This window comes from Capra hircus, chromosome 26, assembly GCF_001704415.2.
Source record: "Capra hircus breed San Clemente chromosome 26, ASM170441v1, whole genome shotgun sequence".
NCBI lineage: Eukaryota > Metazoa > Chordata > Mammalia > Artiodactyla > Bovidae > Capra > Capra hircus.
The window spans coordinates 37,266,773-37,388,668 of record NC_030833.1 but is presented as its reverse complement, the minus strand read 5'-3'; the positions used below and the strand labels follow the sequence as shown (position 1 = coordinate 37,388,668).

At 40.4% G+C, this 121,896-nt stretch overlaps 2 protein-coding genes and 1 long non-coding RNA gene across 3 annotated transcripts; 2 read left to right on the top strand and 1 right to left on the bottom strand.

Moving 5' to 3' along the window:
* On the top strand, positions 22,501–64,309 carry KIF11 (kinesin family member 11). Its single transcript, XM_005698214.3, has 22 exons — positions 22,501–22,844; positions 27,631–27,763; positions 27,992–28,089; positions 28,177–28,255; positions 29,329–29,514; positions 29,635–29,759; positions 32,341–32,431; positions 32,992–33,234; positions 35,274–35,369; positions 38,405–38,493; positions 39,984–40,071; positions 40,820–41,008; positions 41,910–42,117; positions 42,917–43,089; positions 44,813–44,938; positions 46,294–46,452; positions 48,799–48,905; positions 55,643–55,922; positions 58,181–58,403; positions 59,732–59,880; positions 60,749–60,865; positions 62,861–64,309. Exons 1-22 carry the CDS (start codon positions 22,768–22,770, stop codon positions 62,990–62,992), a joined length of 3,168 nt encoding a protein of 1,055 aa, XP_005698271.2. The 5' UTR covers positions 22,501–22,767; the 3' UTR covers positions 62,993–64,309.
* On the bottom strand, positions 72,886–83,903 carry LOC108634015. The gene is made up of 3 exons (XR_001917302.1): positions 83,487–83,903; positions 73,036–73,119; positions 72,886–72,928 (listed from the first exon to the last, which is right to left on the bottom strand). It is a non-coding gene; the product is annotated as an uncharacterized LOC108634015 (long non-coding RNA).
* Positions 84,132–89,955, top strand: HHEX (hematopoietically expressed homeobox). Its single transcript, XM_018041729.1, has 4 exons — positions 84,132–84,561; positions 86,692–86,870; positions 87,042–87,092; positions 88,852–89,955. Exons 1-4 carry the CDS (start codon positions 84,195–84,197, stop codon positions 89,068–89,070), a joined length of 816 nt encoding a protein of 271 aa, XP_017897218.1. The 5' UTR covers positions 84,132–84,194; the 3' UTR covers positions 89,071–89,955.

The following is a 121,896-nucleotide window of genomic DNA, read 5'->3' as shown; positions in this document are numbered from 1 at the left end:
TACATTTTCAGTTCAGTTCAGTTTAGTTACTCAGTCATGTCCAACTCTGCGACCCCATGAACCGCAGCACGCCAGGCCTCCCTGTCCATCACTGTCTCCCAGAGTTCACTCAAACTCACGTCCATCGAGTCGGTGATGCCATCCAGCCATCTCATCCTCTGTCCTCCCCTTCTTGTCCTGCCCCTAATCCCTCCCAGCATCAGAGTCTTTTCCAGTGAGTCAGCTCTTTGCATGAGGTGGCCAAAGTACTGGAGTTTCAGCTTTAGCATCATTCCTTCCAAAGAACACCCAGGACTGATCTCCTTTAGGATGGACTGGTTGGATCTCCTTGCAGTCCAAGGGACTCTCAAGAGTCTTCTCCAACACCACAGTTCAAAAGCATCAGTTCTTCGGCACTCAGCCTTCTTCACAGTCCAACTCTCATATCCACACATAACCACTGGAAAAACCATAACCTTGACTAGACAGACCTTTGTTGGCAAAGTAAGGTCTCTGCTTTTCAATATGCTATCTGAGTTGCTCATAACTTTTTTTCCAAGGAGCAAGCGTCTTTTAATTTCTTGGCTGCGGTCACCATCCGCAGTGATTTTGGAGCCCCCCAAAATAAAGTCTGACACTGTTTCCACTGTTTCCCCATCTATTTCCCATGAAGTGAGGGACCAGATGCCATGATCTTTGCTTTCTGAATGTTGAGCTTTAAGCCAACTATTTCACTCTCCTCTTTCACTTTCATCAAGAGGCTTTTGAGTTCCTCTTCACTTTCTGCCATAAAGGTGGTATCATCTCAATATCTGAGGTTATTGATATTTATTTAAATTTACATTTTAAGATAACAGTTAGCCAGAAGGTTTAATCCAGAGACTGTCCTCAGGCAGGATACAGTATTGTTATATAATCCTAAGGAATGTAGAGGGAAAAAAAAGGTTTGTCCTTTCTTCCTCCTTGAGAATTCCAGACCCCTCTCTTCTTGGGGACACCTAGACTTCTTATCAACCTGCCTAGGAAATGACTATCTCATCCCCGCCCCCCACCCTTTTATTTTAGGAGAATTATGTTGCCAAGGGAAAGGGGCATCGTTTTCATTCCATAACTACTTCCTGCTGTTTAGGGGCATAGTCCCTAAATTGTTGAGGCAACATATTCTCCTAACCCTCATATTGAGGGTCTCTGATCCAGGGGCCCCAAGTAATAGTTGGAGGAGGCTGTGGTATGCGTAGGAGCTTGGACAACCATTTGTAACTTAAAAGCTTTTAGACAGATAACCCCATTATACAGTTATAGATGTAAGGCAAAAAAAAGTGAAGTCACTCAGTCGTGTCCGACTCTTTTCGACCCCGTGGACTGTAGCCCACCAAGTTTCTCCGTCCATGGGATTCTCCAGGCAAGAATACTGGAGTGGGTTGCCATTTCCTTCTCCAGGGGAATCTTCCCTACCCAGGGATCGAACCCAGGATTGCAGGCAGACGCTTTAACCTCTGAGCCACCAGGGAAGCCCAAAATAGTCATTAAACCAAGTTAAAATCAAAATGAAAAGTCACACTATGTCCATAGTTACATCAATCCATCTTAAGGTTGTTAGATGTCATCTGTTTAAGAAGAGGCATCACATGATTGTTGTTGAAGATATTCGCAGACTTAGAGAAAGACTTTTCCTTGAAGTAGAGATGTCCACCATGGGAAGCCTTCCACTGATGAAGAGGGGAGTGCTCTGCAGACCCAGCAGTTAGACTGATTGTGGAATTCAGCGTAGCAGTGAGCCCAGGACAGGAGGACATTGTCTTGAGGGTCAAAGGGCAGACTCAGGATTTTTGGAGTCACCAGAAGTAGGCTCACAAAGATTATCAGGCCCATCTTTTGGCTCGTCCAGATAGTACCATTACTGAAGCGGATCAGGAAGAAAGTCGGCCAGGGGTAAGTTGCCCCAGTATCTAAAAGGAAATTGACGGATTGGCCCCCCACAGTTATTAATACCTGGGGTTCCTCAGGTGTAATTAGGACGGGAGCTTGTGTGCGGACTCCAGGGCACCTTCAGTCCTGTTTGTCTTGAGAGTCTAATCCCTGAAACCTTCGCCTCTGGGAGCAGTCTCTCTTCCAGTGTGGAAGCCTGGGCAGCTTAGATGACAGGGCAATCCTGCTTGAGGTGCCCCTCCTTTCCACAGTAATAGCAAGCCCATCCCTTTTCACCTGGGTCCCTCTGGGCATTTTTCTCAGGCTGTCTAAGATTGGTTCTCATAGCCAATGAGCGGGCTTCCGCCTGTCTTTTTCTGCCTTTGTCTTTTTCTGCCTTTCTTTCTTTTCCTCATATTCCCTACCATAATAGACTGTCTGAGCTAGGTAACAGATAATCTAAAGACTGATTTGGTCCATACGCCCATTTTAATAGCTTATGGTGGATATCTGGAGCCAACTGAGTGAGAAATCTATCCTTTAAGATCACTTTTCCCTCTTCACTTTCGGGATCAATCTCAGTGAATCTGTGAAAGGCCTCTCTCAGTGTATCTAGGAAATTACCAGGAGCTTCCTTCTCCTCCTGTTCTATCTTTGCAAATTTGCCATAAAGGACAAAATGACTCTGATCCCATCTTCCTTTAGCTGTGTTGTAGTCCCAGTCTGGTTCTATAGTTGGCAGCGCCTGACTCCTAGTGGGGAGGGCAGTTTTTTCATCCTCCCTCTTCCCTACTGATTCATTACCAAACCATTCATCTCCATAAGCAACCACTTTTCCCAAAACTCGAGTTTTTGAGTCGGGAGTCAGCATTTGTCCCAAGATATACATCACATCCTTCCAAGTAAGGTCATAAAGCAGAGTAACTCCTTTAAAAGCTCTAATATATTTTTCTGGGTCCTTAAAATAGTCTCCCAGATCCTCCTTGACTTTTTGTATTTCTTGATAAGAAAAAGGCTTATTAACTCTCATAGACTCTCATAGCACCCAGTGGGTGCTTCATGAAGAGGCAACAGCTTGTGTGGCTGTTCCTCTGTCTCTCTGGCTGCTCTGCACATATGATCCCAGGGATAGATTGGAGAAACCTGCTTTTCTTTTTCTCTTTGTCTCCTGTGCTCCATCTCATCTCAATAGCAAAGTAGGAGGACAGGAGGGAGCTGAAGGACTCACACCCAAATCTATACCCTTAGGACACAAGTCTGGCATATTTCGCAGAGAGAAAAAGGGCAACACATATGCTAAGTTCAGTTCAGTCGCTCAGTCGTGTCTGACTCTTTGCGACCCCATGAACCACAGCGTGCCAGTCCTCCCTGTCCATCACCAACTCCCGGAGTCCACCCAAACTCATGTCCATTGAGTCGGTGATGCCATCCAGCCATCTCATCCTCTGTCGTCCATTTCTCCTCCTGCCCCCAATCCCTCCCAGAATCAGGGTCTTTTCCAATGAGTCAACTCTTTGCATGAGTTGGCAAAAGTACTGGAGTTTCAGCTTCAGCATCATTCCCTCCAAAGAAATCCCATCCATACATGACCACTGTAAAAACTATAGCCTTGACTAGACAGACCTTTCTTGGCAAAGTAATGTCTCTGCTTTTCATTATGCTATCTAGGTTGGTCATAACTTTCCTTCCAAGGAGTAAGCATCTTTTAATTTCATGGCTGAAGTCACCATCTGCAGTGATTTTGGAGCCCCCAAAAATAAAGTGAGCCACTGTTTCCACTGTTTCCCCATCTCTTTCCCATGAAGTGATGAGACCAGATGCCATGATCTTCATTTTCTGAATGTTGGGGTTTAAACCAACTTTTTCACTCTCCACTTTCACTTTCATCAAGTGAACTTTTTAGTTCCTCTTCACTTTCTGCCATAAGGGTGGTGTCATCTGCATATCTGAGGTTATTGATATTTCTCCCGGCAATCTTGATTCCAGCTTGTGTTTCTTCCAGCCCAGCGTTTCTCATGATGTACTCTGCATTTAAGTTAAATAAGCAGGGTGACAATATACAGCCTTGACGTAGTCCTTTTCCTATTTGGAACCAGTCTGTTGTTCCATGTCCAGTTCTAACTGCTGCTTCCTGACCTGCATATAGGTTTCTCAGGAGGCAGGTCTGGTGGTCTGGTAGTCCCATCCCTTTCAGAATTGTCCACAGTTTCTCGTGATCCACACAGTCAAAGGCTTTGACATAGTCAATAAAGCAGAAATAGATGTTTTTCTGGAACTCTCTTGCTTTTTCCATGATCCAGCGAATGTTGGCAATTTGATCTCTGGTTCCTCTGCCTTTTCTAAAACCAGCTTGAACATCAGGAAGTTCACGGTTCACGTATTGCTGAAGCCTGGCTTGGAGAATTTGGAGCATTACTTTACTAGCATGTGAGATGAGTGCAATTGTGCGGTAGTTTGAGCATTCTTTGGCATTGCCTTTCTTTGGGATTGGAATGAAACTGACCTTTTCCAGTCCTGTGGCCACTGCTGAGTTTTCCAAACTTGCTGGCATATTGAGTGCAGCACTTTGGCAGCATCATCTTTCAGGATTTTAAATAGCTCAATTGGAATTCCATCACCTCCACTAGCTTTTTTCATAGTGATGCTTTCTAAGGCCCACTTGACTTCACACTCCAGGATGTCTGGTTCTAGGTGAGTAATCACACTATCGTGATTATCTTGGTCTTGAAGATCTTTTTTGTACAGTTCTTCTGTGTATTCTTGCCACCTCTTCTTAATATCTTCTGCTTCTGTTAGGTCCAGACCATTTCTGTCCTTTATCGAGCCCATCTTTGCATGAAATGTTCCCTTGGTGTCTCTAATTATCTTGAAGAGATCTCTAGTCTTTCCCATTCTGTTCTTTTCCTCTATTTCTTTGCATTGATCGCTGAAGAAGGCTTTCTTATCTCTCCTTGCTATTCTTTGTAACTCTGCATTCAGATGCTTGTATCTTTCCTTTTCTCCTTTGCTTTTCACTTCCCTTCTTTTCACAGCTATTTGTAAGGCCTCTGGAGACAGCCATTTTGCTTTTTGCATTTCTTTTCCATGGGGATGGTCTTGATCCCTGTCTCCTGTACAATGTCACAAACCTCATTCCATAGTTCATCAGGCACTCTATCAGATCTATAGAGTCCCTTAAATCTATTTCTCACTTCCACTGTATAATCATAAGGGATTTGATTTAGGTCATACCGGAATGGTCTAGTGGTTTTCCCTACTTTCTTCTACCCATTTCCCTTGTTTTCTACAGAACCGGTCTAATTGTAAAACAGTATTATACTTAAGAGACCCTCCAACCGGCCACCAACGCCATCCTCCAATGGATACTGTGGCCATGCAATATCACATAGGAAAACCAAGTGTGTCTTCTTTAAGCCCTGGGGATCAAATCTATCCCAACTTTTCAGGATACAGTTCAAAGGAGTGAGGCTGGAATTGTTAGCTCCCATCTGTAAGAGAGAAAAAAAAGCGACCAGCACCATCTTGCTCCTGGAGGTGTCCCTCCCTGCTCTAGATGGGGGTGTAGACAGACTTTACACCAAAGCTTTCCTTTCCTGGTTGGACTTGGTCTGTCCCTTACTGACGCAGGCGATCTACTCGTTCCTCCCGGTTCTACCACCAAGACAGGGTGGAGATGCACCAGGGGTAGACCTGATGGCATCCCTTTCTGCCGTCCAGCCCCTCACCATTAAAACCTTGCTTGCCTCTGATGCCACCCAGGGTGCGATCAGAATAACCTTCCAGAATGCCTCCCAGGCTAAGACCACTGGGGAAAAGCGTTTGTCACCTGAGTGCCTGTGCACGACCCTGAGTATATCCCTGACAACAATAAGACTGATACTAACATAAAACAGATGTTCCTTCCAAGCATCACCACACCAGTATAAGAACCTCCTCTGGTCCACTAAGAGCCAGTGTTACCAAAGGAAAAAAACCCATTGTATTTCCAATCTGAGTAACCTTTAACCTCAAAGATGCTCTTGTAGCTAAAGCTCCATCTAACTTCTGAACTTTTAATTCTTAGTGAGGCTAGGTGCTTCCTGATTACCAATCCAAGTTTGGGACCTAAATCACAGTACACAGTAACAGCACAGATCACAGGTCCCTTGAAAGTCTATGATGCGACAGATTAGGTTCATACTTCTAATTTCCAAAGATTTATGAAATGCTCAAAGAGACCGAAAAGTTTGACCAAGGAGAGTTCGGTCCACATGCTTTGCCCATTTCTAGTCAGTCCCCAAAGGAGACGTTGGATGCCTCTTGGCATTGGCAGGTCTGTATAAACCCCTGACAGGTTTCTCCCATAAGCTGTATGAGGTCACCGCAGAACCGCAGAGCAGAGCTCCTCACTTGCTTCAAGCATGGCGTTTCATTCATTCACGCAAGCACACTGTAGAGTTAGTAAAGTACAGCAGAAAACGTGTTCACTAGGAGAACAAAGAACTAGAGCTCCAAGAATCCTTACCTTGTCCTGAAGAATCCCAGACAAGCCCCCAAGATGAAAGGTTGTTGCTGAACCACGCAAAGACACCGGGATTCTTGGCCTCCAGAGGAGAGGAATTCAATCCAGGGCCAGAGATGAGGCTTGATCGCTCAGAGCATTTGTGTAATAAAGTTCTGTTAAAGTATAAAGGAGATGGAGAAAGCTTCTGACATAGGCATTAGAAGGGGGCAGAAAGAATACCCCCTTGCTAGTGTTAGCAATGGAGTTATATACTCTCCAACGAATCCAAAGAATATCTGGAGGTTGTAAAGACCTCACCAGACCTATTCCCATAATTTACATTTTAAGATAACAATTAGCCAGAAGGTTTAATCCAGAGACTGTCCTCAGGCAGGATACATTATTGTTATATAATCTGCCTGAGGCCAGGGGCAGTGGCCTGGAGGAGCCACCCCTCGCCTGAGGCCAGGGGCGATGGCTGGGAGGAACCACTCCCAGCTGGAGGCCAGGGGCAGTGCCCGAGGCCAGGGGAGGTGGCCTGGAGGAGCAACCCGAGGAGCAGTTGCTATGCGGGTGTAGGAGGGCCTAGAGGAGCTATCCCACGTTAAAGGTCAGGAAGGGCAGCGGTAAGGAGATACCCCTCCTCCAAGGTAAGGAGCAGTGGCTGTGCTTGCTAGAGCAGCCATGAAGAGATACCCCATGCCCAAGGTAAGAGAAACCCAAGTAAGATGGTAGGTGTTGCAAGAGGGCATCAGAGGGCAGACACACTGAAATCATACTCACAGAAAACTAGTCAATCTAATCACACTAGGACCACAGCCTTGTCTAACTCAATGAAACCAAGCCATGCTGGCCGGGCAACCCAAGATGGTCAGGTCATGGTGGAGAGGTCTGACAGAATGTGGTCCACTGGAGAAGGGAATGGCAAACCACTTCAGTATTCTTGCCTTGAGAACCCCATCAACAGTATGAAAAGGCAAAATGATAGGATACTGAAAGAGGAACTCCCCAGGTCAGTAGGTGCCCAATATGCTACTGGAGATCAGTGGAGAAATAACTCCAGAAAGAATGAAGGGATGGAGCCAAAGCAAAAACAATACCCAGTTGTGGATGTGACTGGTGATAGAAGAAAGGTCCGATGCTGTAAAAAGCAATATTGCATAGGAACCTGGAATGTCAGGTCCATGAATCAAGGCAAATTGGAAGTGGTCAAACAGGAGATGGCAAGGGTGAACATTGACATTCTAGGAATCAGCGGACTAAAATGGACTGGAATGGGTGAATTTAACTCAGATGACCATTGTATCTACTACTGCAGGCAGGAATCCCTCAGAAGAAATGCAGTAGCCATCATGGTCAACAAAAGAGTCCGAAATGCAGTACTTGGATGCAATCTCAAAAACGACAGAATGATCTCTGTTCGTTTCCAGGGCAAACCATTCAATATCACAGTAATCCAAGTCTATGCCCCAACCAGTAACGCTGAAGAAGCTGAAGTTGAACGGTTCTATGGACCCTACAAGACCTTCTAGAACTAACACCCCAAAAAAGATGTCCTTTTCACTTATAGGGGACTGGAATGCAAAAGTCAAGAAACACCTGGAGTAACAGGCAAATTTGGCCTTGGAATGCAGAATGAAGCAGGGCAAATGCTAATAGAGTTTTGCCAAGAAAATGCACTGGTCATAAAAAACACCCTCTTCCAACAACACAAGAGAAGACTCTACACATGGACATCACCAGATGGTCAACAGCAAAATCAGATTGATTATATTCTTTGCAGCCAAAGATGAAGAAGCTCCATACAGTCAACAAAGACAAGACCAGGAGCTGACTGTGGCTCAGATCATGAACTCCTTATTACCAAATTCAGACTCAAATTGAAGAAAGTAGGGAAAACCGCTAGACCATTTAGGTATGACCTAAATCAAATCCCTTATGATTATACAGTGGAAGTGAGAAATAGATTTGAGGACCTAGATCTGATAGAGTGCCTGATGAACTATGGAATGACATTCATGACATTGTACAGGAGACAGGGATCAAGACCATCCCCATGGAAAAGAAATGCAAAAAAGCAAAATGGCTGTCTGGGGAGGCCTTACAAATAGCTGTGAAAAGAAGAGAAGTGAAAAGCAAAGGAGAAAAGGAAAGATATCAGCATCTGAATGCAGAATTCCAGAGAATAACAAGAAGAGATAAGAAAGCCTTCTTCAGCGATCAATGCAAAGAAATAGAGGAAAAGAACAGAATGGGAAAGACTAGAGATTTCTTCAAGAAAATTAGAGACACCAAGGGAACATTTCACGCAAAGATGGGCTTGATAAAGGATGGAAATGGTGTGGACCTAACAGAAGCAGAAGATATTAAGAAGAGGTGGCAAGAATACACAGAAGAACTGTACAAAAAAGATCTTCACAACCAAGATAATCATGATGGTGTGATCACTAATCTAGAGCCAGACATCCTGGAATGTGAAGTCAGGTGGGCCTTAGAAAGCATCACTATGAAAAAAACTAGTGGAGGTGATGGAATTCCAATTGAGCTATTTGAAACCGTGAAAGATGATGCTGCCAAAGTGCTGCACTCAATATGCCAGCAAATTTGGAAAACTCAGCAATGGCCACAGGACTGGAAAAGGTCAGTTTCATTCCAATCCCAAAGAAAGGCAATGCCAAAGAATGCTCAAACTATCGCACAATTACACTCATCTCACACGCTAGGAAAGTAATGCTCCAAATTCTCCAAGCCAGGCTTCAGCAATACGTGAACCGTGAACTTCAAGCTGGTTTTAGAAAAGGCAGAGGAACCAGAGATCGAATTGCCAACATGCACTGGATCATGGAAAAAGCAAGAGAGTTCCAGAAAACCATCTATTTCTGCTTTATTGACTGTCAAAGCCTTTGGCGGTGTGGGTCACAAGAAACTGTGGACAATTCTGAAGGGGATGGGAATTCCAGACCACCTTACCTGCCTCTTGAGAAATCTGTATGCAGGTCAGGAAGCAGCAGTTAGAACTGGACATGGAACAACAGACTTGTTCCAAATAGGAAAAGGAGTACGTAAAGGCTGTATATTGTCACCCTGCTTATTTAACTTAAATGCAGAGTACATCATGAGAAACGCTGGGCTGGAAGAAACACAAGCTGGAATCAAGATTGCCGGGAGAAATATCAATAACCTCAGATATGCAGATGACACCACCCTTATGGCAGAAAGTGAAGAGGAACTCAAAAGCCTCTTGATGAAAGTGAAAGAGGAGAGTGAAAAAGTTGTCCTAAAGCTCAACATTCAGAAAACGAAGATCATGGCATCCGGTCCCATCATTTCATGGGAAATAGATGGAGAAACAGTGGATACAGTGTCAGACTTTATTAATTTGGGCTCCAAAATCACTGCAGATGGTGACTGCAGCCATGAAATTAAAAGACGCTTACTCTTTGGAAGAAAAGTTATGACCAACTTAGATAGCATATTCAAAAGCAGAGACATTACTTTGCCGGCTAAGGTCCGTCTAGTCAAGGCTATGGTTTTTCCTGTGGTCATGTATGGATGTGAGAGTTGGACTGTGAAGAAGGCTGAGCGCCGAAGAATTGATGCTTTTGAACTGTGGTGTTGGAGAAGAGTCTTGAGAGTCCCTTGGACTGCAAGGAGATCCACCCAGTCCATTCTGAAGGAGATCAACCCTGGGATTTCTTTGGAAGGAATGATGCTAAAGCTGAAGCTCCAGTACTTTGGCCACCTCATGCGAAGAGTTGACTCATTGGAAAAGACTCTGATGCTGGGAGGGATTGGGGGCAGGAGGAGATGGGGACAACAGAGGATGAGATGGCTGGATGGCATTACTGACTCGATGGACGTGAGTTTGAGTGATCTCTGGGAGTTGGTGATGGACAGGGAGGCCTGGCGTGCTGCGATTCATGAGGTCACAAAGAGTCAGACACGGCTGAGCGACTGAACTGACTGAAGGCATGTAGAGTGAAAAAAATATTTGTCCTTTCTTCCTCCTTGAGAATTCTAGACCCCTCTCTCCTTGGGGACCACTAGACTTCTTATCAACCTGCCTAGGAAATGACTCTCTCAATAGATGTATGGAGGATATACTAATGCTATTCTCCTTTTTTGTATGTTTAAAATTTTCCATCATAAATAGTTCCGTAATGTATATTAGTCTTAAGTGCAGTAGTATGGTAATAAAATACCTAAGCGCAATATGAATTTTAAAAAATGTTTATAGATCAGTGATTTATTAATTAAAAATTTGTTAAAAGTTTTCCTAAATGACTCCTACTTGCTAGTCCTTAATGGTAAGTTTGAGTTACTTTATGTGCAGTACTCGAAATAGTAATGTAAAAATCTATAAGTCATATTTTCTATAGTTAAGAGTGCTCTTGATTTATCCATTTAACAAATATAGACCCAGGCTTTGCTCTAGATGTTGAGGATGCCTCAGAGAAAAGATCAGCCAGGTTTCTATTCTTTTGGGGTTGATAGTATACTAAGAGAGATAAACAAGTCAATGAATATTTTATATAACTATATAATGTGATTAAAATAATATTAGAGTAACTATGATGGATCTTCATGTTGTCAGTGCCACCCAAATAACAGTTCTGGGACTTTCCTTCCATCATCACTACTGCCTCTCTGGATGGAGGAAGGTAACAAAGATCTCACCGTTCATATTAAGGGGGTTTATGCATGTCCTGGGCTGTTGAGTGTGCACGTGGGACAGTTTAGGTGGACGCTCCACAAAAGCTCAGAGCATGGGGTTCAGGGTTTGGACTACACAGGCAGGTGCCATTGGAGAGCCAGCTTCTGTGGCCCTTTTCTTGGGCTAACTCGCCACCAGATTTTCTCCTGGGATTTGTGTGTGTGCACATGCGTGAGTTTTAACAGTTCCTGACCTCCATTAGCTTCTTCTTTCTACATCCCTTTCTGTCCATCCAATGTACCACTCAGGAGTTGAAAGTTGTGGAGGGGCAGTCACCTGTTTCTCCCTCTGTTCCTGCCTTGCTTCGGGTTCTTCTCAGGGCCTCCCCTTAAGAGCCTAGCTTGAAAATTACACATACTGAATATTGTTTTTTTCTCTTTGCATTCTCTAATTCTCTGGGACACCCTCTATCTCCAGGAAAAAAGTCCTAAGGTAACAGCTGATAAAGGGAAAAATGAAGCGTAAAATTTCAACATCTCCTTTTGCTATGTGGAGAAAGAAAGAAATGGGGTTTCGTTAGAGAGCTTAAGGGTCTCCTTTAGACAGAATAGTTTGGGGAAAGACTCTCTGAGGAAGTGGTATTCAAGTTAAGACTTGAAAGGTAGGAGGGAGCCAATTATAGGAACAGATGAGGGAAAATACGCTAGACAGTGTAAACATCACAAAGGTTCAGGACAAGAGGGAGTCTGAAATGTTCTGGAATTTGACAGAAAGAGTACTGGGAATTTCTTTCCCTTTCTCTTCCAACTAATCTTTGCTATTGAGATGCTACTATCAGAATGCACTATAAATAGTAACCAAAATTTGGGTTTGGAGACACTCAGTACTTAAGCATTTCAGGACTTTTCTGTTGTTCTCTTTGGCATTCATATCCCATAGACATACAATAATTAAACTTAACATAGGGACTTTTCTGGTGGTCCAGTGGTTAAGACTCCATACTTCCACTGCAGGGGCTGCCAGTAAGATCTAGTCTGCTACCAAAAAAAATAAACACCTAACATGATTCTGGCAGCCATTGAAAATGATAGCTAAAGTCAATTACTCCCAAAATTATTCACTAAAGAAGAGCACAGATGTTGCTCAAGAGCCTTAAAAGGTCATACAAATAAAAATATTTATAAAGACATTTTTAGAGCTTGGAACAATAAGTTAAATAAAAATTCAGGAAGTGAAATTACATACTTAACTATGATTTTGATTATTAAAAATATAAGTATAGATATTGGAAAAAATATTAGTAAGACTTGCCTGGTGGCTCAGTGGTAAGGAATTTGCCTACCAATGGAAGAGACAGAGGTCTGATCCCTGGTCCAGGAAGATCCCACACGACTCGGGGCAACTAAGGGCATGCTCCACAACTACCGCAGGGCTCGCAGTCTAGAGCCTGTGCTCCGCAGCAAGAGCAGCCACCGCATTGACAAGCCCGAGCCCCACAGCTAGAGAGGCACCCACTCACCACAACTAGAGGAAAGCCCTGGCGGCAACGAATACCCAGCACAGCACAGCCAGAAGTAAATAAATAAGTATTAAAAAGGAAAGAAAATCGTCATTAAAAAATACTAATAGTTATCACTAGGTAATGAGAATCTATTATACGCATATAGGAATTTAAGAAAGAACAGGAAAAAAAATGGCAGAAATGTTCAATGAATACGTCAAAATTATTTTCCAGAACTGAAGGAAATGAGTTGCCAGACTGAAAGGATCCACCAAATTCTCAGTTCGGTGGGTGAAAACAGACACATACCAAGTCAGATTATTGCAGAATTTCAGCACGTTGAAGGGAGAGAGCTGATTATTAAGGTTCCAGAGAAAGAGAGAAAAAAGAAGCCACCCACAAATGTTCGGGAGTTGGAATGACTTTGGACTTCTCAGCAGTAGCAGAACCTAGAAAACACTGTCTTCAAAGTTCTGGAGCAACAATGCCCTTGTCCTCATGGTGGCCCCAAAGCAGCAAAGTTCTCAGTCTTAAGAGGCAAGTTGCACAATAGACATATCAGAAGTAACTCATAAATCAAATCAAAACTTGGAGGGCTCTCCATGTGTTTCTCTCTGTGTGAACCCCTGGACCTTTGCACATCCCAGAGTGTGAGTTGTGTGGGGGAGCTTGCAAGAGTAATCAACGCTGAAGTTTCCAGGTGGAAGCAGAACTCACATTTAATGTCATTTAAATAAAATAATGTGATATTTCTTATACCACTCAAAATCATGGTTGTAAAATCATATCTGCTATCACAGTTATTAGAGTAAAATTTAAGGACATAAAAATTATAGTAATAATCATAGGTATAAACTAATTACTATGGAAAATCAGATGTTCATGAGCTGGTGGTTTATATGAAACTCTATAAGTTCTCCAGATTACTAATAACTTCCAACAGGTTTCACATAGAAAGTCCAAGATAGTAGCCATCCTTAAATTGTTCTTCAAAAAGGCCTAGCTCCCTGCTTGGAAGAAAATACAGTGAGAACAAAACACAGATTTACATTTCAATAAAATATAATTCTACACTAGGACAATAGGATGCCTGTTTAATATGCTTTTCTTTATTTTGACGATGAAAGTAAAGCTCTGTGAAATGACCAAAGATACTTTTTTAAAAAGGTTTGGAAAACTATTCTTTGAGAGCAGTTTTAGGTTCACAAGAAAATTGAGAGAAAGGTTCCGAGATATCCCAAACACACCCCACCCGTACATGTACATGGTCTGCCCTATTATCAACATCCCCCACCAGAGAAGTACATTTATTACAATTGATAAACCCACATTGAAACATCCCTACTACCCAAAGTCCATAGTTTACATTAGAATTCACTTTTGGTGTTGGACATCCTATGGATTTGGACAAATATAATAACATGTATCCATCATTATAGAATAATACAAAGTAGTTTCATGGCCCTAAAAATCCTCTGTGCTCTGCCTATTCATCCCTCAGTTCAGTTCAGTTCAGTCGCTCAGTCGTGTCCAACTCTTTGCGACCCCATGAATTGCAGGATGCCAGGCCTCCCTGTCCATCACCAACTCCCGGAGTTCACTCAAACTCACGTCCATCAAGTCAGTGATGCCATCCAGCCATCTCATCCTCCGTCGTCCCCTTCTCCTCCTGCCCCCAATCCCTCCCAGCATCAGAGTCTTTTCCAATGAGTCAACTCTTCGCATGAGGTGGCCAAAGTACTGGAGCTTCAGCTTTAGCATCATTCCTTCCAAAGAACACCCAGGACTGATCTCCTTTAAAATGGACTGGTTGGATCTCCTTGCAGTCCAAGGGACTCTCAAGAATCTTCTCCAACAGCACAGTTCAAAAGCACCAATTCTTCGGCACTCAACTTTCTTCACAGTCCAACTCTCACATCCATACATGATTACTGGAAAAACCATAGCCTTGACTAGACAGACCTTAGTCAGCAAAGTAACGTCTCTGCTTTTGAATATACTATCGAGGTTGGTCATAACTTTCCTTCCAAGGAGTCAGTGTCTTTTAATTTCATGGCTGCAATCACCATCTGCAGTGATTTTGGAGCCCAGAAAAATAAAGTCTTGTCACTGTTTCTCCTGTTTCCCCATCTATTGCCCATGAAGTGATGGGACCAGATGCCATGATCTTCGTTTTCTGAATGTTGAGCTTTAAGCCAACTTTTTCACTCTCCACTTTCACTTTCATCAAGTGAACTTTTTAGTTCCTCTTCACTTTCTGCCATAAGGGTGGTGTCATCTGCATATCTGAGGTTATTGATATTTCTCCGGGCAATCTTGATTCCAGCTTGTGCTTCTTCCAGCCCAGTGTTTCTCATGATGTACTCTGCATTTAAGTTAAATAAGCAGGGTGACAATATACAGCCTTGACGTAGTCCTTTTCCTGTCTGGAACCAGTCTGTTGTTCCATGTCCAGTTCTAACTGTTGCTTCCTGACCTGCATACAGATTTCTCAAGAGGCAGGTCAGGTGGTCTGGTAGTCCCATCCCTTTCAGAATTGTCCACAGTTTCTTGTGATCCACACCGTCAAAGGCTTTGGCATAGTCAATAAAGCAGAAATAGATGTTTTTCTGGAACTCTCTTGCTTTTTCCATGATCCAGCGAATGTTGGCAATTTGATCTCTGGTTCCTCTGCCTTTTCTAAAACCAGCTTGAACATCAGGAAGTTCACGGTTCACGTATTGCTGAAGCCTGGCTTGGAGAATTTGGAGCATTACTTTACTAGCATGTGAGATGAGTGCAATTGTGCGGTAGTTTGAGCATTCTTTGGCATTGCCTTTCTTTGGGATTGGAATGAAACTGACCTTTTCCAGTCCTGTGACCACTGCTGAGTTTTCCAAATTTGCTGGCATATTGAGTGCAGCACTTTCACAGTATCATCTTTCAGGATTTGAAATAGCTCTACTGGAATTCCATCACCTCCACTAGTTTTTTTCGTAGTGATGCTTTCTAAGGCCCACCTGACTTCACATTCCAGGATGTCTGGCTCTAGGTGAGTGATCACACCTTGGTGATAATCACATCGTGATTATCTTGGTCTTGAAGATCTTTTTTGTACAGTTCTTCTGTGTATTCTTGCCACCTCTTCTTAATATCTTCTGCTTCTGTTAGGTTCATACCATTTCTGTCCTTTATCGAGCCCATCTTTGCATGAAATGTTCCGTTGGTGTCTCTAATTATCTTGAAGAGATCTCTAGTCTTTCCCATTCTGTTCTTTTCCTCTATTTCTTTGCATGGATCACTGAGGAAGGCTTTCTTATCTCTCCTTGCTATTCTTTGGAACTCTGCATTCAGAAGCTTGTATCTTTCCTTTTCTCCTTTGCTTTTCACTTCTCTTCTTTTCACAGCTATTTGTAAGGCCTCCCCATACAGCTATTTTGCTTTTTTGCATTTCTTCCCCCAAACCCTGGCCAATACTGATCTTTTTACTGGCTCTATAGTTTTGCCTTTCCAGAATGTCATATAGTTGGAATTATTTAGTGTGAAGCTTTTTCAAATTGGTTTCTTTCTTTTAGAAACACATTTTAAAATTTCCTCCATGTCTTCTCATTGCTTGATAGCTCATTTCTTTTTACCACTGAACAGTATTAACTTCTTTGGATATAGCAGTTATGAAAAGGACATCTTGCCAGCTTTTAAGTTCTGACAATTTTGAATAAAGCTGGTATAAACATCCACTTGCAGGTTTCTGTGCAGATGTAAGTTTTCAATGTTTTGGCGTATATACAGTCATCCATCAGTTCTCATAGGTGTTGGTCCCAGGACTCTCATGGATAGAAAAATCTGTAGATGTTCACATTCCTTATACAAAGTGGTATGATATAGGTGGTCCTCCATATCAACGGGTTTCACATCCTTGGATTCAACAAACCACGGATCAAAAATCAATCTACAAGGAATTCCCTGGTGGTCCAGTGGTTAGGACTCCACCCTTTCACTGTCAGGGGGTCGGGTTCAATCCTGGTTGGGGAACTAGAATCCCACAAGCTGTGTAGTGCAGCCAAAAAGACAAAACAAAACAAAACAAAAATCGATCTACATCTGTGATCCACAACAAATTCTTTTTTTGTGAAGGATGAAAGTCTATGTCTAGAGTCATATTTTTGCCAGAAGCACATTTTGTGTTTAAAAATTAATCACTGCAGAGAAGATGCAGAAGTACTTCTGTTTCAAATACCAAAAATCATGCTGAAGAATGTTTTTACTGAGATATAATTTACATATCATACCATTTGCCATTTAAAAGTATATAACTTAGTGGTTTCAAGTATATTAACAAGATTGTGCAAACATCACCACTGTCTAACTCCATAATATTTTAATCACCCTCAAAAGAAACCCAATCAGCAATCATCACTCCACTACATCCTCCTCCCTGAGACCCTGGTAACCACTAATATACCTTCTGTCTTTATGGATTTTCTTATTCTGAACATTTTGTATAAATGGAATCATACAAAATGTGGTCTTCTGTGTCCAGCTTCTTTCACTTATCATAATCTTTTCAAGGTTTATCTGTATTGAAACATCTATCAGTACTTTATTCCTGTTTATTGTAGAATAGTAAATATTCCATTGTTTAGATGTACCACAGTTTAAAAAAATCCACTCATCAATGGATGGACATGTGGGTTGTTTCCACTTTTTTTTTTTTTTTTACTATTTTGAATAACACTACAATTGAACATTTGTGTACAGTTTTATATGGACATTTGTTTTCAAACATCCTGAGTGTATACCTAGAAGTGGGATTCCTGGGTCATGCAGTAACTCTATGTGTAAACTTTTGAGGAACTGCAAGACTGTTTTGCAAAGTGGCCACACCATTTTTCATTTCTGCCAGCAATGTATGAGGATTCCAATTTCTCTACATTCTTACAGTTGTTATTATTCATTTCTAAAAAAATATAGCCATCCTAGTATATGGGAGGTAATAGCTCCACACTGAGATTTTAAATATATTTGTGGAACAATTACTAATTGTGGACAATATACTGATTATAGAACAAATATTGATTATTTTAATCAGTGAAAGAGCTTTTCAAAGCCCAACATTGTTATTTCTGAAGTGATTCGTGAGAATGTAATTAATGAATAATTATCTCCTACTCTAGCCATGTTTTATGACTTCTCACAAGTATCTAACTCTAGTTATACAACCCAGACAATTACACAAATATTAGATGATTATGTTTGTGATGAATATAAATGGGTTATACAATAAAACCACTGACAGCTAGAGAGTCCCATATGGCAGCTCACAGAAAGAGAAATCTACTTTTGATAGAAAAGACTACAGCTACATTTAATCTTATCTGGGATCTTTGTATTGGCTAACCAAAGCTCCAAAAATCCATTAGAATATAAATTCAGATTCCTCATCGGCACTAAGACATTTAACAGAACAACATCAGAATAAATAAGGGACTTTTATGATATCCTTCCTGTGGTAGGTTGAATGACTATACCCCCAAAGATATTCACATCCTAATTCTTTTGAATGTCACCTTGTGAAACAAAAAAGGACTTTGCAGATGTGATTAAATTCTGGAAATTGAGAGGGGATCTTGGACTATTACCCAAGTAGTCCCTAAACGTAATCACATGTATCCTTATAAGAGAGAGACAGAAGGAGATTTGACATAGAGGAGAAAGCATGGAAGTACTGGAGTGAGGTACCACAAGCAACAGAAAGCTGGCAGCCGCCAGAAGGCTGGAAGGCACAAGAAACAGATTCTCCCTGGAAAGCCTCCAGAAGAGTCTGGCCCTACTAACAGCTTGATTTTGACCCAGTGAAACTCTGTTCAGACTTCTGGCCTCTAGAACTGTGAAAGAATGTTTCTGTTCTAAAACCAACAATTTGCTGTGAATTGTTACAGCAGCTGTAGGAAGCTAATACACTCCCTCAAAAAAAACAAAAAAAAAAAAACTTGACATAAAATACTTAGAATCTGGAATTCTATATATAATTTACCTAGAAATCACAAGTCAGAGTAGAATAAAAACATTTCAGACAAGCAAGTTCTCAAAAAATTTATCTCCTCTGTACTGTTTCTCAGGAAGTTACGGGAGTAAATAAGAGAGTAAACCAAGAAAGTGTACACAGATCAGATCCAGAAACATGATCTCCAATATGCTGCTCAGCATGGCCAAAACAACAGCGACAACAAAAACAACCAAGGGAAACCCTTGGATGGCAGCCAGTACAGGCAGAGAGAGTAATCAGTTCAGTTTGAAACTGATAGATTTCTAATGTGACTGAACTGGTGGAAAGTTTTACTGAGAGGATATAGGAAGAATTAAGAAAGCAAGGAAAGCTAATCAAACAAAATTGGGCAATGATTAACTTTAGGATAGGCAAAAAGCAAAAGAAACATAATCTCACTAGATTGAAATGCTCAGCTATGAATAGGCATATAAGCTAAATACAGGTCTTTGATTTAAGAAAAATTGTAATATTGACTGTATGGCAAAGGGAAAGCAGAGGGGATGGTAAGATTCTATCTTTTGTTAAGAGGAAGTCAATAAATAACGTTGAAAATTGATTCATCAAAAGGTAATAATATGTACAAATTCTTTACAGAAATGAAATATGTGTAAATGATACAAATGTAGTTAAGTTGAAAGTAGTTATTTCTGACATGGAGGTCTGGAGAGACTGGGGTGAGATAAGGCAGGAAAATAGCTTTTTTGTTGTTGTTGTTATAAGCCTTTTAGAAAGTATTTAACTTTTAAAATAATGTCCATGTTTTACTTTCAGAAATACAAAATTCAATTAAAAATAATTTTTACAGGATATATACAGGCTCTTGAAAGAGAAAATATCAGGACAAGCACAAGGCCAATGATATTACATTGGTAGAGTTTACATTAACTATTCTTAAGAGTATTAAAAATAATTTCTAAACATGGGCAAATTTTCAAGAGAGGGGCATTGATTAGTCTGAGTAGGTTGAGCTCTACAGTGTAAAATAACCTGCCTAGTGTAACAAAACTCTCACAAATGTCTGTAAGACCCCAGCCATCTCCATTAGGTTTAGTCTTGAGGGCAGGAACTACAATTCAACCTGTTTCTACAATGCCTGGCTCATAACAAGCAACTCAATAAGCGTATGGTGAAAATGGGGTGCAGGAACACTAACCACATGGACTACATGAATAACCGAGGTGAATTAGGTGAGGCAGACAGCAGTTAACAATCTGGGAGGGCTCAGAATGAATTCTGAAGTCCTTCTCTGTTACTTATTAGATGTAGACTATAGAAAATATGCTAACTTGGCTTCTTTTCCATAAAATAGCAAGGAATACTAGTTTCTGCTTCAAAAAGTTGTCCTGAAGATTAAATAAGATGGTGCACACAAAGTATTTCATGGTCTGACGCATGAGAACCCTAAATAAATGTCAACTATAACTATTACCAAATGGAGACTCTTTAATTTCTTGTGTCAACTCAAACGACTGCTAGTGTAAACACTGGTTTTGTTTTTGGCCATTCAGGGCAGCTTGTGGGAACTTAGTTCCGGGACCAGGTATCTAACCAGGCCTCAGCAGTAGAAATGCCCAGTCCCAACTATTGGACCACCAAGGAATTCACTAAATATTGTTTAGATGTCTACCTTTTGAACTGTGGTATTGGAGAAGACTTTCGAGAGTCCCTTGGACTGCAAGGAGATCCAACCAGTCCATCCTAAAGATCAGTCCTGGGTGTTCATTAGAAGGACTGATGTTGAAGCTGAAACTCCAATACTTTGGCCACCTCATGAGAAGAGTTGACTCATTGGAAAAGACCCTGATGCTGGGAGGGATTGGGGGCAGGAGGAGAAGGGGATGACAGAGGATGAGATGGCTGGATGGCATCACCGACTCGATGGACATGAGTTTGGGTACACTCCAGGAGTTGGTGATGGACAGGGAGGCTTGGCGCGCTGCGATTCGCAAAGCGGGTTGCAAAGAGTTGGACATGACTGAGCGACTGAACTGAACTGAACTGAAGAAATGGCCAATGCTAGAGGGACTCTTTGACTTTCTGTATCCCTAGGAGCAGGAAATAATCCCTCACAGGAAAGGTGCACTCCGTGTATCTGGAGGTAAAAGGACACCCTCTGGCCAGAGACAGGGAATTCAGGCAAGAAGCCTAGTTAAACAAACCTTGTTACTTTAATTTGCTACCCCAAACCTAAACTGTTTAGATTCTTCACTAATTGAGCACTCAAAACTAAGTTTCTTTGTCTTGTCAATTTTTCACAAATTTATTGCTTCTTTGTCTAAAATTATAAGCTGCCTGCTTTGCCACTTCCTAGGTCCCATTTCTACAAGACCTCCCTCTGTTCCAATTAAAATTTAGGTTGTCTTTTTTCTCCTGTTAACCTGTATTGTGTCAATTTCATCATTAGTCCAGCAATAAGAACTCAAAATAGTTTACCTAAAAATTTCCCCCTTCTTGACAAGGGCCGTACAGGACATGGTAAGAAGTTTGGGTTTTATCCCAAGTACAATGAAAAGCTAATATAAGGTTAAAAAGTACACGAAGAGCATGGTCTGTTCTGTTCTTTAAAAGTGCCTTCCCTTTGCTAAGCAAGAGATGGGAATGGAAAAGAACATTAAGTAGGGAAACCTGTTAAGGAGGTTTATTGACAGTTATTCAGGGTGGAGATAAAAGAGACTTGGATTAGAGTGGCAGGCAGAAGTGATAAAACCAACAGGTCTGCATTGGACAAGGAGAACAAAGGAATCAAAAATCTGGTGTCTAAATCAGAAAGATCAGGGTGGAGGTAAGGAGGGTTAGGGTGAAGAGTTTCATTTTGGATAGGTTCATTTAGATGCTGGTGAGCCATCTAAGAGGAGATATCAGACAACTGGCTATGCAGGATAAGATGACCATTCATCTAAGCTGCAGATGTGTCGATTCCTTGGGGGAAGAAGGGAGGTTAATAAGCAGAGGAACACTTTAGGAGGCCTGCAAAATTTCCACCCCATCTGGCCATCATCACATCATAAACTACAAAAATATTTAGGTTCCTGTGGGCTAAGGATGGTCCCAAAGCGAAGTTCCCAGAGCCGAGTATAGCACAGCCCCACGATTCTTTATTTCCTGGGTCTGCGACCCACATCTAATCTGGTCGAGTAACCGTAAACACTGCCAAAACGCCCGAAGTACTTCTGCGGAAGCCGGCGGTCACTGAGCGCCAGAGGAGCTGGGTAGCGTTGCCTGCCGGGAGTTGTAGGCTGACGGCCGCGGGCGTTTGCGCAACCTCCTTGAGATGCCTGCGGGATTCTGCGCCACGTAGATTGAATCTGCAACAGCTACTGCAGGACCGTGGTTGGAAAACGCAAATCTGACCTTGCTTTCTTGCTTGGAATCATTCGGCGAGGACGAGTTCTCATCAATCGAAGAATAAATTAATAGTCCTAAAGTAGCATTCAGTGTCTTTTTTCCAACGCGGGTCTCCTGCATTGTAGGCAGACGCTTTGCCATCTGAGCTACCAGGGAAGCTCTTTTTAGGGCTAATTCTTTCCTAACTATTCTTCAGGACGATTTTGGACGCTTCCTCCGAGAAAGGGGCTTGCTTCGGAGCTCTCTTTTCTGCGCTTCCACAGCACTGTGTTACAATTCTCTAATATCATTTACCATAACGGCTAGGTTTCCCAAGCGCTTACATAGTCGTTCTAGTCTAAATTATTTACCCTCACCAGTAAGACAGTTGCTATCAGTCCCATTCTGCAGGTGAGGAAACTCTGGCCTAGAGACGTTCTGTAATTTGAGCAAGACCACGTCGAAGTGTGACACGACTCACGGGGAGTCTCCCACAAGAGAACGCGTTCCAGGGTGCCACCACGAAACCAGCTATTTACTTTCCCGCGGGCCACGGCCCGGGGGCGGGGGTCTGGTGACGACACCGCGTCCCATGGTGCTTTGCGCGCCAGCGCTGCCATTGGCCGGGCCAGTCGGCTCCTTTTTCAAATTGAGGCGCCGAGTCGTTGCTCGGTTTCCTGGGCTTCGGGCGGAGACTAGGTTTGTGATTCCAAGGCTCCGGCTGGTGCGGGGCCGACGCCGCGGTCAGTCACGGTGGCCGTGACTGGTGGATAGCAGTTTCCGCGGGCACGCCAGCACCCGGCAGGGGAGGAGGGCACCTAGGTCCGCGCCGGCCGCCCAGCCGCTCCACGCCCCACGGCGAGTCAGTGACCCGGCCTCAGGGGGCAGTCATGGCGTCTCAGCCGAATTCATCTGCGAAGAAGAAAGATGAAAAGGGGAAGAACATCCAGGTGGTGGTGAGATGCAGGTAGGGCGAGCTTGCAGGGTTCCGAGCCCTGGGCTTTGCTGCCGGGCTCCTTCCTGCGCGGTCCGAGGAGAGGGATTTTGTTGGTAATTTTCTGAAAGAGCCAGACCTTCCTGTTCTTAGTTTCCTGCGTTCTGTTCGAGAAAATGACACCAGGTTACTGTGAGGAGTAAATTAGTATTTTTGTTTTTTTTCAGAAGAAAGGATATTTGTATCTGAGCTTATAGTTTAACTGCTATTGAGGAGAAGTTCGTCGCTGTTCTTTAGTGAAAGGTGTTTTGTTTTTTTTTAAATACTGTCCGCAAAGATTTAGGTGTCATTATGCCGCTCCTTGCAGCTGACCAGTTTGGAAACGACTGCACACCTACTAAACAGATGTTTTAGCACTTAGGTTGTTATTACCATCCTCTCGATCATCTCGAAAAAAGTAATCATTTACCTCTTCACTTTGTTCTAGAAGCAATATTTTCTTAATCCTTAGTAAACAAATAAACGTCTTTTGTTTTTAAGATTTAAGTTGTAGAATGAGTTTATGTTTTAAAAAATCAAGGAGACAACTGAAGTTGTGCTCCATTTTCCAGTGGGTGGGTGAAGGTGTTCATTCAGCTCTCTCCTGATTAGTTTCTGCATCATTTCCCAGCTTTAAAATGCGCTAGGAGTGGAAGAACGTACTTGTACAATCTATTGCTTAACTAAATATTGGCTTTTTAGACGCCCTGCATAGTTTGCTGGTATATGTGTATCTTGTGTGTCTGTTTTTGTTGCTGTGATATTAAAAACTACCAACTCTCAGAAACTTTTTTGTAAATCCAAACGTATTCTAAAATTAAAAGGTTATTTTAAAAGTGTATTAACAAATTTTCATAGGTTATTGTCTACACAGCTTTGGTGGCTTGAGTTCTATATATCAAAGGTAATAGCTAACTCTAAAGTAGGTGCCTGAGAAGACACTCGGTGGTAATCCGAAGTCAAGCCAATTACCAATTGCACTCTGGGGCCTCTGTTAATAGTTACTTTTGTCTTGAAGATTAAAAAAACCAGCTCATATTCAAATACAAACTTTTATATGATTTTGATCATTTAATTAAGTCAGGCAGTATAACCTTTTCTATGTGGCTTTATTTTCTTTAATTTCATTTTTATTGTTAAAAAATCGGTCAGACCTATAAAAAATTATAAAGAATATAACAAGCATGTATGTTTAGAAACAGAAGAATCGTTACAGCTAGAATCCCACTGTATCCCTCCGCATCCCTTTCTTCTACCTCAAGAGTTGAACATTATCCTGAATTTCACGATTATTACCTCCATACATTTAAAGCCTTAACTTAAAAGAGATTTTTTATCACTAATGAAAAGTGCTTAGTGTCCAATGTTTACAGTAATTTCAGTACAAAGAGGTGTTTTTCTTTTCAGATTAGCCTTTTCTTTTTCAAATAGCCCTCCTACTGCAAAGGTTTCTGTTCTTGGTGTGGTGGTGGTATGTGTGTGTGTGCTCAACTGTGTCCGAATCTTTGCGACCCCATTGTCTGTAGCCCACCAGGCTCCTCTATTCATGGGATTTCCCAGGCTAGAATACTGGAGTGGGTTGCCATTTCCTTCTCTAGGGGATCTTCCTGACCCAGGTATTGAACCTGTGTCTCTGCTGCCTCCTGCCTTGGCAGATGGATTCTTTACCACTGCTCCACCTGGGAAGCCCAATGTGTCCTTGCTGCTGCTGCTGCTGCTAAGTCGCTTCAGTCGTGTCCAACTTGGTGCAACCCCATAGACAGCAGCCCACCAGGTGCCCCCATCCCTGGGATTCTCCAGGCAAGAACACTGGAGTGGGTTACCATTTCCTAACTTTACTAAATAACCTATGCTCTTGAGGGTTATCAAATCTTTTCTCACAGGGCCCAGATAGTAAATATTTTAGGCTTTTCAGATTACATGTAGTTTCTGTCACATAATCTTGTCTGATTTTTTCCCCCCAGTTTTAAACTTCTAATGCCAACAGTTTGTGATAACCTAAGAGATCAGCCTGAGGGGTTCCCTAGTAGCTCAGTTGGTAAAGAATCTGCCTACAATGCAGGAGACCTGGGTTTGATCCCTGGGTCCGGAAGATCCTCTGGAGAAGGAAATGGCAACCCAGCCCAGTATTCTTGCCTGGAGAATCTCATGGACAGAGGAGCCTGGCAGGCTATAGTCCGTGGGGTCACAAGAGTTGGACACGACTTAGCAACTAAACCACCAAGAGATCAGCAAAATTTTAAGAGAGATGACTTCAGTTTTTGATTACAATGAATGCAATCTTTATGATAACCTAAGAAATCAGCAAAATTTTGAGACATGACTTCATTTTTTGATTACAATGAATACAATCTTTATGATTTTCTTTACTTGTATAGTAGCTATGTGAATATTTATGGAGTGAATGAATGAATTTAGTGGACAGGACTGTTTTTTTTTTAATCCTCAAGTCTTTCTTTACCATTTTGGTTGTTTGAATTTTAATATGACTGTAGTGAAAGCATTAGTGTTAGTCGCTCAGTTGTGTATGACTCTTTGTGACTATATAGACTGTAGCCTGCCAGGCCCCTCTGTTCATGGAAATCTCCCAGCAAGAATACTCTAGTGAGTAGCCATTCCCTTCTTCAGGCTATCTTCCCCACCCAGAAATTGAACCCGTGTCGTCTCCTGCATTGCAGGCAGATTCTTTACTGTCTGTACCACCAGGGAAGGCCAACTACAATTGATGGTTTTGCTGGTGTCATCAGCAGCAACCTTGCAATTTCTAATTAAAGAAGTCTGGATAGGAAAATAGTTGGTTGGTTGACAGTACTCTTTATTGCAGTATAAGCAGTCCCTGAAGCTCCTTTGTGGGAGCTTTGATAACTTTTAGGAATGTGTGATTTGTGGGAATTTCTACTACTTTGCGCAAACAACTTGAATGGTATTCATTTGGTAACTTATTCACACATCCAGACAAGAGATTAGACCAATTGGAAAAGCTTTAACCACAGGAGAGCAATTCTGCATACTGTGACTTTTGTGCATTGTTAGGTTTCAGTACATTTAACAAATGCTAGCAAGACAAGATAGTACTTGGAAGTTACTGAGTTAGACTTCTCAGGATCACAAATGTGGTTTTCAGACATGGGGGTGGGGCATGCCAGAGGACATTGAGGTATCCTTAACATAAATAGCAGTTTGGTTAGTCTAGTGATGAGGGGAAAGATAACTTCCTGTTTGGCATTTCCTGTCACAGCATGTGATAATGAATGGGAAAAGTGGACTCAGGGCAAGAATAGCTCTCCCTTTGGCTCAGATTTGTGTTAAGTATGTCAGTATCTTATGGATGCTACTCTGTGGACTGTGGTTCTTTTTAGCTTTCCTTTCTGTTTCCCTAAGGATGACGTTTATTAAGCAGTGTAATATAACAGATATTATTGAGTGTCTGCTAAGCAGAGTAGTAGACGCTTGGGAAACAGTACATAGAACTTGTTTCCCTACATTTTGAGGTACATAGGACTTGTTTCCCTACATTTTGAGGTTGGTGCTATTACCAACCTTTAAATTTTCAAATGAGGAGACAGACACAAAGGGCTCCATTGCCCAGGCAGACTGGATGAAGAGTCCTCTTTCTACTGAAATGCCTAAGGAGGCATTTATCTTATTTCACATGGAGTCTTTCCCATCAGGCCACCTTTATCCTGCTGTGTCCTAATCAAGGCCCCATTAAGTTTCTGCTGTAAGTTCCTACAGCACCTTTTACTTCCCCTTACTAAACATCATCTCTCTTAGAATAACTTGTTTTATGTTCCCCGCTAGACCTCAGTGTCTTGAGGACAAACTGAATTAACATGTGTGAAGCACTTGGAACAGTGAGTGCCTGGCATGTAGTAAGTGCTCTATGTATTAGTCATTATTTTAATATATTTTTCATTTTGTGCCAGTTATCCCTTGGCAGGTTAATATTTTGGATGCAAATTTGGCATGTTCTTTCTAATATATCATAACCTAACTTGGCCGGATTCTAGGAACAGTGGAAACAGAATTCTGAAAAATAAGTTTCACCTTTTTTACAAATTAATTCTCTTAGTCTACTCCAAGAACCTGTCAGAATTGTACATATCTTTCAAAACTTTTAAAACTAATTTTATTTCTGGCGGTTGAAACCCTTAAAATTCTGCGTTCTGCTTTAGCAGTGTCATTTAGGCCCCATTTAATCTCTGTCACCAACAGTGTGGTTAAAACTTCCCATTGTTCTTATCTGAGGTATTAACAAAAATGTCATCAGTAACCTGATAACTAAGAGTTCTTAATTCTTAAGTGAACTTACTTACAAAACAGACTCACAGACTTTGAGAACGAACTTAGGGTTGCTGGGGAGAAGGGATAGTTAGGGAGTTGGGGATCGACATGGACACACTGCTATATTTAAAATGGATAACCACAAGAACACAGGACTCTGCTTAATGTTAAGTGGCAGCCTCGGTAGGAGAGGAGTTTGGTGGAGAACGGATACATTTATATGTATGGCTGCGGAGAAGGCGATGGCACCCCACTCCAGTACTCTTGCCTGGAAAATCCCATGGATGGAGGAGCCTGGTGGGCTGCCGTCTATGGATGGGGTCGCACAGAGTCAGACACAACTGAAGCAACTTGGCAGCATATGTATGGCTGAGTCCCTTAGCTGTTTACCTGAAACTATAACAACAGTTTTAATTGGTTATATATACCCCAATACAAAATAAAAAGTTAAAAAAAAAAAGAGTTCTTGAATGACCTTGTGTGTTTCATTTTACAGACCATTTAATTTGGCAGAGCGGAAAGCTAACGCCCATTCGGTTGTAGACTGTGATCATGTGCGGAAAGAAGTTAGCGTTCGAACTGGAGGACTGGCGGACAAAAGCTCAAGGAAAACATACACTTTTGATATGGTACTTACTTCCTAAAGTGCTGCTGCTTCTTACTATCCACTAATGTAAAATTATCCTAGTATGTATATTTTCTGTAGGTTCTGGTGTAGTTAGAAATTTCAGTTGATCCTTTGAGTTGTCAAATGGTTTCTAGTGGGCTGGATAAGTTAATATATTAAAAACAATTATTAAGGAAATTTTGAATTTTTTTTTTTTTTTTTCAAGAAATGCCTTTTGTTTTTTGGCTAGGTTTTTGGAGCAAATACTAAACAAATTGACGTTTACCGAAGTGTTGTTTGTCCAATTCTGGATGAAGTTATTATGGGCTATAATTGCACTATTTTTGCGTGAGTGAAACACTTTTCAAATTGATGAAAAGTTTTAGATGCATGTAATCATTTATTTTTGCTTAACACTTCTGTTAATTTTGACAGATATGGCCAAACCGGCACTGGAAAAACCTTTACAATGGAAGGTGAAAGGTCCCCTAATGAAGAGTATACTTGGGAGGAGGTATTTATTGTTTATATCAGACTTCTGTCTCTAAAGTGGCTCAAGTGCAGCTGAATAAAACTTGGTTGGATGCCTCTGTCTGAAATAGATTAGAGTACCATGTCAAGCATGAATTTAGGATAAACTACTAGTATAATGATATTAAAGTATATGTAATGGCTTCTGTTTAAGAAACAAAGTCTTACTGGGAGAGAGAGGAGCAATACATATGGGACAGTTAGATGATGAGAGAAGGGTCTCTTTGGGACAGAGAGTTGGAGCAGACTATTGTGGGAAAGTGGAATGTGAGTAGGACTTGAAGAGGAGGGCTTTGCAGTGAGGGAGTGAGTCTTGTAAAGTTAGCACAACCATGGGAACAGTATGGTACTTTGTTAATGATGACTTTGAGTATGAAATTAAGATCACTGTATTGCTGAAGATTGTAGAAAGCACATAGTACATTTCACAAAGAAATGTGTTTCAACCTAAATGAGTTTAATGACTGATATTTTCCAAATTACCAACATTTAGGCAGATCCTTTCTTCTAGTGGTTGGGGCATTAACTTACTTCATGCATGGGTAATAGTGTTATGGAATTGTAATCATAGAAAATATGGACTAGGCTTAAAGCACAGTTTCAAAAATAGAGTCATAAGTTTTATTAAGGCTAATTAGACATTTGAGAAACAACTTTGTTTTATGTCGGAATTAGGGAATATACTGTTAGATGAGCCACTTTTCTGATTAAAAGAATGGTACTATGTTCTCATGAGAAAAGTTGGAGAGGATTATTGAACTTGGCTTTATAAGGAACTTGATTTAGTTGGTTTCTGTATAATGCTCAGGCATGAAGTAGCTGACTGGAATGACAGATTTGTGGAAGGTGTAAGGAAGAATAATTGCTATTGAACAGATTGTTGTAAATGGCTTATAAATGATTTGGCTTCTCTAACATTAGTTTATTTTATATATTTTTTTAAACCTGTTTTGATATATTTATGTTTAAATGTACTATAAAGGAGGCGCTTGTTATATATGTGTTTTAACCATTGCAGTAAATGGTATTCTTTAAGTCTTTATATTATAATTTCAGGATCCTTTGGCTGGTATAATTCCACGTACTCTTCATCAAATTTTTGAGAAACTTACTGATAATGGTACTGAATTTTCAGTGAAAGTGTCGCTATTGGAAATCTATAATGAAGAGCTCTTTGATCTCCTTAATCCGTCTTCTGATGTTTCTGAGAGACTGCAGATGTTTGATGATCCCCGTAACAAGGTAACTTGAGTCTTTGACAGTGAAATGTCTCCAAATGTTAATGTGTGATATTTTGAGAAATATGTATATATTTTTTTCTTTTTAACCAATTTAATGGGTGCTCTTCTGATATTTGGTCAGAGGGGAGTGATAATCAAAGGTTTAGAGGAAATTACAGTACACAACAAGGATGAAGTCTATCAAATTTTGGAGAAGGGGGCAGCGAAAAGGACAACTGCAGCAACTTTGATGAACGCCTACTCTAGGTAAGAAAGCCCTTGTTTCCCCCACTGCTCCATTTTGTTTTCAAGAAGAATATCCAAACTTGGGAAATCAAACTGGGGCGTGTCCAGGGATGTGAGTCACACACCTGGATTGTGTGCTGAATTGCTTGCCTTAGCAGTTGGCTTGAGGTTTATAAGGAGAGCACCAAGATTGGGAGAATGTTGAAAGGAGGACAAAGACAAGTTGAACTTGAGCAGAATTATTGTTTTTTTTAAGTAGATTTCTTTTCCCAAATGAAATTATACATGGGAGCCCTGATTAAACTGTAGCTGGGGTAGTTGATTTGGCAGTGGGATACTCAGGGGCTTACCTCCTCAGCCTTCAGGAGATTTGCCCTGAGTACTTTTCTGGAGCCCCTAAGGATACTTAGAATACAGTTTGAAAATCTCTTATTTGAGTAAAGATTAGAAGAAAACCAAATGGCCTGTTTTTTTTTCCCCCCCAGCTTAATCGAGGTATAAATGATAAAATTTTATATTTTTAGGTTGTACAACATGACTTCTTTCTTCTCAGATGGCTTCACTTTAATGTAGTAAGACACATGATCACTAATAGAATACACATGATCACTAATACAGGCTTTCAAGGGGAGGAAGAGGCATATTTGATAGTATCCCTTATAAGATGAATCCCAGACTCTACAAATGCACTTTACCAAATCAGAGGTGATTTTTTTTTTTTTTTTTTTTTGCTTGTCTTTGAAGGAAACAACAGAATGTGATTGAAAGAGTTATAGATTAGGAGTTAGGTATTTGTGCTTAGTTCCAGTTCTGCAGTTAACTAAATGTGTTACTTCAGGTAGTTAAACTTACCTGAATGTCATTTTCCCTGAACTGCAAAATGACTTTGAGGTCTTGCTCTCTTATAGTTGCTCTCTTATAGTCGGACATTCTACAGTATGCTATAGCAATTACAATTGTAGCTCTATATAAATATGTGTGTATTTAAAGAGAAGAAAAATAGCATAACATGAAAGTAATTAGTATCATGGAATTATGGGTGATTTTATAATTTAAATTAAATTTCCTATAATAGCTTTCCATTAAAAAATGGGAGTTATAAACAAATCACAGAATGAAGTTTCCATTTGAATTAAATGTTTGCTTTATAACTTAACTTGATTTATTTTTATTTATTTATTTTTTACTTAACTTGATTTAGACTTTGGAAGAATGAATTTAAGAAAATTTATTTCTCTAAATACTTTTCTCTGAAATATAAAATTCTCATTATTCTGTAAATTTGAATAATTTAAAATTTCCTAATTTTCACTGAAGACTGGAGTAAAGATATCTTCTTATCAATGTATGTGATAAAGAAAAGAAACGTGATTCAGTTTTCCAAAATCAGAATTGACTTTTATGCTTAACAGCTTAATTCTAGTATCTTGAATTCAGTTCAGTTCCGTTCAGTTCAGTCGCTCACTTGTGTCTGACTCTTTGCGTGCAACCCCATGAATCGCAGCATGCCAGTCCTCCCTGTCCATCACCAACTCCCGAACCTCACTCAAACTCATGTCCACCGAGTCGGTGATGCCATCCAGCCATCTCATCCTCTGTCGTCCCCTTCTCCTCCTGCCCCCAATCCCTCCCAGCATCAGGGTCTTTTCCAATGAGTCAACTCTTCATGTGAGGTGGCCAAAGTATTGGAGTTTCAGCTTCAGCATCAATCCCTCCAGTGAACACCCAGGACTGATCTCCTGGGCAAATAATGGTAGGAAAACATGACATTATATTTTATAATTCAAATCTATAGTTTATATTTTTCCCTGTATCCCTCCCTTTTTCTATTATTTGAAATAAAATAATTTTGTAAAAATGACATGAAAAGTACAAATGAGAAAATTAGAAACTACTATATTCCAACCATCAATGACATTAACAAACATAATGTTCTTCATCAGATATTGATACAGAAAGGAATGCTGTCTTTGGTTATCTGTATTTTTTATATCACTAAGATAAAAGTTGAGTGTCAGTATACAGCATAGGAAGGACTTTGGAAAACCTTGTAGTCTAGCAGTGATGACTTGTGGTGTTTCAGTGAACACTGCTGTTTACTATTTGTGCTGTTCAGAGGAAGGACCTACCTGTCCCTGGTGACCTTCTCGAGGCAGAGCAATTTACTTTTAGGATAGTTGACACTGAGGGGGAGTGATCTGGTGGCTTGCCTGATGCTGTTTGAGTTTAAGGTAATGATATTTCAAGTGGTTCTTATAAATAGATCAATTGCAAGCCATCTCTTCTGACACACCAGGCAGCTTTTCAAACACTGTTCCACATCCAGCTTTCAGCGGTGCCTGAGGATTCTAAGTCATTTAAGCTGTTTTCAGGTAGCTTATCGTTGGTTTTGTCTGTGCAAGCAGCAGGAGGAAGAAAGCCAAGACCTAGCATAATTCTATCTATCCAGTGTCTTCCAAAATCTTGCTGATATCCTCTCTGATACTGTCTTTCTCTACCCTGGTGGATGTAGATCTTTCTTTGCTGTTTTCATTATGTTATAGAAAGAAAACAAATAATGTTTTGCATTCTAATGATTGGGCAACTTGGTCTTGTTTTCTAGTCGATCCCACTCAGTTTTCTCTGTTACCATACATATGAAAGAAACTACAGTTGATGGAGAGGAGCTTGTTAAAATTGGAAAGTTGAACTTGGTAAGCGTCAGCCGTAGTACCACTGTTCATTCCTTCGTTTTTTTTTTTTTTTTTGGTAGTTTTGTTGACGTATAATTGACAAAATTATGTGTTTAAAATGTACAATGTAGCGCGATATCCTTTCCCATGGCTGAATGATACTCGAGTGTGTGTGTGTGTGCGCGCGCGTGTGCATGCACATCGTGTCACATCTTTATTCATTCGTCAGTGGGAAGTTAATACCTTGTTTTTCATTAACAGTGCAGTGAACGTGGGAGTGCAGACATTTCTTTGAGAGAGTGATTTCATTTTCTTTGCATACATACCCAGAAGTGGGATTGCTAGGTCCAGTGGTAGTTCTATTCCACTGTTTCTTCTTTATTACCTCATAGAGCAGTTTGAAAATTGTGTATTTAGAGACAGTACTTTTGTAGTCACTGGGTTATTGGTTTTGTAGTGGGTTGTTACTTATAGAAAATGATTTTACTGGCTATTTAATGTCTTTATGTACAATATGAGAATGAAAGTCTTGTATTCCAAATCCATAGACTGAGGACTTATTTTTATTTTTAAAATTCAAGGTTGATCTTGCAGGCAGTGAGAACATTGGCCGTTCTGGAGCAGTTGACAAGAGAGCTCGGGAAGCTGGAAATATCAATCAGTCCCTGTTGACTCTGGGAAGGGTCATTACTGCTCTCGTAGAAAGAACACCTCATGTTCCTTATCGAGAATCTAAACTGACTAGAATCCTCCAGGACTCTCTTGGGGGACGTACAAGAACATCTATCATTGCAACAGTTTCTCCTGCATCTCTCAATCTGGAGGTAAGGTCTGAACTACCACTTTTTTTGGCTGTGCAGTGTGGCTTGTGGGATCTTAGTTTTCAACAAGGGATTGAACCTGGGCCCTCAGCAGTGAAAATTTGGAGTTCTGAACACTAGACTGCCAGAGAATTCCCTAACTATCATGTATAATATTTTTAGAGTTCACTAATTGGCTTCATTCATTCTATACTACAGTAAAAATAATCTAGACATTGTATGTGGTGGACACATAGAGGAGAATACCACTGAAAAATTGTCTTTCTCCTTCCTGGCAGTTTTCAGTCTTAAAAAGCTAGTTACTTAGTTGTATTTTTCCAGTTTTCAAAGATAATTGCTGTGGTCATTAGCAGTGGATGGTTTAATTGAGGCCTTAGAAGTGGGTTAAGCGAATACTAGTGCTTTAGAGGCTGCTTAGAGTTCACTAAAGATGGGGCTGGATGTGGGCCTACAGGTAGGAAAACCAAGAGAAACAACAAAGATGGTAAAGTCTGCTTTAATTTTACTGGATTATCCTCTTTAAATGGAATTAGAAAAGCTTTTATAAGGTCTGTTAACTTCTCTTGCATTTTAAAAACTATTTTTGTTGAGAAATGATTTGTATACTGTAAAATTCATCCATTGAAAGTATATAATTAGGTGATTTTACTATATTCATTGAGCTATGCAACTGTCACCAGAATCTAAACATTTTTATCCTAGAATGAAACTCTGTAACCTATTAGCAGTCACTCCCCATCAGTTTCTATTTCTAGCCCTAGGTCACTATTAATCTACTTTCTTTAATGTATACCTTTGCCTATTCTGAATATTTTATATAAATGGAATCACACAATAAGTATTCTTTTGTGGCTGGCTTCTTTCACTTAGCATAATGTTTTCAATGTTCATTCATGTTGCAGCAAGTATTAGAACTCATTCCTTTTTGTGGGTGAATAATATGGATATAGGACATTTTGTTTATTCATCAGTTGATGAAATTCATTGAGGTTTTTTTTTTAATAGAGCTTAATAGCCTCTTGATGAAAGTGACACTGGAGAGTGAAAAAGTTGGCTTAAAGCTCAGCATTCAGAAAACGAAGATCATGGCATCTGGTCCCACCACTTCATGGGAAATAGATGGGGAAACATTGGAAACAGTGTCAGACTTTATTTTTGGGGGCTCCAAAATCACTGCAGATGGTGACTGCAGCCATGAAATTAAAAGACACTTACTCTTTGGAAGAAAAGTCATGATCAACCTAGATAGCATAATGAAAAGCAGAGACATTACTTTGCCAGCAAAGGTCCGTCTAGTCGAGGCTATGGTTTTTCCAGTAGTCATGTATGGATGTCCCAGAGTTGGACTGTGAAGAAAGCTGAGCGCCGAAAAATTGATGCTTTTGAATTGTGGTATTAGAGAAGATTCTTGAGAGTCCCTTGGACCGCAAGGAGATCCAACCAGTCCATTCTGAAGGAGATCAGCCCTGGGATTTCTTTGGAAGGGATGATGCTAAAGCTGAAACTCCAGTACTTTGGCCACCGCATGCAAAGAGCTGACTCATTGGAAAAGACTCTGATGCTGGGAGGGACTGGGGACAGGAGGAGAAGGGGACGACAGAGGATGAGATGGCTGGATGGCATCACTGACTCGATGGACGTGAGTCTGAGTGAACTCTGGGAGTTGGTGATGGACAGGGAGGCCTGGCGTGCTGCGATTCATGGGGTCGCAAAGCGTTGGACACGACTGAGCAACTGAACTGACTGAAGACTAAAGCAAAAAATTATTAGATCAAATGATATTAAAGTTAAAGACCCTGAAACTTGAAGAGTAAAAAATAAGGATGTTTTAAACAGTTCTCTGTTTTATTTATTTACTTAATTGGAGTATAGTTGCTTCAAGAACATTCCTTGTTTTTAAAGGTTGGGTATAGTAGTAGTAATGGGTAAATGTTTATATTGGATATAACCAAAAATTATTATGTTATTGTATAGTACATTTTAGGTAACAGAACTATGTTATTCTCATATCTTCAGTAATTGGCTTTTTCTTTTCATCACAGGAAACTCTGAGTACATTGGAATATGCTCATAGAGCAAAGAACATACTCAATAAGCCTGAGGTTAACCAGAAACTCACCAAGAAAGCTCTGATTAAGGTAATTGTGAATTTTTATGGAGTAATATAAATTTGTTTGACAAATGTGAAAATGAGGAACTGAAATAGATAATTGTTTTTAAAAATTTATTAAATTGCCTTTGATAAGGCTTTTCATTTAATGGCTTGAACTAAATGCCCTGTGTGTTAAAATGCTTTTTCTAATACTAACAGATGATATTACAAACTCTATCCAGTCAGTGTAATTTAAGTGTATAATGGTATTTCAGTACAGTTTTAATTAGCATTTCCTTAATGAATAGTGATAATCAGCATCTTTTCACATGCTTATTATCCACATGTATATCTTCATTTGTGAAATGTCTGTTTAAATTGCCAGTTTTTAATTGGGTTATCTTTTTATGAAGTTGTAAAGGATTGTTCATATTTTCTAGATACTATCCTTTATGAAATAATTTGTAAATATTTCCTCCCAGTCTGGCTTGTCTTTTCCTTTTATTGGTAGTGGGTTTTTTTTGTTTCTGTTGAGACAACTATAGATTCACATGCAGTTGAAAGAAGTAATACAGAGAGATCCTTTGTACATTTTATTAAACTATATAGTAAAATCACTGTAGGGATACTGTTAATAGCAATTCGTTGGTCTTACTCCTCAATTTTCCTGGTACTCGTGTGTGTGTTTAGTTAGTTCTACACAGTTTTGTTATGTGTAGGTTCATGGAGCCACTACCAAAGTCAAGATACTGAACGGTCCCATCTCAGCAAGGATTCCTCATTGCCCTTTTATAATCACTTCCTTCCCACTCTGACCTCCCGTCCCTAATCTTTGTTATCCAATGATCTATTCTCTATTTCTAAACCTTTGTCATTTTAAGAGTGTTATTGAATGGAATCATACAGTATGTAAACTTTTGGGGCTTGTTTTTATCACTCAGCATAATTCCCTGGAGGTTAACCTGAGTGGTGCATATTAATAGATCTTTAGTCTTTAATGCTGAGGAATATTCCTTGGTATGTATATACTACCTGCCTGCAGTGCAGAAGTCCCCAATTCAATTCCTGGGTCAGGAAGATCCCCTGGAGAAGGGATAGGCTGCCTACTCCAGTATTCTTGGGCTTCCCTGGTGGCTCAGACTAAAGAATTCACCTGAAATGTGGGAGACCTGGGTTCGATACCTGGGTTGGGAAGATCCCCTGGAGGAGGGCATGGCAACCTACTCTAGTATTCTTGCCTGGAGAATCCCCAAGGACAGAGGAGCCTGGAGGGCTAAGGTCCATGGGGTAGCAAAGAGTCAGACGCAACTGAGCGACTGAGCACCGCACAGCATGGCACCTGTATACACCGCACAGCACGACACATGTATACACCACACGTAGCTTGCTGTTAGATTCACCTGTGAAAGACGTATGGACTGATTTCGGTTTTTCACAATTGAAAATAAAACTGCTTTGATCATATTTGTTTATAGTAATTTGTGTACATGTAAATTTTCATTTTTCTGAGGTAATTGCCCAAGACTGTAATTGTTGTGTTGTATGGTAGTTGAATATAAGTTTTCTTTTTTTTTCTAAAGGAACTGCCAAGTTGTTTTCCAAAATGGCTGGGCTTTCTATTCTGTTGCATTGATTTATGTCTGTCCCTCACTAATACCACAGTTTTAATTACTGTAGCTTTATAATAACTCTTGGAATCAGACTGTTTAAAAGGAAGCTTATATGAGTGAACGTCTCTTGATAAAGGGTGTCAAAATTGTCAGGATCTGAGAAAAACGACAGTGATTTTTATATTCATTATTTTTTAAAGGCCATGCTCGTTTATAAGCATTCATTTTATTTTAGACAGCTGAATTTTTGAACCCTATTGCTATTATTAAATCTAAAAATATTTAACAGTAATTTATTATGATAAAATATTTAGTCATTGTTTAAAATTCCAGTTATTTTAAATAGACAGTCACGTCTGTTAACAATAGGATTTTGGTTTCAGCCCCAACCCCAATTCCTTACAAGTTTTTGTTCTCATACATTGGCTAGAACTGCCATTTGTTGTCACCAAGCCGTGTCCAGCCCTGTTGTACTCCATGGACCACTGCACACTAGACTCCCCATGGGATTTCCCAAGCAAGGATACTGGAGTGGGTTGCCATTTCCTTCTCCATCAGTGTAGGCTTTTAATATTTTGTTTTAGGATCCAAATAAGGTTTGCCATAAATTAGTAGTTGGATTGTGAGGCTTGATAGAGTCAGGTTTTATCTTATTTCTATATTTTTGGCCAAAATACTTGATAAGGGGTGGTATATTCTCCCACTTGGAAGCACATAATATCTGGTTCTTTCCCTTTTTTTGGTAAGGGATTGATTATATTCAAATGACCTGATCCACTAGTTCTTCTTTAAGGGTTGCAAAACAATAATTTTCGAATTGTTCTTCCTTAGTTGACTGCTGGACTAACTCTGTAAAGAGGAACATTCCCTCAGCTCCCCAAGGCTATAGTTCTTATAGGAAAAACAGGACAAATGCTTGATTCATTTCCTTTGACAGTTTGGAGAATAATGGGTTGGTTTCCCAGCTTTTCATTATAAACTCATGGATTTAGAATATTTGTGCTAACAATTGTAGTTAATAACCTCACTGATGCTTAAATTGTTCCTTCTCTGGCCATTGGGTACCTTTTCAGTGGGTTCTTGAGTCTTTTTGGTGGGCCTAAGCTTCCTTCGCTTCCTTCCTATTTTGTTTTACAAGATGTTCCAGGTTCATCTTGAATGTTTCTTGCCCCAGTCCTGGAGTCAGACACTTCCCTAAGAAACCCTGGTTCCTTTTCGTGTGAGATGAGATTTGGAGACCAACCTGGCTACTGGGGGTTGTTTTTTTCTTCAGAAGCCTGTATTTTTATAATGAATGAAAGCTATTGACTTTATTCTAACCATATTAATATTGAATGAAAAGTAAGGTTTAATCACATATTTTTATGCTTTAAAAAAGATAAGAGGGCTACTTTGTTTTATTATAAATCTTCCCCAAACTGAATGAAAAAAAAGCGAAGTGCTAAAATGACACAACGTTCTTCTTGCATAGGAATATACAGAAGAGATAGAGCGTCTGAAACGGGATCTTGCTGCAGCTCGTGAAAAAAATGGAGTGTACATATCTGAAGAAAATTTTAGGTAAGCCCTTGGTTATGGATATTAATTTCTAAGAATGTACAGTATCAGGAGTGTAGTCAGAGTGTTGTACTACCTTTGTGTGGTGACAGTTGATAACTAGACTTATTGTGGTGATCATTTTGTAATGTATAAGAGTATCAAATCACTATGTTTTACACCCAAAACTAATGTAATATTGTAAGTCAATTATACTTCAATTAAAAATTATTTACCTAAACTATATCATTCATTTAATAACAATGTTGCATTCCCCTCGTACATTTAATATAGGAAAGCATTTCAAATAGCTCATCTCCTTTGAAGAGCTATTTCCAGTAAAGAACTGATACAGTTATCAAAAGACTGTTAGAATGAACTCTCTTATACCACCTCGACTTTTATCTTTTCCTTTAATCAGTATCTCTAGCAAATAGTTTGAGGAAATCTACATTCTTAAAATTCTTTGTCATTTAAGCACAATGTGGAATAGGAAATGGTTGGTAGTTACGAAGGAACTAGAAGAATGGAAACAATAGCACTCGCTTCTGACACTGGCTAATCTCAAGAAATCAGAGAGGCTCATTAAAGCAGACCAGAATTGTCTGGTGCAAAACGTCAGTAGTGCTAAAGCTGAGAAGCGTGCTCTAGAGAAGAATCTGGAGAAGGCAATGGCAACCCACTCCAGTACTCTTGCCTGGAAAATCCCATGGACAGAGGAGCCTGGGAGACTACAGTCCATGGGGTCGTGAAGAGTCGGACACGACTGAGTGACTTCACTTTCACTTTTCACTTTCATGCACTGGAGAAGGAAATGGCAACCCACTCCAGTGTTCTTGCCTGGAGAATCCCATGGACGGGGGAGCCTGGTGGGCTGCTGCCTATGGGGTTGCACAGAGTCGGACACGACTGACATGACTTAGCAGCAGCAGCAGAGAAGAATCGTTTATCTCATGAGGACTTTTGTGGTGGTGTGATAGTGGTATGTGTGTTGGGGTGTGTACTGGGGTCTGTGTGTTGGGGGCAGGAGGTTTAATTGCTCTGTATACGTACTTTAGTTTTCCAGGTTTTAGCCCCTTACCCCTTCCTCCTGTGAGACCTGATGGTTTCACACCACAAGCCTCGTTGGGACTCTGCCTGTCTTGTTTATTATTCTTCGTGTTCTTCATTATAGACACCTAGCATCCCTACCTCTCCTGTATGTGGGTTAGTGTCCTCTGTCACCTTTGTAGCTTCTCAAATTTTGTATACATGTTTTTTTCCCCTGCAATCAGTAGGGATTCTCAGTTTCAAAATGGAGAAAATAAGAAAAACAGTCTGTTTGTAAACCTAAGACAAAGAATGTATTTGTTTTTTGCACTTTGTAGCTATTGCTTATTGATACTTAGGCATCATTATCATGATAGTGATAAATAGTAGACGTGATATGTAACTACCTCATTTGTGTTAGAGTAAATTTTATAGGCATTAGGAAACAATATTCACTGTTAAAATCCTTTTAAATTTTATTTTAGAGCTATGAGTGGAAAACTAACTGTTCAAGAGGAGCAAATTGTAGAACTGGTTGAAAAAATTGCTGCTGTTGAGGAAGAGCTAAATAGGGTAAGCATTCAAAACTGTATTGACTGTCACGTAAAAAGCAAATATTTAAAAGCAGTTTCAGAATGTGAGGCACCTGATATTTTTTCTTTAAGATTTTTTTTCTTGCTGACCTCTAAACTAAAATTAAGTTGTATCACAGTTTTTTTTACATTATCATTAATGATAATGAAGAAGTGAGTCTTTTTTGAAGAAGTTATTCTATTTGACACATACTCATGCAGCATTTTAAGAAGTTAATTGAATTGTATAATTTAATATGAAAGCTGTATAGTAAATGCTGATACATTTTCATTAACATGTTTATCAGATAACAAAAGGCAGATGTTGGGAGAAACCAGATGTTAAATAACCAAGGTTGAAAGACCTGACCCTTCAGTGCCACTCTCACACTGGCAGTGTTGAAAGGAATCTGAAGAATTAACACATTTCATTAGACCTGTTACTTGTTTTTGTTTGGTTGGCTGTGCCCCATGATTTGCGGAATCGTAATTCCCTGACCAGGGATCAAACCTGTGCCCATAGCACTGGACACGCAGAGTCCTAACTGCTGGACCACCAGTGCTAGTAGTAGTTATAGGAAGATACCAGTTACCACATGAAATGTTCTAACCTACCTGGTAACTTGTTACAACTTTTATATGGAAATAATTTGTTTGGTTCTTTTAGTATTATGAATAGCCAGGTGTGTCAACGACCAGTTTGGCATTTTTAAATTCTAAAACAAAAATGTTTCATGTGTTATATGTAGGTTACAGAATTGTTTATGGATAGTAAAAATGAACTTAACCAGTGCAAATCTGACCTGCAAAGTAAGGCACAGGAACTTGAAACCACTCAAAGACATTTGCAGGAAACTAAATTACAGCTTGTTGAAGAAGAATTTATCACCTCTGCTTTGGAAAGTACTGAGGAGAGACTTCATGATGCTGCCAGCAGGGTTTGTCTTGTTTTTATTTGAAGTTGCGTTAAAGAAGTTAAAGAATGGGTAGAAGTAACTTTCTTAGCATAAGCTAAGAAATTGTGAAATTCTGTTTATTCACTCCAAATGATTCTTCTGTCCATTTAAGAAGCATTATTTTACTATTTTGTCTAGATTTTCTTCACTGGAGATGCTTATTTAAGAAAAATCTATTCCTTAAGTTTTGAAAATAGAACCTGACTTGAATATACTTTGTGAATGTTTAGAATAATGGTGTTGTACTGCTTTACCTGTGGTCATGGTTGAGACTAGTCATCAAGAATTTAGTATCTTCTAATGATGGATGATGTTGAAAGTACTCACTTTTTTATTAGATGTATCCTTCGGAAATTAGCTACACATGAAAGTGAAAATCACTCAATCATGTCCAACTCTTTGCCACCCCATGGACTGTATAGTTCATGGAATTCTCCAGGCCAGAATACTGGAGTGAGTAGCCTTTTCCTTCTCCAGGGCATCTTCCCAACCCAAGGACTGAACCCAGGTCTCCCACATTGCAGGCAGATTCTTTACCAACTGAGCCACAAGGGAAGCCCAATAATAATACTGAAGTGGGTAGCCTATCCCTTCTCCAGCAGATCTTCCTGACCCAGGAATTGAACCAGGGACTCCTGCCTTAGTAACACATATTGGGGAAACATTTGTGAGGGAGCATAATTATTAAAATTGATTGGCAAAATCAGTTTTCCTAGATGGCTAGCGGAGGAGAAATAAACACTGGCATGAATTTAAAAATTTCTTCTGAGACTATCTATAAAATTTACTAGTTCTTTATAGAAGTCTTTAATGAAGATATTTTCATTAGATTGCTTTTGTCTTATCCATCTTATCAACACTTATTTTTAAAAATCATATATAGTTGCTTAACACGGTTGAAGAAACTACAAAAGATGTATTTGGTCTCCATTCTAAACTGGATCGTAAGAAGGCAGTTGATCAGCATAATGCAGAAGCTCAAGATGTTTTTGGCAAAAACTTGAATAGTCTGTTTAATAACATGGAAGAATTAATTAAGGATGGCAGCACGAAGCAAAAGGCCATGCTAGAAGTTCACAAGACCTTGTTTGGTAAATATAAACATTTCTCTTTTTTTTTAATTGAAGATAGTTGCTTTACAGAATTTTGTTGGTTTCTGCCAAACATCAACATGAATGAGCCATAGGTATACATATGTCCCCTTCCTCTTGAACCTCCCTCCCTTCTCCCTGTCCATTCCACCCCTGAGTCATATAGCAAATTCCCATTGGCTATCTGTTTTTACATATGGTAGTATGTTTCCATGTTACTCTCCATACATCTCACCCTCTCCTTCCTCCCCCCACCCATGTCCATAAGTTTGTCCTCTACATCTGTGTCTCCTTTGCTACCCTGCAAATAATTTCATCAGTAAGTTCAAGCATTTCTTATTCCAGTCTTACTGTGTTTAGTGTGAGACTAATTTAAAAACTGATATTAAAGTATTATTTTCACTATAGAAAATTTGGAAGATGCAGACATGAAAAATTTAAAAGGTCACTTAGAGTCTAGTTACTCTAAGTATTTATTGATTTCTAGTTTCTCTTCTTTAACCTTTTTTATCTACAGTAATGCTCTGTATTTTAGTTAGAGATTAATTTTTAGATTATTCTGATTCTTACACTAAGTTACAGTTTCAGGTCTGATATACTTAACAGATGTGCCCAGTGCTTCTGGAATACTATAGAACAAAACTTATGTTTAAAATAATTCCATGCTTACGTAGTGAGTCAATTATTTTAAGCTTATTTGTTACAAATTATCACAACAGGGATATAAATTTTGCCAAGATTGTATTTGTGTTTAAACATATTTATGTCTAGATTTACATCTTTTTTCTTTTTGGTATAGGTAACCTGCTGACTTCCAGTGTCTCTGCATTAGACACTGTTACTACAACAGCACTTGGATCTCTCACGTTGATTCCAGAAAACGTGTCTACACTTGTTTCTCAGATTTCTAATATGATATTGAAAGAACAGTCGTTAGCAGCAGAAAGTAAAACTGTACTTCAAGAACTGATTGTTAGTAAATCTTTTCTACATTTGATAAGTCTCCAAAAACAATGTTAACTGCTCTTTCATCTTAAGCTTTACTAGACTCAGTAGTAAATAGATTGCTTTAATAGAGTAGGTTTATATTTTTAAAGACAGGTCTCTTCACTGTTTTTTCCTCCCAGAAAGATTAATTTCCAATAGCATATATATAACCTTTGAAACTTTCTTCACTTAGATTCTGTAACATAGCGTGTAGGAGTTCGTATGCCTTTTGAAAGAGTTGCAGGTTTAGCTCCACGTGAATTCAGGGGACCTATGACTTGTTAGCTGGCTCAGAAATTGGTCAGTTATCCTTTTCTTAAGGGTCCTGGAATAGTCATGCTAATAATGTTACACCGACCCAACCTGAAGGGTATATTAAGTACTTAATTTTAAAACTACAGAAATACAGAAAAATGTGTAAGAAAAATGACTTATAGAATTTGGGGAACATATATAACAATTTGTGGGGTCCAATATGTGTAATCAAGTCCTTCCGACCTGTAACTGTGAGGCTTTTCCCCATAATGCTCTAGAAGCCAGTCATCTAATTACACAATGTTGTCTACCTTCTCCATACTTGATTTCTTTATACCCTTCATTTTGTAATTGTATCATTTGTCTAGGACGTTCTTGGCCATATAACTTACTTTGGTTTTTCCCTCTGTATAGGCTCTCTGCCTCCCTTTTTGAGTTTAACAATATTTGTTGAACATTTTCCAAGTAAAGACTGCTCATGTTAGCCAACATTCTGCCTAAATTCAGTGCTTGCATGACATTGTTAGGTAGATTTCTTTGGTCACCCAAATTTGACAGAGTTAAAAGATGCTCACTGGTACTTACTTTTTGGGAATTTTTTAAAATTGGAGTATAATTGCTTTACAATGTTCTGTTAGTTTCTGCTGTATGAGAATTGATTCACTCACTAAATAAATGGTACTCTCTGTTTATTGATGTCTTCCTACCAAGTCATAAGCAAGCTTGAGTCTGAAGAGGTAATTGTTGTTCCCACAGAATGAGTTGAAATTAGTATGATAGCTCTTCTTTCCAAAGGAAACCAGTACTCTTTTAAGCATTTACTAATTATTTCGTTATAGTTCTTCATCCTTCCCCTAGTAATAGGAGCTTAGTTCAGAATTTTTTTCTTCTTTTTATAAAAATTTCTAATCTACAATGCTTTCTAACTTTTGTATATACCTTGGCAAGAACCAGAACCATGACAAGTTCTTATCCAGTAGAATGTAAGTCACCAGTTCTTCAAACTTAAATGCCTCCAACCCAAAGCCTACTTTTCAAGGCTACTTGGTTTCAGCCTTTTTGACTTAGTAACCTAAAGTTGTTTGAAATTTATTTGTTTGAAATATAATTGTAGGTGTTTTTTCCTTTCTTTGTTTACATTGCTGAAATTTTATCAAATGACTATCATTTTCCCCTCTTCTGAATTCTTCAGACTTATGTTACAGTAGACTATTAAGAATTTATTGTACATAAAGTGACCATTTCTTAATTCCTATATGCAGGATTAAGTGGTTTATGATGAATATAAACTCTAGTAATAGGCTCTGTAGGCTATAAAAAAGAGAATGGACACTTAGGGTTTTAATATACATGTGTTTAGTTAACAAGGTATTTAAGATATCATTTAACTATCCAGATTTATGGAAGTGAAAATATCCTTTTTAAAGAGTTGTATATTTATTTTTAAAACCAGAATGTACTTAAGACTGACCTCCTCAGTTCACTGGGAACAGTTTTATCCCCCACTGTGGCATCTATACTGGAAATCAATAGTCAACTGAAGAATATTTTCAAGACCTTGTTGATTGTGGCTAATAAGGTAACGAATATTCTTATTATCTCATATTGTTAAGAAAGAAACTCCACATGAATTCAAGAGACCCAGGACTTGTTAGTTGAGAAGTGTTTACATGTAGAACCCATGGGTTATGAGAAGGAATCTGGAGGAGGGAGGAAGAGAGGATGCTGTGATCAGGATGCTGACCATTGATTGATGTGGTCTGCAGAATCATGGCTAAGAAAAATGAGAGGAAATGATCTTCAAGCATCATAGCATACATAGCGGTCTGTCATATGGTGTGTGTACATATGTGGTTATACATACATATGTATGCATACCTACCTAAATATGGATAATAAAATACGTCTGCGTGCGTGCTAAGTCACTTCAGTCATGTCTGACTCTTGGCGAACCTATGGACTGTAGCCCGCCAGGCTCCTCTGTCAGTGGGATTCTCCAGACAAGAATACTGGAGTGGGTTGCCATGTCCTCCTCCAGGGGATGTTCATGACCCAGGCATCAAACCCACATCTTCTGCATTATCAGTTGGGTTCTTTATGACTAGGGCCACCTGGGAAGCCCCAAAATACCTCTCGTCCTCCTCCTAAGTCGCTTCAGTCATGTCCGACTCTGCTGCCCCATAGACGGCAGCCCACTAGGCTTCTCTGTCCCTGGGATTCTCCAGGCAAGAACACTGGAGTGGGTTGGCATTTCCTTCTCCAGTGTGTGAAAGTGAAAAGTGAAAGTGAAGTTGCTCAGTTGTGTCCAACTCTTAGCAACCCCATGGACTGCAGCCTTCCAGGCTCCTCTGTCCATGGGATTTTCCAGGCAAGAGTACTAGAGTGAGTTGCCATTGCCTTCTAGATGTGTTTAAAAATGGTAACAATCACCTCTCAGAGGTGGGAGTGGGACTGGAGTTCTAGGGGCTGGAGGGGAAAGGAAGGGACTTTTCTCTGCAATACTGTTTTCTACCTTTTCCATTTTGTATGTATTCAAAAAAGTAAAAACAATTTTATTTTTTTGGCTGTGCTGTGTCTTTGTTACTTCAAGGACTTTTTTCTCTAGTTGTGGTGAGCAGGGGCACTCTTGAGTTGTGGTGTGTGGACTTCTCATCACGGGGCCTTCTCTTACTTTGGAGCACAGGCTCGGGTGCGCGGGCTTCGGTTGCTGCCGCATGTTGGCTCAGTAGTTGCGCTTCTGGGCTCTAGAGCACAGGCTCAACAGTGGCTTGTCGGCTTAGTTGCTCCACAGCTTGTGGAATCTTCCTGGATCAGGGATCGAATCTGTGATTGGCAGGTGGATTCTTTACCACTGAGCCACCAGGGAAGCCCCTAGGACATTTTTTTTTTTTAATTTAAGAAAAGAAATAAAAAAATTTTTTTTTTCTCTTAAAGATAGAAGATCAGAAGAAGGAAATGGATGGCTTTCTTAGTACATTGTGTAACAATCTACATGAACTAAAAGAAAATACAGTTTCTTCCTTGGCTGAATCACAGAAGCTGTGTGAAAACTTAACTGAAGACATGAAGAAAACAAAGAAAATCCAATCACAGGTATATAGGTGATTTGAGTGTAAAACGAAAGCTTTATGATCTTTAGATCCCTGTTACAGACTGAATGCTATATAACTAAATTAGAAACCTGAAAATACTGTCAGCATTTTTGCTTATAACAGTAATTAATGTGAAATAAGAGTACGTCTCGATCAGTTACTATTTGATGATCTGCTACATTCAGAGTGCAGTGAGACAAGGAAGTCCTTTCTTCATATCGAGAAGAAAGATGAAGCTGCAGAAATAGTGCCCTGGGAGTACAGTTAGAAGAAAATGATTATAACATTTAAAGCGACCTTGTGTCTACATTACAACCCAGGTGACTCTAGCAGTTCCAGCAGCACAGTAGCTGTAGCAGTGGCAGAAGGAAACAAAGCTTGGCAGGAGAGGAGAGCCAGAGAAGTGACAGGGAAAGCTGTAGGCTGCAATAGATCTATGAACTCAGCCACGAATGGTGGTGGCAGAGCCTAGCTGCCTCAGAGAAGACACGTTTTAGACAGTACTTACGTGTAAGGGCAGAAAAACTTGGGAACTATATTTGTGACTAATTCTGTAACAGTTTAGTTTCTGTTCTGTGGAAAGTGTAAAGCATTCCAACAGAGGGTTTTAATGTAGATATTATTTTTTTGCACCTGTTCTGTTGATAGCTAAATGTAATAGTCTGATCATGACACTGAATAAATGTGTCTTTTTAAAACAGTCTACTCTGAAGCCATTTTGATAAACTACCCCAACATTGTGAAGTCAGATTTCCTTCAGGGTGATGCTGGGTTCCGAATTTATTTACAGCCTGCTTGGGCGGGGAAGCCCTTGTCTTCAGAAAGCTTGGTGTAGTTGAACTAACAGTTACTGTGTTATGACCTGGCGTTCACAGCTAAAAAGGTCACCCAAGCAAAGTCATAGAGTTTTTAGGTTACTAATATGATTGTGGGCACATCCTATGCAATATAACTGAATTATGGTGCTGTATAAAGTTCTAGATGGGAATGAAGCTTGTGAATCATCCATTATCATGTGTAATCATTTAATAACCTCTTGAGAGAATTCTTTGGTGTATTGTGCTTAGGACACCATGCTTTTACTGTTGTGGCCCAGGATCAGTCCCTGGCCAGGGAACTAAGATCCCACAAGCTGCGCACTGTGAGCAAAGAAACCAAACCAACCAAAACAAAAACACCCCTCTTGGATGGAATGGAAAAAAAATTAAAGCAACTTTAAAATAAGATTGCTTCCCTAATTGATAAGCATAAAACTTTTCACACAAAAGGTTAATATTGAAATTAGTACAAGTAATAGTTAACATTTATTGAGTAACTCACTATGTATTTATTCCTCCCACCAGTATAGATATAGGTTCAATTACTAGCTCAGTTTTCTAATGAGGAAACTGAGTCCTTGGGAACCTCTGACAATATTTAGATCCCCTTATAGCTATGGTGGTGATTAAACTGCCTGAAAGGAATCCATTTTTGGAGGAGCTTTTCTATATGTTTCTAGAACATATTGTTGAAATTTGAAATTGCAGCAATTTCTTATACCTCTTCATAGAGTGTTTGCCTTAAACCTGTCTAGATCTTTTTAGGTATATATTCTGAGGAACACCTATGTGAGAAGTATTTTAGCATGAGTGACTTGACTTCCTTGGCTGAAAAGAAGCAGGTTTACTAACTGAGCTGTTTCTTAGATGTTCTAGAACTTAAGGTTAGCACTGACAAACCTGTTTACATGTAGATAAATCTAATGCCTGCATTTCCCTCTACTTGGAGATTAGCAGAAATGCTGACATTTTATTCAAAATCTGTGTTAAATGTGTATTGTCAGCTGCTGTGTTATTCAAAGATGTGTTTCAAGATGCCACAGATGAGAAAATGATAAGCTCCTTTAACATTAAAATGATCCAACTAGGTTCTATAAAATGTTTCAGCTATATTAGTTGACAGTATTTTTGGACTGCTTGACCCTTTAGATTTTCAGCATTACTTTTCCTTCTAGTAAGTAGTGTTATCAGTTAAGAAGCAACTATGTGTATCTGTGAAAATAGTTCCCTTTTTGGTATATTTGGTTAGTTCTGAAGTACACTGAAAGTAACTTGTTACTTATAGTTAAAATAGCTTGCTAATTTAAAAGTTTGCTAATTATTTAGTTTTTTTTTTTTTAATGCCTGTAATATGATTATTCCTTTAACATCACTTCTGCTGCCTTCCCCTGTCAGAGAGGTGGAGTTAAAGATCTCTTGTCAGGAATGTGTATCATTCTCACCTATGGGAAAATACTTTATATCAGTATGGAGTAAAAAGTTTAACCATTATAATTTCAACCTTTTCCCTCCCTGCACCTTTCTTACAGGAACTTTACCAGTTAATCAATCTTTGGGAGGAGAGATACTGTGATTTGGAGAAAAAGTGTAAAAACATCCAGAAACCACTTAGCAGTGTTCAAGAAAATACAGAGCAGTAAGCTGTTTTTAAATTTGCTTTAGCTTTTCTCTACCTGAAATTATTTCTGAATAAAAAGTTTAAATAGTACAAATACTATCAACCCATTTTCTCATATATTTTATGTTCATTTTATCATCCTCATTCCCTCTCTCCCCCTTTCTCTGTAATATTATATATTATATTAAATAACTATATAATATTATATAGTATGTTAAAGTGATGTGAAGTGCAAGTTGCTCAGTCGTGTCTGACTCTCTGTGACCCCACCAGGCTTCTCTGTCCATAAAATTCTCCAGGCCAGAATACTGGAGTGAGTAGCTGTTCCCTTTTCCAGGGGAACTTCCCAACCCAGGGATCGAACCTAGGTCTCCCAGATTGCAGGTGGATTCTTTACCGTCTGAGCCACCAGGGAAGCCCGTATAGTTAGTATGTTGTATTATATAATATTGCTGTAGATGAACATTCTTTTGAATGACAGTGGAGACAGATATATATATATAATATGATATATAATACTATATATATATATATATATATATATATATATATATAATATTCTGAATAAGTTACGGTCTTTGTAATCTCCACTTTCCCCCAAATACTTCAGTGTATATCCTAAAAACATAAGATAGTGTCTTATATAATAATTATTTTATTAAAAATTTTTTTAATTTTATTGGAATATAGTTGATTTACAATGTTGGGTTAGTTTCAAGTATACAGCAAAGTGAATCAGTTAAACATGTACATATATCCCATTTCTTTTTAGAGTCTTTTCCCATGTATAGTATTACAGAATATTAACTAGAGTTCCCTGTGTATACAGTAGGTTCTTATTAGTTATCTATTGTAACAATTATTTTAAATTAGAAAGTTAATATTGAGAACTACTGTTATCTAATATACATACTTAATTCAAATTTTGCCAATTCTCTCACTAATGTTTTTTATAAGAAAAAAATAAGAAAATATTTTGCTCCTGGTCCAGGATTTAATTCAGAATCACACATTGCGTTTAATTGTCACCTCTCTTTGAGTCTCCTTTGATCTCGAGCAGTTGCTTAGTCTGTGTCTTTCGTGGCCTCTTCTTTTTCCATGAGCACAGAATATATTTAGTAGAGTGTCCCTTATTTGGGGTGGCCTTCATGGTTAGTTGGATTTGTCAAGAATAACACAAAAGTAGTGTGTTCTTAGTGCATCTCAGATATCAAGAGGTTTAACTTTGATAATTTGGTATAGTGTTGTCCTCTAGATTTCTCCCCTATAAAGTTCCTTTGCAATTAATAAAGAACTTAAGGAGAGATACTTTGAAACTATAAGTATCCTGTTCTTAGAATCCATTGATATGTATGTCTGAAATAATTATGGTAGTGGTTGTCAAATGATCTTTTTCTAATCCCATCATTCCTTCTACATGTGTTAGCTGGCATTCTACTGAGAGGAAGAGCTCTCCCTTTCCCTTGCCATTTATTCTTATTCATTTATGTTATCATGTACTCATGGATTCTTTTATCCTCTGGGTTATAATCCACTATTTTTTAAATTTTGATGCTCAAATTATCTCAGGTTTTTGTTTTGTTGTTATCTTTTTTTTTTTGGCTGTGCAGCGTGGCTTGTCAGATCTTAGTTCCCTGAAGAGGGATCGAACCTGTGCGCCCTGCAGTAGAAGCATGGAGCCCTAACTGCTGGGCAGGCAGGGAGCTCCCTGTCCCAGTTTTGACTAGTGAGAGCCTCTTCAAGTTGTCTTCTGTGTCCTTTTGATATGATCTGTCTTTTTTGAGGGGTCGCCAAGAATCAGACACAGCTGAGCAACTAACAGACAAGACACATGGCATGGTGTTCAGTAATCTTATACTTTCTCAGCTCCAGCTCCAAAATCATAGTAATAGAAACCAAGATCTGGGTACTAGATGTTCTTACTGCTACTGGGGTGTCATTTCCTTTAAGGCTTCTCAGGTGGACATAGCTGGAAATATATGTGTGAATGTGTACATGTATGTGCACATAAGTATCTTTTCAGTCCATATTTGTGCTACTGTTTCAGACTGAGAAACTTGGCTTTCATCCACAATATATTTACATATTTGCTCAATTTTAGAATACACATTAAGTAATTTAACAATTTCTAACTCATATTCATGATGAAATATATATTTACTAATTAGAGCAGGGTTTGGCAAACTATGACTCGGCTGGATGCCTGCTACTGCAGATAATTTTATTGACATATCCATGTTTGTTTATTCCATCTGCCAGTTTGTTTATGTGTTGCCTTTGGCTGTATTTGGCTGCTTTTGTACCGCAAAGAGTATATCAAAGACTACTTGTAAGCCTAAAATATTTGCTATCTGGATTTTAAAGAAAAAGTTTGCTGATTCCTGCATTAGTGTTTAATGTTACTTTATAGTTCACTGCTTGCCAGTCTCATATCCTTATCATATAGCTCAATCAGACTTATGTTTTCTTTTAGAAGTTTTATAATATTATGTAAGATTTAAATCCATGAGTTTTTTTTTTTTTTTTTAAATTTGGCCATACCACGTGGCTTGCGGTAATTTAGTTCCCTGACCAGGGATCAAATCTGAGTCTTTGGCAGTGAAAGTACCAAGTCCTAACCATTGGACTGCCAGGGAATTCCCCATGATCTGGTTTTTAATTTTTTGTGTAAGGTGTGGGGTTTGTCAAGATTTTTGCCTGTAGATATTATAAACTCACAAGGATAAAAATATTCTGATATTTACCCCTATTTTTGCCCATTAAATTGTTCCTTCCTGAAGTTTCAAGCTTTCTTCTGTTTGGAGAACTTCCTTTAGTCTTTAGGGTAGGTCTGCTGCCCACAAATGCTGTTTTGCTTTGTCTGACAGTATCTTGATTTTCCTTTCATTCCTGAACAGTATTTTCAGTGGCTATAGAATTCAGGGTTGACAAGTCTTTTCTTTCCGCACCTGGAATATGCTGTTCATTTCCTTTTGGTCTCCAAGAGATGAGAAATCCACAGTTACTCCAATCTTGTTCATGTATAGCCAGTGTCTCTGTACCTGCTTTCAAGATATTTTCTTTGTCCTTAGTTTTTAAACGCTTGATTATATTGTATTCGCTTATGTATTTCTTTGATTTAATCATCTTTGGGTTTGCTCAGCATCTTGAAGGTAGCACTAGTGGTAAAGAACTGGTAAGAGATGTGGGTTTGATCCCTGGGTCAGGAACATCCCCTGGAAGAGGGCATGGCAACCCACTTCAGTATTCTTGCTTGGAGAATCTCACTGACAGAGGAGCCTGGTGGGCTGTGGTCCGTGGGACTGCAAAGTCGGACACAACTGAAGCAACTTAGCAGCAGCTTCTTGAATCTGTAGATTTATGTCTTTCACCAGACTTTGAAATTTTCATCCTTTTTTTTTAAAAAAACCAAGACTGATCGATTGATTTTTTTGGCCTTGGCACACAGCTTGTGGGATTTAGTTCTCCAACCAGGGATTAAACCCTAGGCCATGGCAGCACCAAGTCCTAACCATTTGACTACCAGGGAACTCCCTTCATTATGTCTTTGAACATTTTTCAGCGCTGTATTTTTTCTCCTCTGATTCTAGAACTTTGATGACACAAATGTTCAGTTTTTGTTTTTGTTTTTTTTTTACTGTGGTCCCATAGTTCTCTGAGACTATAGATATATAGTCTATTTTCTCTTTGATAAGATTAAGTAAATTCTATAATCTGTCTTTATGCTCACTGACCCTTCTTTTGTCCTGTTTAATCTACTATTGAACCCATTCATTGAGATGTTTTATTTCAATTATTGCTTTTTTTCAGTTTTATAATTTCCTTTTACTTCTTTTTAAAAATCTCTTCTATTTCTTTGTTAAGATTCTCTTTCTCTATTTTCTAGATGTATTTTAATTGCTCATTGAAAATTAAGATTCTCTTTCTGTTTTTTCTAGATGTATTTTAATTGCTCATTGAAAACATTTTTATCATGGTTGATTAAAATCCTTATGAAATTGTTCCAACATTTGAATTATCTCAGTATTGGTACCTGTTGTCTTGACTCACTTAAGGTGTGATTTTCCCAGAGTGGTTTTCAGTTGTTTCCTGAACATTTTGTTTATTATGTTAGGTGATTCAGAACCCTATTTAAATCTTTTTTAAGTGGGAAGGTCTTGGCCCACCTTTTGGGGCTATGACTCCAATAACGATTTAATTTTCAGAGCCCTAGTAGTTCTATTATGGTGTGCTTCATTCCTGTGCTACCTATATGAGAAAAATCTGTATTCTGCTTTTGATGAATAGTGTTCTGATCATGTCATTTAGGACGATTGGTAGTGCTATTCAGGTCACCGATATCCTTACTGAGTTTCTGTTTACTTGTTCTACTAATAAAGGGGTATTGAAATTGATTTTAATTGTAGATTTGTCTATTTCTCTTCTCAGTTCTGTCAGGTTTTTGCCTCATATAAGTGATGCTCTGTTGTAGATGCATACACAGTAGGGTTGATATATCTTGGAGAATATACCTTTTATCATTATGTATTAATAGAGTCCCTTTTTATCTGTGATAATTTTTGTTGTTCTAAAGTCTACTTGATCTGAAACTAATTCAGAATCTTCTGGCTCAGATGGTAGAGTTTGCCTACAGTGCAGGAGACCTGGGTTCGATTCCTGGGTCGGGAAGATCCCCTGAAAAGGAAATGGCTACCTCTCCAGTATTCTTGTGTGGAAAATCCCATGGACGGAGGAGCCTGGCAGGCTACAGTCTGTGGGGTTGCAAAGAGTCACACAGGACTGAGCAACTTCACTTTCACTTTCTTTCAATACAAAAAACGTCAGTTTTCCATTGACTGCTATTTGCATAATATAGCTTTCTCCATCTCTTTACTTTTGAAGTAAGTCTTTATATTTAAAGTGGCTTTCTTATAGACAGCATATAATTGGGTCTTGCTTATTTTTTTTTAAATCAAATCTAATGATGTATGACTTTAATCTGGTGTGATTAGGCCATTCTCATTTAAATATTGGTATGGTTGGATTAAAACCTACCATTTTGTCATTTTCTATTGGTTGCATCATTTGTGCTTTGTTTTCATTTTTTCCTTTCCTAATTTAAGTCAAGCATCTTTATGTTTTCATTTTATCTTCCGTTGACTTGTCATTTATGCTTTTAAAATTACTTTTTAAAACTGGTTTTCCTAAGATTAATACTATATATATAGTAAAATAATTTTAATCCACCTCCAAATAGTTTGCTGTTTCATGTATAATGAAAAGCCTTAACAGTATATTCCCAATTCCTCCTTCCTATTTCATATGCATTGTTTTCATGAATTTTACTTACACATATGCTATGTTTACCCAGTACATTGTTCCTCTGCTTTATCTGTTTTCTTTCTTAATATGGCTTCTAGAAATTTTTAAATTGTGTACATGACTCATATTTCTATTGAATGACACAGCTCTAGAATTCTGGATGTCACCTCTCCTACTACTAACTCCTGTCATCAGTTTTTCAGTTCTGTTGTTGGTCCTGTTCATTATATCATGTTCCATTCTGATTTCCATTTTCTAGATTCTGAATCTAGGAATCATTTCCCCACTTTTTATTTCTAGGGGGTTGTGATTCCTTGAGGGGATGGATTTGTGTCAATAACCTGCAAGCTTACCACTTAATTCTCTTTTCCTTTTTCAGTTATTTCTACTTTATCTGTAGCTAAACTTTGGTTTTGGGCACATTTGCTTCCCCACTTGATTTGCTCACATGGTGTACCATCTAGTGGTGAAAGTGAAGTCACTCAGTCGTGTCTGACCCTTAGTGACCCCATGGACTGCAGCCTACCAGGCTCCTCCATCCATGGGATTTTCTAGGCAAGAGTACTGAAGTGGGTTGCCAAAGGGTAACCTTCATTCCCCAAAGTTTAATTCTGCTCCTATAATATGACTTTGAATGCTATTGATATTATAGGGAACTTTAAGGAGAGAAGGATGCCATTGATGAAGTTTAAATATATTTTTTTATATTAGTTTGTATCAGCATTGTGTTACATTGCAGTATATGTGCTATATGTATAATTTGTCACACCTCAATATACTTGTCTTTTAATTATTAGAAAGTTTTATAATTGACTTTGTTCTATATTTGTGTCATAGTCAAGGTAAAACTACTTAAGAACAGAATGACTTAACTGATTGTGGACAGTTTAGGGACTGTAAACTAGAGGTACAGGCAATAGGAGATGTTCTTAAGTAACCTAATTCAGTTGTTGTTTAGTTGCTAAAGTTGTGTCCAGCCTTTTTGCAACCCCTGGGACTACAGCCCGCCAGGCTTCTCTGTCTATGGGATTTTCCAGGTAAGAATACTGGAGTGCGTTGCCATTTTCTTCTCTAGGGGATCCTCCAACCCAGGGATTGAACTCTCATCTCCTGCACTGCAGGTGGATTCTTTACCACTGAGCAACCTGGAAAGAGTAAAACACTTAGGCAGAGTTCGTTTTAATAACCATGTAGTTAATATTCTAAGAGGTGTGAAGTAAAGTGTCACATCTGGAAAAGGGCTGAAAAAAGTTTTATAAGAAAAGAGATGTTTTCAAAAGTCATTTAGTCACAGATGTGATATCAGTCTGCTGTGAAAAGACAAGAACATGAACTCTAGAAGAAGACTATTTAGGTTTGAATATTCCATTTTTAAGCTGTGTGATCTTGGGCAAGTTATGTATCCTTTGAGTCTTAGTTTTTCATTTTAACAGTGTTATTCTCTTTTCCTATAGGAAATCTAAAGATATAATTAGCAAAACAACTTCTCACAGTGAAAAATTTTGTGCTGATTTTGATGATTTGTCAGAGGAACTCAGACATTTTAACCAAGAAGGTACAAAATTGGTTGAAGAGTCTAAGAAACACTGTGATAAACTCAGTAGCAACCTTGAAATAATTTCTAAAGAGACCGAACAGAGATGTGAGGCTCTGAACACAAGCACACTTTGTTTTTCTGAACAGTGGGCATCTTGGTTAAGTAAAAGGCAAGAGGAACTTCAGAATTTATTGAAGGTAATTACTTTGTAACTGGAACCTCCCTTGGGGAGAACAGTGATAATCAGAAAATTTTATATTGGCTATGAATTGGCTTCAAAACACATGCTAAAGTATAATGAATAACTTAAAATTGTAAGGATAACAATTGGTATGCTTATACATGATCTTGTTTCACATACACGTTTCCTAGCTCTCCAGATGATTTAATATTTGTCTGATCTGTCCAATATTATCTTTGGGTTTTGATTTGTTAGTTACTTTGGTTTAGAGCATGCTGTCTTTTGGTATATAATACTTTTCACTTATAAATGATTTTTACTTTTGTCCAGGTACATTCAAACCTGTTATTGCTTTAAGTATTTTTTTTTTTTTTGCTTTAAGTATTTAGGATATTGTTCTGGTTACTCGGAAGATATCTGATAGGTTTGTGGCTTTGCTTGAACTTAACATTTGCATGAACCCTTTGTGCCTTGGTTTTTCTTCTGTGCAATGAAAGGATTTTACTACTATTCTTAGAAATTAGGTAAAAGAACTTAAAGTGTTTTAAGCCATATAGCCTATTTTCACAAAAAGGAACCATGACTAGCAGAAAAATAGGTAATTTCAGGTTTGGAGCAGGAAATATACCAGATGAGCTTATAGATTTTGTCATACCAGAAAGTAAAAATAAGTAAAGATGCTGTTAAAGATTAATGGAATTGTCTCAAAAAGACTTAGGAGCCAACCTGAGACACTCCCTTATTTAGAGGTGGTACAATTTGAGCATCATGAGCAATAATTGCTACAGTGGATTAAGATACATCAAATATGTTAAAATTGATAAATTCATAAAAACGTCATTAGTCTCCTTTGGATCATGCTAGGGAAGCAGTAAATTATTCTAAGAAGTGGTAAATGAAGGGAAACAATTGAAAGGTCATCTGTCTTTCCTGAAAGAACTCTGTCTTGGTTTAGCATGGTAATGGATGATGAAAAGTGTTTCAAAGAAGAATTACAGCTAGTAAAAGGCAGAAGAAATGATAGGATATCACCATCTTGCAAAACCCCTAGTGAAATAATCCTTGTGGACAATAGTGACTGCATATACCATCTGAGCAAAAGCTGATGAGAGATCTTTATAACTAAGAAGGTGACCATATTCAGACACACTGGTTGATTTTTTTCCATGCAGCTTGTGAGATTTTAGTTTCCCAACCAGGGATTGAACCTCGGCCCTTGGCAGTGAAAGCACAGCATCCTAACCACTGGACGACCAGGGAATTCCCCACACCAATTAATCTTAATGTGAGAGACACAACTAGGCATTATGTACTTTCAGTACCTCCTATGAAATATTCTTGCCAAAAAGTTAAAACCTGGTCTAGATCAAGCCTTTAGATCTAACTAATTTGTAGAAGATACAGACGACAAATGAACATGTGAAAATAACAGAGGTGCAATTGAACATATCTAATAATTGAGATATTCAGTAGAGCAAAAATACCTGGTTTCTTCAATGAAATTTTCTTTCAAAGCAGAAAGTATGGATAACCTATATCAAAAAAGAGTTCAGACCTAGAGGGCCTTAAGCCCTGGTTTGCCTAGGATAGCCCTTGATATATTTATTGCACTGGGGTAATGATCATTATTGGCCCTTTTTACTCTTAGAATATCTCAGTTTTGATGAGAAATTATATAATCACTTACTTAAGACATATCAACCAAATCTAATGATGAATTCTGATTCAAACAAGTCTGAAAAACATGAGAGAACTCGTGAAATTTAAACAGAGACTAGACGTTTGATGTAAAGAAAGGAATGCTAAATTTTTTAAATGTGCGTTCAGTTCAGTTGCTCAGTCGTGTCCGACTGTTTGCGACCCCATAGACCGCAGCTCACCAGGCCTCCCTATCCATCACCAACTCCTGAAGTTTACCAAAACTCATGTCCCTTGAGTCAGTGATGCCATTTAGATGTGAGAGTGGTCTTAAAAAGTTCTTAACTCTTGGAGAAGTACACGATGTAAAAGGATAAAATGATATAGAAATTGCTTCAGAACTGTCTATGGAGAGCAGGAGTAACTGGCCAGTCTTAATTGACCTATATCCCATGTAGTAATAAATGGTGAGGCTGGGTAGTGAATATAAAGGGGTTATTAGTATTACTATTTATACTTTTATGTGTGTTTCTAAAACCTTTGTTACGGAAAATTTCAAGGTGAGAAGTTAAAATGTTGTATAAAGCACTGGCAACTTTGATCTTAGTAATAAAATCTCATTTGCATCATTTACAGGTTGTAAACCAAGGCTGTGAGACTTCAAGTTTAGAGATTACTGAACAATTAAGTGGGCATAAAGCAACTAATGAGAACCAGCAAAACTTTTTTCTCAGTCAGATAACTACTGATGAAGAAGAACTAGCAACACGAAGTCAAGAACTTAATAAAACCGTAAAAATAGGTTTGACTAAGCTTCACTCCTTTCTACAACAGGATCTGAAACTGGATATCCCAACAGGTACTTTTAAAGGGAAATTGAATTAAAAAATTTTTGAAGTTGAATTCAACTGTATACAGTGCTAGTTGTTCCTGGAAACTAGGTCCTGCCATTCCCTGACACAGATTTACCATCTCACTCTGATTAACTCACATATGGAAAAACTGGAATCCTAAAGTAGGTTTAATCAAGCATTAGATGATATACATGGCATATACTCCCAGAAACTTGGGCAATCATAATTCAGTAAAAGTTTACAAACATTCAGGCAACTGGCTTTATTAAGAGAGCACATTTTAGAAATGTGTTAGAGAGAGCACGAAAAGAAAGCCTACCATCTATCTAGCGGTTTATAAAAGGACATTTTAATACCAAAAATGGAAGAATGTAATTAAGTAAATCGAGTTTAATGCAAGGTTTACCACACTGTGCATTTTATATGTGTGCCTCTCCTTTAGACTGGCATTCAGGAATAACCGTTTTGGGAGGTCAGAGCTGTATAAACTATAATGTATTCAGGGAGGCCTTCATGAAAGAAGGTGTAACAAACTGTTTAACACAGGATGAGTAATTGAGTTATTCATTAGGTTGCGGTAGTGGTGACACTCTGTAAATTTACTAAAAATCATTTAGTGTATTTTGTGGTATGTAAATTATACTTTAAAGCAGTTGTTTTTTTTTTAAGCAGTTATAAAAGGAGATGGCACTAAAGGATGCCAGTTAATTTTTTTTCCCCAAGACTCTTGATATTTATTATCCATTTTTCAATGAAATCAGAAATATAAATGTTAAGTGAAAAGGCCAGTGCCCATGTAAATTATGAGAACATGAATTAGTATAAGGAAATGTTAACTGGTTAATATATACTTTCCATCAAATTTACAGTAAAATGATTATTTCTATCTAACTGATCATGCTGAGAAAATCGTGTCTTGTTCCAATAATGTTGCCATCTTTTTCAGAACACTGAATCCTCTTAGACCCTACAATACATCTTCTGTAGGTGGAAAATTTCATGTTTTGGCATAGGTTGGATCTTGCAATTGGTTGAGTTGTCAATTTAGGAAATATTTTAAGCAACATATGCCTGACAGATAACAAAATTGATTCTCATATGTGGCAGTGGTTATATTTTTGGAAGACAAAGACTTATTGGGCAGTATAAATTTTAGCATTAAAAAAAATGCTGGGAGAGAAGTTCAAGAGGGAGGGGACATATGTATAACTATGACTGATTCATGTTGATGTATTGCAGAAACCAACACAATATTATAAAACAATTATTTTTCAATTAAAAAAACCTTACTCATAAGCCACATTTCAATTTTTACCACTTTTGTCCACTAAAGGTACGACCCCACAGAGGAAAAATTATGTATACCCATCAACACTGGTGAGAACCCAGCCACGTGAACAGCTCCTTGATCAGTTGAAAATGAAACAGCCTGAGCTGTTAACAACGCTAAACTGTTCAGAAAACAACAAAGAGACTAGTCAGGTAAACTTTATTTTAGACATCATAATTTTAGAATTCTCCCATGAACTTTTTTTTAAATTTACCTTTATTTATCTATTGTATTGCTTATTTTGGCTGTGCTAGGTCTTCGTGGCCGCATGAGGGCTCTCTCTAGTTGTGACAATCAGATGCTACTCTCTAGTTGTGGGGGCATCCCTTGTCGCAGAGCCAGGCTCTAGGTGTATGGTCTTCAAGAGTTGGGGCACGTGGGCTTAGTTGCTCCTTGGCATGTAGGATCTTCCTGAACCAGGGGTCCACCCAATGTCCCTGCATTGCAAGGCGGACTCCTAGCCACTGGACCACCAGGGAAGCCCTAGACAGTGTTTATGTTGTGTTTATTATGTGCTCGACATTGTTCTGAGCATTTTACACACATATTTACTTAGTTAATTCTCTCAGTAACTCCATACGGTGAATGCTAGTACTACCCCCAGTTTAACAGGTGAGGAAACTAAGAATTACCTTGTCCCAAATACAAGGATGGAGCTGGAAGCAGAATGTAGAGAATCTCCACAATCTGTGCATTTAACTATAGTAATTATAGAAAAGTTGGGAAATTGGAAAGTAAGGAAGAAAGTAAAAAGTAAACTATAATCTCTTTATTCTGAGATTATCACATTTAACACTTTATTATAGGTACTTTTCTATGTGATAACATAACAGGAATTATTTTTATTATTTTGTAGACTTTCTGCTAATTTTGTGGAGGTTTAACTTTTAAGTAATGGACATTGTGTTATTTTTCAAAGAAAACTGCCTTGTGTGAAGATGATTTTTTTAACCCCACCCCCACCATGTGAAGATTTTTAAGCCCTGGGAATTTATCAATTCATCTAGCTTCTTATTTTAGGACTTGGATGAAGAAAATGCGGTGCTGGTGCTCACTGTTGAAGAACCTCTAACTCAGGAACCATCTGTAGATACTAGTTTGGATTGTTCATCAAGTGGTGGGGTTCCATTTTTCCAGGTACCTGATTGTATTTTGTTAATTAACCCTTCCACATCTAATGTCAATCTGTCATTTGCTATTCGGTATAAAGGCATTGCTCTTGATGGATGGAACAGGAAAAGTATTTTAGTCATTCCTTTGGGATGGCTTGTTAACTTTTCTGGTTTAAAGAATTTACACAAGTATGATAATTGATTAGGGTTTTTTTGGTACTTATTCCCATCCTTGGCTGGTAATCTTCTGTTGTTATTCTTACCCCTTTCCTACTTCCTCCATACTCAGAATGATACTAAAAGCAGTCATTTCTTTCTTTCCTCCACCTTTGACATGGATGTCCTGGAGCCTATCTCTGCCCACAGTCAGACTTTGAAGGCTAAGATGTTTAAAATGAGACTGAATGCCTCTCTGGTTTAATGACTGAGTCTCCTGCCTGAGGCTTTTCTCCTATGAACTATTCCCCGAGGTAGCCTGCACTTCTCACCTGCCTTGATCTTGAGCATTTACATCCTGTGCCCTCTCCTTCCCCCTTTTCTGGGAGTACTGACACTCTAAACTGTCTAATCTTCCCTCTCATTTAAAGGCATAAGCCTAGACAGTCTGTGAAGTAATAATTTCCTTGCATAGGATGTTAATGTCTACATTTTATGTCATAGTTGAAGTGTTGCTTCTGATGTGTCTATGCTTCCACCATGATCTAAAGATTCTCCATTCCTAGTAAGCTATTAAATTATGCTATTAGGTTCCTATTAACCTATTAATCTGAGCTATTCTAGCTCAGATTCTATTAAATTCCCCTCTCTCTGCATCAAGGCAATTTTATCCTTCAAATCTTCCTACCTTTTGCTTTCTTTTTTACTATTAAAAAACACTAGATATATTTCTATTTTTCAACTCTCTCTTCTATCTTATAAAATTGAGAAAAGAGGGAAAGTTAAGAGAACTTTAGTGGCTGGTTAATCCCTATGTGAAAATTCTTTCATTAGTACAGCATATGATGTTCTGAAGGCTAGGCTGACTGGTTCAGTTATGGCAAGGAAGTTCCTACAGTGCCAGAAAAGACTTGGGATTGGATTTTAGACCTTTAGCTAAAGTCCAGAAATTATTTTTTTCTCTGATATCTATCTGATTTGGGGAAGTTCTCTAGGTTAGAAACTGTAAAGTTGCTTTACAGTTTGTCTAAGAATTGATGAGTGGGTCTATAAGAAAAGTCATCAGTTACCTGAAGCTCTCTAAGGGCAAGTACAAGGATTCCAATGAAGTATTCCCAAATGAGAAACATGAAATAACTTTTTTAAAAGATAAAATATAGGTTAAATAAAAAGTATCTTGAGATAGCCTATAGATCTATGCTTAAAATAGAATTACCTCTTTTTTGGGGGGCAGAGAGGGCTGCGTCTTGCAGCCCTTGGGATCTTAGTTCCCTGACCAGGCATTGAACCCTGGCCATTGCAGTGAAAGCACAGAGTCCTAACCCCTGGACTGCCAGGGAACTCCCAGAATTGCCACTTTTGTACAGTAGCCCATCTTTGTTTCCCTAGAGCAAGATTGCTAGCAGCAGCACTACTGACATTTTGAGCTGGCTAATTCTTTGTTGTGGTGACCTGTCCTGTGTATTATGTGGTATTCATTAGCAGCTTCCCTGGCTTCTATGCACTGAAAGTAGTACCTCTCTAGCTTTAACAACCAAAAATGTCCTCAGACGTAAGCAAATGTCCCGAGAGGCAAAAATCTCCCTGTTGATAGCCATGGCCCTACAGTAAAATCTGTAATTATTTTTTTGGAAAACCATACAGGAAATTAAATTTCTTTCTCAAACACCTCCCCCTACTTGGTGATAGAAGGCATTCACTTCTACTTTCCAGGCAAAGTGTTGCCTCAAATTTATGCTGAGTATTTCTAAAGTTTTCCACACCTAATTTCTTCCCTATAACCCAGAGAATTTTGAAAATAGAATATGATTAATATGTGTCACGTTATTTTATATTGACTTATTTTTCTCCCTTAAATCCACAGCATAAAAAATCACATGGAAAAGACAAAGAAAACAGAGGCACTAATCCATTGGAGAAGTCTAAAGTAGAAGAAATCATAGAGCAGTCTGTTACGAAGAGCAGATTACCTCTACGAGCCCAGAACAACGTTTAGTTAACTTGAGGATTGGTAATTTTACTTTTTAAGGAAAATGGAAAATAAAACCTGTAACCCCAGAATTTGAGCCTTGTGTGCAGATTAAAAATGAGTAGAGAATATCAAGGCAGTGCTGTAAATGCAGTTGGACTCACTGTCTACCTATCTTTCTGTCATTGCTGTAGTTCCCTCTGTGTTAAGTTGGATTTCATTTGGGATTTGCATGGAGCAAATATGTGTTTCTACCTTTTGATATAAAATAGCTCTTTCAGAACAAATGAAAAATGTTTTCTTGTATATTACTAAATAGCAGATAGATAGACGCTGCAGTGTTCTTTTAGGCTTGAACTTATATAGGTGAATATCACCAGCACTTGGTCTTAGGAAGGCCATATCCTTTCTTTTCTTGCTATGATTGAATTATGTGTATCTTTCCTTGCCTCCTTCCCTAGACTTTCTTATTCTGCCTTCTCAGCTCACTTTCTCCCTTTTTGTCACCAAACCATTTGTAGAGCTAGAAAATGGTATCTATCCATTATTATTATGAGATAGCCAGAGTTTTATCTAGAAATCTTTGACACTTTTCTGTGGTTATCTCTAAAATCACTGCCAACAGTAAACATAACCCTGGAAATATCCCGTCAATATTTTTGTTTCCCCCTAGATGTGAAAAAGCATTTCATTCCTTTATGAGGCCTGACATTAGCCCCTATAGAGTTCACAAAAAGCCATTCTCCCGGACTATAGATTGCTATTATGGGAGAAAAACCCTGAGTTCTGCTTAATGGCTGTGTGACCCCGTTTTAAGGCCTATGTCTTATGCAAAAGGTCACGCTGATTTAAGGGCTTTTTGAAGCTATTGATTATGAGTGTAATTTATATTCTTTTGTTTACTTGGTGAAACTTTTTGTTGTTCTTTGTATATAATAAAATATGTGTGTATATATTTTTCTCTACTGAAATCTTAACCCTTAATTGAAGGTCCCTGATATTTTTTGATCTAGCAGCCAAATTTCTGGAAGTTGGGATGTTTCAGCATGAAGAACCAGAGCACTTAGAATATATGCAAAGAATAAATTTGTGCCCACATCAAGTTAAGTGTAGAAATTCAGAGTTTGATTTTGATAACTAAGTAAAACCAAGCCCTGTTGGATAATTAGAAAACGTGCTACTTCAAGGAACTCAATTTGCCTTGCAGAGTATTAATTATCTTAATAAAAATGATCCTATAATTTCTCTGCAAAATCAGATGTCAATACAAGCTATGAATAATATCTAATAAAAATAAGCTACCCTTGGTAAATCCATGATTAATAAATTTGATCTCTACATTAACTTGCTTGTCTCATTATTTCTTATTTTGCAGTGGGTATGTTTACAGAGTTAAGCAAGTTGTATTAAAATCCCTAAAATAAACTTCCACCCAGGTACCAGCAAGGAAGAAAGGCCTTGGTAAACATCCCAGCTTTCAGTTGCACTCCACGGGGCTACACCTTAGTGTGAGATGAGTGAGAAACAGGTTGGCCCTCACAGGGCCTGAAGTCCAGCTTTAAGCCATCTCATTCCCAAACTGTTTAAGGTTATCTACGAATGCTAATACAGCTGGTTGAACAGCCTGCTGCTGCTGCAGCTGCTGCTAAGTCACTTCAGTCGTGTCTGACTCTGCGACCCTGTAGATGGCAGCCCACCAGGCTCCGCCGTCCCTGGGATTCTCCAGGCAAGAACACGAGTGGGTTGCCATTTCCTTCTCCAATGCATGAAAGTGAAGTTGCCGAAATAAAGCAGGAGAATTTTAACATCTAGAGCCTTAAATTAACTTGGTACATTTTAATATACATTGTGAAGCACTCAAAAAGTAACCCCCAGCAAAAATAGAGTAGGTAGCTTCAAGGACCCATCATTCCTCCTCAGAGATGAAAACATTCAGAAATAACTTCGTCATAACTTGGAAAAATAGAAGTTTATAGAACCAAGCAAATGTTGCATCAGGAACAAAGTAACCTAAATATTAGGAAAGCCTTTTGGTGTTTTACTTGCCCTTGCGCCATCCCCCTTCCCAGCACTGTGGTAGTCTTGAAGACAGGCAGAAGCCCATGGTTCTCAGAGTGGGACGTTGTTCCTTGGTCCTGAAGAAGCTTAGGCAGTTTTAATCTCAAAAAGTTGTTGAAACCTGTTTAGGCCAACATGAAGGACTGAAGCAAAGCCTTTGTTTCAGCTAATTCTGAACTCAGGTTGAAAAATGGTAGGCGTTTCTCGAAAATATTGTAAGCAAATGACCTGCTGCCATGTTTGGCAAAAGATTACAGCTGAGGTAAATAAAGGTGTGCCCAAAGCCTGAGAGGAAATAATGGGAGAGAATTTCCGAGGGAAATCAGGCTGTTCAAAAACAACAGTATACTAGGAAACTGAGAAAGCCATCTATGTTTAGGGCAAGTTGCATGCTTAGAGAAGACCTGAGTGTTCACTGCTGCCTGAACTCTGGGCTCAGCATAAGTAGGAAGTGAAGGCTAAGCAGATTTTAAAATGATCTAGCTAAGCACTAAAGGAGTGCTCCACTATAGCCACTCTACAAAGACTGGGAGGAGGTTTTTTCCCTTTTTGTTTTCTTTTAATTCTTGTCTTATATATATTTTTGCCATAGGCATTCAAGGAAATCTGTCAATACTAGGTGAATATAAGCAAAAAAGTCTTCAAAGAAAAGTCAAGTGAGACTTTACAAAAAAAGTTGAGAAAAGTCACTAAACTGCTACAGCCCACAGCAAGGAACAAAGACAAACCATGAGGCATGAAGAATCTGATTGCCAAACTTGCCATAATATTCAAATATTCAGTTTTCAACAAAAAATGGAATTTTGCAAAGTATGGCTCATTCGCAGAAGAAATTAACAGACTTGCTGAGGGAACATAAACTTTGGACTTTCCATCAACTGTCAAATATGCTCACAGAGCTAAAGGAATCCAGTAAGTTGTCTCAACAAATAGAGAATATCAGTGAAGAAACTGTAAAAAGGAACCATACAAATCTGGAGCTGAAAAGTAACTGAAGTGAAAAAAATCACAAGAGGCTTCCCATAGTATATATGAACAGGCAATTGAAAGCCAGTGAACTTGAAGCTAAGTCAGCTGAAATTGTCCAGTTGGAGAATCAGGAGGGAAAAAGAATGAAGGACAAATAGAATTTAAGAGACCTGTAGAGCATAATGAAACAACATTTGCAAAAAGTACCAGAAGGATAGAGAAAGAAAGGAGCAGAAAGAATACTTGAAGAAATAATGGCTGAAAACTTCTCAGATTTGCTAAAACACTCAAAGCTGCATATCCAAGATACTCAACAAGTCCAAACAGTATAAACTCAAGAGATCCACAAGACACATAACTGTTAAAACTGAAGACAGAATCTTGAAAGCAGCAAGAGTGTAGTCTTCAGGAAAATGCAAATTAAAACCACAGTTAGATATCACTTCACATCCACAAGAATAGCTGTAGTAAAAACAAAATAACAAAAACAACAAAAATAACTTCCCTGTTGGTCCAGTGGCTAAGACTCTGCACTTTCACCGCAGGGGGCCCCAGGTTTGATCCCTGGTTGGGGAACCCAAGATACTGCCTGATACACAGTGCGGCCCAAAACAAAAAATAACAAGTGCTGGTGAAGATAGTGGAAACCCTCATATACTGCTTGTGGGAATGAAAAATGTCAGCCACTGTTTAAAAAGAGCTTAGTGGTTCCTAAACAAGATAAATGTAGAATTACCATTTGACCCAGCAAATCTACCCCTAGATAGCTATCCAAGAGAAAAGAAGAAATTTATCCACACACATCTGTACATAGATGTTCATGTTAGCACTGCTGCTGCTGCTGCTGCTGCTACTAAGTCACTTCGGTCGTGTCCTACCCTATGCGACCCCATAGACGGCAGCCCACCAGGCTCCCCCGTCCCTGGGATTCTCAAGGAAAGAACACTGGAGTGGGTTGCCATCTCCTTCAATGCATGAAAGTGAAAAGTGAAAATGCTATAAACAACATAAAATGGGTAAAATACATATGGATTATTAGCCATAAAAATAATGAAGTGCTGATACCCGCTACTGTGTGGATAAACCTTGAAAAAATGCTAAGTGAAAGAAGTCAGATGCCAAAATTCATATATTATTGTATATTTACATTTGTATGAAATATCCAGGATAGGTAAATTCATAGAAGCAGATTGGTGGATGCCAAGGTGGTTTTGAGTTGGGAGAAAGGGAGTGATTGCTTAATGAGTGTGGACTTTTATGATGTTGGAAATGTGTTGGAACCAGGTAGATGTGGTGGTTGTACAACACTGTGAATATACTAAGTGCCATGGAATTATTTTTTTTAACTAAAAATTTTGAGGTATAATTGGCACATATTAGTTTAATTGTACAACAATTTGATATTTGTATACATTGTAAAATCACCACAATAATTCTCACAATTATTCATTTTATGTGATTTTGACCTAAGAAAGCCTTTCAAAATATAAAGTGAGTCCTATCATCTATTAAAGAAGAAGTACTTGAATCATAAAGGCATTAATATTGTAGGTAGAACTGATTTGAGGTATAATTGGCACATTAGTTTAATTGTACAACAATTTGAAATTTGTATACATTGTACACCACAATAATTCTCATAATTATTCATTTTATGTGATTTTGACCTAAGAAAGCCTTTCAAAATATAAATTGAGTCCTATCATCTATTAAAGAAGAAGTACTTGAATCATAAAGGGATTAACACTGTAGGTAGAACTGATTAGCAGACAGTAAAATGTTCTTAAAGAAACATGACAATTTAAACATATGTTGTATACATTGTGTGCCCATAAAACACAGCTGTTTACGCTCCTTTAAAAATAACTGGGCTTCCCTGGTGACTCAAACGGTAAAGAATCTGCCTGCAATTCAGGAGACCCAGGTTTGATCCTTGAGTCGGGAAGATCCCTTGGAAAAAGGAATGGCAACCCACTCCAGTGTTCTCACTTGGAGAATTCCATGGACAGAGGAGTCTAGCGGGCTACAGTCCATGGGGTTACAGAGTTGGACACAACTGAAAGAGTTGGCCGTGACTTAGCAACTAACACTTTCACTTTCAAAAAATAATCCAGAATACAAAGAGTAAAAGTGAAAGTCACTCAGTCGTGTCTGACTCTTTGCGAGTCTATACAGCCCATGAAATTCTCCAGGCCGAATACCCAGGTCTCCCGCATTGCAGGTGGATTCTTTACCAGCTGAGCTGTAAGGAAAGCCCAAGAATACTGGAGTGGGTAGCATAGCCCTTATCCAGGGGATCCTCCTGACCAAGGAATCAAATCAAATCTTGCATTGCAGGCAGATTCTTTATCAACTGAGCTATGAGGGAAGCCCAATATACAAAGAGACCAAACATCAACAGGAAAGACAACAGAAATCAATTACAGAAACTAAAGCTAATGGAGTTGCCAAACAAGATAATTTAAAAATTAAACATTTAAAGAATTTATACACAATGAAATATTTTGGATGAAAATTATTTTACAAAGAATTGATAGAAATTCTAGAACTGAAAAAATATAATAAATTATGAACACAGGGAATGGGTTTAGTTGTGAACAGACCTCGTTAAGAGAGTTTTTAAAAGTAGATGATAGGGACTTCCTTGATGGTCCAGTGGCTGGGACTTGGTGCTCCCAGTGCAGGTGGTCTGGGTTTGATCCCGGGTCAGGGAATTAGATCCAATATGTTGGAGAAGGAAATGGCACCCCACTCCAGTACTCTTGCCTGGAAAATCCCATGGACGGAGGAGCCTGGTAGGCTTCAGTCCATGGGGTCGTGACAAGTCGGACACGGCTGAGCGACTTCACTTTCACTTTTCGCTTTCATGCACTGGAGAAGGAAGTGGAAACCCACCCTAGTGTTCTTGCCTGGAGAATCCCAGGGACAGTGGAGCCTGGTGGGCTTCCGTCTCTGGGGTCGCACAGGGTCGGACACGACTGAAGCAACTTAGCAGCAGCAGCAGCAGCACGCTGCAGCTAAGACCCAGTGCAGCCAAATAAATACACACTTTTAAAAAAGTGGACGATAGGTTGGAAGAGAATCATTACACTGAAGCATAGCAAGACAAAAGGATAAGAAACATGAAAGAAACAGCACATGGCAAAGAGATTAAACATGTATATAATTAGTGCCTCACAAGGAAGAAGAGAGAACGGGACTGAAGCTTTATAATCCTGAACAGGACAAATGCAAAATCACACCTAGGTACACCACAGGCAAACTGCTAAAGGATAAATGAAATAAGGAAGTAAAGACAATAGAGATAATTAAACTGCTGAAACAAAATAACTGATTGCCACCACAGTGAAAATGCTTTTTAGGAATGATGGTGCATTAAAGCCATTTTCTGTGTCTAAGAAATGATAATTGATTTCTGTCATCACCAATCTGCCACTAAAGGAAACACTAAAGGGTGTTCTTTAGGCAAAAAGAAAACGGTGTCAAATGGCCTCTCAGAGATGTAGGAAAGAATAAAGAACAATAAAAAATATAAATGCATCAGAAAGGTAAATCATCACTGTAAAACAATAACAGTGTTTCATGAGTCTAAAATATATACGGAATTAAAACCCTCAAGAATAACACATAAGATGGAAGAAAGTTAGGAGGAATTAAACAGTCAAAGATTCTTTGATTATCGGGGAGATAGTAAAGATTCTAATATTAGACTTTGATAAGTCAAGTCTAAGGAAAATATTAAATTTGAATATATTCTATCATTTGATAAATTTTTTTTTTGTAAATGTCAGTCGGGCCAAGTTGATTGATAGGGTTGCAGGTCTCCTATAACATTACTAATCTTCTGTGTAGTTCTGTTAATTAAAATGTTTAAGTCTCAGAAATTCCCTGGTGGTCCAGTGGTTAAGACTCTGTGCTTTCACTGCTAAGAGCCCAGATTTGATACCTGGTCAGGGAACTAAGATTCCACAAGCACTTAATGCAGCAACCCCCCACCCCTCGCAAAAACAAAAACAAAACAAAAAAAACTGTTGAACTCTCTAACTGTAAATTTTAAAATTTCTCCTTTCAGTTCTTTCTACTTCTAGCACTTGCGCTATGAAAGTGAAAGTTGCTCAGCTGTGTCGGACTCTTTGCGACCCCATGTACTATACAGTCCACGGAATTCTCCAGGCCAGAATACTGGAGTGAGTAGCCTTTCCCTTCTCCAGAGGATATTCCCAACCCAGGGATCGAATCCAGGTCTCCCACATTGTAGGTGGATTCTTTACCAGCTCAGCCACTTGTGCTGTGAAGTACATATATATTTAGAATTGTTACACTTCTTGATGAATCAGCACCTTTATCAGTATTGTCCCATTTTATTCTTGGTGACATTCCTTAAAGTGAAAGAGTTAGTCCCTTCAGTCATGTCTGACTCTTTGCGACCCTACGGACTGTAGCCCATGGCTCCTCTGCCCATGGGATTCTCCAGGCAAGAATATTGAAGTGGGTTACCATGCCTCCCTCCAGGGGCTCTTCCCAACCCAGGGATCGAACCCATGTCTGTTATGTCTCCTACATCACCACCTGGAAAGCCCAGTGGGGTGGGCAGTTATTCCCTTCTCCAGGGGATCTTCTGACACAGAGATCAAACCCAGGTCTCCGGAATTGCAGGCAGATTCTTTACTATCTGAGCCATCAAAGAAGCCCATTCCTTATTCTATATTAATGTAGATACTCTAGCTTTATTTCCTTTGTAAAAGATTAATTAATTTAAAAATTGAGTTACAGTTGATTTATAACTCCAGCTTTCTCTTTCTTAATGTTTGTAGACTTTTTGATGATGGCCATTCTGATCAGTGTGAGGTGATACTTTACTGTAATTTTGATTTGCATTTCTTTAATAAGCATGTTGTTTTTCTTTTTCTTCTACCTCCTTTAGAAATGTTTTTATGAGTCCATTTTATCTCCATTAAAACTTTTGTTTAGTTTTTTCCAAAGGCTTATATATATATATATATATATATATATATATATATAACTAATAATAGTTTGCCCTCAGAAAAATTATACTGAATCACATATAGCTTGAGAACCTAACAACAGCACACTTCTAATTATTCTCTCTCATCTTTTCTGTGTTTTTCATTTTACTCTTATATTTGCAATAAAACCACAATCCATGTATTTCATCTTGAAAGATTATTATCTTTGGAGAGATTAAGAGAAAGAATGTCTTTCTATTCTCATTTTAACCACTTCCAGAGATCTTATTTTTTGTAGATCTGTCTTTATGTATGATACCATATTCTCTAATATACTCTTGTTGAAGAGCTTCCTTTAATATTTCTTACAGTATAGGACTGCTGGTAATGAATTCTGTCACTTTTGTTTTCTAAAAATATTGTCTTCATTTTGGAAAGATATTTCGTCCTGTGTGTAATTCTGGGCTGGCAGTTACTTTCTTTCAGCACTTTAAAGATGTCACCGCATGTCCTCTGGTTTGCAGTTTCTATTAAGAAGCCTAATGTGCAATTCTTATCTTTGTTCTTCTGCATTTAATGTCTTCTTTCTCTGGCTGCCTTCAAAGTTTTCTCTTTAACTTTGGTTTTCGGTGGTTGGATTAGGGTGGGAGCTAGGCTGCAAGAGAGCTTTTCTCAATGTTCTTTCTCCACCCTCAGCTATCAGCCTTCCCTGTGTGCCTGAACCGGTGAAGGGTTTCTGAGCACTTCTGCCATGGGAAGGTGCTACTCTCTTTTCTCATTCTTGGGTCTCGATGGCCTGAAGCTGGGGGTTGGGAAGGGTTTTCTGCTGTCCAGGTCCAGCCTTCGTCCTAGCAGGCCCTGTGTCCTGGGTCTTGGGGGAGTTGGGCTTTCTCAGTGATCCTGTCCCTCTCTGGGGTAGCCAAACTCTGCTGGGAACTTTGGCAGGTTCTTTGCAGAAGAGTTTCCTGCCCTTCCTCTCTGAGTAAAAATTTTTTTTAAAAAACCTTGATCACCAGGCTTTCCATGTGGCCCTAGTGGTAAAGAACCCGCCTGCCAATGCAGGAGCTAGCAGTAAATTCCTGGATTCGGAAGATCCCTGGATGGCAACTCACTCCAGTATCCTTGCCTGGAGAATCCCATGGAGAGCAGAGCCTGGAAGACTACAGTCCATAGAGTCGCAAAGGAGTGGGACACGACTGAAGCGACTTAGCACCCATGGCCAGCAGTCTTCACATGTATCCCTAGGAGCCATTAGTATTGCTGTCTTTCTCCCTGTGGCTTTGGTCTGTAAGAAAGAAGTCTCTGGGCAGAGCTTCATGCCTGTTTTTGTAGTAGTGGCTGCTTCCTTTTCCAAGCCTGCATCACAAATAGAGGCTTCTTCTGATCTCCTCCCTGGGTTTCTGTTTTTCTTGAGCACCTGTAAAGTCTGTGAAGAGACTGGTAGTGGGTGCAAATTCCCATTGTGTCTGCAGCTCCCAGGGGTTCTATAACTTTCATACTAGCTTACATTAAACCTTTGTCAATTTGTTAAATGTTTTAGCTGAATTCTTCTTACTTGCTTGCATGATATCTGGTGTCTCCTTCTCCCAGGTCAGCTATCACTCTTCCCTGTCTCTCAATAGGAAGTCCTTTTTTCTCAAAGTGCTTGGCTGGCCTGAGACCTCAGCTCTCTGACTGGTGCAGAAAAGTTATGATTGTGTTTGTCTAGATTTTTTTCTTGTTAGAGTGACAACAATGGTCTTTATAACTTTCTGCATCCTAGGTGGGAGCAAAATCAATATAGTCTCCTGTTAACACCTTCTAACTTGTTAGATAAATAGTGGGACTGATTTCAAGAGAGATTCCCTTTTCAAATGTGTGCCTGTTTTGTTCCCATTTGACTCTTATTTATTATTTCTTCTGGATCCTTACCAGCCAAATCTTTCTCAGTCTTTATGATAGCCTCCCATGCCTTCAAAGATACTTCCCCCTGTGTGTTTGAAAAAGCATATAAGAATTAGATCCTATTAAGTTTAATCTAATCTCCATGTTGAAAAGCTTTTATTTTGAAGAAAACTGAAAACCTTGCTGCTGTACCTTGGGTGGTAAATTATCTGCAGGACCAAGTGGCTTTCGTTCAATAGAAGCTGCAGTAGCACATTTCACTTGGTACTTTTTCCCCTAAAGAGGAAGAAAAAGAAGAGAAACTGATAAAAATTATTTCATAGATATTCTATTAAAAATATTATTTTAAATGGCTGTTACTTTCTCACTGAATTATAGATGATGTGGTTGGATAACTCAGAATTAGAAGAATTAACCAGTTAGCACCATGCTCAAAATAAATTTGATTTCTACACTATCAGTTAGAAGAGCACCAATTAGAAGAACAAGAACAGGGACTTCCCTGGTGGTCCAGTGGTTAAGAATCTGCTTTGCGATTCAGGAGATGTGGGTTTGATCCTTGGCAAGGGAGCTAAGATCTCACATGTTGTGTGGTGCCATCAAAAAATGAAAAAAAGAATAGCAAAAACAAAATCAAGCTAAACATTTAAAATCACTCTGATTTTTCTTTTTATCAAAGGGAATAGACCATGAATTAATGAAACTAATAAGCTTTTCTTAAAGTCTCTATAAAGAAAAATAATGTGCCTGTTTTCTATCCTTTGTATGAAAAAGTATCTTTGATTATTTAAGACAAAATATTGGATAATTAAAATGTAATCAAAACACTTTAAATATATGGAGTTTGAAGTTAAGCGAAAGTCACTTAGTCATGTCCAGCTCTTTGCAACCCCATGGACTGTAGCTTGCCAGGCTCCTCTGTCCACAGATTTCCCCAGGCAAGAATACTGGAGTGGGTTGCATTCCTCTCTTCAGGGGATCTTTCCGACCCAGGAATCAAACCCGAGTCTCCCACACTGCAGGCAGATTCTTTACCATCTGAGCCACCAGGAAAGCCCATTATTTCAAAGCCCAGGGTTTGAAATAATCTAGTGCAATTATTGCCATTTTTAAACTAAAAGGTAGTAAGAGTAGAAATCAAATTTGAGCTAACTGGTTAATAATTTTGTATATACTAAATCTATGTATATACTTATGTATAGAGCATAATAGACAATATATACTTGCTTATACATTTAGATTTAATGAAATAACTTGCCCTCCTTTTTTCTTTTGAGGAGACTTCCTGTTTTTCACTTTAATGTTCCAGATCACTCAGGAATGACTGCACACCCAGGGAATAAAGTAATAATTACGGACTTGTTTAAAAACAGTACTTGCACCTGCTACAGTTGCTTAACCAATAGAGCCACAGAAAGATCTTGTCTAAGAATCATTTCTGAGATTAAATCCTTGCTTTGCTCTTCATTAGCTCTGTGCCTTTAGACAAGTTGTTTGATTTCTCTGGGCCTAATACCTCATCCATAACATGGAGTTGTTACCTATCTGCTGGACTATCAAAAAGGTAGCAGTTTCTTGGGTTTCCAGCCTTAGAGGGATAATAAGGTGGAAAATAATGAGCCTAGGGTCATTTTTTTTTAATGTTTCCTTTTTTCGTCTGTGCTGGGTCTTCGTTGCTGGGCAGGCTTTCCTCTAGTTGCGGTGCTTCTCATTGAGGTGGCTTCTCTTGTGGAGCACAGGTTCTAGGGCACTCGGCCTTCAGCAGCCATGGCATCCAGGCTCTAGAGGACAGGCTCAGCAGTTGTGGTGCATGGGCCTAGTTCCTTCGCAGCCTGGGGTCTCTTCCCAGATCAGGGATTGAACCCGTGTTTCCTACATTGGCAGGGGATTCTCATCCATTGAGCCACCAGGGAAGCCCGAGTCTATAGTCATTTGGTGGCTGGTTTTCCATCAGCTTCAAGGCTGGACCTCCACGTGGGACAACCTCCTGCTCTACTTCCACAGTGAGTGCTCCTGAAGACCACGAATGAGAAGGATCTCACAAACTCTGCTCGGTGCCACAAGCCACCACTCTTAGGAGATGCTGCTTTTCATCCTGACCTACAGCTGCTGCACCATCGCTACTGCCCTTGTGACTGCTGCTCTTGTCCGTATTCCTTGTCTTCATCCCTTCTAAATATTCTGGACTATCCAGATGGTCACCTCCTTACTGAGAGAGAAAGAATAGGTTTGTTCTCCCTCAGTTCAATTCAGTCACTCAGTCGTGTCTGACTCTTCACGACCCCATGAACCACAGCACGCGAGGCCTCCCTGTCCATCACAAACTCCCGGAGTCCACCCAAACCCATGTCTATGGAGTCGGTGATGCCATCCAGCCATCTCATCCTCTGTCGTCCCCTTCTCCTCCTGCTCTCAATCTTTCCCAGCATCAGGGTCTTTTCCAATGAGTCAGCTCTTCGCATGAGGTGGCCAGAGTACTGGAGTTTCAGCTTTAGCATCAGTCCTTCCAATGAACACCCAGGACTGATCTCCTTCAGAATGGACTGGTTGGATCTCCTTGCAGTCCAAGGGACTCTCAAGAGTCTTTTCCAACACAACAGTTCAAAAACATCAATTATTCGGCACTCAGCTTTCCTTATAGTCCAACTCTCACATCCATACATGACTATTGGAAAAACCATAGCCTTGACTAGACAGATCTTTGCTGACAAAGTAATGTCTCTGCTTTTTAATATGCTGTCTAGGTTGGTCATAACTTTCCTTCCAAAGAGTAAGCATCTTTTAATTTCATGGCTGCAATCACCATTTGCAGTGATTTGGGAGCCCCCAAAAATAAAGCCAGCCACTTTAAAGCAGTTTCCACTGCTTCCCCATCTATTTGCCATGAAGTGATGGGACCGGAAGCCATGATCTTCGTTTTCTGAATGTTGAGCTTTTAGCCAACTTTTTCACTCTCCTCTTTCACTTTCATCAAGAGGCTCTTTAGTTCTTCACTTTCTGCCATAAGGGTAGTGTCATCTGCATATCCAAGATTATTGATATTTCTCCCGGCAATCTTGATTCCAGCTTGTGCTTCTTCCAATCCAGCGTTTCTCATGATGTACTCTGCATACGAGTACAGGGTGACAATATACAGCCTTGACGTACTCCTTTTCCTATTTGGAACCAGTCTGTTGTTCCATATCCAGTTCTAACTGTTGCTTCCTGGCCTGCATACAGATTTCTCAAGAGGCAGGTCAGGTGGTCTGGTATTCCCATCTCTTTCAGAATTTTCCACAGTTTATCGTGATGCACACAGTCAAAGGCTTTGGCATAGTCAATAAAGGAAAAATAGAAGTTTTTCTGGAACTCTCTTGCTTTTTCTATGATCCAGCGGATGTTGGCAATTTGATCTCTGGTTCCTCTGCTTGTTCTCCCTAGAAACCCAGAAAACTCGTTTTGTACTCAGGGTTGGGCTATCAGCCTGTCAAACGCTGTTCTTTCTCCTAGAAGTTCTGGGGTGATGCTCAGTGACCCATATTTGATGACACCATCCTGGGGCCAGGGACAGTGACGGGTGCTGACGGGAGACAGGGATGACCAAGACAGAGCTTCTGCACTTTAGGAACCATTAGTCTTCTCCAGTCTTGGGGACTATATCCTATTTCATTAAGTTCAGTACCCCAAATCAACCCGGCATTCATGTTCATTTCCTCTTTTATACTACTTCCACTTATTTTTATTATTTATTTATTTTTGGCCCTGCTCACAGCGTACAGGATCTTACTTCCAAACCTGTGCCCACTTTAGTGGAAGTATGGAATCCTAACCCACTGGACTGCCAGGGAATTCCCCTACATTACTTCCACTTCAATCATTCAATCCCTCTTCTCTCTTCCCTGTCTCCAACACGACTCTTCTCTTTTTAGCTTAAGTGGCTGAGTGATACAAAGTTCTAATAACCAGGATCCTGAACTCAGAAGAGGAACAAATCAACATGATCCTTCCTCAACTAGAACAATTTAGGAAATATATAGCCCTGCCTCTGTTATCAATTCCCTTTTTCTTCAACATAAGCCATGCAAATAGTATTTTGCATAATTTATGAGGTTAAAAATTAATCAACCCAAAATTGCTTGTGTTCACTGAGGGAGAAGGAAAGATGGGCTAAACCAAGTTCTTCACTGCTTAGTGTTTGCACTAGGCAATATTTATCCCACTCCTTTCAGACACAAGGAGGTTGAGAACGCACCAGGTCAGTGTGTGCTGTGTTGCTTCAGCTGTCTCCAACTCTTTGCAACCCTATGGACTGTGGCCCATCAGGCTCCTCTGTTCATGGGGATTCTCCAGCCAAGAATACTGGAGTGGGTTGCCATGCCCTCCTTCAAGGGATTGTCCAAACCCAGGGATCGAACCCATGTCTCCTGAACTGGCAGCTGAGTTCTTCACCACTAGTGCCACCTGGGAAGCCCCAAAATGGTTAAGAAACTTATCAAAGTTCACAGTAAAAATGGCAGAGCTCGAATTAAAAAATTACGTTTGACTCCATTCACCTTTTCAAAAATATCTATTGAGCACCTACTACATGCCAGACACAGTTTCAGGAACTGCGTTCACAATTCAAAAAGTACAAAAGTACAGCCTAAAGCCATTTCCAATCTCATTCTTACTCCCACTCCTACGTCTGCACCACCATGCAGGTGCCTTCGAAGCTATTGATGTTACCAGTTTCTTGGGACCTATACCTTCAGGCAGGAATTTCCCTTTTAGGTCAAACCTTGGCATGATCGATATTCCCCACCTCTCCTAATAGTCTCAGACTTCTCTGATGAGTTGTGTGAAACAACTCAGTATTTCAGGCCCATTTCACAGCTGAGGGAAAAATGTGTCCTTGGGAAGCCAGATTGTTTTACCTGAGATGAGGTCGTTGCCAAGCAAGAGAATGAGTGCCTGTAGGCAGCTCAGTTTCTTGACCACGAGGCACTTAATTTCCCAGGAGGTCATCCACCCCAGCTCTCAGTGATCCTCACACTTAGGATTTCCAGAATGTTTCCACTTCATCTCTCTGAACTGAAGATTTCTCTGTGACCCCTCACAGTCCTGCTGAATAAGACCTGCATCTCCTTTGTGGTCTGGGAATCATGAAATTTTTTCTTGTCTCAGAAAATAATCTTTGCAGTATTCCTTAGAGTTAAGGACAGTGGAATTTTGTGCGCATACCTCAAATGATTTCATGAAAATTTTAAAAATCAGAACTCTGGTTCTGAAATGGTTTTAACTTTTTCTTTGATTATTTGGTTCCTTGGTAATAAACTTCCTCTTTCTCTCCCTTCCAGGGTGTGATTAGAAAGGGCACCTGCCTGGTGAAAGATTGCAAATGAAGGCATACAGGGCCAGGGGTGAAGGTTGGTGCACTGAACAGAGAGGGCCCACGGTCCACACAGCATGAGTCCTGGTTCATCACTTCTGGTTCTTTCTCCAGGACTACTGCCTGGGAGCTTAGCTGAATATCTACAAGTTTGGATTACATGTCAAACTGTCACTTCTGATATTATTGCTCTTGTTAAAATTATTATAGCGTACGTTACTTTCATGTGACACTCTTTCATCAAAAAAAAAACGTAACAACTCTACTTAGATATAATTCACACCATATAATGCACCCATTAAATATTTTCTTTTCTGGATATTCTCAAAGTTTTATTAACTATCACTACGGTAACTTCTCAGAGAAGGCAATGGCAACCCACTCCAGTACTCTTGCCTAGAAAATCCCATGGATGATGGAGGAGCCTGGTAGGCTGCAGTCCATGGGGTCGCAAAGAGTCGGACACGACTGAGCGACTTCACTTTTATGCATTGGAGAAGGAAATGGCAACCCACTCCAGTGTTCTTGCCTGGAGAATCCCAGGGACAGGGGAGCCTGGTAGGCTGCTGTCTATGGGGTCGCACAGAGTCAAACACAACTGAAGTGACTTAGCAGCAGCAGCAGCTTCATTTACCTCCAACTTCCTTAGCCCTAGGCAACCACTAATCTACTTTCGGCCTGTACAGATTTGCCTTTTCTGGACATTTCATTAAACATAAATGTGGCCTTTTGTGTCTGGCTTCTTTCACTTAGCAAAATGTTTAAGTTCATCCATGTTGTAGCATCCATCAGTACATCATTCCTTTTTAATGCCAAATAATATTCCATTGCTTGACATACATTTATTCATCCATCAGTATGTTGACATTTGGGGTGTTTCTTTTTGGCTGTCATGAATATTTCTACTGTGAACATTTGTGTACAAGTTTTTGTATGGACAAACATTTTCATTTCTTGGGTGTATACCTAGGAGTGGAATTCCTGGGTCATACAGTAACTCTGTTTAACCTTTTCAGGAACTCCCAGATTGTTTTCCACAGCTGTGGCTTCATTTTACACAGCCACAGCTTCATTTTACAGAGCCACCAGCAACATATAGGGTTCTAAATCTATACATTCTTACCATTATTTTTTTTTAAAGAAATTACTATAGCTATCCTACTGGGTATAAAGGGGTGTCTAATTGTGGTTTTTATTTGCATTTCCCTGATGACCAATGATATCGAACATTTTTTCACATGCTTATTGACCATTTGTGTATCTTCTTTGGAGAAACGTTTATTCAGATCTTTTGCCCATTTAAAAAATAGTGTTCTCTGTCTTTTTTGTTGAGTTCTTCATCATTATTTAAAGGGAGCAAATAAATATCATAAGCTTCACCCAAAGCTCAATGGTTGGTAACATTTATCCACATTATGGTGTTATGTAAAGTACATGATAGTATGCGATATGTGACCACCACTGAAGCAATGTCGTGATGACTGTTGCCTGTGTATTCCAGGGCTCTGATCCCATTCATGACAAGGACAAAATATTTCTTTTGATCATAGTAGCATCTTGTAAGTCAGTAAAACCCTAAAACACTAATTAGTTAGATATTGTCAAATTTTAAATAAAATATAATACAATGATTCAATATGTGATTTACTAAATGATTTAGTCATTCCAATGGCTGAAGATAATAAAAGTTCTTTTAGTAGAAGCAAAAACAAGATTACATTGTTATACAAAATCCATTCATGCTCTCAAGGTATAGTTTAATTTGAAGTTTTACTTCTATTTACATTTAACTATTGAAAATAAGTTGCAAAAATTTTACCAAAGCTGTTATTAGATAAACTAGAGGTAAGAACCACCTTCTCTTCTTACAAAGTTTGGTATCTCACACAATAGTAGTGACTAAAATAAATGGTGCCAAAATTTTAGAGTCTTTTTAAATTCAGAATATAATTAAAATCTCATGTAGCTTTATTGGTTTTAGTATCCAGCAGAGAAAAAATATTGAAACTCCAAGAGATTTTGAATTAAATAGCTACAACAGTTTTGTTTTATTGGTTCTGACTGGGAGAAAAAAAATTATAAGGACAACTTTGGAAAAATCTAGTTCTTTTAGAGCCCCAAATGACTTTTAAAACAATATAACAAACTATAAAACCTACACAAGTGATATTAAAAATTATGTAGTTCAATGAATGTGACATTCACAAATGTGGTTGTAATTTTTTTTTAACTATAGTGAAATGAACATGGATCTGACGACTGGATTTAGAAGAGGTGGTGTTATATAGCTTAACAGAATTAAGTGCTTCAATTTGCTGGTTAGGATTATGTAGCTGAGTTGGAATGTTATACCAATGCCTTATAAGATCTCCATCACCTCACAGGATCTGTGGCTAAATCAGAGAAAGGAATGATGCTTCCTTTTCCTATATTAGTGATTATTTCCCTGGCATTTTAATATTTATTTTTGGAATGCTAGTAGACTTCGATCTTTTTGGCTTGTGGCTGAGTCATGTACAGAATAAACTATAAACTCATACTATTTATGAAGATGGAGAATGAAGGCTCACTAGTGATTTACTGTAAGGGCATTAAATGAATTGGAATAATAATCTCAATTATGTGCTAGGTAGAAGGGGCAGGAAAAAGGAGAAAAACAAAGATGAGGGAGAAAAGTTTTGTGACAAAATAATAATCACAGTCACCTGGTTAGTGTCCGGAGGTCCCAATCTTTGAGGACTCAAACATAACTTCTGAAGTCCTTTAACATAACCACTGTTCTTTTTTTGTCCCCAAATCCAATCTCTGTCCTTGGTACAGAAGAACATACCCCTCATTTCACAGTCTCTCAGCACCTGCCTGAATTCTCCATCGCTTTGTTGGGAGAATTATGACTTGGGGATGGGGGTGGGGGTGGGTGCGGTGGGGAGCGTGGGGGGGCACACAACATCAAATCAGACCCCAGAGAGACCAGTGATTTGCAAATGGCCCTCCACAGATGGTTTCCAGGAGGTATGCACTACCTAAACTTGTATGCAGATTTAACAAATAATTCAAATAATTTTACTTTTAAAGACTTGAGAGTGTTTTCATTTTTAAACAAAAATCATACTTTTAAAAAGTTTTTGTACTCAAAAAGGTCAAACTTACAGAGAAGCTGAAACTAGTACAATGAACATCTGTATGCTCTTCACAAATGAATAATTTTTCAATTTGGTTTATCTCCATCTTTACATATACATATATGCATATATGTTTGTATATCAATGTGAAAGTAACTTGCAGGTTTCTTCACACCCCAGTACCTTAGCTTGTATCTCCCAGAATAAGGACATTTCACCTGTGATACCAATATCACATCTAAAACAGTGAACACTAATGATGTCTCCTTCATTCTCCATCTTCATAAACAGTATGAGTTTATAGTTTATTCTGTACATGACTCAGCCACAAGCCAAAAATATCGAAGTCTACTAGCATTCCAAAAATAAATATTAAAATACTAGGGAAATAATCACTAATATAGGAAAAGGAAGCATCATTCCTTTCTCTGATTTAGCCACAGATCCTGTGAGGTGATGGAGATCTTATAAGGCATTGGTATAACATGCCAACTCAGCTACATAATCCTAATTGTATGTCACTTAACATACAATTCCTATTCAGTTTTTGCCCATTACCCTCCTAGATGTCTTTTATTGCTTAAAAAAATTCAGAATCCAATCAATCTGGGGTGACACTGTGAGACCTTGTAAAAATCCTCATCCTTAACAATGTTTCCCTGAATGATTTTGGTGTCCAGTGATTCCTGAACGAATTATTACTTTTCTGATTCTTACCACTTGTTAGCTAGCATTCTTCCAGTTTTACCATCTACCATCCCTTTCTGTCTCTCTTTGAGTATCACTACAGGCAGTGATACTATGAACTCTTTTAATCCATAGTTTTGATGCTTAAATGACCCCAAATTTGGCCAATGGAAGACCCTTCAAGCAGGTTCCTGTTTTCTTTCTGTGGTTTTTGGTACCAGATGCCTGGAGCTCACCTTGTATTTTCCTGCCCCAACCTAGAATCAGCCACTCCTTCAAGGACCTACTTATATACATCTACACGGTTCAATTCTCCAATTCCAAACTGTCACAAAGCGTACAGTACATTCTCCCTCCAACCCTACCTCTCTCTTCATAGACAGCCAATGTTACTAGGTTTTTGTGTATCCTCTAGAGATAGTTTCTATAATAACAAAGATGCAGATAAATATTCTTCTGTCAACGTTCTAACTGAAGTGATAGCATATTATCACTCTGTATTATCACTTTATCATATTGTAGCTCTTGTCTGTCATCAGATTTTGAAAGATGCCTAGGATCCCAATCCCAAAAGATTAGAAATCTTTAGGCTAAATGCTAAATGTTTCAGATAAGAAAAACTCAGGGACTGTGACTTGAAAAGCTGTACTGAGAACACTCAAATACTATACTCTCTGGACTTGAAATGTTAGTTCCCCTCCAGGTTCCTTGACACCTACTCATTTTTCAAACATCACTTCCTTGGGGAACCCTTTCCCTTCCTTAATTCATCTTCCTCCCCCAAGAAGATGTCCTCTCTTACAAGGTTCCTGGTCATCGCGCACGTCTCCTAGCGCAGACGTTAAGTCACTGTGTTAAAATTTGTTTCCTGCCACTGCGAGGACTGGACCCACATCTGTTCTGTTCACTGCTGGCATACAGTAGTTGCTCACACAAAGTTTGGACTGAGACTCGAACTCAAGCCATCCGGCTTCCAGCCCACTCTGCCTAGTGCTGTCCCGCTGCAGTCGGAGAAATAATCCCAAGATGTAAATAAAAACTCTTAATAGAAAAAGCCGGGAAGTTTTTTTTTTTTTTTCCCTTCTAATTCCACGACTGACGGAGGACCTTAGCAGAAACCGCTCACCGCGAGGTGTGACGACCGCGGGAGGGCGTCAATCAAGAAAATGCCCCCTTGCCCCGCAGGCGAGTGGAGCTGCACAGAGCCGAGGCCACACCGGGTAGCGTCGCCGCTTCAATAGAAAACACGTGCAAACCGGGAAAGCGGGACTGCGCGCAGCTGCTATCCCCCAGGACCTGGGGACCGGGGACATGGAGCAGCCCGCATGGGGTCAGAAAAGACAGCACCGCTCCTGCCAGGAGCCGCAGGACCCCGACCTTCCCTTGATTCCTGCCCGAAGGGACGTCTACTAGTGTCCCCGGGACCCCCGAACGACATGGGCTAGAGAGGCCTGAGTCCGGAGCACCTGATGTCTAATCGTCCTTACCCACAGGGACGCAGGCAAGGGCCGTGGCTCTCTCTGCCTGGAGCTCCCCCAGGAACCCAGGACACTCTCCCGCTACGAGCACTCCGGAGACGCCTAGGGCCACAGCCAGTGCTACCGTTACTCCAGGGAGCGCGCCGACAAGGGAGGGTGCTCTCAGGCCGGCGAAGGAGCGGCCCGACCAGTGGCGTCCACGCCTGCGGGGCCCGAGTCCAGTAGCGCCTTGCTCGGGCCGGCTGCCGCCACCGCGGGCCCGTGCCTAGACCAGTGCCCTCGAGTTTCGGCGGAGATGCTTCCCCGCCGAAGCTAGGGCCGCCTGACTCCGCCTTGCAGGCAGCTGCTGGCCTCGCGCCTCGCTCGACGGACGCGGCACTGGGCTTCCGTCGAGGGCGTCCCGGGCCAGGGTGCTTGGAGTCCCGAGCGTCGGCGGCGGCTGGACACCGGGGCGCCGGGGGCTCAGAGGCGGCGAGCCAGCCCGCGCGTCCCGGGGGCGGAGAGCTCGGCCGGCGGGGGCGGGCCAAGGGTGGGGGCGGGAGGCGGCTCCCGGGGCTCCGCGCCATTGGCCGCAGGGCCTGGCGGCAGGAAGGGGCCAGAGAGCGCGGCCCCACCCCGCGGCCGGCGGAGCCTATCGCCGGGGGCGCGGAGCGCGGATAAATGTAGCGCCGCGGCGCGGGCCGGCAGCTCTCCGAGGGGCCGGAGCGCGGCGCAGCCATGCAGTACCCGCACCCCGGGCCGGCGACGGCGGCGGGCGCCGTGGGGGTGCCGCTGTACGCGCCCACGCCGCTGCTGCAGCCAGCGCACCCGACGCCGTTCTACATCGAAGACATCCTGGGTCGCGGGCCCGCCGCGCCCACCCCCACGCCCACGCTGCCGTCCCCCAACTCCTCCTTCACCAGCCTCGTGTCCTCCTACCGGGCCCCGGTGTACGAGCCCACGCCGATCCACCCCGCCTTCTCGCACCACTCCGCCGCCGCGCTGGCCGCCGCCTACGGACCTAGCGGCTTCGGGGGCCCTCTGTACCCCTTCCCGCGGTCGGTGAACGACTACACGCACGCCCTGCTCCGCCACGACCCCCTGGGTAAGGCGGCCGGGGTCATGGCGGGGCCGAGCCGGGACGGCGGTGAGGAAGGCGCCACCCGGCAGGTGGCAGCGCCCTGGAGGCGGCGGGGGCGGAGGGGGAGGCAATAGAAAGTTGTGGCAAAAGCTATTGAAAAGCGGCTGCCGGGCGTGCGCGGGGGACCGGAGGCGCGGGCCCCGGCGGCGCGCAGCCCAGGCTGACCGCACCATGACTCAGATTGGTTTTCCTGCACCTTGCAGGCGTCGGGGCGCGCGGGCCAGAGCCAGACCGTCGGCGCTGCCGCGGGGGCCGGCGGCCGAAGGAGCCCTGGGGGCGCTTGTCTTCCGGGGGTTTGGGAGGCTCCCTTAGCTGGAGGGACCGGGAAGGCAGTGCCAAGGTGCCCGGGCCGCTCCCCCTGCCCCTGAGGGGCAGGGATAGATGTCGGGCCCCGGGTGGTTACGGGGCTGGACCTGGTTCAACAAGCTTGTGCAGTGAAAGAGCCTGACCCTTTCCGTTCATACAGGAAATCTTGAGTTCTCGATAGGAGTAAATCTGGTTTCAGAAGCTGTTAAGTGTTTTCCTGGCTGCATGAAGCAGACCCTTCCCCCGGAGTAGTGCACGCTGCTGATTATTTTATCGACATCCTCAATACAGACAAATTCAGGAAACACTCGACTTCTGATAGCCGGGATCCGTTTTTCTGATATTGTTCATTTCCTCTGTGTGGGATGTGACTTTATGGCAGCTAAAATAACCAGTTGCTTCCTTTTTTTTTTTTTTTTGAGGCTGTTTTGCACCAGTCTGAATCCTGACGTAAGCAAAATCTCTCAAAAAAACATTGCCCGCTTTCAAAGCGTTTAGCGCAGACCTGCAGACCGACGGACAGACGGACTGACTGACCCACCCGTGTTTGGAGTAGGGAGGGGAGCGCTGACACGTTGGCCGAACGAAGTTTGCGGGACTTATCCCCTCAGTGCGCGCCCTAAGAAATGAGCCACCTGAGATCCGCGCCCGGTGGCCATTGGGGCCTCCGGTCTTCTGAAGCCTCCGGTACAGAAAACGCGACTCCTTGCCTTGGCCCACCAGGCTTTTACGTCTACTGTCTGTTATTGGCAGCTTCTGTAGGCACCCTGGAGATAACTGACATTTTAATTGACTTTTTAGTGTTAGCATTATTATGGTGTGGGCCCCTCGCTCAGTTCTCCACCTTCCTTTCTCATCGCTCAGAGACTTTCGGGGGAATTATATTTTAGTGGTTTGTTTTTTTTTTTAAAGTTATTGTGTGTTTAATTCCATCCTCGAAGGTATGATGCTGCAGGCCCGGTGTGGCTCTGTTCGCCTGCTGGGGCCGGAGGGAGACCCTCGGCCCGGCAAGCCTGGGGGCAAACGTTTTCACAGAGCGCGCCCTGAGTTTCCTCGGGACTAAGCAGGAGGAAGCAAAGGGTTTTTCGAGATAGACCAACAGGAAACACATTGACGGAAATGTTGCCATAGCCCACGGGGTGGCTTTAACTGGCCGCCCCCGCCAGCCGGGTGTGAAATCAGAGGGGGGCCTGCGCCCTCCGGCCAGGATTGGAAGCTCCACTGACACCCGTCGCCTGAGCCGGAGGGCTTTCCTGGTCGCCAGCTCGCGGCCCCTGTCAGCGACGCTTTGGCTAGTGTGACAGACCCTCTCCCCCCAACATAAAGCACACACGGGTCTTTGGAAAGTTTGGTTCACCAAGGGAGAGGACCCCTCTGCAGGTCTTCTAGGCTAATAAAGTTAGTTGTGTACACATTCCGAGAGCGCCTGGTTAAAGAGGTTATGGTATTTTTTAAGCTCAGTCTGTAGTCGATGTTCTTTGGGGGATCAAAATGATTGTATCTGGCTCTGGGTGTGATGGTTGTGTGGGTCTGTGGGCATATGAATGTGACCTTCGTGCATGTGCAGTGTAGGTGTATGCCTTTGGACGTTCCTGTGTCTCCGGGTGTGATGTGTATTAGTGGGAGCCTGTTGGGTCCGTGGCTCAACGGGTATATGTGAATGTGTCTGATTGAGTGCCCAGCAGCCTCCCTTCCCCTTCTGTCACCCCCCGCCCCCAGTGCAGGCTGGTCGACGGGTGGGCCGGGCTGCTTCAGGGCCGCTTCTAACCAAGACGCTCTGGCCCGCAGGCAAACCCCTGCTCTGGAGCCCTTTCTTGCAGAGACCTCTGCATAAAAGGAAAGGAGGCCAGGTGAGGTTCTCCAATGACCAGACCATCGAGCTGGAGAAGAAGTTTGAGACCCAGAAATACCTCTCCCCGCCCGAGAGGAAGCGGCTGGCCAAGATGCTGCAGCTTAGCGAGAGGCAGGTGAGTCGCCTCGCCGGCCGCGGGCCGGGGAGTCTCCTGGGGCCGGGGTCTCGGGGCAGAAGGGAGACAGTGAGGCCACCGGCAGCTGTTTGACTCCTGAACTTCTCCTCGCCTTCCCAGGTCCCTGGGGATTCTGGACTTGTGGCAAGTTTTCTTTCTGTCTTTCTGTAGGTCAAAACCTGGTTTCAGAATCGACGGGCTAAATGGAGAAGACTAAAACAGGTATTGAAATGGTTCTGTTTCTATGGAAATAAATATTTTTACCATGTTATCTCAATGCGGGGCCTGTTGTAGGTTGTATGCAAAAGTCATTTGAGGGACTATTTAACCTCTTCACCTTGATTAAAAAGGCAAATAGTCCTGCTGAAATTCAGGATGAGTTGTTCAGGCGGCAGTAATGCTAAAAGCACCTAATGCAGCTCCTATATCAATTATGCTTGGGTTTTCACACACTGGCTAGTAAAACTCCCAGCTAATTGTTTTATAAACCCCATATGTTGTTTATCTAATTAACGCAGGAAAGATAAAGTAATTGACAGTAAATGACTTAAGCAGTTATCTTTGGGAGAAAATTGTTTCTTTTATTTACACAGCCATAATAAAACCAGGCAGAGCTCAAGGGTAAATATAAGGAAATAAACACCTTTAAGTCTTGTTTGCACTGTTTTTTAGAAGAATTAAATATCAAAGAGTTTAAAAATTATTTTCCTTCTAATTCTAGCTCTTAAAATGAATATAAAAACAGCAAGAGACTACCCAAGCCTGTTTGAAAAGTAGCTTAAACTTTCTAACAGTCTTTCTTCCAGTGACCTTGTTACGTAATATGTGATAAAAAGTAAAGGCTAATTCAGTTTTTAAAGAAGCTCTGTTGACTTAGAGCTAAAGATTTGTTTTTGATGTTCTAATCTGATATTTTCTAAGTTATCTGACAAATGCGGAAGTTTTCACTTACCAGTTTATATAATTTATAATAAATAAAATTTTTTTGAAATGAATAGGGAAATTGAAAGCAGTTTGCATTTTCAAATTTAGCAATCATAATTTTTTCATTAAAAACAATGTTACAAAAAACACTTTAAAACAAAATAAAATTCCCATAATTTCATTATTCTAACACAGTTTTTAAAATTTCGAGTTTCCTCTCAATATCTGAGCCTTGTAACTTACCACATAATTATAAGCTTGGTAAATCTATTATTCTATACTCTTGTTTTAGGAAAAAAAAAACTTTAGCAGTATATCATAGTTTTCCATAGTATTTATGTGCATTTTAGACAAAAACAGGATTAAAAATTTATTAACTTACTTAGTTCTTGGTCAAAGGTAGTTTATCAAGGACTTTAAAAATAGTCATTCCTGTTTAATAAGGGAATATTTTCAAGAAATTTCCTCCAGATTTTAGGTAAATTATAGTTATTTCCCTTTTCAATTGGCAACATTCTTCCAATTCTGCATTTTTCTTAGCCATGATTGTAACTTGCTATACATATTTATGTGTGTATGTTTGTAAACTTAGTCCAGAAAAAATATGAATGCATTAAGGATAAAGTTTCAAAATTATTAGACTGAATTGTTTTTTATGCATTTTCTTCAAGGTTTAAATATTTGAAGAATAAAGATAGTGTATATCTGTTGTGATCTGATTTCTTTTTCTTCCTAAACTTTTAAGAACCTTGATACCATAGGTCTGGGCTGGAGTTAAGTATTTGTTGGACATAATACATTTACAGTTATATTTGTGGTTAGTTGTTTTTATCTGGCAAGAAGAGTATAATTGTTCTCTGATATGACAGGAAGTTTACCTTCCAAGTGAGAAAGAAGCATAAATATGTATTTTCTAAATAAAAATATTATACCTGAAAGCACTTGATAAATTAAAAATTAAAAAAGATGATGGAAGATGAAAAAACATTTGATTTATATCTCTTATTTCTCCATATCTCATCATCCGACCAATCTCCATTTCATCCTCTTCTTTTAGGAGAACCCTCAAAACAATAAAAAAGAAGAACTGGAAAGTTTGGACAGTTCTTGCGACCAGAGGCAAGACTTGCCTAGTGAACAGAATAAAGGTGCTTTGGATAGCTCTCAGTGTTCACCCTCCCCTGTCTCCCAGGAAGACCTTGAATCAGAGATTTCAGAGGATTCTGATCAGGAAGTGGACATCGAGGGCGATAAAGGCTATTTTAATGCTGGATGATGACCACTGACATTGGTGTGTTTGGAAAACTGGGATTTGCTACAGGAAATCTTGGATGAACCTGAAAACTGTATGAGAGAGAGAATCAATTTTCTGGTATTCTGGAAATCTAAAATATTTGGTGCACTGACTAAATAACAAACTCACATTGAAACCTTATTTTTGACTTAAATAGTTTTATATACCGATTTTAGATTGTATGATAAAGGGACTCTTCCCTGATTAAATTCTCCCCCTTTTTTAAAAAAAAATTGTTTTTTCTATTTATAAAAATAATTTTGAACTTTTTGGTTAAATTTTTAAGTTATAACTTTAAAGATTTTAATAGGAGCTTCTTGAATGACTTTTCTATAATCGGTTTCTACATCCTACTGAATGGAAAAGCAAAGGCGCATCCTAGATCCAGAGGTGTGCCTTGGAAAGGGGGCCCACAATTCAGGCAGCCTTGGAATATTTTAAAGAAAATGTTACTTATACATTACATTCTTATAGTATTGCCTTAACTCCAAAGCTGTCTCTGAGTTCTTGTCTGGGGGGTGTATGTATGTATCTTTTTGTCAAAAAGATATACACAGTTGATAATCTTTAAATGCTTGTTTTGCGCTATCACTTAGTACCTGTTTGACTAAGGTGTTAAGGGGATAGTACAGTCCAGTTCAAGCAGAGAAACTGACTCATCAGTGACCAAATTTAATCACAGATGAACTAGAAGTAGCAGGTTAATTAAATGTAAGTAGATTGTAGATATGTTTTATATTAAACAATGTTTATAATGTGTGTATATATAATTGTTCACTGTAAAAAAAAATGGCCAAAATGGTTTTTTTTTTTAAATGAGTAACGTCTATAAAATAAATAACGTTGGTGGGACGACTGACCTCGTTGAACCTCTCATTCTTGGATTTGAACAAACCTACCCCTTATCTTACAGCGCCTGGGGTGCTTGGCTGGGCCCTGGGGCTGGGGCGGGGTTGGGTGCAGGGGCGTCTGGAGCGTCTGGCGGTGTGTCTCTCGGCTTCAGGGCGGCGACCGGTGGCGAGCACCTGGAAGGTAGATGTGGGCCTTTCCCACATCTGGGTTCGCTGGGGGCTGAGTGTGAGTGTGTGTGAGTGTGAGTGTGTCTGGAGCAGCGGGGAAGGCCCGCTGCGGACCCGAGCCCTGGACGCGCCAGGCGGCGGGGAGAGGAGCTGCGCCGCCGCCGCAGCGCAGCACCATCGATTCACCTTGGCTCTCGGGCCGGCTTGGCTCGCGGGGCCGGCGGGGCCGCCGTCCTTGACCTGCGTGAGTCAACATGCGTCATCCCTTGGCAGCCGAGTCCAGGTTGGGGGTCCGCTTAGAGGGCTGGGGCCCCTGGCCGGTAGGCGGGATGGGGGAAAAGCAGTGTGTGCCAAGACAGCGGTTCTCACTCTTCAGTGAGCTTTAGAATCTCCCGCGGACCTTGTTGGGGCTCGTTGCCCACCCCATCCCCAGACTTTCTGATTTGAGTAGGTCTCGGATGGGTCAGGGAATTTGCCCTCTAACAAGTACCCAGGTGTGTCCAAGCTGCTGGTCAGGGGTTCTAAGGCACTTCTTGTGTGGAAGAAGCAGGTGAAACCCGTGATCCCTGCCTCGCCCTTTCTCCTCCCCTCACCCTTGAGGGAGCAGGAGGCTGGCAGCTTTGAGGAGCAGGGAAAGGGAAGATGGGGGTCATTTCGATGGTGGAGAAGGGAGCAGGGCTGAAGAAGAGGTATTGTGAGCTGAGGAGGAAGGAAGTACTGAGCTGAGGGTGGGTATGGGGCTGAGAAGAAGGGTGGGCAGAGGTTTCTGACTGGCCCAGGTATTGCCAGTTCAGCTGCTTGCCTAAGTGAGCCACCAGGTTCCTGACATTCCAGGAAAATGATGAGCAGAGATCTGTGAGGGGAGAGGCCAGAAATCTCTTCCTCTAGCCTGATGCTCCTTGGAGGTCTCTAGTTTTTACGGACTTGGATGCCTCTGGCCTGAGGTCCTGTGAAGGAGTGACTCTGCCCCTGGCCTGGCTTGACCAGGGCTGTGGCCCCCCAGACATGAGCACTCAGGTGAAGAGAGTGAAAAAGTCAGTGCATTTAGGGATGTTAAACCTTCTTGCCTCCTGAGATTGCAGGAAGGCCCTTGGAATTACCTGTGAATTTTAATTTCTGAGAAAATTTGTCCTGGGTTCTGAAGCAGACAGGTGTGCACTGGCCTGGAAGCTTAAGGATTTCGGTGAGAGATTTAGTTCTTGGCCTCAGTTTCTTCATCTGTTGAATGAAGATGGTCTAGTTGACCTACATGACCTCTACCAGCCCTTCCTCACCCTCCCAATTCCCAACTCAGTTCTCAGTGTTGGAGTCCAGAGTAGACATCCAGCCAGAGGGTCTCCTTTCTCCTCAGCAGTCAGGTTCCAGGCTCCCTGACCCTGCCTGACAGGTTTCATCAAAGTTTCAAAGGTCATAGTCTCATCTGAAAAGAGGACTGACTGTATCAGAGTTTGGGGAGAACAAGAGGCTTGTGGGCCTAATATTGAATTAGAGCAGTCCTGAAATCTGTGTGTGTGTGTGTGTGTGTGTGTGTTTCACTCCTGGAGATAACCTCTGGTTAATATTTATTCTTGAGAATAACTATCGTGACTATCAAGCTGAGAAATAAAGGCTTATGTATTGATTGACACCAGAAAAATTGAGAAGTGAAGCTCATTTTAAAGTAGACAATCCCTGACACCAGGCCGTTTTCCAGTTTAAAGCTATTCCCAGTTCTCTGAAGGTTGCTCCGATTCTGAATCTGAGTATGTCTTTAACAGTCCAGAGTGTGTTACGTGAAGGAAGTACAGTATTCTCAGGACGCAGGTTGGCATTAACTATTTTCTAAAGTGTCCCACTGCAGATTGCCAGTGAATATTTACAAATTCTTCCTACAATCCAGGCATTTTTCATTTGTTTGTCTTTTGGCTATTTCATGTTGAAGCAGCATGTATGACCTTTACAGCACAACTCCTGTCTTGTTTTTAACTCTTTTTATCAGGAGATTCAACTTGAAAACGGTTATCATTTAGCAGAAAGACAAACAGAAAAGCACATTTTGTAAGCAAAACGTTAATGATTGGAAGAATTGCCCTAATTTCATCATGACAGTGTGTGATTAATCCCCTGGGTCATGTACTTATACTTTAAGTTATTCAGTTTGTCAGTCTTTGATATTCAGAACCCTTCCTAACTTAATAGGATATTGATTTTGTTGGATGATGTACTTTGACTCTTTAAACAACATCACTTTTAGGGATGACTAGCTTGCTGTGTAGTATTTTATTTAGAGAACTGTTGCATAAGGTTTCTTTTTCTTACTTTTTATGGTTTTCTCAGGGTGAAAGCTGATAAGACATCTTGTGGGAAAAGAGGAAACCATCTCTGATAGTGAAAGTACCTATTCTCTTTCAACACTTCTGGCAACCTTTTTTTTGGTGTGGTTTCATTGCTGTGAATATTCATTTTAGTTAATGGGGGCAGGGCAGAGATTTAAGAAAATGTATCTAGTCTTGGGGGAAATGCATTTAGCTGGGGACAGAACACACTTACCAAAATTCTCATTCCAGTTATACTACCTTGTAGAAGGCGGCAGGAACTCAAAAACTGACACTTTCGATTTTTTTTTTAATCTAATGATCAATGATCCTCTAAATCTGTGACTGGAGGTGATATTTATGTGAATTCTGACAACATGACACATAATTTGGAAAACCACACAATCACTCAGGATGCTTCTAATTAGTTAGGAGTTCAGTATCTTGTAGTAAAAACAACCAGATATTGTACTAACGTTTACTTTTCATCTCTTTGGGTTTCATGAAATTCCAGCTGGAATCTCTCTAACCTGATTTTTATCCCTTGATACGTTTTTCTTGATACTGTTGCTGAATCCAAATGAGAAACACTTTGGAAATTCCTCGCACCTACCAAATTATCTGACATCTAAACTCTACAGAGCCGATGTAGTCTACCCCTTCAGATGTAGCTGTAGGGATCCCTTCTCAGGAATCTTACCCAAGCGGATAAGAGCAGGAATGGAAGTAAGGCAGTCGAATCCCCTCCACCTCCCTTGCTGGCTGGGGGCCTTGGGCTGAATTTGCAGCCTCAGTTCCTCGGGGAGGTGAGCGGCTCACCTGAGCGGAGGCATCAGTACCTGGCACACAGTGGGCGTCAGGCGTCCGCCAGAAAAGCTAGAAAGCCCCCACTGAGTCTCTTCTTTTGAGGCAGCTCTTTGATTCGCAGTTGCAGGCGGGAAACCTCTTTAATCGGATGTACACAAATCTCTCCAGACAATAGAGAGGGCCGCAGGGAGGAGACCTTGGGGCTGGCAAAGGCATTTCCTGTCTGCGAAGGATCTTGACTTTGGCGCATCCGGCGATAGCTAAGAGGTTTTCGAAGCGTCCGAACGCTTTCTCGTGTGTGTCGCTACTTCTAAAAAAAGTCACTGCCAATTTCAAGCGATTTTCAGATGACAGCTAGTAAGATCATTTCTCACTTAAAAAATTTTTTTTCATTTTTTTTTTCTAATTTGGAAGAGTTTGGTATCATTCACAATCTTAAAAATTAAAAAATCTCAGCACTCCACAACATTAGGACAAGAAAGGATTAAGGGTATCCCCATCCTCGCCCCCATCCCGCAGCCACCGTTCGTAGATACTTGTAGAACCGAGAAATGCCTGTTCAGTTTGTCTCCATTAAACTTGTTTACAGTTCACTTTTACAGTTTGTGTCCTCTATCCCTTCTCATCTCTCCACCTCCACCTCTTTTTATTTATTCCCTCTTCCTCCATCTCAAGATTACCCTTCCTCATTCAGTTTATTTCCCCATTAACAGAAAATTATCAGTCTCAATTCTTCAGACCTCACAGTCAGGGCTGAGATTCTTTTCCAATACAGAAAAGATAAGCTTTCAGGTGGAAATCCATAGTTTTACGGCAACATTGCCAGAGTCCTAATACATTGCCCTCATCCCTCCAAGGACAGATGTTTTAATTCAGCTTTTTTTTTTTTAAGCCAGGAAAATTCATAATAGTGATGATAATAATCAAAAAATGATAATACTTGTGTCCTCAGGGGTCAGGCATTTGTGCACTAGGGGAGGGTGGGTGGGCAGTGGAGCTGCCCAGGAGATGGTGCAAGAAGGTGTAGGCACAGGATGCCCTGGCAGAGGCTTCTAGATGTTCTAACGCAGAGAAAAGTAAATGGAGGTAGTGAATATGCTTTCACGATACTCTCTCCATTTGTCGCACTCTCTCCTTCCCCCGCCTGGGTCCATAAGTCTGTTCTCTCTCTTCATCTCCATTGCTGCGGGCAAACAGATTCATCAGTACCATCTTTCCAGATTCCCTGTATATGCTTAATATACGATATTTGTTTTTCTCACTTACTTCACTCTGTATACTAGGCTCTAGGCTCATCCATCTTAATAGATAGCCAGTAGGAATTTGCCATATGACTCAGGGACCTCAAACCAGAGCTCTGTGACAACCTAGAAGGGTGGGATGGGGTGGGAGGTGGGAGGGAGGGTCACCAGGGAGGGGACATCCGTATATCTAATGGCTGATTCATGTTGATGTATGGCAGAAGCCAATACAACGTTGTAAAGCAATTATCCTTCAATTAAAAATCAATGAATTAAAAAAAAGTAAATGGAGGGCTGGTCTAGGGGGAGAGAGCATTATGTTCATAGATTTGGAAGGGAAGGAGGTCAGGGAATAAGTAAGACTAGAATCTTTGGAGGTGTTTGGGTTCCAGCATTTTGGAAAAGGGATTGTGGACTGCATTCTCCCCTTCCAGTCACACAAATCTCTTTGCTTTTGCACTTTGTTCCATCTGGAACTCTCCTTTTAGCTCAGATTGTCTCCTGGCTGGTTCCCTCACCTCCCTCAGGCTTGGCCTTCCCTGGCCTTCTATTTAAAATCACAACTCGCTCTTCCCTATTCCCCTCTCACGATTTACTGTTCTCTATTTCCCTTATTTCAAATGGGTATAATATTTTAACTTATTTATTAATCACTTTATTTGTTTCTCATTGAGATGGTATTACCACAAGCATAGGAATTTTTGTGTTTTGTCTATGGCTATTGATCTCCAGCCTGACACATAATAGGTGCTCCATAGTAAATGCCCAATGATTGAATGAATGATCCATAGTAAGTGCCCAATGACTGAATGAATGAATGAACATATGCTGAGCGCTTACTATGCATTAAATATTATAGGACGCCTTCACATATCTTATATCATTTAATTCTCACAAAGATCCTCTGAGGTGGATGCTATTGTTCCTCTGTTTTCCTGATGAGGAAACTGTCACCGAGAAGTTAAGACCTCAATTACTATACCAATCAGTGATGTAATGTGAACTTCCTCATTTAATCCGTTGTGCCTCGGACAAGAAAATGGCAACCCACTCCAGTATTCTTGTCTGGGAAATCCCATGGGCAGAGGAGCCTGGCAATATACAGTCCATGGGGTCGCAAGAGTTGGACATGATTTAGTGATTAAACAACAACAAAGTTGGTATCACTTCTAGCCCCAGGCAGTTACAGTTACATTTTCTTCACTTCTTCACCCCTGAGAAGCTATCAAGCCAAGTCTAATTCTAGCTGTAAGAAGATAGTTGAGAGTTTTCATTTATTTTAATCTTTTTGCCTTAATTCAAGTCCAGCATTAATTCTGGAAGGGATTACCACACAGTATAGGGGATGTGCAGTTTCTGTGTCTGTAGCACATTTTTCTGTTACACAAGAAGCTAATAAACTGGAGCACCTTCTAGTTTTCTGGGGAAATGAGTATTGTAAAATACACTATATTTTTCAAAATGTTAAACAAAAATCTACCCCTGGCCCATATTATTCGGTGTTCCCATTGTAGTACCTGTTTAGTATCATTATATTTCTCCATCTGATCCACTGATGCATGTCCCACAAGGGCCCCTGAACGTAGAGCAGCTCAACGGTTTCCTATGGGGCCCCCAACATCTAGCACTGGGTTTTTCATGCAGTAAGCTTTTGTAAATATTGCACTACAGAATGAAAGTGAAAACCATGTGCCCTCCCCAATGGAAAGGAGAGACACTGCCCCCTCCCCAAGCCTTGCACACTCATTGTATTTCCTATTCCTTGGCCATAAGGAGCATAGCTTCCCTGGATGGCTCCAGGCACACAGCAGAAAGACAGTGAGGGCTGCAAGTACAGGAGAGAGTCTTTGCTGGGCTTGGTCGTGGGTCGGGGGAGGACATGTTTAGGTCTGTTTAGTGCTTTAAACAAGCACTGAAAGAAGATATTCACCATGTTACCAACATGAAATTTAAGAGGAAGTGCTTCTGTGGGTTTATATTGGCCATCCTTCCCTTAGATTTGGTGATTTCAATTTCCAATTCACACTTCTCAGTTTCAATCAAGAGTTTCATTTAAAATGTACCTCGTTTACTGAAAATTGAGACTGTTTGAGGGTAGTCTGTTATTGCTACTGTTTTGTATCAGCATCATCCATTTAGCAAATGGAAGCAAGAAATGCAGATGTTTTTAAATGTTTTCTTCAAGTAGTTCATGACTTGCAAAGAAACAAATGGAGAAGGAACATAAAATAGGTTTGCTTCATATTCTGTTTCAAGGTTTTAGCTTTCCTTAGCTGCCTCTGGAATCTGCATTGCTACAGACTTTCCATTAATTGTAAATTGGGCAGACTTATTCAATAAACGTTTAAAAAATGGCCTTTGAGTGCAGGTTTAGAGGTCTAGAGGAAGTGGTTTCTTAGATACCTGCCTCCCCTATACTGAGTTGATGGTATGTAGGTGGAAGGGAGTGAGACAGTTATAATGATGTATGGTGCTTCTGATTAGTTAATTGAAGGTAAAATTTTTAGCTTCACCAAGCAATTACCTGATCTCATTAAGGTCTTTAAAGTCACCCAAATGTGACTTTGCCTGAAGCAGCTGCCCCTTGCTTAGATGTTATTTCAGGCATTAAGAGAAACACAATCACAATGTTAATGGTAACCAGAGAATTTAAGTCTGCAATTTCTGGAAAATATATTGTTCTGAATTTTAGTCATTATTCATTATTATCTGAACATGGAACATTAAAATATATTTACATTTGTAGGGTGTTTTACTTTTCAAAAAGTTAAAAAGTATCATGTTTATAAAATATGCTTTTTTAAACTAATGAAAACTTTTTATTATTAACTAAAAATTTTTTTTCTTTAAAATTTTTACTCTTTGGCCATGCCATGCAGCGTGTTGGATCTTAGTTCCCTGACCAGGGATTGAACCCATGTCTCCTGCATTGGATATGCAGAGTCTTAATCACTGAACCTCCAGGGAAGTCCCTATGCTATTTTAAATACTTCATCTGAACTTAAAAATTGAATTGCAAAGTTTGCAAACACTTAAAAACAATGATGCTATTCACATATTATAGCTAGACACTTATTTTTCCAAAGACACAATCCATTTGTAATACCAAGACTCCTAGGTACTTGGAAGGAAAGAAGCAGAGAGACCAGGGGCATTGTCAAGAAACAATGACAGCAAATCTTTGCATATCAGGAGGGCTGGGAATATTGGTGGCTAAGCTACTACTACCTGTTTTTCCACTCAGGGAAGTTAAGCTAAAAAAAAATTGTTTTTTCTAAAAACAACTTTCCAGGATTAATTTGTTTATGTTTTTACACATGGTTGTTCATGATAAGAAAGCTAATAACAAGTCAAATGAGCAAAGAAGAACCTCAAATTTATTTTATTTCTGGACATAGAGTCTCTCAGTAGTTATAATATTTTTACAAATAACTGACTAAGGCAGACCAGTTTATAGAACTGCCCCCACCAACGCTCTCTTCTCTCCTCATTTTCATTCAGGGCCTCTTGTGCCCACTTCATCCCTCAGTGTAGTATGATTTGAACGACGATTAACGCGTCCTGAACAAAGGCCAACATCTGGCATCCCACGCCCAGAGCTATCGCCTCTTCCTCACCACTTCCCTCCCATCTCCCCTAGCATCAGGCAGGTGACTCCATCTCTGCCAGGGCTGTGGCTGACCAGCTCTCCTCCTTCCTCTGACCCTGCATTTCCTCCCTGTGCTCCCCCTTCTCTTTCTTTTGTTTTATTGGGAAACAAAAGTTGAGGAGAGTCAGATTGGTTCAGTGAAGTGCCTCTTAAAGAAAAAGGAAAATTATAGTTCTTGAAGTGAAAATTAGGGGAAGTGCCGGAAAATGCCTTGGGATCTTCATAGACCCCTTCTACCCTGGTGGCTTAGACGGTAAAGCGTCTGCCTGCAACGCGGGAGACCCAGGTTCAATTCCTGGGTTGGGAAGATCCCCTGGAGAAGGAAATGGCAACCCACTCCAGTACTGTTGCCTGGAACATTCCATGGACTGAGAAGCCTGGTAGGCTACAGTCCATGGGGTCGCAAAGAGTCGGGCACGACTGAGCAGCTTCGCTTTCACCATTATCTGAGTAGTTTTTATTCAACTTTGCTTTCAGTTTTTATTACTGGAATTGTGACAGTTTTGTTTTCTACCGCCTGCCTTGTAGATAAGGGCTATTCTCCAGTTACATAAGGATTAAATAGGCTTCAGGGGACTGCACCAGGATACGACCTTTTTAAAATCTATCATCTGAATACACGTTAATTTTTCTTGGTTATGAAAACCATCCATTCTCAATGTAAATGAAAAATAAAGTGTGCAGAAGAAAAAGAATTGTCACTTGTGATCCCACCATTTAGGGATTCACGTCTATGGAAACTCTAGGACAATTTCTTTAGTCATTTTCCCAACTAGTTTATATGCTTCATGATTTTAAATTTTGACATCTTCCATCTTAAAATTATTTTTGAATGGTTAAAAATGTAAACAGTAGAAAAGGTCATATGGTCAAAAGTAAGTGTCTCTCCTTTTTCTCTTTCTCCCTGCCCCAGCCATCTAGTTGACTATCAGAAGCAATTTCTTAGTGATCTCCTTGGTGGTCTTTTGGCAATGGTATATATTTTTATACAAACACATTTGTAAAGTAGCTGCTCCTCCTTTGTGTCAGTACAAATCTTAATGTCCTATTCATTCTTTGCTAGATCTTGCTTTTTTCCACAGCGAAAGATCTTAAATATTGTCCTATATCAATATACATAGACCTTTTCTTTTTCTTTACTTTTTTTTGGGTGGTTGGATTATATTTCATTTTATGTCTGAATCCTAACTGATTTATGTACCATTAAGTGGTTTTCAGCCTTTTGCTCTTACATACAATGCTACAATAAATATCTTGCCTGCATAGAATTTCTGCTCTAAATTACCTAGGACAAATTTCTAGTGTATAGAATTGCTGAGTTGTGTGGTGCATTTTTTACCCGCATAGTTATGCCAATTCACTATCATAAATGTGATTACACTGGGCATTCCTGTGTCTAAAATATTTTATGTAAATATAAGTGTTTTCTTGTATAGATGTCATCTTAATGATTGTGTAATAGAGTATATGTTTTTCTGGTGATGTCATATTTCTTAGGAGAAGGCAATGGCAACCCACTCCAGTACTCTTGCCTGGAAAATCCCATGGACGGAGGAGCCTGGTAGGCTGCAGCCCCTGGGGTCACAAAGAGTTGGACATGACTGAGAAACTTCACTTTCACTTTTCACTTTCTTGTATTGGCGAAGGAAATGGCAACCCACTCCAGTGTTCTTGCCTGGAGAATCCCAGGGATGGGGGAGCCTGGTGGGCTGCCGTCTATGGGGTCGCACAGAGTCGGACACGACTGAAGTGACTTAGCAGCAGCAACAGCAGCATGTTTCTTAATTCTTTTGTTTTGGGATTGTGTAACATTGTTTTGTTGTTATAACATTTTCCAAGTTGAGCTCAATTTACATCCATTTCAGTTTAATTCATTCTAGAGCATGTTCATAGAGAGGATAAATATTTGATAAATATTGTGAAATTGTTTCCTGGGAAAGTTCTATTAATTTACATCAGTGGAGAACAAGGCTCATTTCACTACACCTTCACCAATGGGGGAGTGCTTTTTTCTTATCTTTAAGTACAGGACAAGAATGGTAGATTAATTTTATGTTTTTTAGTATTAAAAATTAAATTATTTTGTATGCTATTTATTTCCTTTTCTTCTTTAGCATAGTCTTTGCAGCTTAGACCTTTTCCTATGGATTTACTCGAACTCTTTATGTTGAAGGATGAGACTTTCTGTCTCATTTATTACAGAAATGTTTCTCTTTCTAAAACACATGCTTGTAATTTTGATGTGAAAAATTTTGTGTAGTCAAATATAGCAGTATCTTCTTTATGATTTCTTTTATTTCACTTAAACTTAGAAAGTCTTTCCTCATTCAGAGAGCAAATAAGCATCCAAGTAAAAAATTTTCCCTAAGGCTCTTCCTTTCCATCCTTCCCCCACCCCCCTTTCTTTCGACATTGAATTCTTTGTAAAATTTTAAATTATTTTTTATTTTTAAAAAACTATGTATTGCTTTGACTGTGCTGAGTCTCTGTTACTGCAGAGGCTTTTCTCTAGGTGCAGAGAGTGGGGGCTGCCGTTCAGTTGCGGCACACGTGCACAGGCTTCTCATTGCGGTGGCTCCTCTCCTATCGCAGCACAGGCTCTAGGGTGCGTGGGCTTCAGTAGCTGTGGCCCCTGGGTTCTCGAGCACAGACTCAGTGGTTGTGGCCCCCGGGCTTAGTTGCTCCATGGCATGTGGGATCCTCCTGGATCACGAATCGAACCTGTGTCTCCTGCATTGAGGATTCTTTACCATTGAACCACCAGGTAAGCCCTTTACATTGAATTCTTAATCTACTTGTTTATTTTGTCCTACAATATGAGATGTAGATGACACCACTCTTATGGCAGAAAGTGAAGAGGAACTCAAAAGCCTCTTGATGAAAGTGAAAGAGAACAGTGAAAAAGCTGGCTTAAAGCTCAACGTTCAGAAAACGAAGATCATGGTATCAGGTCCCATCACTTCATGGGAAATAGATGGGGAAGCAGTGGAAACAGTGTCAGACTTTATTTTTTGGGCTCCAAAATCACTGCAGATGGTAATTGCAGCCATGAAATTAAAAGATGCTTATTCCTTGGAAGGAAAGTTATGACCAACCTAGATAACATATTGAAAAGCAGAGACATTACTTTGCCAACAAAGGTCCATCTAGTCAAGGCTATGGTTTTTCCTGTGGTCATGTATGGATGTGAGAGCTGGACTGTGAAGAAAGCTGAGCGCCGAAGAATTGATGCTTTTGAACTGTGGTGTTGGAAAAGACTCTTGAGAGTCCCTTGGACTGCAAGGAGATCCAACTAGTCCATCCTAAAGGAGATCAGTCCTAGGTGTTCATTGGAAGGACTGATGCTAAAGCTGAAACTCCAATACTTTGGCCACCTCATGTGAAGAGTTGACTCATTGGAAAAGACTCTGATGCTGGGAGGGACTGGGGGCAGGAGGAGAAGGGGACAACAGAGGATGAGATGGCTGGATGGCATCACCGACTCGATGGATGTGAGTTTGAGTGAACTCTGGGAGTTGGTAATGGACAGGGAGGCCTGGCGTGCTGCAATTCATGGGGTCGCAAAGAGTCAGACACGACTGAGCGACTGAACTGAACTGAACTGAACAATATAAGATGAGGCTGGAGAAGGGAATGACAACCCATGCCAGTATTCTTACCTGGAAAATTTCATGGACAGAGAAGCCTGGTGGGTTACTGTCCATGGGGTTGCACAGAGTCGGGCACAAGTGAGTAACTAACACTAACTATGAGATGAGGAACCAAATTAAAAATTTCTCTCAAATATCTAACCAATATTCAGTAATAATTCATTCAATAATCCTCGCTTTGGGGCCCTTTTCCTATATTAAATATCTAAAAATATGTTGGTTTCTGGACTAATACAGTGTTCTCACAATTTCATTTCTCTACTTCATGTATCTGTGGCTGGCCATAAGGAATAGAACTAGCATTTTGCAGCAGAAGGAAGAGATCTCTTACTCATCCTCACATATAGTCAGCTTTCTCCTTCCAAGGTGCGGGCCAACTTTTGAATAGACAATAGCTAGCATTCAATTCCGGAGAAGGCAATGGCACCCCACTCCAGCACTCTTGCCTGGAAAAGCCCATGGACAGAGGAGCCTAGTAGGCTGCAGTCCATGGGTTCACTAAGAGCTGGACCCGACTGAGCGACTTCCCTTTCACTTTTCACTTTCATGCACTGGAGAAGGAAATGGCAACCCACTCCAGTGTTCTCTCCTGGAGAATCCTAGGGAGGGGGGAGCCTGGTGAGCTGCCGTCTATGGGGTTGCACAGAGTTGGACGCGACTGAAGGGACTTAGCAGCAGCAGCAGCAGCATTCAATTCTATCTAGGTCTTCCTGCTCATTACCGTTATACCACAGATGAAAGGACTGTCAGAACGTACGAAGCACCAGATTGAAGAAGCCCGGAATTAGGAATCTTTATGTGTCTCACTATCTGGATCCTCTGACATGGAAGAGCTGGTGCCCTGCTTACCAGTCCACTCATATTTTAAATTATACTATTTCAGTGTTGTATTGGGCAAAACCTTAAATTAAAAGAAAAATAGCTAACACTTACTGCAGGGTTATATTTTTTTCCATTTTTTCTAATCATCATTAATGTTCTCAGTAAAGTTAAATATTTTCTAGATATAATTCATACTCAAATTTTTATTGAGACAAACGATACATACCATGAAGTTAATCTTTATAGAGTGAACAATTCAGTGCCATTTAGTACACTCCCAGTGTTTTATAACCACCATCTTTATTCTGTTCCAAACCATTTTTATTTTTCTGAAATAAAACTCTGTATCCATTAAGCAAGCCCTTATTCTCCCTTGCCCCCTGACCCTGGTACCCACTAGTCTGCTTTCTGTCTCTATGGGTTTATCCGTTGTAGATATTTCACATAAATAGAATAATACAATATGTAGTCTTTTTGTCTAGCCTCTGAAACTTGAGTGTAACATTTTTGAGGTTCATCTGTGTTGTAACATATATCCATATGTCATTCCTTTCTGTGGCTAAATAATATTTTTGGTATATACTGCAATTTGTTTATAGTTGTCAGTTAATAGATGTTTGTGTTGTCTCTACCTGTTGGTTATTGTGAATGGTGCTACTATGAACATGTGTATTCATGTGTTTGAGTACTTGCTTTTAATTCTTTCGGGTATATATGCAGGAGTGGAATTTCTGTGTCATATGGTAATTCTATAATTATTTGAGGAACTGCCAAAATCTTTAGCATCGTGGCTGCACCATTTTCTATTCCCACCAGCCATGTATAAGGATTCTGATTTCTCCATCTTCACCAGTACTTGTTATTTTCCTTTTTTGTTTTTTATTATAGCCATCTTTGTGGTGTGAAGTGGCATCTTGTGGTTTTGATTTGCATTTCTCTAATGACTGATGATGCTGAGCATCTTTTTATGTGCTTGTTTGTAATTTATATATTTTCTTTGGCTAAAATGTCTATTCAAGTCCTTTTCCCATAAATTGGGTTGTTTGTCTTTTTGTTGTTGAGTTGTAAGAGTTCTTTACATATTCTGGATGAACTAATTATGCCATTTACTAGAGCTTTTTATCAGATATATGATTTGCAGACATTTTCTCCCATTCTGTGGGCTGTCTCTTCATTTTCTTGATAATGTCCTATGTACAGAAAAACTTTTTAATTTTAATGAAGTCAAATCTATTGTTTTCTTTTGTTGCTCATGCTTTTGATGTCATATCTAAAAATTCATTGCCAAATCCAACGTTATAAAGATTTATCTCTGTGTTTACCTTAAGAGTTTTATGGTTTTAGCTCTACTATCTCAGTCATTAATGTGTTGAGTTAATTTTTGTATGTGGTGTGAGGAAGGTGTTCAACTTCATTCTGTTGTAGGTAGATACCTAGTTTTCCTGGCACCACTTGTTGAAAAAATTATGCTTTCCCCATTGAGTGGTCTTGGCGCCCCCATGGAAGAGCAATTGGCCATAGCTGTATGGGTACATTTCTGAGCTCTCAGTTCTGTTCCATTGTTCTATGTCTGTCCTTGTGCTAGTATCACACTGTTTTGGTAACTGTAGCTTTGTGCTAAGTTTTGAAAATGGTAAATGTGATTCTTCCAACTTTTTTCTTTTTTTGCATCATCGTTTTGGCTGAGAGTTTGTTATATGCCGGATGCTATTATAAACTTTAGCACACATTATGTTATGTAATTTGTGACAACTTTGTAATGTAAATATTAATATCCGCATTTTGCAGGTTAAGTGATTTGGCCAAGGTTACAGATTTGGTGGTAATTATAGGATTAAAACTAAAATGAACTCCAGAGCCTGCTTTCTTAAAGACTACACATACTGTTTCTGCCAAAGATGTAAGATCACTGTAACTTAGTGACACTGTTTTCTTTAGGTAAAAGGCTAGAAATCTGTCTGTCCTATGAACATTTCTCATTTGCTAACTCACAGTCAGGCTAACCTGGCTGTATGGAACAGATATACTGAAATCCATTATCCTTCTTTACATTTAGTAATTAATTTTTAAGGTTTGTGACTGCTCAGTTTTGCATCTTCCTCTGTCTTCCTCTTTTTGTGATCTTATTTTGTCAGATGGATGTTGTAAGGTTATTTTCTATTTTGAGAAAATTACACAAATCTGATTTATTACCACAACAGCTCAGAAGTGGTTCCTGTTCAAACCCTTCCACACTGTCAATACTTAAGATTTTGTCATTCTCCTTCACAGGACAGGAAACTATTGAGTATGGGTGATACTCGGTAATGTGTTTTGAACTGAACTGCTGTTGAAAAAATATCAGCCTCCTTAGATGTGTCAAAGCAAATATGAAGATTTTGCCGTCATATAGGTGTATGACGTTGAAAGCAAATACACAAAGCATACTGTACTGGCAGGCTGTTTCTATGTCTTTGATGTAATATTTATTTATTATTTACATTCACTAAGATTATTCACTCTTTGCCATATACATCTGTGTTTTGACAATACACTATTGTATAAGCACTAGCACACAGGATGGAGAACAGTTACATCACCCCCCAAAATTCCCTTCTCCTCCTGCCCCACTTCTCACCCCCAGTCCCTGGTATTCACTAATTTGCTCTCTATTTGTATAGTTTTTCCTTTTCTAGAATGTCATATACATGGAATCATATAGTGTGTTGCCTTTTGAGTGCAGCTTTTTTCATTTAGCATAATGCAATTTTGATTCATCCGTGTTCTTAACTTTTAGAAATAGTAAGCTTCTCTTACTGCTGAGTAATATTCCATGGTATGGATGTCCCATATCCATTTACCACCTGGAGGATGCTTGAATTGTTTCCAGTTTGGGGAAATTACAAGTAAAGCTTCTATAAACAGTTCATGTAAAAGTTTTTGTGTGATTGTAAATTTAATTCTGGAGTTACATTATAAATGTGAGTTTAACTTAATGAGAAACTGCCAAAATGTTTTTCACTTTCTTAGAGCTGTTGTAACAAATTACCACAAACTTGATGGCTTAAAACAACAGAAATAGGTTATTTCACAGTTCTGGAGCCTAGAAATCTGAAATTGGTTGGCAGGGCCATACTCCTTTTGAAGACGCTAGGGGAGAATCCTTCTTTGCCTCTTCCTAGATCTGATGGCTCCTGGTGGTCCTGGCCATTCCGTGGCTTTCAGCTACATCACTTCAATCTCTGTCTTAGTCCTTCCTATCATCTTCTTCTCTCATGTGTCTTTCTGTGTCCTTTCCGCTTTTTTCAAGAGGGCCCACTCTAATCAATCATTGCTGGGAAAAATTGAAGGCAAAAGGTAACAGAGGATGAGACAGTTAGATAGTATCACCAACTCAATGGACATGAGTTTGAGCAAACTCTGGGAGATAATGAAGGACAGGGGTCACAAAGAGTTGTACATAACTTAGCAACTGAACCACAACAACTGATCAGTTACGACCACATCTTAGCTAATTTTATCTACAAAGACCCTACTCAAATAAGGTCACACTCTGAAGTTCGGAGTAAATGTGAATTTTGGCAAGTGGAGGAAGAAACACTTATTCAATCCACCAGAGTGGCTATGTCATGTTGCACTCCCACCTGCAGTATGTGAGCATTCCTGTTGCTTCCAATCCTTACCAACACTTATTACTGTTAAAAAAAAAGAGTTAAGAGCCATTATAATAGTGTGCTGTCTCATTGTGGCTTGAATATGGATTTCTGTCATGACTAATAATGTTGAACATCTTTTCATGTACGTATTTTCCATTTGTATATCTTCTTTGGTGAAGTGTCAATTCAAATGTTTTCCCCATTTTAAATGCTTTGTTTTTTCTGTATTGAGCTTTGAAGATTCTTTATATATTCTGGATATAAATCCTTCATCATCGTGCAAATATTTTTCCCAGGTTGTGGCTTGTCTTTTCATTTTCTTAACAGTATTTTTTCATAGAACAGAATTTTAGAATTTTGATAAAGTCCAATTTATCAATTTTTTTCTTTTATGGCTTACAATTTAAATGTTGTATCTAAGAACTCTGCCTAATTTGAGTCACAAAGTCTTTCTCTTGATGTGTGTTTGAAGCAATAAAGATTTTTAAAGGGACTTCCTTGGTGGTCCAGTGGTTAAGCCTCCAGGCTTCCACTGCAGGGGACATGGGTTTGATCCCTGGTCAGGGAACTAAGATCCCACATGAAGTGCAATGTGGGCAGAAAAAAAAATTCTTTTTTTAATTGAAGTGTTGTTTATTCAAACTGCCATCCTAACTTCTGCTACAGAGCAAAGTGACTCACTTACACCTTTTTTCATACTCGTCTCCATTATGGTTTATCACAGGATATTGAATACAGTTCCCTACACTATACAGTAGAACCTGGATGTTTATTATCTCATATATACTGGCTTGCATCTGCTAATCCCAAACTTTTGATCCTTCTTTTCTCCACCCATCTCTCTTGACAACCATGTCTGTTCTCTATGTCGGTGAGTCTGTTTCTACTTTGTGGATATGTTCTTTTGTGTCACATTTTAGATTCCACATATGTGACATACTATGATATTTATCTTTCTCTTTCTGACTTACTTTGCCTGGCATGACAATCATGTTCATCCATGTTGTTGCAAATGGCACCATTTCATTCATTTTTATAGGTGGGTAATATATGGTTCCAAACAGGAAAAGGAGTACGTCAAGGCTGTATATTGTCACCCTGCTTATTTAACTTATATGCAGAGCACATCATGAGAAACGCTGGGCTGGAAGAAGCACAAGCTGGAATCAAGATTGCCGGGAGAAATATCAATAACCTCAGATATGCAGATGACACCACCCTTATGGCAGAAAGTGAAGAAGAATTTAAAAGGCTCTTGATGAAAGTGAAAGAGGAGAGTGAAACAGTTGGCTTAAAGCTCAACATTCAGAAAACGAAGATCATGGCATCCAGTCCCATCACTTCATGGCAAATAGATGGGGAAACAGTGGAAACAGTGTCAGACTTTATCTTTCTGGGCTCCAAAATCACTGCAGATGGTGATTGCAGCCATGACATTAAAAGACGCTTTCTCCTTGGAAGGGAAGTTATGACCAACCTAGACAGCATATTCAAAAGCAGAGACATTACTTTGCCAACAAAGGTCTGTCTAGTCAAGGCTATGGTTTTTCCTGTGGTCATGTATGGATGTGAGAGTTGGACTGTGAAGAAAGCTGAGCGCCAAAGAATTGATGCTTTTGAACTGTGGTGTTGGAGAAGACTCTTGAGAGTCCCTTGGACTGCAAGGAGATCCAACCAGTCTATCCTAAAGGAGATCAGTCCTAGGTGTTCATTGGAAGGACTGATGCTAAAGCTGAAACTCCAATACTTTGGCCACCTCATGTGAAGAGTTGACTCATTGGAAAAGACTCTGATGCTGGGAGGGGTTGGGGGCAGGAGGAGAAGGGGACAACAGAGGATGAGATGGCTGGATGGCATTACCAAGTCAATGGACATGAGTTTGAGTGAACTCTGGGAGTTGGTGATGGACAGGGAGGCCTGGTGTGCTGTGATCCATGGGGTCACAAACAGTTGGACATGACTGAGCAACTGACCTGAACTGACCTGAACTGAACTGAACTGAACTGAATGTCCCATTGTATATATGTACCACAGCTGCTTTATCCATTCATCTGTCTATAGACATTTAGGTTGTGAAATAGTAAAGATTCAATTTGGCCTAATATCAAGTGGATTTGAGAAAAAATGCTTGGGTTTGCTCAATATTATAAAGAGATTAATTCAGTTAAATTAATTGATGGTTTAGCATTCAAACAGTGTCTTCATGACTCCATCATTATTTTTCAACTCTTCTTTCCTCTAAACGCAGAGGCTTCCATCTCAGGCAGTCTTTCTTCATGGTCAGAGACTCTAGGTTTAGTGACTTCAGGGATAGAAGTAGCTCTGTTCCCCAACAGTTCCATCGGAAGTCCTGGGACTTTCTCTCGTTGGACTGCCTTGGTGGACATGCATTTATCTCTGAACTTATCATCATAGCCTGGAGATGGAATAGCCAGGTCTTGGTCTTGTCCCTGCCCTTAGAGGGAGGGATAGAGAGAGGTCAGCCCCACCTGAGTCACAAGGATTGAGAGTGGTTAAATGAATTTCTAGTAGAAAACTAGGCAGATGTGAACAGAAAAGGGGGAACCAGATGATTGTCAAGTAAAAATGACTTTCCACTACAACTGAGAAAATGCCCTTTGTAACTTGCTTTGGACTAAATTGTGTCCTCTCCCCCAGTTTCTGTATCTTACCCCTAATGTGATAGTATCTGAAGATGGGGCCTTTGGGAGATAAATAGGTGTAGATAAGGTTATAAGAGTAGGGCCCTCGTGATGGGATTACTGACCTTAGAAGAAGGGACATCACAGAGTTAGCTCTCTGTCTCTGCTCTCTCTGCCATGTGAGGACACTGCGTAAAGAGGGCCACCTGCAGATCAGGAAGAGGGCTCTCATCAGAGCCTGACCATACTGGCACCCGATCTCACACTTCTGGCTGCCAGAATCATGAGAAAATAGTATCTGTTGTTTAAGCCACCCAGTCTATGGTATTTTTATTATGGGAGTGCTAGCAGACTAATACTCTTTATCAGTTTCCAGCACTTGCTGTAATCAAAGCAACAGCTAGCCTTCATCGATTGCTTTCCCTGTGCCAGACACTGTGGCCTGTTTTTTCAACAGTTCTCTGGGGAAGATACTATTACTCTCATCCTTATATTACATAAGGAAACTAAAGTTCAGTGACCTTGGATAACGTGCCCATGGCTGTGAGATGGTAGCCATGGATCCCAAGCCAAGTCCGTCTGACCTCAGAGCCCAGCCTAGTAACCACCGTGTTGTTGCTGTTCAGGCTATAAGTCGTGTCCAACTCCTTGCGACCCCATGAACTGCAGCACACCAGGCTTCCCTGTCCTTCACTGTCTCCTGGAGTTTGCTCAAACTCATGTCCATTGAGTCAGTGATGCCATCTAACCACTTCAATCTTCTGCTGCCCCCTTCTACTTCTGTCCTTGATCTTTCCTAGCATCAGGGTCTTTCTAATGAGTCAGCTCTTCATATCAGGTGACCAAAGTATTGGAGCTTCAGCTTCAGCACCAGTTCTTCCAGTGAATATTGATTTCCTTTAGGAACCACTCTGTACCACTTTGTACCACTGTATACCACTATGTAACCACTTTAGTAACCACTATGATATACTGTTATCTCTCCCCAGCCTCCCAACCAGCCAGTCTGTCCTCTTCTACCCTGACTTGACCCTTTCACTGACATGAAAAAATTGGCCAGGGCAGTGATTTTTCAGCATTTCAGTCCCAGTGACAAACGAACTCCGCTTCCTGCTAAGTTCTGGATTCAGAGCGCAGACAGGTTTCTTGCCCTTTCCCTCATAGCAACTAAACTCTGCTTTGAATTAGTGGGGGATCTTGGGCCCAGCAGATTTCTGCTTTGACTCCTAGACACAAGACTATCTCTCGCCCCTCCTCCAGGAGCAGACAAGCATCACCTTGTCCTCCAAACTAGGGCTTGGAGAATGAATGGACTTCTCCAGGTACTCCTGCTTGCCCCTCAAACCTTGGCAGATCCTGTAGGATTGGACCACCAAGAAAAAGGATCTCTCAGGTCCACTGTCTGCTTCCAGTCTTTCTCATGGGCACCAAGTGGACACTAATGGAAAAGAGATGACAAGCTGGCAGGAATTTCTCTTGTGTCTGGAGTGCTTAGAGATTCTTGACTGTCATGCTAGCCCACACTCAGCCTTTAAGAATTTTTCTTCTTACCCAATTTTATGATCACTGTTTCTTCCCATTATTTGCCATGAGAAAGAGTTGATATGTCTTTTCTCTCCTCAGAAGGGCTTGTTATCCTTTGGAATTCAGTTACCTTGGTTGTTTTGCAGCTCCATTCTCTGGTGGACTGAAAATTTTTAGTGTTGTAGCTTATGCCTTTTGTTATTATAGGAGCAGCATTCTCTAGAAGCTTTCTAACTGAGAAGCAGAAATTCTCAGTTCCAAGCTTAGAACAGTCGTTTCCAAAACAATTGTGAGAAAAATACCAGCCACACAGAGTGTGGATATGGGGAAGAAAAGATTCTGAGATCAAATAAGCTTGCAAACTTTAGTGTGTCTTATTCTCTTTTGGATAGTTACATGGCCCATTAACATGTTAAAGGCTCTGAAAAGTCCTGAAGAATAAAGAAGTAAATTTAATCTTATTTAGCAAAGCATCCTTAACATTTGTTTGGTCTGAGAACACTTTGCTTGTGTAGCACTCATTATTTTCCTTAGAATGACTATTCTGTGAACATAACTTGGAAAATAGTGGCTTAGATATTCATACTTTACTCTCTGGAAACTTGGAACCCCAATAGAAAGCAGAGTCCCTTAGTGCCAGAGTCTTTGTGGGTATTCCTAAAACCAAAAGCCGTCCTAACAGGGTGCTGAGTGGTGTTGAGGCACTCAGAATCGGTCTCTGTGACAGTGTCTGATCTTGTGTGCTTTGACTTCAGAGGGATACCTGAATGTATGAAACACAAAGATGAATCACAAAGCCAAAATCAGTGTCTGAAAGTCTATAGATCATTCCTCTGGCTCTCCTGAAGAGTCTGACACACCCCATTTCACTATCTAAAACCAGTCATAAATCTCTCCCTGGGCCCTGTATTTATACAACTTGTCCTGTTGGCTTCTAGTCACCATCCCCACTGTGCTGGGGGTACACCCTGAATATGCAGCTGCTATGAAATAGTAGGGCTGGCTGGGAGTCTATTTTATGGACCCTCGTGCTAGTTTGAAATGAAATCTTTAGCCTTAACTTACACACATTAGTTTTTTGACCCTGGTCTGTCCTATAGATTTGAGAGTCCCTGCTCTCCACCCCTCAGTTATATTAGCATTCTTTGAAGTAGCCTAGACATCTGTTGTTCCCATCTCCATGTATCCCTTTTGATTCTCCTCTTGGGGCCCCAACTCACTCCCTTTGAAGAATTAACCCGCCTCCATTCCTTATTCAGGTGGTGCCAATTGGTAATTGCTGGCAAGGACTGGGATTTAAACCCAAGGAGTCTGACTCCAAAATCTACTTCCATAATATTACACTATCCTGCTTCCTAGTTCTGGAGTATATCACTTTTCACTTATATGGCATTTACTTTTTGTTACTCTGAGTAGTAAAATTACCTTCTATTATAGAGGTTCTTTCTAGCTGTTTGCATAGCTTCATGTAAGACATATTGAAGTTAAGATTATTTTTAAAATAGGTAAAAGTTCTCATTTCATAATGGGGAAATCATTTTTTATTAGTTCTGGCAATGGCACAAATTAGTTCCTTTTGAAAAATAATGATGTTTACTCTGAAACCTTTGGTCCTTTTTTTTCCTTAGTCACTTGGCCACGTGGCCATGAGTGATAATTAGGGAAGCTAACAGCTTTTTCAGGATACTAGCCTAGTTACCCTAGAACTATCAAGCATGAATCGAGAAGTCTATGATGACTTCATTGTTCTCTACACCAGTTATATGGTCCCCTATTTCTTCCATGCCTGTGTCCGTCTCTCCGTCTAAAATGATATTTAACTAAGTAATCAGGGATATTAACTATTCACAGCCCAGGCAGGTGTGGGCAAATAACCCCTGCAATAATCCATTGGCAGCCTCAGAAATGGCTGGCTGTGAGTAGGCACACAGCACTTAGTCCGGTCCTTCTTATGTGTTTGCGGATACATTTGCAATTTCATGCGCAGTTTTAAATGTTAAGCATTAATTGGAAATGGGCACTGAAGCATCAGTAGAGTCTACATTTTGCCCTTTTTAATGAAAATGCTAGATATAGATTTAATGCAAAATTAAACATTCAGCTCACTATGTTCTACTCCAGCAAATTAGCCAGTGTTTGTCATCTTTTTAAAAACCGGGAGTTTCATGCCTCATTTGCCATGGTTTCGTTAGGGACAGATAGAAAGCTGATAAACAGTCCATTTGCTCTCTTACAGTAGCTCCCAGCCACACCACTGCAGTCAAGCTTCAGTGCTCACTGCCTTTACAAACCCTGTGGTGAGTTGAAGTGGCTGCTTTTGAACATTTGACTGAAGCAGAGCCTTGGTGAGAGGAAGGGACAGAGGAACTTTCTCACAGGAACACAGACTTGGCTTTGTTGGACAGTGGCCTCCGGGTTGTGAGTTCTGAAATGACTCAGTGAACCCAAAAGGGAGCAGAGCATCAGGGAGCCCCTCCTATGTGCTGTTCTAGCTTTTTGTATCCATTAGCCCCAGAACAATCAGCACAGCCCCGAGAGATCCATGCGACTACCTCCACCCGGCCAGATGAGGAAACCAGGGCCCAGAGGTGAGGCTGAGCGGCTAGTAAGTAGATTTGAAACCACTCACTACATCACACTATCTCACAGCGAAGGGCTGCACTCTCTTCTCTCTACCAGTAGTACATTATTTGTCCTTCAAGGAGGTTACCTAAGCCACCTCCTCCAGGAAGTCATTGCTTATTGCCTGCTTGTTGACTACCCTTCTTAGTGTATTTTTATTGCACTTTATCTGCGCTTCCAGCGTAGCACTTAGGACTTTCTACCTTTGACAGTATGAACTGAATACCTGTCTGACTCTCTGTGACAGGAAGGGCTAGCTCTCAGATCACCTTTGTAAACACCGTGGGACCATGCCTATCAAAGATACTCAATAAATGTCCATTGACATGTTTATAAAGTAGATGGATCTTAACATCTCAAATCCTGTTTCCAGAATTATGAGAAACACTATGGGGAAGGGGCGGGTCCTGTAGGAAATCTGCCTTGATCTGAATCCCAGCTGAACGACCCAAGGCAAGTCACAGAGCTTCTCTGCATTTCAGGTTTCTTGGCATATAAAGTAAGAATAATGATAGTACCTACTTCAAAATGTTGTTGGCAAATTTCAGTAAAATATGGCATGTATAGTGCTTGGTGCAGTGCCTGGTATACAGAAAATGTTGTTCTTATTTTTCTGAAAACTGAAGATTTTACAGCATAGCAAGAAACTGTGTGGCACTTGATTTGTCCACAATTTTAAAATCTAAAAGAAAGGGGGATTGGATTGCGTGATGATGGAACTGACAGACCTGAAGGACCGTTTGATAATGACCAACCAGATAAGATATGAAAAGAGAAATGATTACAAATTCCCAGGTTTTGGCAGGCCTTGGATTCATCATGTGCTTGGACCCAACCATGTACTCCAGTTGTAGTCCAGGATATAGGCCTAAGATTTATGTAGGAAAGAAGTAGAGAATATATGTAGAATGGTTTCTGACAATGACTTTCCACTGACATCAGTTCAGTTCAGTCGCTCAGTTGTGTCTGATTCTTTGCGACCCCATGAACCACAGCACGCCAGACCTCCCTGTCCATCACCAACTCCCAGAGTCCACCCAAACCCATGTCCATTGACTTGGTGATGCCATCCAACCGTCTCATCCTCTGTCATCCCCTTCTCCTCCTGCCCTTAATCTTTCCCAGCATCAGGGTCTTTTCCAATGAGCCAGCTCTCTTTAGGTGGCCAAAGTATTGGAGTTTCAGCTTCAATATCAGTCCTTCCAATGAACACCCAGGACTGATCTCTTTTAGGATGGACTGGTTGGATCTCCTTGCAGTCCAAGGAACTTTTAAGAGTCTTCTCCAACACCACAGTTCAAAAGCATCAATTCTTCTGCACTCAGCTTTCTTTATAGTCCAACTCTCACATCCATACATGACCGCTGAAAAACCATAGCCTTGACTAGATGGACCTTTGTTGACAAAGTAATGTCTCTGCTTTCTAATATGCTGTCTAGGTTGGACATAACTTCCCTTCCAAAGAGAAAGTGTCTTTTAACTTCATGGCTGCAATCACCATCTGCAGTGATTTTGGAGCCCAGAAAAATAAAGTCAGCCCCTGTTTCCACTGTTTCCCCACCTATTTGCCATGAAGGGATGGGACCAGATACCATGATCTTAATTTTCTGAATGTTGAGCTTTAAGCCAACTTTTTCACTCTCCTCTTTCACTTTCATCAAGAGGCTCTCTAGTTCTTCTTCACTTTCTGCCATAAGGGTGGTGTCATCTGCATATCTGAGGTGATTGATATCTCTCCCAGCAATCTTGATTCCAGCTTGTGCTTCCTCCAGCCCAGCGTTTCTCATGATGTACTCTGCATATAAGTTAAATAAATGTCATATTTTCCAAACCTACCTAATCATTTATACCAGAGGGACAGGCAAAGAGAGAAATGCTCACAATTCAGAGAGCTAGTTCGATCAACCAGGGCACCATTCTGTCCTTGTTTGGGAAGTTAACTAACGAATTGACTCATCTGCTTGCCTGTGTAACACAGTTTGACTCAGGGTGATCCTCTCAACATCTCTTTGAGGTTGAATCTTATAGATAAACACAGGTCAAAATACAGACACCTCCTCTCTGTTTCCCTCCCTGGGCCTCAGTTTCCCATTTGGTAAGTGACCAGACAGCCTCTCAGCCCCTTCCGTGGCCAGCCTTCCATTGCTCTGCCCTCCTTGGGCTGCTATGAAGTCAGTTCAGCAATCTTGCCCAAGCTTTTGGGGACTTCCTGACCCCTGGCTCCGCTGGCTACCAACCGATTAGATGAGCTGATGGATACAAAGGGAAAAACTTTCTCCCCCAGCAGGAGGACAGCTGCCTGAGCAGGGTTTCTCCTGAGTGACTCCTCAGAAAGGGGAGAGTGGGGCCAGCTGGTGATGGCTGTGTCTCCCTTCCTTTCCTGGCCATCTGATCTCTGTTCGCATGTTATAGCTCTCCCTTTGGGCAGCAAGCAGGTGGCAGGGGGGCCCAGATGTCTACATTTTCTAAAACAAACAGACACCTTCCAGGACTCTTGTCCCAACACAGCAGCCCCACTCTCGTGGAACTCTAGAAGCAGCCCACTGTGAAGGGAAGAGAAGGGCAGGAGGTCTTGCAGCCTAGACTCTTTGGCTCCAACTGGCCGGAAAAGTCAACAGCCTTCAACAGAGTTTCCCAAGCCCCGTGTGTGCCAGCAGCAACAGCACCTGAGGAGGTTGTAAGACAAATTTGTGGGCTGTAGACTAGAACTCTCTGATTCAGTAGGTTAACTGAATGGGCCTGCGCATATTATTTTTAACAAACTTCCCAGGGGGTTCTTGTGCACAATTGGGCTTGGGAATCCCGTTGGTTTAGGTCATGGGGGAATAGAGAAGATTAGGGGAGTCTGGTTGGCACAATACATCAGCTCCACCCATGCCCCAGTGGCGGGGGCAATTTTTAGCATCCCAGCTGCTTCTAGCTGTGCCTGTGGGTGAGTTAACATCTCAGAGCCTTAGTTATCACATCTCTAATATGAGAATCATGGCAATGACCCCAGAGTATTAATGTGAAGATTAAATAGACAGTATCTACCAAGCAGTTGGCGGAGAGCTTGGCAGAGTGAGCACTTAGGAAGTGTTAGTTGTTGATATTGTTACTGTGTTTAACTTCTGAAAGAAGCTTGACTGTTCTCTGACTTCGGCATCATGAATTCACCTTATTCCAAAGAGTCTTTCTATAAATTAAAAAAAAATGCGCTTACTGATTTATTTATTTTTGCCTGTGCTGGGTCTCTGTTGCTGCGTGGACTTTTTAGTTGCGGTGAGCAGGGGCTCCTGTCTAGGGGCAGTGCTCAGGATTCTCATTGTTATGCTTCTGTTGCTGCAGAGCATGGCTCTGGGGTGTGTGGGCGCCGAACTTGTGGCTCCTGGGCTCTAGAGCACAGGCTCAGTTGTGGCCCATGGGCTTAGTTGCTCCTCGGCTTGTAGGATCTTCCCAGACCAATGATGGAACCCGTGTCTCCTGCATTGGCAGGTGGGTGCTTTACCCCTGAAGACACCAGGGAAACCCTCAAAGAGTCTTTATGAGAGGCCAGTACATTTTACACTGACTTTAAATAAATAAATAAAAGGAAAAAGGAGCAGCTAGATTTTGAGTGGGGCCTGAGACTTCTGAAAAGGCCAAGGGAGGTGCATGCAGACAGCTGGAGGACTGTGGGCTGTGGGTAGAGGGGAAAGAGTGCTGAGTGGGAGTCAGGAGACTTGGTTGTAGGCTTGGCTCTGAGCACATGTCAGATCTTGGTTAAATCATGTGACCACCCCGGCCTCCTTTTTTCCCCCTCACTTGTACAGTGGAACTGCCTTGGAAGACATCTAAGGTCTTGTTCTCTGAACGATTTACCCCAGAGCCCCCTGAGGAGTCACATTTCCAACACTTTTTACAAAAACAGCTTGTGGAATTAGGCTAAAAAACATCAATATTTGTTCAGTTGCATATATGGTTATTAGAGTATTCCTTAAATTTCTTGTGCTTTTGAAATATTTAACAACAATAAGCTAAGCTATTATTTGCAAATGCCAGCTGATTGGTTCATATTAATCCCAGCCAGCATGACTCTGATCAAAATGGGGAAGCAGGCAAGATGGCATTCAGTGGCCCTCCAGGTGTGTGACGGCTCCTTAATTCCTGTTGGGATTTTGCCTCTACACCCTACTCTACTTGTTTTCAAGTTCTTCAGCCATCCGGAGCCTCCTTTCCTCAAGGACTTGTTTTTCCAGGGCTCCCAGTCTCATTGTGGGACTGACCTGAGGTTATGAAGGCCTGATGTGATCTAATTTCAATTCCTGCTTCTATTTGTAAGCCAAACACCATGCATGTCAGACCCATGCTTGTGAGGCTGGCGGGGGCGTTTTATTGGAGGGTGAAAGTCATACATTGCTCCTTGAACTCAGATCTGGGCACCAAACAGATTTTTCCCATTTGATTTCAACCCAAATGATGCATCTTGGACTGAAAAGCTAATATTTTTCTCTTCAAGTGATTTACATTTAACAATGAACCCTTTTGCCACAGGTGGTTACATCCCATACTTGGGAGCTCTGGACTCTTGCAGAGGGTCTTCTAATCAGACTGCTGGTTCTATCCTGGCCTGAACCAGCCCAAGCCAGCCGCTCCCTTCTTAGCTTTAGATGTCTTGCATTCTCTCCCAGGGCTCTTCTCCAAGTCTCTTGGACCTTTACACCTTGCCGCATCTGCTATTCATTCAAGTCTGTGCCAAGGCAAATTTTGCCCATTGAAGACCCTCCCCAGGGTAAGGGTCTTTCTCACCCCTGCCTCCAAATATTTCCGATGAAGGCTGACTGTGTAGCCTCTCAGAGGGTCCATTTTGCTCATCTGCAAATCAAGGGAATATAATAATCCTAGCTGCAAAGATTAAATGATCCAGTGGTGAGAAAATACCTTGCACATGGCCATAATAAATGACCAATAAGCAGTAGCAACTCTCGTTAGCCATCAAGACATTAAGTCTTAGTGCTAGCTACTTTCAAACCCTCAGCTCTTAAGCCACCCCTTTAGTCCTTGCCGCACACATTCACTGACTCTAACAAATGCCAACAAGTGATCGGTTTATTTAAACTTCTGGTCAGTGATGGTTGATTGTCTGGAATGCCATTTGTGTTTGCATGGTACCTCTCAGATCTCAATTAGCCACCAAAGTCGAGTAGCTAGAAAAGGAGTGTGATTGGAGGGCATGCCATAGTTTCCCAACTGAGAGGCTCAAGGCTTCCTGGGGAGACCTTTGTTTTTCTCCTTCAGTGGACGTGTGTAGAGGGGCAGCTTCTAAGAAGGGATATGGCCCCTTTTCAAGGGGCTTTGGAGTGGCTGAGTCCTCCTGCCTACTAGGCGATATATTCACAATAAGTTCAGTTCCTTTATGTGGTCCTTTCTTTGCCTTATACACTAGACCCTTGGAAGCTGGCTCATCCTCTTATAAAAGGACGCTGAGTAGAGTCATACAGTAAAGGGAGGTAAACATTCTTTTAAACTAATTTATCAATTTAATGCAGCATAGAGGTGTTGGGTTACCAGGGTCAACAGCCAGCAGTCACATTCCTCAGTTGTTTGATTGGTGAAATGCATTAACAAACAGCCAGTAAAACTCTTTCTGATTAATCATGTTGATAAGTTTTTTTTTTTTTTTTGGTAATGTGCTACTAGTTTTTTAATGTAATCTACTTGGACAGCAGCCATTCTGGTGAAGTGTCTTGACTTATCTAAAGAAGCCTTGATGAGAAGGCTACCAGGCCCGGAATTTTTTTGTGATATCATGTAATCATTAACGCATGTGGCTACTGCCTTCCTGCATGTTTGCTTCCTTTCTTGAAACGAAGGAAGGGTTTGTAGAGTAAGGGCAACAGGTAAGCAAGGATGAGCCCCAGCAATGAAAGGAAAGGAGGATGCTATGATGAGCTGAACCTGAAAACACTGACTTACCCTCAGGAATAAAAATATTTAAAAATATGGGTAAGAACTTCAATGAGCACTCATCTTTTAAAGGTAAAGGAAGACAAGTCTGCTTTTCTCTCAAGAAGTGGAAATCTCGATCTGGGTTTTTCCACCTCAGTACTGTTGACATTTTGGGTTGGAAAATTCTTTGTTGTGGAAGCTGTCCTGTGAATTGTGGAATGTTTAGCCTCTACCTAGTAGGTGCCGGTAGCTGTCCCCTCATTCCTTTTTGGCAATCAAAAAGGTCTTCAGGCATTACCCAGTGTCCCCTGGGGGGCAAAACTGCCCTTAGTTAAGAGCCATTGTCCTAGATGTACAAGTTGAAAATTTCAAATAACCTATTATGACTCTGCTGACCTCATTTTATCATATTGTTTAAGGCACAGTGAAACACTGACTTCTTCTCCCTTTTTCACCTGGACTGTTCCTTCATCTGTTCTCTCTCCACTGAGGCCTTCAGGCTACACTGTCTTCTCCTCCCGCACCCCTTTCCTCTTCCTCCTCCTTCTTCCACACACAGAACCCTGCACTGAACAACTGTCCAGTAACATGCCAAATAACCAGGGAATTCTTTCTCCCCCCAGGTTTGTGAAGCCTTGGAGGCAATCGGGATAAAAATCCCCCCAGTTATTCAGAGATAAAATGAATATTCTTTCATTAAAAATAGGCCTCTAAATGGCAGCAATTTAAATGGGTTGAGAGGCAGCAGGAGTAAGTGATAAAATTGCTGAAATTAAACATAATTCACTACTATTAAGTGCTTACTAGGTACCACACGCACTACCTTATTTAACTCAGATGTTGTTCCCATTTTGCAGATGAGGAAATAGAGGTTTAGTGAAGTGATTTGTTCAAGTTACTTGAACCGGAGCTGAACCAGCAAGCAGGAGGGTTTGAACCTAGGCAGACTGACTCTGGGGCGGGTATTCGGCCCCTCGTCATACAGCTGCAGCCCCGAACAGGTGAAGGATCACTGAACGGGGCTGGGGACCAGGAGGAGGGGTGACTTTTCAGGAGTTGTAAGAACAACTTGGCTGATTCTAGAGGCCCCAGCTTTCAGTGTCTGGGCCTATGCAAATAATGAAGTGAATGTGGTCCCATTTCTTTGTTTCCATCTGTCTTAGTGAAACTGCCTCTGCTTAGCGGTGTGGAGTATTGCTTTCCCAGTTTAGAAAGTTAATTTAAAAATGCAGCTGAAGTGAAGAATATGGTTCAAGAGAGTGCCCAGCTAGCAGGTGTTAGGTGAATAGGGTGGGGGCAGGGAACGCTGGGTTGGAGAATCGAGAAATAAGTTGAACCTTTGACCCTTGAAGAATGTGAGAAAAAAGAAAAAGAAAAGAAAGTATAGACGTAGGTCCAGAGCCTTGGCAGTACCTATCCCTGGACCTGGCCTAAAAAGTCTGTTTTTGCTCATTTTGTAGTTCTGATAGAAAAGCACAAAGAGGTAGTTGTAGTTTCCAGTGTCTTGGGGGTAAGATTGTATGCAAACATTGAAAAAGATATCCCCACGCCCTTGTATACTACAGAAGTAAACATGTTTACTGGAGAAAAATTAGAAACAAGAGAGAAAAATGTAAAAATAGCCAACAATCCCATCACATAGCAGAATCTACTGTTTACATACTGTGAACCATACTCCTGCAGGTTGCAAAGTCTTCAAGTGAGTTGTAATCAAATGATGGGATGAACAAGATGGGAAGGAGGGAGGAAAAGAGAGGCCATGGTAAACGCCAGAGTTAACTGAATCAACCCTCTTGTATCAGCGATGGGCCTGCTTTAATAAGCCTGCAGGGAGCAGAATGTCAGCTCCTAACTTTACCACTTGCTACCGGCATCATCTCTGCCTCGCTCTAAAGACTGCTCATGCCTGGAGCAAAGCCCCTCGAGGACCTTTGATAACCCTGCATCCCCTACAGAGGCTGCTCCAGGAGCCAGTCATCCGTGCGTGCATTCCTGAATATGCTTACCTGGCTGTCTCTCCTGAGTAGTGCTTCAAGAACCACAGCCTGAAAAGACTCTCTAAACTCAAGGGTTCTCGCCAGAAATTACCCGTCCTGGGCCTTCTGCCAGGCTGCACCACTGGAAGGCCTGAGGAGAGATAAAGTCACAGCACCATTGGGAAAGCTCCTGTTGGTCTGAAATCTGCTGACAGTCTGTCTTCCACTCCATTGCCATGTGACCCAACGCTGTGTGTCTGTGTGTGTGTGACGCTGTGTGTCTATGTGTGTGTGACGCTGTGTGTCTGTGCCAGGACACGTGATTTAGATGTGTCTTCCTTTTCAGGGTGGGAGATGCTTTTCTCCTAAAATGATTGTGTGATGTGCTTTTTACAAGCCTATAACATTTTATTTATTATTACTTTTTTATGGAAGTATAGTTGATTTAGTTTTAGGTGGATAGCAAAGTGTTTCAGTTTTTTTATTGTATATATATATATATATTCTTTTTCAGATTTTGTTTCCATTATAGGTTATTGCAAGATATTAAATGTAGTTCCCTGTGCTGTACAGCAGCTTTTTGTTTATCCACTTTATATATGGTAGTGTGTATCTGTTAATTCAAAACTTCTAATTTATCCCTCCCCTGTACCTCTCTCCTTTGGTAGCCATAAGTTTGTTTTCTGTGTCTGTGAGTCTGTTTGTCTTGTAAATAAGCTCATTGTATCTTTTTTTTTTTAAAAGATTCCATATATAAGTGATAGTGTATGATATTTGTCTTTCTCTGTCTGACTTTCTTCACTTAGTGTGATAATCTCTAGGTCCACCCATGTTGCTGCAAGTGAAGTTATTTCATTCTTTTTTATGGCTGAGTAATATTCCATTGTGAAATATGGAATAAATATAAACGATCGGACACGACTGAAGTGACTTAGCAGCAGCAGGAGATACATACGTATACATACATACATATATATATCTTCTTTATCCATTTGTCTCTTAATGGATATTTAAGTTGCT

Coding starts and splice junctions, on each gene's coding strand:
- KIF11 (XM_005698214.3), top strand. CDS start 22,768: ATGGCGTCTCAGCCGAATTCATCTGCGAAGAAGAAAGATGAAAAGGGG. Junction 22,845..27,630: donor CAGGTGGTGGTGAGATGCAG/GTAGGGCGAGCT, acceptor TTCATTTTACAG/ACCATTTAATTTGGCAGAGC. Junction 44,939..46,293: donor TGTTGATTGTGGCTAATAAG/GTAACGAATATT, acceptor TTTCTCTTAAAG/ATAGAAGATCAGAAGAAGGA.
- HHEX (XM_018041729.1), top strand. CDS start 84,195: ATGCAGTACCCGCACCCCGGGCCGGCGACGGCGGCGGGCGCCGTGGGG. Junction 84,562..86,691: donor GCTCCGCCACGACCCCCTGG/GTAAGGCGGCCG, acceptor TCTGGCCCGCAG/GCAAACCCCTGCTCTGGAGC. Junction 86,871..87,041: donor TGCAGCTTAGCGAGAGGCAG/GTGAGTCGCCTC, acceptor GTCTTTCTGTAG/GTCAAAACCTGGTTTCAGAA.